We start from the raw sequence: 144179 nt of genomic DNA on the forward strand, positions 1-144179 counted from the left end.
GTTACAAAGACTACTGCATTGTGGGTGGTGCACTGCATTGTGGGAGTGCAAAGCATTCTGGGAAAGAAGTCTCCAGGACACAGTACAGAACGGTCCTATGCATATCTCCTTCTCAAACTCCACCATCCTTGTAAATGCATATGTGGTGGGAGAACTACCTTTGTTTCAGGGATGTTGTGTGTTGCAGAGCGGTTCAGCTAACTGTAACTGTTACTCAGGGAGTTGTTACTACTGTTAGATAGACATGTAATATTATGCATAGGCAGCCATTTTACCATGTGCTTCAGTGTTAATGCAAATGTTATAGTACATGCTATTCTATACTTTATACTCATACATGTTATTTGTATTCTAGTTTTACCAAACAATCCTGTTTTGCCAATAAACAAGCTAGACTGCAAAGAACAGTCCTCTTATTTGGAAGACAGGAATAGTTTATGCTGAATGTCAGACTGCACACTGTGTAAACATGTATGAAGACAGATCAGACCCCCCCCCCCCCACTTTGGGAAGAAAAAGTTGCGTCTTATGGGGCGGAAAATATTAAGAAACCGCAAAGCATTGTTTTACAGAACCCAAAAGTAGAGTGGCAATTGGTTTCATTTTTACAGCATTCAACATGCAGTCTAAATGATATGCTAAAAGGGATTTTCTAAGATTTTTCAACTGATGACCTGTTCTCGGGATAGGTCATCAGTATCTGATCTGTGTGGGCCTAACACCCTGGAGCCGCACCAATCAGCTATTTGAGAAGGCACAGACGCTCCTGCGAGTGCCGTGGCTTTCTCACAGCTTACCAAGCAGTGTGTCGTACATTGTATAGTGGCTGTGCGTGGCATCGCGCTCAGACCTATTCACTTCAATAGGGCTGAGCTGCTCCCAGGTCACATGATCGATGAACACATAGTCACTTGGCCTAGGAAAAGCAGCGAGAAGGCTGTGGAGCATACAGGAGTGCTGATGCTTTCTCAAACAGCTCATCGGTGGGGGTCCCAGGTGTCGTACTCCCACCGATCAGATACTGATGACCTATCCCGAGAATAGGTTATCAGTATGAAAATCTCCAAAAACCCTTTTAACTTTATTCTGCGGCTCAGTACTGTTTCAAAAGTTTCTGTAGCTCCTACTGACTTCGGGTGTTATGGAAACGGCATAGCATAGTCCGCTCAGCTGTCTCTTGCCAGGCATAATACTGGTTCTCTGGATCACAGCAATGTATGGCTAATAAGGAAATACCCTTTTAAATCTGTAAAATCATCTAACATTTTAGTTTTACACTGAACAAAAATATAAACGCAACACTTGATTTTGCTCCCATTTTGTATGAGCTGAACTCAGATCTGAAACATTTTCTACATACACAAAAGACCCATTACTCTCAAATATTGTTCACAAATCTGTCTAAATCTGTGTTAGTGAGCACTTCTCCTTTGCTGAGATAATCCATCCCACCCAAGATGCTGATTACACAGCATGAATATTGCACAGGTGTGCCTTAGACTCTCCACAATAAAAGTCCACTCTGAAATGTGCACAGTTTTGCCTTACTGGGGTGGGGGCGTTCAGAAAACCAGTCAATATCTGGTGTGGCCACAATATGCCTCACGCAGTGCAACATATCTCCGTCGCATAGAGTTGATCAGGTTGTAGATTGTGGCCTGAGGAATGTTGGTCCACTCCTCTTCAATAGCTGTGCAAAGTTGCAGAATATGGGCAGGAACTTGAACATGCTGTCATATACGCTGATCCAGGGCAAACACGCTCAATGGGTGACATGTCCGGTGAGTATGCTGGCCATGCAAGTACTAGGATGTTTTCAGCTTCCAAGAATTGTGTACAGATCCTTGCAATATAGGGCTGTGCATTATCATGCTGCGAGGTGATGGTCGTGGATGAATGGCACAACAATGGGCCTCAGGATCTCGTCACGGTATCTTTGTACATTCAAAATGCACCTGTGTTCGTTGTCCATAACACACGCCTGCCGATACCATAACCCCACCGCCACCATGAGCCACTCTATCCACAACGTTAACATCAGCAAACCAACCACCCACAGAACGCCACACACGCTGTTTGCTATCTGCCCTGAGCAATAAAAACCAGGACTCAACCGTGAACAGAACGCCTCTCCAACGTGCCAGAGGCCATTGAATGTGAGCATTTGCCCACTCAAGTCGGTTACCACAACAAACTGCAGTGAGGTCCCGACCCCGATGAGGACGACGAGCATGCAGATGAGCTTCCCTGAGACGGTTTCTGACAGTTTGTGCAGAAATTCTTTGGTTATGCAAACAGATTGTTGCTGCAGCTGTCCGGGTGGCTGGTCTGACGATCATGGAGGCGAACATGCTGGATGTGGAGGTCCTGGGTAACACGTGGTCTGCGGTTGTGAGGCCGGTTGGATGTACTGCCAAATTCGGAAACGCCTTTGGAGACAGCTTATGGTAGAGAAATGAACATTCATTGCACAGGCAACAGCTCTGGTAGACAATCCTGCAGTTAGCATGTCAATTGCACGCTCCCTCAAACATTGCAACACATGTGGCATTGTGCTGTGTGATCAAAATGCACATTTCAGAGTGGCCTTTTATTGTGGGCAGTCTAAGGCACACCTGTGCAATATTCATGCTGTGTAATCAGCACCTTGATATGCCACACCTGTGAGGTGGGATGGATTATCTCTGCAAAAGAGAAATGCTCACTAACACAGATTTAGACAGTTTTGTGAACAATATTTGAGAGTAATGGGTCTTCTGTGTAAGTAGAAAATGTTTCAGATATTTGAGTTCAGCTCATGCAAAATGGGAGCAAAACCGAAAGTGTTGCGTTTATATATTTTTGTTCAGTGTATTAACTACCAGGCCGTGACCAAGGTCTAGTGTTTGCGAGTAAATTAGTATTCACCTTCTAGACGAATGCCATAATGATCAACTAATAAAAAGTATATTTGATACACCAGCAACTGAGTGCCCTGGTCTATCTTCTACTATATGAACGGCAAAAATTACCACTGAGCACCAACCGCACAAAAAGAAGAAGAGGTGTGCCGTTCAACTTCTTCTTGCACTATTAACTACTTGTATTCCCAATCTAATAATTCTGGAGCATCTATTCTTATGTTGTGCATTTCTTCTATTATTCCTGCTAGAAGTTATGAATGACTACTTACTAGGAGTTTGCAATGAAGGTCCAGATGGGTGTTAAACAATTGGAAGTTTTGTCCCTGCACAGTCTGACACTATCAAATCAGTGCCACCAGTGTAAGACTGTTCAGAGACATTCACCTCCCCACCCCCAACTGGTAATACCCATCTGGACCTTCATTGCAAACTGCTAGTAATTAATTCATAACTTCTAGCAGGAATAATAAAGGAATGCTACAAGATAGGGTTATAAGAATAGATGCTCCAGAATTATTATTACATGGGGAATACAAGTAGTTGGTAAAATAGACATGTCAGGAGAGGTGACGGGTCCTCTTTGAGCCATGTAACATTACTGGGGCATGGTGAACCATAGAAAATCAGAGCCCCAATCACCATGAAACTAGGTAATAAAGAATGACACAATGACCTTTTATTTACCAAGTTTATTTAGTACGGAATGTAATACACAGGTAAATCACATTACGCTGCTGTGGTTCTCAGTTCATCTGCTGGCCATCGAGCACTAAGGGCATGGTTAGGCAAAGGTCGTTTTGTTCCAGCCCACATTACTTGGATTCAAGTCCACAAAATTGAAGTAAACCCTGTAAAAGAAGAGACTGACAGTTCAAATACCCACAAAATGAAAAGTAGCCAAAACAACTAAAAGTACCCCATCCGCAACTAAAAATCTATGGCTGAGGCATGGGGAGATATAAGGGGCACAATGCAAGATTTTGAGGAATTCCAGCAGACAGCATACTTGCACTGCACAGCAAACAATTCTAATTATACAATTCAACTCAAATCCCCCTTGAATTTCCTGCCAAACCATAGGTGGATGCTGAAGTCTGCATGGATATGGGCGACTATGCATTGTCTATTAAATGCAGTAGGAATCTGGAGAGGTTACTAGCCAACTAGTACTACTCAATAGTCAACCCATAGAAAAAAGTAGTGTGCTCTGCATTAAAAATGTTTTTCTATTCACGACCTATCCTCAGGATAGGTCATCAATATCAGGTCGGCGGGGGTCCGGCACCCCCACCGATCAGCTGTCTGAGGATACGGCGTGCGCATGAGCCGTCTCACTTCTCTCTGTCCGATAGACGTACAGCAGCAGACATGAAGAGAGAAGGGAGACGGCACATGCACACAGAGCGCGCAGTGTGCTCAAAAAGCTGATCGGCAGGGGTGCCGGTTGTCAGACCCCCGCCGATCTGATATTGATTACCTAACCTGAGGATAGGTCATCAATATTAAAAGCTCGGAGAACCTCTTTAACACAGCACCTTTACTATAGTGACCGCACTATGCTATATGCTAAGAACCCTCGTATGGCTTCAGACATCAGCAATTTGTTTTATGCTCAGTTGTTGCTGAATCCAATAAATCCTCTCGAATGCTGCACATTTTGCTGTGGTAAGGTTGGGTTCACATCACGTTTTTGCCATCTGTTTAATGGATACATTGTAATAAAAAATAAAAAAATAAAAAAAATAAAAAAAAGGATACAAAAGCGCAGCACACCACGCTTTTGTATCCTGCAGAGTTTATTAAAAAAAATGTATATGTTAACGTATACTTTTTTTTTTTTTACAATGGAACTCTATGGTGAACAGCTCCCACTGTATGGCATGCAGCTGAGGCATCCGTTAACGTATACGTTTTTTCTATACAATAAACGGATGGCAAAAACGTGAAGTGAACCCAGCCTTAGAAGTGTTGAGATGAAAGTGCCAATCGCCTAGGGTAGATACCCAACAGTTGCCATTTGGAAAATATGACTTAGGCCTCTTTTTGGCCCTTGTCCAATCCGGAGCTCCCATAAAGAATGAATGGAGCGGCAGTGCACATGCACGATTGCTGCTCTATCAGAACGGGACCCATATTCTCATAATCTGTGGGGGTCACAGCAGTCTGACCCCCCCACTGGTCAGCTAGTTATCCTCTATCCTGTGAATAGGGGATAACGTACAGACTTGGCACAACCTCTTTAAATCACTTGATTTTTCTGGGGTCAGGAGTCCAGTGGGCAGTCACCTCTGTTTGACAGTTTATATCTGCAGCTACAGACACAATTAGGAGTAAGCAAATCAAGCAAATTATTCAAACATTTTGTTTTAATGCTGTCCGGAGACCTGTCTCTGTACAGCATTAAAATGTATAGTCTCTGTGGAGGCAAAATTTGTTTCACGCAAATTCAGTATTTATTTCTGCAGCTTTAAAAAGATTTGAAATTCTGAATCTGGCCTCGGTACCAAACCCGAATTTGGATTGCTATTTTAAAATGTTTGTAAAGATGTAGAAGGGATTACCGAATTCATTCACTAAAAAAGTCTAGCGCAACTTCGGCTGAAACTAATTTTGCCTCCAACATTTGAATACTCTACGGAGACAGGTCTCTGTACAGCATTAAAACGAAGTGTTTGAACGAATGGACTCCATGATCCAAAAGCTCCATTCACTCAACACTAGAAACAGCACAAGTTGTATGAAATAATCAAGTCAGTACAGCAGTGCTGGGAGTCCTGAGCAAAGACAGGGAGGGGTGAGGCAGCTGCATGTCCATACGTACAGCCAGCAATGTTCAATGTGTCTGTGCAGAACCTAGCTGGTTACACTGACCCTCCCAGGCCCGGCGCAGCAGCACTAGTAGGACACCAAAAAGGGGTAAGCTGTCTGGAGCCTGCACAGACTAACGACGCTCAGCAATGCTCGGATGGCTGTCAGTGTTCCCTCTAAGCCTTTATAGCTAGTGAGTGGGGCAGTTAGGGACCTGGGCAATACAGAACTGTTTAAAATAAATATTAACCCCTTAGTGACCAAGCAATTTTTTCATTGTCACATTCCAAGAGCTATACTTTTTATTTTTCCATTGATGTAGTTGTCAGAGTTTTTTTTTTTTTTTTTACAAGACAAATTGTGATTTTTAATGGTGCCATTTTTGGAGTACATATAACTTACTTTTATTAGCTCTATTAGCGGGGGATAAGAAAAATTGCAATACCTCCACTGTGTTTTTAAGTTATTCATTTTGTGGCGCCCATTTTTTTGGTACAAATAACTTTATTCCCTGGGTCAGAATGATCACAGTGATACCAAATACATGTAAAATGGTGTAAAACAGAACTGGCTTAGTTGTCCATAGCGACCAATCAGGATAAACCTTTTCCCTAAAGGCGTTGTCAAAATGAAAGGTGGAATCTGGTTGCTATGGGCAACTAAGCCGGATCTACTTTACACCAGTTTGATATATGACCCCCTTAATGTCTGTATTGGGGGTGGTCTAGATCAAAGAATTCAACAGCATCCAAATGGGTTGGAAAAAAAATTAAGTAGCTTTGTTTCTCCAACATGACCCATGCAATGTTTTGAACGCAGGCTGTCATTTGTTTTGCATTTCAAGACTTATGGTCCAAGTGGATTTCTGGACTTTGTAACTCCCATCACCTTATTGTTTTTTTTGTTTTATTTTATTTAATGTACTGCAGATTCCTATTTTGTAATTTACTGTGGCCCAAAGTACTGAAAATATTAATGCTTGTTTGCTTGGTGATCTACGGCACTAAATGCGTTAGTGTCAAGATTTCTGGTGATCTATGGGAGTAAAAAGGTTAATCTTAATATGTTACCTGGTATTTTAGATTATTTCAGCATCCTTGGTGGTCTATGCAAGTAAAGGGGTTAATGTCAGTTTACTAGGTGGTCCATGAGAGTGTAAGGGTTAACGTCAGTATAGAAGAAAAAGGAAAAAGTTGTACAGCACTGAGATAAAAATAAAATCTTCAGTCTTATTTCAGTTATTTAGTCTTGTTTAGCTTCTTGTAAAAAATACATCTCCACATGGAAAGCGGTAACATACCAACGCGTTTTGATCTTAGTCATGGTATGAAGTATAAGGTGCACTGTATCACTGGTCTTGACGGGGCTAAGCTCCATTCAAGTGAACAGAGCTTAGCCGCGCCCAGGCCAGTTGATACTAGTCGTGACATCACTGGGCCTGCGGTAAACAGTGAGAGCTGCTGGAGCGCCACTGCCTTCTTGAACAGCTGATCGGCGGGGGTCCTGGAGGTCGGACCCCCGCCGATGAGATTATCATCAGTTTAAACAAACTGCAGAACCCCTTTAATGTATTAAAACATTGCATATGATCGTGGCAGCAGGATATTAATGTGCTCTAATGTCAGAGTATTTCTAAATGTATCATACTATCCATTATTTTCTCCCCAAGAAGTAACCCTGTTGCGGCACAGGCTTGTTACCACCTGATTATTAGTGTGCCAATAATTCATCTGTATTACATTATATATGCATCTGTTTCATTAAATATGGGGATTTTTATAGATGTCTTTCCTTAAATGGATTTTAACTGACTTTTATTACAAATATTTTTCATATGCTCTCACAAGTTGCAAGGGTTAAATGCAGGCAACATGCATTAAATTATAACCACCTGTATAGCAATGACAGCTCCAACCTGATTGGTGTAATCATGCCTCATTTTGATATAAATCCAGTATGCCTGCATCCAACTTGTACCATGACTAAGATCTTTTAGATCGAGACGCGTTGGTGTTACCGCTTTACATGTGAAGATGTATTTTTACATGAAGATAAAGACTGAAGATTTTATTTTCATCTCAGTGCTGGACATGTTTTTCTTTTTTCGCCTGGATTGTTTACGGACTGAACCGGGTCCTTGCACGAAAGGCTATACTGGTAGTGCTGGCTTGATCCATGATTTACACAGTTAAATCGCTACATGGATTCCTCATTTAATAACTATTCTGGAGCATCTAGTCTTATGACTCTATGTTGTGCCATTCCTTTATTATTTCTACTAGAAGTTATGAATGAATTGCTAGCAGTCTGCAGTAAGGGTACAGAGGGGAGGAGTGTACTTGCACAGTCTGACAATGGCAGCACTGATTGGATAGAGTCAGTCTGTGCAGGTACACCCCCCAAGCTGGTTAACACCCCTTTAATTCATTCATAACTTTTAGTACAAATAAAGGAATGGGAAGTAGTGAATAGTGATCTGGATTATTTAAGACTTAACTTTTACTTTTGATACAATATAAAATAAATGAGATATATCCCTCAAAAAAACTAAAAGCCGAATACACAATACAGTTTTCCACTGCCCCACAATCGAGGGGACTCTTTTTGGAAACAGTAACAGCTGTGTCCACACTAAGGGCCCTTTCACACCTGCGTTATAGTCTTCCGGCATAGAGTTCCGTCGTCGGGGCTCTATGCCGGAAGAATACTGATCAGGATTTTCCTAATGCATTCTGAATGGACAGTCCGTCCTTCAGGATGCATCAGGATGTCTTCAGTTCCGGAACGGAACGTTTTTTGGCCGCAGCAAATAGCGCAGCATGCTGCGCTTTTTGCTCCGGCCAAAAATCCGGAACACTTGCCGCAAGGCCGGATCCGGAATGAATGCCCATTGAAAGGCATTGATCCGGATCCGGCCTTAAGCTAAACGTCGTTTCAGCGCATTGCCGGATGCGACGTTTAGCTTTTTCTCAATGGTTACCATGGCTGCCGGGACGCTAAAGTCCTGGCAGCCATGGTAAACTGTAGTGGGGAGCGGGGAGCAGCATACTTACCATCCGTGCGGCTCCCGGGGCGCTCCAGAGTGACGTCAGGGCGCCCCAGGCGCATGGATGACGTGATCGCATGGATCACATGATCCATGCGCATGGGGCGCTCTGACGTCATTCTGGAGCGCCCCGGGAGCCGCACGGATGGTAAGTATGCTGCTACCCCGCTCCCCACTACTACTATGGCACCCAGGACTTTAATAGCGTCCTGGGTGCCATAGTAACACTGCAAGCATTTTGAAGACGGATCCGTCTTCAAATGCTTTCAGTACACTTGCGTTTTTCCGGATCCGGCGTGTAATTCCGGCAAGTGGAGTACACGCCGGATCCGGACAACGCAAGTGTGAAAGAGGCCTTATATAGTCAGTGTCAGACACTAGAAGGTAACAAGAGCTATGCACTAGTACCTAAGGTGCACAGAAACAAGGTAGTAACAGTCAGTGTATACTGACACCTTATGTGCACAATTCAGGCAATGATATTTAGCAGTGTATACATAATGCACAATGACATACAACAAAACATACAATGATTAGGTGCAAGAAGACGCCGTCCTATGCCAACCTGCTCCTGGGCTGGTGGGAGGCAACCAAGGTCTTTGGTGACACAATGTAGTCATGTACCGGGCTCATACTTAAGTGGGCGCGGTACATAGATGACATCTTTGTCATATGGAATGGCACGAAGGAGTCCTTCTTAGAGTTTGTACTCAAACTTAACTCCAATGAAGTGGGATTACGCTTCACATCAAAAGCAGGGACAACCTGGCGTTTCTGGATATTAAAATATCCAGAGGTGCCTTAAAAGAGCTTGACACTACAATCTACAGGAAACCTACGTCGACGAAGTCTGTACTACACTGGGACAGTGGCCATCCCTTTTCTCAGAAAAGAGGTATACCAAAAAGTAAATAATTGCGCCTCAGACGCAACTGTTCCAGCAAGTCAGAGTTCGTCGACCAAGCAAAGGTCTTACAAAACCGGTTCCTTGAGGCTGGGTTCAGACCTGAGTGTTTTACAGCGCGTTCCTACGCGCTGTAAAACACTCAACAGGCAAGAACCAATGATTCCCTATGGGAATGGTTCTCACCTGAGCGTTTTACAGCGCGTACGTGAGCTTCTTTGGGGCGTCTTGTCGTGCGTTCCTGTACATAGACTTCAGCGGGAACGCACGACAATGGGCGTTTGCTTGTCTCTGTATGCGCGATTGCAAACGCCCGTACAATCGCGCATACAGAGCGCTCCATTGCGAACGCTCAGGTCTGAACCCAGCCTCATAGAGGATACCCCAATGATGTCCTAAAACCAGCAGATCAGACCGCATTATCAGCAAAGCGGTCCGATCTCCTGGTGCCCAAGGTCAAAGAAGAGACGGAGAAGAAGATCCGCCTCATCGCAACGTTAGATGAGGCATCAGGACAGATCAGCGATATCCCTCGCAAGCACTGGCCCGTCCTATTGATGGACCCCAAAATTAGGGAGACAGTCTTCAGTTATCCACAGATCTCTTTTAGGAAAGGCAGTAGCCTCAAAGACATGCTTGTCCATAGCCACTACACCCCAGCCACTAAAGGGGCGACATGGTTGGACCGTAAGATCAATGGCTGTTATAGGTGCAGTGGCTTTGTGGCCTGCAAGATATTACAAAGCAGTAATACCTTTTTCAGTTCAAACCTACAGAAGTCCTTTACCAAAGATTTTATTAATTGCCGCACACAGGGTGTGATCTACAAGATCACATGCGTGTGCAGACTTGAATATATAGGAAAGACCAAAAGAGAGCTGCGCAGACGTTTTGGGGAGCATTTGGGTGACATCACGAATGAGCGTGATACACCAGTGGCCCGACACGTGAAAGACAACCACGGCGGGGACCCCAGCTGTATTAGAGCTATAGGCATCGACAAAATCCCACCACCTACACGTGGCGGGGATTGGGACCATCTCCTACTACAGCGGGAAGCACGCTGGACTTTTTAACTTGATACAGTATCCCCTAGAGCAGGCATGGCCAACCTGAGGCTCTCCAGCTGTTGCAAAACTACAACTCCCAGCATGCTCAGACTGCCTACCGCTATCAGCCTGCAGCAGGGCATGGTGGGAGTTGTAGTTTTACAACAGCTGGAGAGCCACAGGTTGGCCATGCCTGCCCTAGGTTTGAATGAACAGCTTCATTTCGGCTGTTTCCTGTAGTGTCTGCCCTAATAATGAACCCCTCTCCATACTTTGGTAGAATGGATTCTACCTCTTATGGTGCCCACCATTCCCTTTTTGGGTCTCTCTTCTAGCCACAGTTAAGAAATTAAAATATTAAACCACCACAAATACCATTCTGCATTTACTATATACCCATATCAGGGTTTTTTGGGTGTACATTGTATGGACATATATCCCGATGCCCATCGATGTACACCCATACGGCGCTTATATATCAACGCCCGTATGCACGGACTACATATGCATCTATATTGTGTCCGTTTTATGCTTAATATTGGTCCACAGTATGCATCTGGCGGAAAGTCCCCCCATGCTTATATTTTTATACACTGTGGAACCTTCCCTCATGCTATAGATACTAGCACGAGAACTGTGATGCCCGGCGAGAATAGCAGTGCATCCTCAAGTTGTAGCATATATATCGGAGGCGATGCGCCTGCGCGGTGCCCTACTTTCACTATTGGCCACTGGCGCACTTAGCACTGCTCCAAGTACGCTACACTTCAGGTCCTGGCAGACTGCTCTGCGCATGCGCCGCATCCACATCTCGCGATGACTGACGTCACTGCATTGCGCGTCGCGCACATATGCCGATGCAATGCTTTAAAAGAAAGGCGGGCTCCTGCAGAAAAAACAGGTAACATCAATGCCTGCGGCCTCAACCCGTGTACCGCAACGAAGGGAGGGGGTGCTTCATCTGTCCCCTTTTTTCTTTCCCTGTATGCTGTGCACTCTACTCCATCTAGGAGCCATTGCTCCTAGTGGTTTTTGTACCTGCTGGCGACTACTACTCCCAGCAATTGCTTGGCGGTGAACATAGTCTCCAGCAAGTGAACCATACTTTTTGGCCCATTCTATATATTCCCCTGATGAGAGGACAGTTTCTGCCTCAGAAACGTGCATGTTGGGATCTTTTCAGGGCTAAATAGGGAATGCAATTCCAGGGTTAGGTTCCGGACGGGGGCTCAATTAGCGGGATACCACGTGGCTAGACCAACAGGACTATTGTAGGTTCCCGAGGGTCGTCTAGGGATAGAAAAGATCATCCTCCTGTGATCCCTTCATATCGTACTGACTCTCTGCTGTCAAACTGGACCACCCTAACCAGAAACATCGGAGAACCCACCATCTGTAGGGTAGGACACTGGGTTTTCAATGGTGCCGCCGTGCACCTTGTGATATGGGTGTAGCTGTGCATGTTTGTTGCACGGTTTCTTCTTACACCTAATCATTGTATGTTTTCTGTTGTATGCCGTTGTGCATTATGTAAACACTGCTAAATATCTTTGTCTGCATCATTGCCTGAATTGTGCACATAAGGTGTCAGTATACACTGACTGTTACTACCTTGTTTCTGTGCACCTTAGGTACTAGTGCATAGCTCTTGTTACCTTCTAGTGTCCGACACTGACTATATAAGTGTGGACACAGCCGTTACTGTTTCCAAAAAGACTCCCCTCGATTGTGGGGCAGTGGAAAACTGTATTGTGTATTCAGCTTTTAGTTATTTTGAGGGATATCTCTCATTTATTTTATATTGTATCAAAAGTAAAAGTTAAGTCTTAAATAATCCAGATCACTATTCACTACTTCCTATGAATCATGCGAGTGATCATTTGCAAACATAATTTTTTCTAATTTTCAAATAAAGGAATGACACAACATCGAGCCATAAGAATAGATGCCCCAGAATAGTTATTACATGGGGAATGCATGAAGCTATTAAAACAGGCATGTCAGAAGTGGTGAGAGGTCCTCTTTAATGTCAGTATACCTGGTCATCTAGAGCAGTGAATGGGGTTAAGGTCTGTGAATGGGGCTGGGCCACAATACCAAGCAGCACAGCCGATGTACAATGTAGGCACTGTGCTTGGGAGAGAAACCAGGAGCCAGCTGCACTCACACGGTCCCCGGGAATTTTATAATGATGACCTATCCTGTCAAGTGATCAAAGGAAAAATAAATAAAATTTTAAAAAAATCTAATCCCCCCCCCCCCCCAAATGGCACCAATAGAAACGTCGACTATTCCCGCCAGAAATTTGCCTCTACATAAGATGATCAGCAGAAAAAAAAACAAAAAAGAAAAATATATATGACTTTCAGAAAACGGCAACACAAAAACATGAATAAAAAAAAAAATATAAAAAAAAAGAAGAAAGCTTTTATTGTGTAAAACTGAAACAAATAAAAAAAATGACATATTTGCTATTGTCGCTTTTGTAACAACTAGCTCTATAAAAATATCACATGATCTATCCTGTCAGGTGAACACAGTAAAAAACAAAAATAAAAGGCGGTGCTATTTTTTGTTACCTTTCCTCGCACAATATTAAGCAATCCAAATACCCCAAAATAATACCAATGAAACTGTGACATTATCCTGTAGTTTCCAAAATGGGGTCACTTTTTGGGAGTTTCCAATGTAGGGGTGCATCAGGGGTTCTTTAAATGCGACATGGTACCTGAAAATTATGTGAAATCTGCCCTCCAAAATCCATGTGTTGCTCCTTCCCTTCTATGCCCTGCCATATGTCCATACAGCAGTTTACGACCACATATGGGGAGTTTTGGTAAACTGCAGATCCAGGGTAAAAAATACTGAGTTTTGTTTGGCTGTTGAAGAGGTTGCCCGGGCTTTTTAATATTGATGACCTATCCTCAGGATAGGTCATCAATATCAGATCGGCAAGGGTTTGACACCTGGTACTCCCGCCGATCAGCTGTATGAGGACCATAGACAGCAGCAGCCGACAGGAAGAGAGAAGGCACGTGCACACTGCGAGCGCTGTCTCCTCTTACAGCTGATCGGTGGGGGTGCCGACTATCGAACCCCCAACAAACTGATATTGATGACCTATGGGTACTTTCACACTTGCGTTGTTTGATTCCGGCAGGCAGTTCCGTTGCCTGATCTGACTGCCTGATCAGGCAAACTGTATGCAAACGGATGTCATTTTTTCTGACTGATCAGGCATTTTTCTGACTGATCAGGATCCTGATCAGTCAGAAAAATGCCTGATCAGTCAGAAAAATGCATTGCAATACCGGATCCGTTTTTCCGGTGTCATCAGGCAAAACGGATCAGTTTTTTTTTTTTTTTTTTTTTAAAGGTCTGCGCATGCGCAGACCGGAAGGACGGATCCGGCATTCCGGTATTTTGAATGCCGGATCCGGCACTAATACATTCCTATGGAAAAAAATGCCGGATCCGGCATTCAGGCAAGTCTTCAGTTTTTTTCGCCGGAGATAAAACCGTAGCATGCTACGGTTTTCTCTTTTGCCTGATCAGTCAAAACGACTGAACTGAAGACATCCTGATGCAAACTGAACGGATTACTCTCCATTCAGAATGCATGGGGATATGCCTGATCAGTTATTTTCCGGTATAGAGCCCCTGTGACGGAACTCTATGCCGGAAAAGAAAAACGCAAGTGTGAAAGTACCCTATCCTGAGTAAAAGCGCAGACAACACCTTTAACCCTTTCTGCCTTACAGGAAAAAATTTATTATAATGGAAAATCTGAATTTCCCTTAACGTTTGTGGAACACCTAAAGGGTTAACAAAGTTTTCTAAAATCATATATGAATAATTTTGGGGGCGTGGTTCCTAAAATAGGGACATTTATGGGAGGTTTCGTGTCTATTATGTAAGCCCCAAAAAGTGACTTCATCACTGAATTGGTTAAGTGTTTTTTGGAAAATTGTATTAAATTTATAAAATTGCATCCAAGTTTTTAATCCATCTAACATCCCAAAAAAAAAAAAAAAAAAAAAAAAAAAAAAAAAAAGGCATTTACAAAATGATGCCAACATAAAATAGACATATGGGGAATGTAAAGCAATAACTATTTTTGAGCTATCACTATCTGTCTTAAAAGCAGAGACATTCAAATTTTGAAGAATGCAGTGAAATATAGCGGCTCAAATTTACCACCAACATGAAGTACGATGTTTTGCGGGAAAACAAATCTCAGAATGGCTTGGATAAGGCTACTTTCACAGCTGCATTCGGTTTCCGTTTTTGAGATCCGGCAGAGGATCTTAAAACCGGACCAAAATGGCAAGTGGCATCTCTTTTTAGTTTCTCTATGCATTAAAATTCTAAGTGAGGCTACTTTCACACTAGCGTTGTTTTAATCCGGCGTTCAATTCCGACACCGGAACTGCCCGCCGGATCCGAAAAACGTGTGAAAACGGATTACATTTGAATCCTGATCAGGCTTTCGATCACAATGGAAAAATGCATTGGAAAAAACGGATCCGCCATTTATGGACTTTAACTTTTTTTTCACATTTTTCGGGTTTAACATGCAAAAGCCGGATCCGTTTTGACTGAACACACTGGGCCGGATCCGGCGTTAATGCAAGTCAATGGGAAAAAAGCCTGATCAGGCATTCAGTCAAAGTGTTCAGGCTTTTTGGCCGGAGGTAAAAATACTGCATGCTACGTTTTTCTGAAAAGCCTGATCAGTCAAAAAGACTGAACAGAAGACATCCTGATGCATCCTGAGGGACGGACTCTCCATTCAGAATGCATTAGGATAAAACTGATCAGTTATTTTCCGGATTTGAGCCTCTAGGACGGAACTCAGCGCCGGAAAAGAAAAACGCTAGTGTGAAAGTACCCTGAGCTGGAAGGCTGACTGATGTTCCATATCGAACTAAGTGCTTGTACAAAAGGTAGAAAACATGGTGTTACCAACTAACATTCTGTATTTATGGATAGATATAGATATATAGATATAGAGATAGAGATATAGATATACACATACACACACAGTTCTAGATAATATATAAAGAACCTCAGTTATACCTGTTAGCAGAGATATGCAATTGCTTGGACAAAATATCACTTAGCAGAGTAGTGTAATTTTTGTTTTGTGGACCTCCAATCTTGCCAATGCTCTTCAGGCTGCAGAGGGCACAGGGTTCTGTGGTGCCCCCAAAGCTCATCATCTGATCGGGCATGATGTGCACAGCGATGTACTGTTAACACAAAAAGCACAGTAACTTAGAGATAAGAAAGAAAACGAATACATTACAAAACACAGGCATATACGATATAGACTGTGAATCAGAAAGCTGGTGGAGAAGCGTGTACGGCCCCTTTCATCAACTAGTAATAAAAATATATTTATTCTGATTACTTAAAGGGGTTATCTCACTTCAGTAAATTGCATTTATAATGTAGAGGAAGTTAATACAAGCCACTTACTAATGTATTGTAATTGTCCATATTGCCTCCTTTGCTGGCTGGATTCATTTTTCCATGGTAACAACCACGTGCAATCCATCAGTGGTGGTTGTGCTTGCACACTATATGAAAAAGCATCAGCCTCTCTGGTGGCCGGGACCGTGGGAGCGCACATAGGCTGGTGCTTTTTCCTAAGTTGTGCAACATTTTTATTCGGTTTTGATAACATAAAAAAGTATTGCGATACTCGATACCATGCGAAAAAAATAGATCATCAAAAAAAGCCGTGTGCATTCCGCATTTTCTGGAACGTCCGGCCCATAATCGAACAGTCCTGTCCTATTTTTTGGGGGGGACAAGGCGACTAAAAAAAAATTAGCCAATCGCGTGGTTATTATTTTATTTTTTATATTTTAATAGTTTGGACTTTTCAGATGTGGCGACATGTAATATGTTTATTTAATTATATATATATATATATATATATATATATATATATATATATATATATATATATATATATATATATATATATATAAAAATGGGAAACGGGGCGATTTATACTTAATATTTTGGTGTTTTTTTTTTTTTAATAACTATTTCCCCACCTTAGGGACTAGAACCTGGGATCTTTTCATCCCTTGTCCTATTCACCCTGATAGAGCTCTATTAGGGTGAATAGGACTGTGCATAGTACAAAACAGCAGCAGGGAGCCGACTATGGCAGCCAGGGCTTCCGTAGCGTCCTGGCTGCCATGGTAACTGATCGGAGCCCCAGGATTACACTGCTGGGGATCCGATCACAACTGCCACTGTACCACCAATAAAGAGGAGGGGAGAGGGAACCCGGTGGCCGCTGCCACCAATGATTTTAATACTGGGGGGTGCACTGTGTCACCTCTATGATAGGGCACTGCGATCAGTGGCAGTTAACCCCTCAGGTGCAGGCCATGTGATTCTGCCGCCGGCACCTGCCTCCTGTATTAAAGGTTAATTATCATTGGTGGCCAGGCCCGGTACCTGCTATGCTGGCGGCATGACTCTGGGGCTCGGACTGATGCTGGGGAGGACACAAAATACTCAGGAGGAAGAGGCTGCCGTTCGCAGAGCTCACTGGCTCAGACGGTGCAGCAGTTTATTACCTCCCCTGTCCCGCTTCAATTAGTCACACATTCATTGGTGGCAGTGGTGCGGGCAGCTTCAGAGCCCGCTCAGCAGCCGCATCATTAGAGGGAGGGATTCCCTCCCTCCTTCCTTCTCCACTGTCTGGATGGAGAGAACATAGCACAAGCCAAGCGCGGCACACGCCATGTTCTCTTATAAGAGGAGATACTAGACTGCGTATCGAAAAAATTAATATCCTGGTACCGAATCGATACTGGCATATCGATTGGGTATTGAAATTTCGATACCCGAAACAACCCTAGCAAGCACGACCACCACTGATGGATTGCAGGGTGGTCATAACCATGGAAACAAGCAGTGTATAATGTGATGGGAAAATGAATCCAGCCAGCAAAGGGGGCAATATGGACAATCACATTACATTAGTAAGTGCCTTGTATTAACTTTCTCTACATGATGGAGACAACCCTTTTAAAGGGGTATTCTCATCTGAGACAATGGGGGCATATTGCTAGGATAGGACTGTCTGATAGGTACAGGTCCCAGTACTGGAGCCCCGAAAGTGGTGGAGGGCACACTGCGCATGCACAGCCACCCTCCATTCAGTTCTACGGCTTGGCTATTTCCGTCGGGCCCATAGAAGTGAACGAGAGCGGTGGCCGGTCATGAGTGGTGTGCTCCCATTCACTTCTATGAGGAGAGCACTTGGTGGTAGCCAGACCTGGGATCCTCCAGCCACCGCTTTGGGGGCTCTGTTCTATATATAGGTGCGGGTCATAGCAGTGGGACCCGCACCTATAAGACAATTGGGGCATATCCTAGCGATCTGCCCCCATTGTCTGAGATGAGACAACCCCTTTAACCACCTCCCGACCGCCTAACGCGCCGATGCGTCCGGGAGGTGGTTGATTTGTTCCTCCTGGACGCATCGGCGCGTCATCTCGCGATACCCAAGATTTCCTGTGAACGCGCGCGCGCTCACAGGAACAGAAGGTAAGCGAGTAGATCTCCAGCCTGCCAGCGGCTATCGTTCGCTGGCAGGCTGGAGATGTGATTTTTTTTAACCCCTAAAAGGTATATTAGATGCTGTTTTGATAACAGCGTCTAATATACCTACTACCTGGTCCTCTGGTGGTCCCTTTTGTTAGGATCCACCACCAGAGGACACAGGTAGGTCAGTAAAGTCGCACCAAACACTACACTACACCCCCCCCCCCCCGTCACTTATTAACCCCTTATAAACCCCTGATCCCCCCATATAAACTCCCTGATCACCCCCCCTGTCATTGATCACCCCCCTGTCAGGCTCCGTTCAGACGTCCGTATGATTTTTACGGATCCACAGATACATGGATCGGATCCGCAAAACACATACGGACGTCTGAATGGAGCCTTACAGGGGGGTGATCAATGACAGGCGGGTGATCACCCATATAGATTCCCTGATCACCCCCTGTCATTGATCACCCCCCTGTCATTGATCACCCCCCTGTAAGGCTCCATTCAGACGTCCGTATGATTTTTACGGATCCATGGATCCGCAAAAATCATGCGGACGTCTGAATGGAGCCTTACAGGGGGGTGATCAATGACAGGCGGGTGATCACCCATATACACTCCCTGATCACCCCCTGTCATTGATCACCCCCCTGTCATTGATCACCCCCCTGTAGGGCTCCATTCAGACGTCCGCATGTGTTTTGGTATCCATGGATCCGTAAAAATCATGCGGACGTCTGAATGGAGCCTTACAGGGGGGTGATCAATGACAGGCGGGTGATCACCCATATAGATTCCCTGATCACCCCCTGTCATTGATCACCCCCCTGTAAGGCTCCATTCAGACGTCCGTATGATTTTTACGGATCCATGGATCCGCAAAACACATGCGGACGTCTGAATGGAGCCTTACAGGGGGGGTGATCAATGACAGGCGGGTGATCACCCATATACACTCCCTGATCACCCCCCTGTCATTGATCACCCCCCTGTAGGGCTCCATTCAGACGTCCGCATGTGTTTTGGTATCCATGGATCCGTAAAAATCATGCGGACGTCTGAATGGAGCCTTACAGGGGGGTGATCAATGACAGGCGGGTGATCACCCATATAGATTCCCTGATCACCCCCTGTCATTGATCACCCCCCTGCAAGGCTCCATTCAGACGTCCGTATGATTTTTACGGATACATGGATCGAATCCGCAAAACACATGCGGACGTCTGAATGGAGCCTTACAGGGGGGTGATCAATGACAGGCGGGTGATCACCCATATACACTCCCTGATCACCCCGTCATTGATCACCCCCCTGTAGGGCTCCATTCAGACGTCCGCATGTGTTTTGGTATCCATGGATCCGTAAAAATCATGCGGACGTCTGAATGGAGCCTTACAAGGGGTGATCAATGACAGGGGGTGATCACCCATATACACTCCCTGATCACCCCGTCATTGATCACCCCCCTGTAAGGCTCCATTCAGACGTCCGCATGTGTTTTGCGGATCCGATCCATGTATCCATAAAAATCATACGGACGTCTGAATGGAGCCTTACCAGGGGGGTGATCAATGATGGAGGTGATCAGGGAGTCTATATGGGTGATCACCCCCCCTGTCATTGATCACCCCCCCTGTCATTGATCACCCCCCCTGTAAGGCTCCATTCAGACATTTTTTTGGCCCAAGTTAGCGGAAATATATATATTTTTTGTTTGTTTTTTCTTACAAAGTCTCATATTCCACTAACTTGTGTCAAAAAATAAAATCTCACATGAACTCACCATACCCCTCACGGAATCCAAATGCGTAAACATTTTTAGACATTTATATTCCAGACTTCTTCTCACTCTTTAGGGCCCCTAAAAAGCCAGGGCAGTATAAATACCCCACATGTGACCCCATTTCGGAAAGAAGACACCCCAAGGTATTCCGTGAGGGGCATATTGAGTCCATGAAAGATTGAAATTTTTGTCCTAAGTTAGCGGAAAGTGAGACTTTGTGAGAAAAAAATAAATCAATTTCCGCTAACTTATGCAAAAAAATAAAAATTCGATGAACTCGCCAGGCCCCTCATTGAATACCTTGGGGAGTCTTCTTTCCAAAGTGGGGTCACATGTGGGGTATTTATACTGCCCTGGCTTTTTAGGGGCCCTAAAGCGTGAGAAGAAGTCTGGGATCCAAATGTCTAAAAATGCCCTCCTAAAAGGAATTTGGGCACCTTTGCGCATCTAGGCTGCAAAAAAGTGTCACACATCTGGTATCGCCGTACTCAGGAGAAGTTGTGGGAATGTGTTTTGGGGTGTCATTTTACATATACCCATACTGGGTGAGAAATATCTTGGTCAAATGCCAACTTTGTATAAAAAAAATGGGAAAAGTTGTCTTTTGCCAAGATATTTCTCTCACCCAGCATGGTTATATGTAAAATGACACCCCAAAACACATTCCCCAACTTCTCCTGAGTACGGCGATACCAGATGTGTGACACTTTTTTGCAGCCTAGGTGGGCAAAGGGGCACACATTCCAAAGTGCACCTTTCGGATTTCGCAGGCCATTTTTTACACATTTTGATTGCAAGGTACTTCTGGCAATTTAGGGGCCCTAATGTGTGAGGGCAGTATAACTACGCCACAAGTGACCCCATTTTGGAAAGAAGACACCCCAAGGTATTCTGTGAGGGGCATGGTGAGTTCCTAGAATTTTTTTTTTTTTGTCGCAAGTTAGTGGAATATGAGACTTTGTAAGAAAAAAAAAAAAATCATCATCATTTTCCGCTAACTTGTGACAAAAAATAAAAAGTTCTATGAACTCACTATGCCCATCAGTGAATACCTTAGGGTGTCTACTTTCCGAAATGGGGTCATTTGTGGGGTTTTTCTACTGTCTGGGCATTGTAGAACCTCAGGAAACATGACAGATGCTCAGAAAGTCAGAGCTGTTTCAAAAAGCGGAAATTCACATTTTTGTACCATAGTTTGTAAACGCTATAACTTTTACCCAAACATTTTTTTTTTATCAAAGACATGTAGAAAAATGTATATATGGATGTCGTTTTTTTTGCAAAATTTTACAGCTGAAAGTGAAAAATTTCATTTTTTTGCAAAAAAATCGTTACATTTTGATTAATAACAAAAAAAGTAAAAATGTCAGCAGCAAGAAAATACCACCAAATGAAAGCTCTATTAGTGAGAAGAAAAGGAGGTAAAATTCATTTGGGTCGTAAGTTGCATGACCGAGCAATAAACGGTGAAAGTAGTGTAGTGCAGAAGTGTAAAAAGTGCTCTGGTCATGAAGGGGGTTTCAGCTAGCGGGGCTGAAGTGGTTAAAGAGTAACTAAACTTTTCTACAAAATTCCTTTAATATGTTCTAAATTGCCTAAAAGTTTACTTTATTAATCAGAAATACAGTTTTTCTGCTCAAATAGGCACCCAAAGTCCTGGGTGTCTATGGCATCTTAAGTCATTATTCTAGTAGACACTGATTATGTCAGCACTGTACAGATTTCACAGGGGGCGTGCTCCTGCCTTTGCGCCTTCAAACTTGTTTAAACCCTGGCATAGCACCAGTACCCTGCTCAGCAAAATGTGTAGCAATATGCTGGAGAGAGCCTTGAGCTGAGCAGAGCTAAATCCTGGCATAGCATATCTCTACAGGGCCTAGCCAAGTTTAAGGGGGGCACAGGCTGGAGCACGCCCCCCGTGCAATCTGTATGATTGATATATATATATTATATTAAGATGTGATGCAGACTTTGGGTGCCTATTTGAGCAGGAAAACTGTATTTCTGATTAATAAAGCATATTACAAAAAAAAAAACATTTTAAGGGTACTTTCACACTAGCGGTTTTCTTTTCCGGCATAGAGTTCCGTCACAGGGGCTCTATACCGGAAAAGAACTGATCAGGCATATCCCCATGCATTCTGAATGGAGAGTAATCCGTTCAGTTTGCATTAGGATGTCTTCAGTTCAGTCATTTTGACTGATCAGGCAAAAGAGAAAACCGCAGCATGCTACGGTTTTATCTCCGGTGAAAAAAACTGAAGCCTTGCCTGAATGCCGGCATTTTCCCCATAGGAATGTATTAGTGCCGGATCCTGCATTCAAAATACCAGAATGCCGGCCTGCGCAGACTGGTAAAAATGTGAAAAAAATAAATAAATAAATACAAGACGGATCCGTCTGTCCACATGACAAGCAGAGAGACAGATCCGTTCTTGCAATGCATTTGTCAGACGGATCCGCATCCGTCTCACAAATTCTTTCAGTCACATCCAAAAAGTGTGAAGGTAGCCTAAGGCTCCTTTCACACCTGCGTTCAGGTGTCCGCTCGTGAGCTCCGTTTGAAGGGGCTCACGAGCGGCCCTGAACGCAGCCGTCTGGCCCTAATGCATTCTCAGTGGAGGCGGATCCACTGAGAATGCATCCGTCTGCCAGCGCTCAGCCTCCGCTCCGCTCAGTGAGCGGACACCTGAACGCTGCAAGCAGCGTTCGGGTGTCCGCCTGGCCGTGCGGAGGCGAGCGGATCCGTTCCGACTTATAATGGAAGTCAATGGGGACGGATCCGCTTGAAGATGACACCATATGGCTCAATCTTCAAGCGGATCCGTCCCCCATTGACTTTCAATGTAAAGTCTGAACGGATCCGCTCAGGCTACTTTCACACTTAGAAAATTTTTCTAAGTTATAATGCAGACGGATCCGTTCTGAACGGAGCCACCGTCTGCATTAATATGAGCGGATCCGTTCAGAACGGATCCGCTCGAACGCTAGTGTGAAAGTAGCCTTAGTCGATTTAAAATATTTTAAAGGAAAGTTGTAGATTACTCTTTGGTTCACCTCAACCGCAGACACTTGGGGGCTACTCTCATCTACATCAGACTGGCATCAACAGGATCTGCTACCAATAATAATCTAAAGTAGGTACAGATTAGGTCTCTCACGCATTTTATGACGCCGCCTCCGGGCAAAGGGGCCTCCACCCACCAAAATTCTCCCCTATATTTACATACACTTTGATATCCCTGTGCACATCAAAAACCAGTTCACGGACATAAATCTCACTGTGGTTACGCTGGCATTGCACATTTTTCTAATTCCACTGCCCCCAAAGTTGCAAGATAGATAGATAGAGCTATATCTCTATCTGGTCCTCTCTGTATATACTAATCAAATACTGACTGCAGCGCAGCCTGCTTTTAAAGTTACCTATTTACACGCTAGAAATACCTAATGCACTAAATGGCACAGCTATGTGGTTGCCGTTACAAAAGGGGCAGCTTTACTATAAGCCTGGTACCGTGGACATGGCAGCCATGCCAGGGCACTGCCCCTCTGGATGCAGGAGCGGCCCACCACTACACCTGCCCGCCGCCCGCCCCTCAGTCCGCGTACCTCAGAAGGTTTGCCTGTCGCCTTAGCCAGTTGCTCAGTCAGGCTGCAGAGGAGATTTTCAGGGATGGCATCCCGGGCTACGTTGGTAAAGAGCTCAAAAGTGGGCATGGTGTCTCCGAGTAGAGCGTAGGAGCAGCTATGGCAGCAGACCGATACAGAACACGTGTGCCCAGCAAACCCTGCCTTACAAAGGGGACAGCCAATCCGCAGCAGCTTCCCCCCCCCCCTGCTGGGAGAAGCGGGGTATTACATCCCTGTTCTGATGCAGCAGGCCCGTGACAGCGCTGCGTGAGTACGTTTGTGCGCATGTCCGGTAATCAGACTCGGTCTGTGTCCTTATCATCGCCTCAGGGCACCTCAGGAATGGGCCACACCTACAGAGAGTGCCTTATGATCATAAAGAGCAGGGTGGAGAATACTTTGTGATTATAGGTGCTACATATCTATATATGTGATCTGTAAGAAACAACTAGCTCATGAAGTACAATATGGAGCCTTCTGGAGTAGTTCTTTAATGCTATAAAATGGCATAGTATTTAAAGGGGTTGTTCATCTTCTGGTTCTTAAAGCAGACACCTTCTCGTAGCCAGACCTGAGGAGGGAAGCACCTACCTTCACCGCCGGTCCTTTCTGCTTCACCCCCAGTGACCCCCCCTTACATCACGTCAATTGGCCATGGTACACAAGGGGGGCCAATCACCACTGTGGTCAGTCATTGTATGTTCACATGATTAACATGTTGGTGATCGCCAATTTGTCTTTTTATGGTCAAAATGATGACCTTAAAAGACGGCTCCCGATATGGCTACACCGACAGAAAAAGGAGCAAGTTACAGCTCTTAGAATGCGACAATCATTGCTTGGTCATTAAAGGGGTTTTCCGAGACTTTACTACTGATGACCTATTCTGTGGATAGGTCATCAGTATCTGAAAAGAATCATCATTAGTGCCGCCACATGTCAGATTGCCCAAACTGTTAACATATGAAAGTATTTTTCCTGTTACGACATTTACCGTCCTCACGGCCAATGGCCGCTGCTGCATCTCCGCTCACCTACTATTGGTTGCCCCCTCCCTTCGCCGCATTTTTTGATCCGTGCGACGAGGAGATGCAGCCACGGCCGTGCGGGCATCAGGAGTGACACGGGTGCCGGGGAGCGGAGAAAGTATAACTAGTATGAGGTGCCTGGGCATTTTGGAGGGCATTATAGGGGTTGGATAACAGAGTACAGCATTTTAATGTATGGGCTCAGGCGATGCGAAAGTGAATTATCACTGAAGTCTCATGATATTTTGGTGAATAACTTCGGCCATTAATTTTTTTAACTTTAAAACCATTCAAAAACATGTATCCAAAGTCGGCTTCTGAACCAGCTGGTACCTCGGTATCAAAACCGACTTTGGATCCATGTTTTAAAATGGTTTTAAAGTTGAAGCCCCACGAGACTTTGGTGATAACTCACTTTTGCCTCGCAGGAGCCAATACATTTGAATGCTGTATGGAGACGGATCTCCGTACATCACTCAAAAGAAGCTTTGCACAAATAGACTTGGGATCTAAGATCCGAAGCGTGATTCGCTAAACACTACCCGCTGCCCCTGGGCAGAAACATTGCTGATCACATGATCACCTGTGTTTGTCCTGCAAGCCTGGGGCCGCAAAACATAAACACTGATGGATTGCAGGGTGGTTGTAACCATGGAAACAAGCACTGTGTAATGCAATGGAAAAATGAATCCCGCCAGCAAATGAAGCAATATGGATAATAATAATACATTAGTAAGTGACTTGTATTAACTATGTCTACGCAATAGATGCCACTTGCTGAAGTGACACAACCCCTCCACTACAGCCAGGTGGTCAGGAGTGAGATAAAGGCATTGGTATACCGTATGGATGAGACATCTCTAACCAGTAGAAACACACATTACAGTGGCTCAAAGGACAAACCGGTGTGATTGTTAAACCTGCTGATAGGCGAGGATTCCACAATATCATATTAGAGTAAATTAGAACCCCTGTTAAAAACAATCTGTGGAACAGGGGGTCATTTCCAAGAAAGTGGGTGACAAAAGTAATCCTGTTAACGCTCAAAACTGTTTTGGTATTTGAATTTCCTTCACAAAATACATGTCCCTTGTTGAACCTCCAGGTCAACCTATAGTCTCAGGACTCAATTCAGTCACTGAGCCTCTGTCTCGGTACCTGGATGGGTTCCTGAGACCGCTATTGGATGGCATACCATCATGTTTGGTGGATACTAAAGATTTATTGAATCCCTTGGGCTCCTTTACATAGAGGAAAGAGTTTACGTTGGATACTATTGATGTAGAAGTCTGTATACCTGGATCTCACAAGATTTGAGTATACAAAGGATTAGACATTTGGGACCCTACAGACAGGGAGGAAAAATGCAAGCAATTTATTTGTGATGCACTAGGGTTTGTTTTATCTAACAATGCATTTCAATTTGGTAATAAATGGTATCGTCAGCGGTCAGGGGGAGCAATGAGGATGCGGATGGCCGGTTTTGAAGAAGATTACCATTTATACCATTAATAATCAATTTCTGAGTCATTTGAAACTATTTCTGGGGTATATTGATGACATCATCAAGTGGGATGGTAAGAAATCTACATTTGCTGTATTTATTAATTACATTAATCGTAATCAATATAACATGAAATGTATGGCATGCTGGGGAGAATACAGAGCTGAATTTCTGGATGTATTGATTTAGAGATGAGCTTTTAACTAGTGGCTTTAGGAAGCTATCTGGAATTTCTCTGTGGAGTGACCTGGAGTGAACTGTTAAACAGTTAATGCTATAATATGTTATGGTTCACTTCTGAAGTTTTTAGGATGTTCACTAAGATGCTAACCATACACTTTTAATGGGATAAATGGCAAATGTGACAAGCTGAAGCAAGAGAAAAGAATCCTTCACCAGGTAGACACCATCCCTGTGAATGAAATCTTCCAGAAAAGCAACTTTGATAAGAACTAACCTCTGTGGGAAAGAAGAATTTACATATTCCAGAAGGTTGAAGACCATTAAAGGGACAGTGTGTGGACATTTAAGGCAGTTAAGGTAATGTACTCTTACAGATTTGGAGTTTACTGCATGTGGTTAGGGTTAATTGGTTCTGGCACCTGCCACACTCCTGAGATGGACTGGCCATCCATTGTAGAACTGTAGCCCCCCCCCCCCCTTAAGAAAGCTGACTGCAAAACACACATCGGGATAACAAGCCGGTGGTCTGCTGCTGCATTGTTATTAATCCTATATGGGTCTGTGAATGGTTTTCTGTTTCAATTTAGGTAGTTATTTTTACTTACTTTAGGACACTTACTTTAGGAGTCCTCCAGTCACCACTTTGGCCTGCTCCGTTCTCGATATAGACAATCTATCAGACAATGGGGGAATATCCTAGCAATATTCCCCTATTGTCGCAGATGAGACAACCCCTTTAACTACATTCCCTGGGATTCTTGAATTTGATTTGGACTTGATACACTTAGATAACAGTTCTTGGACAATAACAATCTCTTTTGCAGCATAATGACCATCGATCTTTGTTGGTTTTAATCTGTTTTTTAAGATTGTGATGCCCATTTTTTATATTATTTATTCTAAGTTCTAATAAAGATTACATTGTGGTATATATTTCGACTTGTTATTCATTTGTCATTATTTAAAGGGGTTGTCCATCCATTTATACTGATGACCTATCGTCACACAAACAGGGAATAAACAAACAGACACAATAAGAGTAGTTGTACGGTACCAGGGTCAAAAGCCAGTCAGTCAATGATGTACCTAGAATGCCAGAAGCAAATGAGAGAGCCAGACGCACCAGAAGTAAAAAACCAGGAGAGAAATTCAGGGCTAAATCGCCAGAAGCCAGAAAACATAGTCACAATACCAGATCCAGAAGTTACAGCCAAAGTAAACGCAATACCACCAAGGAACAGCAGGGGGAGCCAGAGGAACAGGAACTCACTGGCACCTGCCTCCACAGGAGCCAGACTAAGGCCTCTTTCACACTTGCGTTGTCCGGATCCGGCGTGTACTCCACTTGCCGGAATTACACGCCGGATCCGGAAAAACGCAAGTGTACTGAAAGCATTTGAAGACGGATCCGTCTTCAAAATGCTTTCAGTGTTACTATGGCACCCAGGACGCTATTAAAGTCCTGGTTGCCATAGTAGGAGCGGGGGAGCGGCATACTTACAGTCCGCGCGGCTCCCAGGGCGCTCCAGAGTGACGTCAGAGCGCCCCATGCGCATGGATGACGTGCCATGCAATCACGTCATCCATGCGCTTGGGGCGCCCTGATGTCACTCTGGAGCGCCCCGGGAGCCGCACGGATGGTAAGTATGCTGCTCCCCCGCTCCCCGCTCCACTTTACCATGGCTGCCAGGACTTTAGCGTCCCGGCAGCAATGGTAACCACTCTAAAAAAGCTAAACGTCGGATCTGGCAATGCGCCGAAACGACGTTTAGCTTAAGGCCGGATCCGGATCAATGCCTTTCAATGGGCATTCATTCCGGATCCGGCCTTGCGGCAAGTCTTCAGGATTTTTGGCCGGAGCAAAAAGCGCAGCATGCTGCGGTATTTTCTCCGGCCAAAAAACGTTCCGTTCCGGAACTGAAGACATCCTGATGCATCCTGAACGGATTTCACTCCATTCAGAATGCATGGGGATAATCCTGATCAGGATTCTCCCGGCATAGAGCCCCGACGACGGAACTCTATGCCCTAAGGCTCCATTCACACACCCGTATAATGGGTCTGCATCCGTTCCGCAAATTGCCGAACGGGTGCGGACCCATTCATTCTCTATAGGGACGGAATGGATGCGGAGAGCACACTATGTGCTCTCCGCATCCGCTTTTCCGGAGAGCATCGCTGCTCTTCTGGTCCGCGGCTCCCGAAAAAAATAGAACATGTTCTATTCTGGGCTGAGCAGGCTAGAGGGCAAACTAGGGTAAGAGAACTCTGCCCCCGCCCGGTCTATAAGACTTTGCCCCTCCCCCCCCCCCCGGATCTCTTTCCTTATTTTTCTTGCTATCCTGTCACTGCGGATTTCTCGTGGGAGGAACACTCCCCCACAGGAAATTTGAGTACTCACACGTCTCTCGACACTATAGTGGTATATTTATACCAATACCCTTCTTTGATAGAATAATAAAGGTATTTTTAAAAGTCACCTTCTTTCATAGTTATGTTCTATTCTTGTCCGCAAGTAAGCATTTTCTATTATGTTTAAACAATTTTTATTGAGTTTTAGATTTTAACATAACAATTAAGCATGTTATCGCCAGCAGGGAATTAATATATCATCAAAAGGCATATACACAAGTGCATTTTACAATACCACCTGGTGTATTAACTAGACCATACATGGTAATCGCAAAGTGCAAGTTAATAACCCTCGCTTCTAGGTTTCCAGTAAAGAATGTAAAGTGATTGCGGTAGGAGAGAAGATGAGTAAAGGAAGTGATTAAGATAGGAGAAGAAGGAGAAAAAATAGAGAGGGGGGAGAAAGAGGGGGGAAAAATAGGGGGGAATAAAGGGGTGACTGCCTGATGTAGGTGTCCCTCTATATCCCATAAGGAATTACTCAAGTAGAGAGCAATGTGGGAAGATTCGGAGAGGACTGAAATTCTAACCAGCTTCTAACCAGCTGAGAAGATTTCTTCCATTCTAGCAATGTGTAGCATTTCTTGGTACCATTCCCTAGAGGTAGGTATATCTGTCGTACGCCAGTGCCTGGGTATTACCGATCTTGCTGCTGTGATGAAGAATCTTAGACTCTTTTTCTGGGATGCAATGGAGCCCGGCAGGATGGAGAGGAGAGCCACTTGGGGGGAGTTATGAGTAGTCTTTTGTGGGCAACCTCAAAAACTTTGTCCCAGAATGGTTTAACCATGTCATATCCCCACCAAACATGTAACATTGTGTCTATCTCTTTATTACATCTCCAACAGATCTCAGGGACTGTGTGAAATATTCTGTGTGGTCTGGCTGGGTACTGTAGGGATTTGCTCTGGTAGGCAAGGTAAGCGGACGCAATACAGAGGCAAGACCACGGTTGAAAAAACAAAAGTCCAGTGTTTATTCACACAGAAAAGGCAGAAAAGAAAAAACAATGCTTTACAGAGTCCTGGTGTTAGTTCACACAGCAAGAGCTCCCAAAAATAACATAAATCACCTGGCAGACCACAGTAGGCTCCCAAAAACATGTAGCTCCCAAAAACACAGAGCTCCCACATCTCCACTGTCACTTGGAGGAACATACCACACCCAGCTGAGCTGCTGGCTGGGTTTTTAAACCCCAGCCCAAAACCTGGCCTGGACGTGGGGAACAGCCACCCTCATTGGCTGCATCCAATAAGAACAGGCCCGGATTGGCTTTACAGCCACACTAAGTAAAACAGTGTCAGCCAGCACTAGCTGCCGCTGACACACAAAATTACCGTTTCTTATCTCACCGAGGCCAGGAACCTCGGTGACACGTACCTTCTGTCAACGACGAACCCTTGCGCCCTCCTACATATCTCCCCCCTTTGTTCAACCCTGAGGGGGTGAACACACGCCAGACAGTGTACCCGGGACAGGGCATCTGCATTTCCCTGTAACCTGCCTGCCCTATGTTCCACGGAGAATTTAAAGTTCTGTAGAGACAAGAACCACCTGGTGACCTGAGCATTCCTCTCTTTGGCCTGGCTCATCCACTTGAGAGGGGAGTGGTCGGTCACCAGACGGAACTTCCTCCCCAACAGATAATAGCGGAGAGACTCGAGTGCCCACTTGATGGCCAGGCACTCTCTCTCCACTATACTGTACCGGGTCTCCGCTGGAGTAAGCTTACGGCTGAGGAAGACAACGGGATGCTCCTCCCCATTGACTTCCTCAGACAGTGCTGCACCGAGACCTACTTCGGAGGCATCGGTCTGTACCACAAATTCCCTCTTGAAGTCGGGCGTCACCAAAACCGGGGACCCACACAGGGCTGACTTCAAAGCGGAGAAAGCCTCTTCCGCCTGGTCATTCCAGCAGACTATCACGGACTTCCGTCCCTTTAAGAGCCCCATCAATGGAGTCGCTAAAGTGGCAAAATGGGGGACAAACCTCATATAATAGCCCACCATTCCCAGGAACGACTTTACTTGTCTAGAGGTGGCAGGTCGGGCCAATTCCGTATCGCCTCTACTTTGTTTACTTGGGGTTTGATGACTCCGCGCCCAATGGTATTTAGTCTCCTCTAACCCTATCGCACATTTCTTTGGGTTAGCTGTTAGTCCCGCCTTTCGAACGGAGTCCACTACGGCCTGTACTTGGGGCAGGTGACTTTCCCAGTCGGTACTTTGAATGATAATATCGTCCAGGTAAGCCGAAGCGTACCGCCGATGTGGACGAAGTACAATATCCATTAGCCGCTGAAAAGTGGCAGGGGCGCCATGCAGGTCAAATGGTAATACCTTATATTGGTACAGCCCCTCTGGTGTGATGAAGGCAGTTTTCTCTTTGGCAGCCTCCATCAAGGGTACCTGCCAGTACCCTTTGGTGAGGTCCAAAACAGAAAAATGCCTAGCTTGGCCTAGCTTCTCAATTAGTTCATCTACCCGAGGCATGGGATATGCATCGAATTTAGATATTTCGTTCAACTTTCTAAAATCGTTACAAAATCGTAACGTCCCATCTGGATTAGGAATCAAGACTATAGGACTGGCCCACTCACTTTTAGATTCCTCAAGGACGTCTAGCTACAGCATGATCTGCACTTCCTCCGAGATGGCTTTTCGCCGAGCCTCGGGCTCCCGGTATGGCTTTAACCGGACTTTGGCCTGAAGCTTAGTGACAATGTCATGTTGGATTATGGAAGTGCATCCAGGGATGTTCGAGAACACATCCGTGTTCCAACTAACAAACTCCCTAGTCAGCAATCTTTATTGTGGCAACCGCTGCCTTTGCATCAGACAGAAGAGCCAGAACCTCTTGCCCTAGAAAGCCCGGCCGCGGGCTGTCTTCCGTACAGGTTTGCCTATCCTTCCAAGGTTTTAGTAAATTAACATGGTAAACCTGCTCCGGCTTTCACCTCCCCGGCTGGTGTACCTTGTAATATACGTCTCCAATTTTTTCACGTACCTCGTAGGGCACCTGGCTAAGAACTTACTGTCCACGGTTGGCACCAGAACCAAAACCCGAGCACCCGGGTTAAATATCCGGACCCCGGGCCTGCCGATTATAGATCCGACTCTGGGCTCGCTGAGCGGCCTCCATATGCTCCCTGACAAGAGGCAAAATGGTCTCTATCCGCTGTTGCATCTTGGTAACATACTCAAGGACTCTTTTATGCTGAGTGGGTTGTTATTCCCACGCCTCTTTGGCTACGTCCAACAAACCACGAGGATGTCTGCCATATAGCAATTCGAAGGGCGAAAACCCATTAGAGGTCCCAATCCTTTCCATCTTTGGACACCACCCTTTTTAACATGGTTTTTAGAGTTTTGTTAAACCTTTCAACCAGTCCGTCCATTTGTGGATGGTACACAGACGTCTGTAACTGTGTAATACGCAGTAACTTCCAGAGTTCCCTCATGACCTTGGACATAAAAGGAGTCCCCTGGTCAGTCAGGACCTCTTTAGATTACCCCACTCGGGAGGACATTTCCATTAGCTCTTTAGCTATAAGTCTCGCCGATGTATGTCGCAGTGGCACTGCCTCCGGGTACCAAGTGGCGTAATCAAGGACAACCAAGATGTGTTGATGTCCCCTAGCGGACTTCGGTACTGGGCCTACTAGGTCAATAGCGATTCGCTCAAACGGCACCACGATGATCGGGAGAGGCACCAAGGGACTGCGAAAAAGGTGCTGGGGGCTAGTTGCCTGACAGGTCGGGAAAGACTTACAGAACTCGTCTACCTCTTTAAACACACTGGGCCAGTAAAACCATTGTAGTATCCGGTCCTGTGTTTTCTGCATTCCCTGATAACCCAGAGAACATGCTGGTGGGCTAACTCTAACACGAGTTTGTGATAAGCTTGGGGCACCACCAACTGTTCAATGGATTTACCTCGCAGCTTATTTACCCGATACAACGTATCCTGATGAACCACAAAACGGGGGAACACCGACTCTGCCCCTGGTTGTTGTGGTTCGCCATCTATTATTAGTAAATTTTCCCAGGCCTGGGATAAGGTTGGATCCTGGTGTTGTGCAGTACCAAAATTATCTCCGGAGACATTAAGGTCCGCCAGCTCAGGCCCCGGCGGCAAGTCCTCCATGTCTCCCACCATTACACTTAGCGGGGTTGTTTCCCCCTCTTCCACCGAAGTGGCGGTCTCCCCTACCGCTGGCCCTTTGGACTCAGGTTCCCAGGGTTCTGATCTCCCCCCGAGCTGGGCCACTCTTCTAGGGTTTAGGGTTACCCCTGTCACATGGGTATCAGTCACTCTCGTAGCTGGCCACAGTGCCGGGAAACCCGGGAAGTCTCTCCCTATTATAAGTTCATAGTGAAGGTTGGTTGCGACAGCCACCTCATAGGTCCACCTGCCAGAAAATGTGGACAGAGACAGCATAGCAGTAGGGTAGTCTTTTAAGTCCCCATGTATACACATGACCCCTACTTTTCGGCCAGTATACTCAGCGGAGCGTACCAGGGTCACCAGACTCCCCGAGTCCAACAGAGCCTCCACTGGAGTGTCTCCCACCTCCATCTGGCACAGGTGGTTCAGAGACTCCGGAACACCCACGGCACACAGTTTCCTGGCATACAATGATTGACGGAAGCCATAGTTCGTGTCCATGGGTTCCCCCTGCTGTGGACATTCCGCTCGAACATGGCCAGGCGCCCGACACCGCCAGCAGACCATTGGAGCGGGGTCCACAGGGGCCTCATCTCAGGCAGGTTTGGTGGGCACCAGTCACGGGGTCCGGGGCGGAGGGACACGGGATTTGAGTGCCCCCCTCCCAAAAGAACCCCCCTGTAAGTTCCGGGTAGCCTCATAGCGCTCCACCAGGTCAACCATCTCCAGCGCATTACCTGGAGAGACCTGACCAATCCATTGCTGGAGAGGGGGTGCCAGAGCCCTCCAGAACCTGTCTGCTAGCAACCGGTCCAGCATAGCAGTGGGGCTCAGCACGTCAGGTTGTAGCCACTTATGCAACAAGTTGAGCAGGTTATAATACTGGGATCTCACGGGTTCAGCCGGGTTGAACTCCCACTGATGCACCCGCTGGGCCCGAACCAGCACATTCACCCCCAGTCTTGCCAAAATCTCCCCCTTTACCTTTGGGTAGTCGGCAGCTTGATCGTCCGGTAAATCGAAGTACACGCGCTGAGACTCTGATGCCAGGAAAGGAGCAACGACCTCAGCCCACTGCTCCGGGGGCAGCCTTTCCCTGGTGGCCACTTTCACAGGGATTGCTGCACGAAATGCTTTCTGAGCATCGTGGATGCTTGGGGATGTTCCTGCTGTTTGCAAAGCCATCACGTGTTGTAGCAGCAACCGTCATTTATGTACGTTGAATGCTAAATTTTTGGGGCCTGTAATCTAACTGGCCAACAGTAAAATTGTTATACGGTGACCGCCTAATATACCTCCAGCCACATTATCAATTGTTCTTTTCTGTACGGTGAATGAATAATTTTTGGGGCCTGTAGTCCACAGGCCTACTGTAAAATTGATATCCATTGACTGTCTAATATACCTCCGGCCACATAATCACTTGATCATTTATGTACGTTGAATGCATAATTTTTGGGGCCTGTAATCTAACTCGCCAACAGTAAAACCACGACCACGTGTTATAGAATTTCAACTATTATCTTTTTTTTTTTTTCAAGAGGGAGGATTTCGTTAGCCATGTTTTTAATCCAATTTTATATTTTTTGTTCTTTTAAACATATGTATTTGACATCTATTTGTACTGGCCTGCAGTAAAATTCATATCCAATGACCGTTTAATATACCTCCAGCCACATAATCACTTGATATTTTCTTTCAGGTGAATGCCTAATTTTTGGGCAATGTACTCCCGTGGCCTAAAATAAAAATTTTCTAGGCTCCAGGTTCGCCTGCCATTAAAGTGAATGGGGCCCGACTCGAACTTGCGGTTCGCGAACATTTGATTGCGTTCGTGCATCGTCCCGGACGATGTTCGTCCATCACTACTGCTGACACCCTCTCCACTCTGTCGAGGGGCTCTACTTGTATAAGTGTTTAATAGTACAGGTTCTGTAGACATCTATGTGGAATCAGCTGACAACGGTATAAAAGGAGTGCGCTTCTTCTTGGCGCTAACATCGACCTGTAAGGCTGAGTTCATACTTGAGTTATTTGGTCAGTTTTGGCCCCATGACTGCCCAAATAAGTCTGCATGTCATCTGCATGTCATACGGACTCACAGTATTATTTTACTACCAAAGCAGACTCATGTGTGTTACTGCAAGGCACAGTGTTCTACACCACTATAAAGGCTCGCTGCAGCCAGGAAATAGACGCTTTTCAACAGAATTTGCCACAAATATATTTGGATCGAACCAAATTTTTTAAAAGAAATTTGGCGAACTGGCGAATCTAATTTTTGAAAAATTCACTCATCTCTAGAGTTCATGTTCGGGTATATGCTGAATTGCGTTATGGATTCCTTTACCACAGACCATGATGCAATTCCATGAAGAAATGCATAACGGAATGCCTTTAGAAGCATTCCGTTATTCATTCCGTCATAATAGAAGTCTATGGCCAGCATGACGGATCCGTTCGGTTTTAGTTATGCTGGAGTCCTCTCCTGCATAACGGAAACTGGACGGATCCGTTATGCAGGCCATAGACTTCTATTATGAAGGAATTATAAACGGAATGCCTCTAAAGGCATTCTGTTATGCATTCCGTCATGGAATTGCATTATGATCCGTGGTAACGGAATCCATAATGCAATTCAGTATATACCCCAACACGAACTTCAAAATATGAAGTTCGCTCATCTCTAATATTTACCAATGACAGTGGGCACTGGATCGGATTGGACAAGTATAGTTATGTATTGGAAGGAGTTAGAGGTGTGGCTTGCTGATTTATTGATATTGTACCTTTCTTATTTATTTTTTTAAGTTGGGAGGTGGGGGGTCGCGAGGGGGGCAAAACTGCTCAGCTCTCCATGCCTGTAGATTGCACTGCATTTTCTTGGTGACAGGTTGTCTTTATTGTTATTGGAAATATTGGATTATTGAATTATTGAGATTCATAGAAGCAAACTGCCACAGTAATATGGCCATATGCAAGATACCTAAGACCTGTGGCAATCACATAGACCATGTTTTCTGGACCAAAAATGCTGCAATAAAACTGGCCATACTGAGATTTTTTGCGTTAAACATTCTACTTTTCCTTTTAGACTTTTAGACCAAATTTTTCAATACACATGCATAATATATGGTATCAGTATATAATATTAGATATTAGCACATAGTATATGAGTCACGCTATAACCAAAAATATAACAAGGCTGCTTCTTTTGTAGTAACTGAGCATTCATGAAAGGACATCGTACAAATGAAAATATTCAGTCTTGTTGATGTCACATGTGTGCTGTGAAATGTAAGGATTCATGCTTATTGTTAGATACGTCCATAAACATATTAGAAAACTAAGTATGCTTCTTTTACATTAGATTCAGGCTGACTAATCAAAAGCAGAAAACTGTCTTGTGATGAACTTCTCTTGGGTTACAGTCTGGTAGATATAACATTGACACTTGGTTGGTCTTTTATACACAGCTGGTTTTTGAAGTTGTACTTATTAAAATCCTCTTTTATCTGCATCCAGGATTTCCCTTTTGTTTCAGGTAGGTAAAAGTAAAGAAATGTCCCACAGACAGCAGTGATGAAGAGGAAGATGAGGAAACAAAACTGCTCCATAGTGGCCTGGAAAGATAAACAGAAGAAGACTTCAATTCTGAGGTAAACTGCTCTAGTTGTTCTGTGGACATTAGTTGTGCATGCATGGGTTCCAGTCAGCGTGGCTGTGACAGGTACGTGTGGAACTAGTAGTTCGCCTGTCATTTCTGTATGTTGTATGTGTTTTTTTTTTTTTTTTTAAACAACTTAAACACATACAACATACAGAAATGACAGGCGAACTACTAGTTCCACATGTACCTGTCACAGCCACGCTGACTGGAACCCATGCATGCACAACTAATGTCCACAGAACAACTAGAGGACACAGCACACCTAACACACAGGTAACCAGGACATCCGTAGTTGCAAATAAACAGAGACAAAGGAAAACATCAACTGAACATCAAGACATAAACTTCACAGATAAACCTATGACCACAAGGGTGGCCCCCACTGGCAGATGATATACACAGGAGGCTGCTGAAGCAACCCACTGACACATGCCAAACACTGAGGCTTTATAGGCCTAAGAGGCCACACCCACACAGACACACCCAGTGTCTCACACACACAGAAAGGGAGTTAACCCTTCCAACACCAGGGAAGGTAGTGAAGCCACACAAAGGGAAAAGCACACAAACACACTCACCTGTTACCGCCGGCAACGGCATGCGTGGCAACCGTGTCCTGAAGAACAGCCAGCAGGCCGAGACACTGCCACCACATGCACACAACACCAGACGTTGCTGCGGACAACCGCAAGTGAAGGGAGGTGTCTAAGTGCATACAAACATGACCTCGTGCACAACAAACAGACAAAGGAAGTGCACACAAACACACGTTGCCAAGGGCAACCGCACGCATGCCTGTTGTCCGCGGCAACCGCACCTGAGGCAAACCACTAAGTGCCCCCAGCTGCGGTTGACACAACACCAAACCCAGGGCAACTGCATGCGGCTCCCAAGGAGTCACGACCCTTGGTGACACCTTACAGGTGTTCCCCTCCGGGCTCAGCGTCGGTGCTGTGTACCCTCCCAACCCACGCTTCTTTTTCATGTTGCATCTTACATGGTATGCCCTCTTTTAGGCATCCCTCCTACGCAGCGGTTATGGCACAGTTCAAGCCGCTTAGATCTAGTTAGTTAGGCAGGTTGATGGTCACGTCTCTAGTTGCCTTCGTCACACAGGTAGCCGCGACCACAAATGTGAATTGTTTCTAAACTAATCAGATTCAAACCAAATTTTTAAAATATTCAAGGTGGATACAAATCAGAATTTTTGGTGATTCAATTCATTACAATTTTTGGAGCGAAAGGGAGAGAAAAAGAGAGAGTCACTCCTAGTATAAGCCTAGTATTTTCTCAGGCCAATTGGAGCACTTTTAATTCAGGTAGTATTGATTCGTACCTGATTTGAACCCAAATAGAATTTTGAGCGATTTGCTCATCTCTACTTCCAACTCCGATACAAATAAACTCTCAGTTGAGTGTGAATGTGTTCTGAATAGGGAGAAGGGAGTAAGCTAATGCCAGACATCTTTGGCATGTCAAAATCCAACTACCTGATTCTACTCTCTCCCCACATCTGCCATCAGGAAAAAGGGAGCCCCTATACCAGTGGTGGCGAACCTATGGCCCTCTCTGTGGGCACCTGCACCCTGGAAAAAGTGTATGGTGTACCAATATGCCTTAGACTTTTCCTGCCATTCATCAGCGCAGGGCGCACTATGAACAGCACACTGAATGTAGGCAGGCTATTATAGCTAAATGATAAAGTACATGGAAGATATACTGTATTGGACTGAAGTATTCCGGGTAAATTGTCGTGTTGGCACTTTGTGATAAATAAGTGGGTTTTGGGTTGCAGTTTGGGCACTCAGTCTCTAAAAGCTTCACCTTGACCTATACTATAATGTGTATGGTCAGCATTAGTCAGTTATTGAAAAACAAAAATGCTTTGTTTAATGTTCTTTCTTACCACCACAAAGGGGAAGACCATACCAATGATAGTCAGACCCAGCCAATTCAATACTCCTACAATCACCATTGCGGCAGCCCTAGCTTCTTGAGAAAAGATTTCCAGACTGATAGGTATGGTGGTAGCACCTGAGAGAAGAAAGTATACATTGAACCAATACATACCGTACATGACAACATGTCTGTTGGGAAGAATATCAATAGAAAAGTGAGAGGGGCTGTTTGAATTCAGTATAGCAAAGAAGTAGACCACAAGTAAGAATTATATATAGGACAGATAAGTATAACTTTATAAAGTTTTCAGCTATGTTGGTAAAGTCTGTCATGTCAATATGATAATAAACTAACATACTTTGCCCTTATATATGATGGTATGTAAATCAACTAAGGCTACTTTCACACTGGCGTTTTGGCTTTCCGTTTGTGAGATCCGTCCAGGGCTCTCACAAGCGGTCCAAAATGGATCAGTTTGCATTCTAATGCATTCTGAATGGAAAAGGATCCGCTCAGTTTGCATCAGTTCAGTCTCCAATCCGTTTTGGTGTCCGTTTGATGAAACTGACACAATCTGGCACAGTAGAAAACGGGTCCGTCCTCCATTGACTTTCAATGGTGTTCAAGACGGATCCGTCTTGGCTATGTTAAGTATGCAGACGGTTGTATTATTATGACGGATCCGCACAAAACATATTTTTTGTGACCATTTTTCTGTGCTTGTAAAAACACCTTGAATTTCATGTGCTATTTTTAAGTGTTTTTGTGGCATTTTTTAGTTGAACAATTTTAACATTCACCACAAAAGTCAGTCCTAGAGCATGTGGCAAAAAAACCTGGCAAAAAAGGAAACAATGCAAAAATGCAACAAAAAAGGCGCAGAATACATACGTTTTGTAGTGCAATTAATAACTCCCTATTGACTAATGGTGCTTTTGCACGGACTAATTTAACAGGCAATTTTCGGGAACGGACAAAACATTCCTGATAATTGCCTGATCGTCAGGGAGATGAGAGTGACGAGAGCTACATGCAACAATCGCTACAGCAATCACTTGTCCCCATCCAGTTTCATTGTCGGGCAGCAGATCCCAGTTTACACAGGCCAATCTGCTGCACAGAAACGATAATTTTAGGTGCTGGTTGAAATACTATTACCCGGAGAACAAGAGCTGGCTCATTCATCAGGTGATTGCTGGCACCTTTTACACAAAGCCAATTAATGGGTACAAACATTTGGCCACATCACTTTTTTTGCTGCAAACCCCCCCCCCCCCAAAAAAAGTGACTTGTTTGTGAAAAAACTCAACTATGTCTGAAACCCCCTTTACAAATGCCATAAAAATAGGAAACGTTTCTGTTTCTAATCCCATGAATCACACCACAGTTGTGGTGCACTGTTGGCCCATGCACTGGAAAAATTTATGACATTTATGATGCCCCTGAGCCACTTTTTCAGCGATATACAAATGTATAGGAAAATGCAGGCAAGGTAGAGCGCTGCGACTCTTTATTACAGATTTCCAACACTTTTCTGTTTTCGCTGTTTTCCTGTTTTATTCTTTTTTTTTTTTCCTGTATGTTTTCAGGTTACAAATTCTGAAGAAAATAATTATCCAAAATACTGCAGTAGTGAAGTGAACTAAGGATTCATTCATACTGCTGTATGAACAGTTAATGTCAGGACCATATATTTTGTACCATAAGGCAAGCAAAGAAACACTCTTTCCTAGAAGGCTGGGCTCACCAAATTTTGTAAATTTTTTTTTGGGTGGTTTTTGCATTTTCTTGGGTGGTGTGTTTTTATCTCTTTTTTTTTCATGCAAGTAGATGTTTCTTTAATGCATCCCTTCTGTTTAAAAAGAAAATTCACATTAACTGGGGAAGGCATATAACACTTACATGGTCACCCCCTTTTCAGTGTAGATCACCAATTCCTCTGCTCCTCATCTGCCTGAAATGGCTGTACAGTTTACCAGACTACATGATGCACATTGTACATTTTGTAGTTCAAGACACGTTCTGTTGCCCTGCAATTGGCCAGCTCTGCTCACGCCAGCAGTACTGGCCAAGCAGGAAGCACAGGGCTGGACAAGCAGGATGTGTCTTGGACTACCAAATGCACAGTTTTCCTCAGGTAGCCTGAGAAGCAGTGGGGCTATTGTGGTTGACAGACGAGGAGGAGGGAAATGGGCATGCCTGCAACTGAAAAAATGAAACGGAGGTCACCACGTAAGGGCTCATACACACGTACGTAATTTCTTTCCGTGTCCGTTTCGTGTTTTTTTTGCCTACCATATGCGGTACCATTAATTTCAATGGGTCCGCAAAAAAAACGGCAGTTACTCTGTGTGTTTTCCGTTTCCGTATGTCCATAATTCCGTTCCGCTAAAAAATATAACATGTCCTCTTATTGTCCGCATCACAGACAAGGATAGTACCATTCTATTAGCGGCCAGCTGTTCTGTTCTGCAAAATACAGAATGCACACAGACATCATCCGTACTTTTTGTGGATCCATTTTTTGCGGATCTACAGAACACTTGGGTGCAATGCGTGATGTGAACGCATAGCACCTGCACTGAATCCTGACCCATTCATTTCAATGGGTCTGTGTACATGAGCGTTGTTTTTCACGCATCAGTTCTGCGTTGCGTGAAAATCGCAGCATGTTCTATATTCTGTGTTTTTCACGCAGCCCTGGCCCTATAGAAGTGAATGGAGCTGCTGGAAAAACGCATTGCATCCGCAAGCAAGTGTGGGTGCGATGCGTTTTTCACTGATGGTTGCTAAGAGATGTTTGTAAACCTTCAGTTTTTTATCACGCTCGTGAAAAACGCATCAAAACGCATTGAACCCGCGCGGTAAAAACTGAACAACTGAACGCAACCGCAGACAAAACTGACTGAACTTGCTTGCAAAATAGTGCGCGTTTCACTGAACGCACCCTGAACGCATCCGGACCTAATCCGTCACGCTCGTGTGAAAGAGGCCTAAGTGTTCTGTTGACGCCCCCAGTTTATTAGAATATTTTTTCTTCAACTGGAGGGTTGATTTAATATCTACAGTAAATGATGAAATGTCAAAGTGTAGTGTTTTTTGCATTGCATTTGTACAGTTTTTTAGCATTTTTTGTTGTTTTTGTCAAAACACAACACACTTTTGTATATGGCATTTTTACAGGCATTTTCCTCATAGGAAACCCTTTGGGAGTTGAGAAATTCCTGAAAAAATGTCTTGTTTTAGGTATATTTTAAATATAAAAAATTCACAAAAATGCGTATACCACTGAAAAAAACGACAACAGAAAAGTTATAGGGCAGATTAAGGGGGAATTCATACTATCTTTTTCACTTTTCGTTATAGCACTCCGTTCAATTGAGATTGCAATGGAAAATAACCAAATTGCTGTCATGGAAAGCCAAATTGAACACTTTAAGGTTTAAGGCATTCAGTTTTAATCCTTCGTAATAGAGTTGAATAGAGAAAGAAAAGGAAAGCAGCATTGCATCTGGTTTCCGTTGTTTTGGACCAAAAAAAAAAAAAAGTCCTGCAAACAGGACATTTGTTTCCGTCAAAAATAACGGAACCGCGAAGGAATGCTGGATATCGTTTTTTTTTTTGGTCTATTCAACTCTATTAGGACTGATTAAAACTGAATGCTTTTAAAGTGTTCCATTTGGCTTTCCGTTATAGCAATTCCGTTATTTTTCATATTAATCATATTTGAATGGAATGCTATAACGGAAAGCGAAGCGCTAGTATAAACTCCCCCTTACTCTGTAGATTTATCCTCTAGAGCAGGCATGCGCAACCTGCAGCCCTCCAGCTGTTGCGAAACTACAACTCCCAGGATGCCCGAACAGCCTGCAGATATCAGTCTACAGAAGGGCATTGTGGGAGTTGTAGTTTTACAACAGCTGGAGGGCTGCAGGTTGAGCATGCCTGCTCTAGAGGATAAATCTAGAGAGTAAGGGGGAGTTTATACTAGCGCTTCGCTTTCCGTAGGTTGAGCATGCCTGCTCTAGATGGAGTAAACTTAGACAGGCTAGATGATAAATATGCTGTAGGGATATACCAACTATTGGTTGTCTAACTTATGCCAAAAAATGTTGCATATAATGTTGCATATTAGACCATACTCCTTTCCAGTTAAGCCACATCCCTTCTTGTAATAGTCAAAGAAACTTTCTTAAAAACTACTGTCGGTGCACCAAATTGAGCAACTTTTTGGCTCAATATATGGGAAAATATAAAATGTCTCATATAGTCATATAAATAAAGTCTAAAGGGTATATGTACATACAAGGCAGATTTGTTTTAAAAATGTCTGTGACTAAAATTCAGGTCCATTTATCTGAAAGGAGGCATTTTATCAAGCACATGGATTTGTGGGTGACCCATTTAGATTTATGGGACAGTAGCAGAAATTTCAACAAATCTACCGTAGTCTGTGATCACTCACTTGCTCCTATGCCAAATGATAGGGTATACATGAAGAGAAGGATTACACTGCAGTATGGCATCCAGGAGAACATGTCCTGAGTATTAATGAGAAATAGTATATTTACATGGAGCGATGATTCTAATACAAACTTGATTTAGTACACGTTTATGATAAAATCTAAAATTCACACAAGGATTACATACATTTGCATTACTTGTAATTTTAGTTCCCAGATGTTTTATGTCGGCCAGGGAAATAACTAGTCATTGTAAGTCTCTTCATTGTTATGTAATGCATGAGCACTTCACACAGCTTCATGAAAAATTAAAGGGGAGATTTATCAAACGGGTGTAAAGTAGAACTGGCTTAGTTGCCCATTGCAACAAATCAGATTCCACTTTTCAATTTCCAAATAAACTGTGAAAAATGAAAGGTGGAATCTGATTGGTTGCTATGGGCAACTAAGCCAGTTCTACTTTACACCCGTTTGATAAATCTCTCCCTAAGTTTTTAGGTTCCTTGCTCATATGAATTTGGCTTTGATGTTTTTTTTGTTTAACATTCAAAAATGCAAGAATAACTACAGATGTTTTTGTTGTTGTGGTTTTGTGGCATTTTTCTACCTTTTTTGCTCACAAGCAGGGGTGTAACTACCATAGTGGCAGACCATGCGACTGCTATGGGGCCCAGGGCAAGAGGGGGCCCAGTCTTAGTTGGGATTATCTCCTCTTCTACTGGAGGTGAATACTTGGTCAGGACTCTACCCCCTAAGGCTGGGTTCACACCTGAGCGTTTTACAGCGCGTTCCTACGCGCTGTAAAACGCACAACAGGCAAGAACCAATGCTTCCCTATGGGAATGGTTCTCACCTGGGCGTTTTACAGCGCGTACGAACGCGCTGTAAAACTCCCGACGCTCAAAAAAGTACATGAGCGACTTTGGGGCGTCTTGTCGCGCGTTCCCGTACATAGACTTCCGGGAACGCGCGACAATGGGCGTTCGCATACTACTGGAGCCGCGTATGTGAGACGCCGGTAGAATCGCTCATACACAGCGCTCAGGTCAGGACGCTCATGTCTGAACCCAGCCTTAAGGAACAACTTTTAGCAAATGAGGCAGTGGAAAAATGGCCCAAGGGTCATTGAAAATGGTTTAGGCAAAACCCTTCTGTCCTGTGTGAGGGGCCTGGTTTGATCCTTGCTATGGGTCCCTTACTTCTCTTTGTACGCCACTGCTCACGTGGACCCAGATTTACTAATGTGCCTGCACCAAAAAGCTGTCTAAAAAAAAAGTGGTGCAGAATGGTACTATTTGGTACATATAGGGGTTTCCACACTTTTTTCTGACATGCTTGACAAGGGAGTGGGGCTTAGCAGAAAGGGGCTGGGGTTTAAGATCAGCATTGGACTGGCACACCAGAATATCCTCTGGTGGACTAAGGCTCTGATACCATAGTGGGCACCATAGGTCCAGGAGAAAAAAAAAAACATTTGGAGATGTATTTGGAGCAAATAATTTGCCACTGGGAGTCCTAAAGGTGGAGCTCCCAAAGATCAGGTATTTATGACTAATTTTATGGGTAGTTTATAAATGTCCACTATTCACAATTGCTGTACTGCTGTTAACACTGGTAATAGAAACTGATTTGGGGTCTCTTTGGTGATTTTGTGGGAGCAATAATAAGAGAGTTACCTGCAGTGAAATTGTGAGCGTCAGAAGCCCCAATGATAAAATCACGGATGCATACCCAGCCAACAAAATACGTCTTTTGCCCAAATGGTCAACTATTAGAGCCTGAGGAGAGAATTTGTGCAATGTTCAGTTCCATTACTTAGAAATTAATACAATCATCTGTTTGCATGGATGGATAGACGGATCCCAGTGGATCCACATTTTTGTTTGTTTAGCTTGCATTTATACATAGAACATGAATTCCTAAACAGTAGTCTATGACCAGTAAATTCAGTAATAAATACCTTGTAGGATTTAGATGAATGTAACAATACCTTTCAATTAGCGATCTGTTACTTTATTCTGGAGAAAAAGTACTTTAATCTATACAAAAATTAGCGGATAAGGATGGGGTATGTCCTGACTATGGTGCTGAGTGGACGCATTGAGTGAAGACTCTTGCTTTCTGACTTTTTGCCTCCTCATTTGGGTCTAAGAGCCACAAAAACAGCTCTCATTGAAAGAAAATTGTCCTGAGATCCCAGACACCTACAAAAGACACATTATCTCGCACCAGGAGCAGATTTCACCAGTATTTCCCGGACTTTCCTGCATCCATCGCTAGAGCTGCATGTACAACAATGGCAGATCAGAGTAGGCTTGAGGCACTATACAGAGCAAACCGAGAGGATCTTACTTCACCCACTCCTGATTTTCCTCCACTACTTCTAAGGGTCCATTCACACGTCCTTGTGTGTTTTTGCGGATCCGTGGACATCGATAGAAATGAATGGGTCCGGAATTCTGTTCCGCAAAATGCGGAACGAAATTGCGGACATGTGAATGGACCCTAAGAGTCCATTCACACGTCCGTAAGTGTTCTGCGGATCCGCAAATTGCGGATACGCAAAAAACACGGACACTGGAAATGTGCATTCCGCAATTTGCGGACCGAACATCGCCGGCACTATAATAAAAAATGCCTAATCTTGTCCGCATGTGCACAGCCAGTATGTGTTTTACATCAGGGCCTAACAGATTCAAGTAAGTTGTTCTGTCCCCAGATTCAGTTCCAGTTGTTTCTGTCTCTTTATCAGTTGACATGGCATTTTAACTGTTGTAATTCATTTGTATTACATTGTGTCGTAACAGCACCATCTATTGATGAGTTTAGGTATTTCACCCAGCCTGTTTTTCTCTATGCATTATGGGAGTCCCAGTGCATTGTGGGTAGTTCCTGGTTCTTGCTAGTCTTGTGCTGGTACAGCAAACAGCCACCATCTTATGTCTCAGCAATCATGCTCTCTCACTGGTTTTCCTGTCACATCATCTGTTATTCAGCCTGTTTTTGAGCATAGTCGGTAAGAGCACTATCTATGTGTCATTTACTGCATTGTATTATGTTTCTTGTATTGATAGCTCATTACTATCATTGTATTATATTATATACTGAATGTATAGCAGGTTAATCTGTGTTTTATGCCATATACCATGGTATTTATGTTCTAAAATACTACTGTTTAAGGCCTCTTTCACACGACAGTATGTCCATTTCAGTGTTTTGCGGTCCGTTTTTCACGGATCCGTTGTTCCGTTTTTTGCTTCCGTTGTGGTTCCGTTTCCGTTCCGTTGTTCCGTTCCGTTTTTCCGTATGGCAAATACAGTATACAGTAATTTCATATTAAAAATTGGGCTGGGCATAACATTTTCAATAGATAGTTCCGCAAAAAACGGAACGGATACGGAAGACATACGGATGCATTTCCGTATGCATTCCGTTTTTTTGCGGACCCATAGACTTTAATGGAGCCACGGAACGTGATTTGCGGCCAAATATAGGACATGTTCTATCTTTAAACGGAACGGAAAAACGGAAATACGGAAACGGAATGCACACGGAGTACATTCCGTTTTTTTAGCGGAACCATTGAAATGAATGGTTCTGTATACGGACCGCAAAAAACGGCCCGCAAAACGGAAAAAAAAAACGGTCGTGTGAAAGAGGCCTTATTCTGTAGTTTCACCTTTCCTGTCAGTCTACGAGCAATAAAGAGAACCTTAAAGCGGAACAGTCTCTTTTCTCTCAGAGGACAAAAAGGTTTAGCTACATGTCAGATTACACACCGTGCTAACGTGTATGAGGACAGTATAGTGAAACGACTGCTGAGAACAAGCTCAGTGAATAATTGCCAAAGACAGCAGTGAGATGACTGCTGAGAACAAGCTCTGAAGATCAGACTGACGGAGCCGCCATTATCCACGTGGAGCCTGCATACGGATATCGCAACAGTCTTCTAACAGTCGCACCGAATATCTGACTATACGGAGCCCGCCATTATCCACGCAGAGCCTACTTACGGATATCGCAGCAGTCTCCTAACAGTCGCAACATGTGTATTAGTCGAGCATCTTCCATTAAGACAAGGTCTCAGATAAGTGGCTCAAATAGGACATCGATCAGAGAAGCTGCCGCCATTGCCCGCGCCAAAGCAGAAGCAGCAAAGGCAAAAGCCAGCTTCATAGAACAAGAGGTGCAGATAAAGCTAGAGAAAGCGCAACTTGAAGCTTCTCTGAATAGAGAGAGAGCGCAACTTGAAGCCACTCTAGAAAAACTGGCCGCAGATAAAGAGACAGCAGCTGCCATAGCGGAAGCAGAGTATCTAGAAGCCACGGAACTTCAGGAAACCAAGAGTCATCGCAGCAATGTCCATCCAGAAGTTGAATACCAAGATCCAGAACAGCGTACCTTACAATATGTCTATCAACATTCCAAGTCGGACGACGACCCAGATCCACAGCTTAATACAAAGCGGTTTGTTGACAAGCCAAGCCTACCTGCTTATTTGGATCATCAGAAAGTCGACTATCGGTCTCCTTGCAGCAGACTAGAGAATACACATCAGAGTGAAACTGCCTACAACAACTTCTCTCCAGAACAGAGAATCAGAAATCCGCCCCTGCTAAGAGAGATGCCCTTTGCTTCAGAACGGTATTACACAGACAGGATTAAGCCAGAGACTTCCAACAGGTATGGCCATGCACCACACATTCACTCTGACAACACACCACCAGCCGGTTCCAGCGCCAATCAAGCCACAATGGACTTTGCCAGGTTCCTTGCTCGACGTGAGCTGGTCAACAAGGGACTTGTAAAGTTCAGCGACCGTGCTGAGAACTATAGAGCTTGGCGAGCTTCCTTCCAAAATGCCATCAGAGACTTAGGTCTGTCTTGTAGTGAAGAATTGGATCTCCTGGTAAAATGGCTGGGAAGTGAGTCCGCCGAACACGCTAGAAGGATTAGAGACATCAATGTAAATTATCCAGACATTGGTCTAAAAAGGGTCTGGGAGAGACTTAATGAGGTTTATGGCGCAGCAGAGGTCATAGAAAGCGCCTTATTTAAGAGAATTGAGGACTTTCCTAAAATAGTGAACAAAGGCTATTCAAAGCTTAGAGAGTTAAGTGACTTATTAATGGAACTGAGTGTAGCAAAGGCAGAAGGGGATCTGGTGGGATTGACATTTCTTGACACTGCTAGAGGTGTGAATCCCATAGTTCAGAAGCTCCCATACAACTTGCAAGAGAAGTGGGTCATGTATGGTTCTCGGTATAAACAGACTTACAATGTACCATTTCCTCCATTTAATGTGTTTGTAGATTTTGTCTCTGAACAAGCAAAAATCAGAAATGATCCTAGCTTTGATTTCATGATGTCATGTGCCACCACCTCACTCAGTAAACCTCGTAGGGCAACGGTGGAGGTCCACAAAACTAACGTTTCTTCCACAGGTGCAGTCCATAAAGAGTTCAGCTCCTATCAAGGAGGAGACAAACCCAAGGACCCGACCAGACAGTGTCCCTTACACAGGAAGCCTCATTCTCTACTTAAGTGCAGAACCTTCAGAGAAAAGTCAGTGGAAGACCGCAAGACCTTCCTCAAGGAGAACAACATCTGTTTTAAATGCTGCTCGTCAACTTCGCACTTCGCCAGGGACTGTGAGGTTAGTGCAAAGTGTGCCGAATGTGACAGCTCAAACCATAACACAGCTCTACACCCTGGGCCACCATCGTGGGCTTCATCCAAAACCCAAGAGCAAAGCGGGGAGCTGAAGGACACAAATACTGACACTTTGGCAGTTACTTCTAAATGTACAGAGGTTTGCAGAGACCTCAGAGGAGGCAGATCCTGCTCTAAAATCTCCCTAGTGAAGGTTTACCCAGCAGACGACCGAAGCAAAGCCATCAAAGTGTATGCAATTCTAAATAGAAATATGGGCTGGCTCACAGTATTTTTGCATAAAATTTTTATTAGTAACTATATAAACAATCTCTATGTCATCACATCAGCATATATAGACATATAAATTACACAAGTATGTGCGGAGCTCACGCACAAACTTAAATAGCTGGAGTACTCCTAAGTATAGGACCAAAGTGACTACAGTGGGGCTGCAAGAAATAATTACTTATGCCGCTTGAATGTCCTGGACATGAGTGTCGATTGCCAGGTAATTGAGACAAAATTATATCTCAGTCGCTACAGCGATTCCAATGTATCCTTGCTGTAATTGATACAAAAAAGGTTCCTCTGTTCGGGTATCCTGTATTATAACAGGACCGCTTTTTTGTGTAAGCGATATTGCACTTACTATTAGCTGTTAACTTGCAGCACAAGACCTCAGACCCATTGTTTCGCTCAGCGTCCCACGTGTCCAGCCAAGCAGTTGATCGCTGGAAGATGACGTAGGTACCCGTGGCCGTCAAGCACGGAAGATGGATAAGCTGAGCTGAGCTGGTGGTTAGCTGGGCCTGTCTGGCCGGCAGTTGTGGATACAGCAAGGTTTATCCTTAAACTTGTGATGGTATTGGATATAGCAGCATAGGTTTTAGTCCATTTGGTAGATGGTTGAAAATACAAAAGGCTTTTCAGATGATTTGTAGCGTCTTCAAATCCTTGTTGTTCAAAAAACCGCACCTGTAGTCTTGGTCACTATACACACAGGTGCGGTTTTTTACATAATATGCAAGAAAAGGACTTTCTTTAATCTTCAACCTTTGAAACATCTACAAGGATTTGAAGACGCTACAAATCATCTGAAAAGCCTTTTGTATTTTCAACCATCTACCAGATGCTGGTACTGTGGAAACAGCAGGAAGAAGGGCAAGCGGCTACATAGTTGAGTCCAGCGATGGTCAAGTGCGTCTGCCTTTACCAACTATACTGGAATGTAACCAGATTCCTGACAACAGGTCCGAGATACCCACGCCAGAAGTAGCAGCGCATCAGCCTCACCTGAAGCGTATAAGACACCTGATCCCGAACCTTGATCCTGAAGCTCAGATAGTATTACTCCTCGGGAGGGATATCCTACAGGTCCACAAGGTTAGAGAGCAGATTAATGGACCTCACAACGCTCCATACGCCCAGAGACTTGACCTAGGATGGGTCATTGTAGGAGAAGTCTGTTTGGGAGGTGTACACAAACCAACAACTGTCTACAGCATGCTTACCAGTACACTTGAGAATGGACGCCCATCTCTTCTCCAACCATGCGAAAATCACTTCTTCATCAAGGAACTGCCTCAAAGCACTTCATCACCAGGTACCTTTGCAGGTCCCACCTACGATGACTTCGTCTGGGATGCCAATCAAGACCACCTGGGATCCACAGTCTTCCGCAAGACTAAAGAAGACAATCGTATAGCGATGTCATTCGAAGATAGACTGTTCCTAGATATAATGGAGCAGGGAATGGTGCAGGACGAAACAAGAAGCTGGGTTGCACCTCTACCCTTTAAACCTCAAAGACAACGCTTACCCAACAATAGAGAGCAAGTTTTCAAGCGATTTGTCTCTCTCAGGCACAACCTAAGAAGCAAACCTGAGATGAGAGATCACTTCTTTACCTTCATGGGAAAGATATTCCGGAATGGTCATGCAGAGCTAGCACCTGTACTTCGAGACTCGGAAGAGCGCTGGTACCTGCCCATGTTTGGCGTGTATCACCCGAAGAAGCCAGGTCAAATCAGAGTAGTGTTTGACTCAAGTGCCAAGTGTGAAGGCGTATCATTGAATGACGTTTTGCTGTCAGGCCCGGATCTAAACAACAAGCTCATAGGAGTGCTTCTCCGGTTTCGCAGAGACTCCATTGCATTCACGGCTGATATCCAACAGATGTTCCATTGCTTCCTAGTTAAGAAGGCACATAGAAATTTCTTGAGATTCCTATGGTTCAAGGACAACGATCCCTCTAAAGATGTTACAGAGTATCATATGAAAGTTCACATCTTCGGCAATAGTCCTTCTCCTGCAGTCGCTATCTATGGATTAAGACGCGCAGTTCAGAAAGTAGAAGAAAAGTACGGAGCGGATGTCAGACTCTTTGTAGAGAAGGACTTCTATGTGGATGACGGTCTGAAATCAATGCCCTCAGATGAGACTGCAATCAGTCTTCTTAAAAGAACCCAGGAGATGCTCTCTCTGTCTAACCTGAGGCTACACAAGATCGCTTCTAACAGCCAGAAATTGATGGAAGCCTTTCCTTCTTAGGACCATTCAGAAGACTTGAAGGATTTAGACCTAGGCTTTGACTCGCCTCCGGTGCAACGGAGCCTTGGCCTACTATGGAACATAAAAGCTGATACTTTCACTTTCCAGGTTAGCAAAGAAGAAAAACCCTTTACTCGCAGAGGAGTACTGTCGGCCATAAGCAGTTTATATGACCCACTGGGACTTGCAGCTCCTATACTCATCGAAGGTAAAGCTATGTTAAGAGACTTCACCAGAGAAGGGTCGAACTGGGACACTCCCCTTCCCATGAAGGAAAGAACCACGTGGGTGGCCTGGAAGAATTCCCTTACAGCCTTATCGGATCTTCACATAGCACGTCCATATGTTTCTATACCAACTACCAAGGTTGAGACACAAAAACTTTGTGTTTTCTGCGATGCTTCAGTCAAAGCAATTGCGGCGGTAGCTTACTTGAAGACGTTAGATACCAGCGGACAATGCCATGTAGGGTTCGTCATGAGTAAAGCAAAACAAACGCCACTCCAGGAACACACAATACCACGCCTGGAACTATGTGCTGCGGTGGAGTTAGCCGAACTCATCGCTACAGAAATGGACCTAGAGATTAAAGATTCTGAGTTCTATACAGATAGCAAGATAGTACTGGGATATATCTGTAATGAATCTAGACGCTTCTATGTCTACGTCAACAACAGAGTTCTAAGGATCAGAAGATCTACCTCTCCTGAACAATGGAAATATGTACCTACTCATCTCAACCCTGCAGACCATGCAACCAGATCCGTCGCTGCTGACCGTCTCAAGGATACAATTTGGTTTACAGGCCCCACCTTTTTGTATAAACCGACGCCCAACACAACAGAAACTGCCATGTTTGAACTAGTAGACCCCCATGCTGATGTTGAGATACGTCCTCAGGTATCTGTGTTACATACGGAGACTCTGGACCACCACCTGAAATCCCGCAGATTCAGTAGGTTCTCTACTTGGAGATCTCTTGTCCGTGCCATCACTTGCCTGACCCACATTGCTCGGTCGTACAAAGCAACCTCATCTGCAGATAACGATATCTGTAGAGGTTGGCATCATTGTAAACATGTCTACACAGCTCTCGATCTAGAGCGGTCAAAAAAATGTAATTATCCAGGCTGTACAGCACGAAACCTATGCTACGGAAATCGACTGTGTCGTCAGCCAAAGAACCGTGCCTAAAGGTAGTGTTTTTAGGAAACTAGACCCAGTGATCGATGAAGATGGGCTCTTAAGGGTAGGTGGACGCCTTATGGAAGCCGATGTAGGCCTAGCAGAGAAACATCCTGTGATAGTTCCTGGACAGCATCATATAGCTACTCTGCTCGTGCAACATTACCACGAACAGACAAAGCACCAAGGTCGTCTGTTTACTGAAGGAGCTCTAAGAGCAGCCGGAATGTGGATAGTTGGAGCTAAAAGATGTGTATGCAGATTCATATTTAAATGTGTTACCTGTCGGAAACTCTGTGGTATGTCACAGGCACCGAAGATGGCAAACCTCCCGTATGACCGACTAAGTATGGATCCACCCTTCACCAATGTTGGCCTAGACGTGTTTGGACCTTGGCCTGTGGTTGTACGACAAACCAGGGGAGGCCGTGCGCACGGGAAACGTTGGGCGATTATGTTCACCTGTCTGTCCATCAGAGCTGTCCATATTGAAGTAATTGAATCTATGGATACTTCTTGTTTCATTAATGCTTTCCGACGTTTCATTGCCATTAGAGGACCTGTCAAACACATTCGTTCTGACCGAGGCACAAACTTTGTCGGAGCAGCAAGAGAACTACAACTCTCTTCCAACTTGGATGTTAACAACATAGAAAGATACCTCAGTGAACGAGGATGTACTTGGACCTTCAACCCACCACACTCTTCTCACATGGGAGGTGCTTGGGAGAGGATGATAGGCATCGCACGGAGAATCCTCGACTCAATCTTCTTACAAGAAGGATCTTCAAAGCTGACTCATGAAAGCCTGACTACCTTCATGGCAGAAGTATCGGCTATCATAAATGCCAGACCGCTAACCCCGATTTCTAGCGATCCTGATGACCCAACAGTTCTCACACCCGCCACACTGCTTACCCAAAAGACTGAACAAATTTGTGCTCCATCTGGAGAATTCAATTCCAAAGATCTTTACAAAAATCGATGGAGACAAGTACAGAGTCTCTCAAACTCGTTCTGGGACAAGTGGAAAAAGCAATACATTCCCACTCTGCAACCGAGGAGAAAGTGGCAAACCAACAAGCCTAACCTCCAGACTGGCGACGTAGTCCTAATGAAAGACTGCCAGTCACGGAGAAACGAGTGGCCGTTAGGACTTGTGACTAAGACATTCCCAAGTAAGGACGGAATTGTACGCAAAGTAGAATTGAAAATACGGAGACAGGGAGAGACCAAATTGTTCCTCAGACCAGTAGGAGAACTCGTTCTACTGTTTGCACCAAAAGAATACAATAGTGACGTCGGTTGACGTCAAGCGGGGAGTGTTCTGTCCCCAGATTCAGTTCCAGTTGTTTCTGTCTCTTTATCAGTTGACATGGCATTTTAACTGTTGTAATTCATTTGCATTACATTGTGTCGTAACAGCACCATCTATTGATGAGTTTAGGTATTTCACCCAGCCTGTTTTTCTCTATGCATTATGGGAGTCCCAGTGCATTGTGGGTAGTTCCTGGTTCTTGCTAGTCTTGTGCTGGTACAGCAAACAGCCACCATCTTATGTTTCAGCAATCATGCTCTCTCACTGGTTTTCCTGTCACATCATCTGTTATTCAGCCTGTTTTTGAGCATAGTCGGTAAGAGCACTATCTATGTGTCATTTACTGCATTGTATTATGTTTCTTGTATTGATAGCTCATTACTATCATTGTATTATATTATATACTGAATGTATAGCAGGTTAATCTGTGTTTTATGCCATATACCATGGTATTTATGTTCTAAAATACTACTGTTTTATTCTGTAGTTTCACCTTTCCTGTCAGTCTACGAGCAATAAAGAGAACCTTAAAGCGGAACAGTCTCTTTTCTCTCAGAGGACAAAAAGGTTTAGCTACATGTCAGATTACACACCGTGCTAACGTGTATGAGGACAGTATATAAGTCATTAATGAATTCCTTCACTTGTAAGCAGACAAATTCAGGAAATAGGTGTGAGAAATCAAGTTTCCTGTGCCTGCCTTCCCTGGGAGCAGAATCAGCGGTATCATTGGTGACACCTGTATTTTCTAAATGGGAAAATTTAAAAGGCCTGTCAGCCTGCTATGATGGCAGAGTCTACAGATAGATTTCCAGTTGCTCTGACCCATTAGGCCCCTTTCACACGGGCGTTGCGGGAAAATGTGCGGGTGCGTTGCAGGAACACCCGCGATTTTTCCGCGCGAGTGCAGAACATTGTAATGCGTTTTGCACTCGCGTGAGAAAAATCTCGCTTGTTTGGTACCCGAACGTGTTGCGGGAAAATGTGCGGGTGCGTTGCGGGAACACCCGCGATTTTTCCGCGCGAGTGCAGAACATTGTAATGCGTTTTGCACTCGCGTGAGAAAAATCTCGCTTGTTTGGTACCCAAACCCGAACTTCTTCACAGAAGTTCGGGCTTGGGATCGGTGTTCTGTAGATTGTATTATTTTCCCTTATAACATGGTTATAAGGGAAAACAATAGCATTCTGAATACAGAATGCATATTAAAATTGCGCTGGAAGGGTTAAAAATTTTTTTTTTTTTAAATTTAACTCGCCTTAATCCACTTGCTCGCGTAGCCCGGCATCTCCTTCTGTCTTCATCTGAGCTGTGTGCAGTAACAAGGACCTTTGGTGACGTCAGTCATCACATGATCCATCACCATGGTAAAAGATCATGTGATGGATCATGTGATGACTGTGACGTCACCAAAGGTCATTGTTACTGCACAAAGCTCAAATGAAGACAGAAGGAGATGCCGTCTTACGCGAGCAAGTGGATTAAGGTGAGTTAAATTATTATTTTTTTAACCCCTCCAGCACTATTGTACTATGCATTTTGTATTCAGAATGCTATTATTTTCCCTTATAACCATGTTATAAGGGAAAATAATAGTGATCGGGTTTCCATCCCGATAGTCTCCTAGCAACCGTGAGTGAAAATCGCACTGCATCCGCACTTGCTTGCGGATGCTTGCGATTTTCACACAACCCTATTCACTTCTATGGGGCCTGCGTTGTGTGGATTATCGCACCACAACGCACAAAGAGGAGCATGCTGCGATTTTCACTCAACGCATAAGTGATGCGTGAAAATCACTGCTCATGTGAACAGCCCCATAGAAATGAATGGGTCGGTATTCAGTGCGGGTGCAATGTGTTCAACTCACACATCGCATCCGCGCGGAATACTCACCTGTGTGAAAGGGGCCTTACTCACCAGCAGCTACAAAGCCACACGCACAGGGTACAAGAATCCAACATGGCTTGAAAGCTAGTTTTGATCACTGGTTTAAATTATACAGTTTGAATTTTGTCCATGTGAAAATCTGCTCTGTAGGCCGGGTTCATACATTACATGCTTCTGCAAGATTTCGATTGCAGAATCTGCACCTAAAATTTATGACAAAATGATCATGAATTTTCACCAATAATTTAATTCAGTGAGTAACACCTACTACTACTTTATCCACAACCAAGATCCACAACAAAAACTGTATATGTTACATGCAGTTTTCATCATGGATCGTGGTGCTGATTTTTGGTTTGGTTTAACAGAGTAATCTATTCTATCTGTGAACCAACCTCAGAGAAGAGCACACATATCATTAGGAGTTTTCCCATCTACAGTTTTACTTTTTCTATAATATACCTGCTTTTTCACCGCCTTGCTTACATTACCTTGATTTATTGTGCTATTACTGTAGATCTTTAGGAAATTAATGATCAGTTCACTTTATGTTCCTAGGCTTATACTTTAAAGTTACGTTAAAATTTATCAGACAGAAGCATTTAAAATGCAACAGAAAATTAATAAGTAACTACGTTTAGTAAAATGATTGGTACAGTAGTCACATAGCACACTCTGACATACCTATACGTTCTCTAGAAATTCTATGTACGGTAACTCCTTGCTACAGAAATGTAGGAAACATTGGTTGTCACTTACACAGAGGATTACTGAGGCGGACTCACATGCTCCTATACCAACTGTTAAGTATGGGATTTCTTTGTCTTGGAACCCAGCAGCTTTAAAAACTTCAACAGCATAAAAATAAACCTAAAAAACATGTATTCATGGATTACTTAGCCACTTAAAACAATCAATGTTCTATTTAGATATTCTACAATTATGAAGGAAAGTTCTAAATACACTGCCTGTCCAAAAAAAAAGTCGCCACCTGGATTTAACTAAGCAAATAGGTATGAGCCTCCCATTTAGATAATTACTGCATGGGCAATTATGTTTCAGCTGGCAACAAGTTATTTAACCCCAACTGGTGCAATGAGTTGCTTCTCATTTCTTAAACAACCATGTTGTAAGACACATCTCGTGGTCATGGAAAAGATGTTAGTCTGTTTGAGAAGGGTCAAATCATTGGCATGCATCAAGCAGAGAAAACATCTAAGGAGATTGCAGAAACTACTAAAATTGGGTTAAGATAGAACTGTCCAACGCATTATTAAAAACTGGAAGGATAGTGGGGACCCATCGTATTCAAGGAATAAATGTTGCCGGAAAAAAATCCTGAATGATCGTGATCGGCAATCACTTAAACGTTTGGTGAAATTAAATCGAAGAAAAACAACAGTAGAACTCAGAGCTATGTTTAATAGTGAAAGTTAAGAGCATTTCCACGCGCACAATGCAAGAAAACCACTAATCAGTGAGGCAAACCAGAAAAAAAGGCTTAAATTTGCTAGCGAGCGTAAAGATTGGACTCTGGAACAATGGAAGAAGGTCATGTGGTCTGATGAGTCCAGATTTACCCTGTTCCAGAGTGATGGGCGCATCAGGGTAAGAAGAGAGGCAGATGAAGTGATGCACCTATCATGCCTATCACGTCATCAGGATCACTGCTAGGCAGAAGCCTCCGCCTCGCAGTGTAAGAGCGTAAACAAACAGCCCTTGTCCTGCGCAATGCAACCCAAGTCAAGGAGAGATTCATGCTCCGATGCTCCACTCATTCATACTGAATGAGTGAAGAAGGGGATATGTCCGGGTTCAGTTCTGAACCTAAACAACCCCTTTAATCCCAATAGTAAATATTTTCCAGCCACCTTCGCGTTTGAACAATGTCTAAAATACTCAAATACACATATTTCTTATGGCTACTGATCATGCAGGAAACTCCTTTATTCATAACTTTCCATAACTTTCAACTTTATTGACAATTTTATCTGACTGAATTATAATCCATCAGATCCTGTGACACAATGTTTTGGGAGGCACCATCCCCTTCTTCATCAAGCATAACAGATAGGATCCATCCAACCCCTGATATAGTTTATATGCCAATCTCGTCATAATTACATAAAAACTATACAATATTTATAGTAACCATTTACATCATTACAAATAGAAATATAACTAGAGATAAGCGAATTTCTCAAAATCTCAATTTGGCCGGTTCGCTGAATTTTCCGAAAAGATTCAATTCGATCCGAATTTATTTGCGGCAAATCGCGTTAGAAAACAGCTATTTCCTGGCTGCAGAGAGCCTGTATAGTGGTGTAGTACACTGTTCCTTGCAGAAACACACATAGGGAGTCTGCTGTGGTACTGAAACAATACTGTGAGTCAGTATGACACACACATGACAGGCGTTGCTCTTAGAATCACTCCACACTTCACTTATTTGGGCAGTTACGGGGCCAAAACTGACCAAATAACTCAAGTGTGAACTCAGCCTTACAGATCGATGTAAGCGCCAGGTATAAAGAACTGTACAGAGGCCCAAGATCCTACTGTGGTGTGAAAGAGCGCACTCCTTTTACACCAGGGATGTCAAACTCGTGGCCCTCCAGCTGTTGCAAAACTACAACTCCCATCATGCCTGGGCATACTACAGCTATCAGGGAATGATGGGAGTTGTAGTTTTGCAACATCTGGAGGGCCATGAGTTTGACATCCATGTTTTACAGGAGTGGATCCAAAACAGAGATGACATGTGAATAGAATATTTGCATGTCTTCTGTGTTTTGTACCCACTCCTGCTTTTAGCTATTAAATCATAAGCCAATTCTGATGGGACCATACAGGCCTTACAGCAGCTACACAGACAGGATCCATTGTATGTCTAATTTTTCCTTCCATTTGACAGATCAGAAGAAGGGTCAAATCAATGATGTCAACCAGGCAAAAAGGCAAAATAATGGCCCAGTCATGAAGTGGAGAGGGTGGGAGAACAGCTTGAGAAGTCCACAGAGTGGCCCAATGTCATAGTGTTGAGGTAGCAGCAACATGAGGAGACCACAGAGTGGTCCAGAGACATAGTGGGGAGGTGGCAGCAGCAGCGGCATGAGGATACCACAGAGTGGCCCATTTACATAGTGTGGAGGTGGAAAAAGCATGAGGAAGCCAGAGTGGCCAAGTGACATAGTGTTGAGTTAGCAGTAGCATGAAGAGGCCACAGAGTGGTAAGGTGATATAGTGTTCAGTTAGCAGCAGCATGAGGAGGCCACAGAGTGGCCCAGTGACATAGTGTTGATTTAGCAGCACATGAGGAGACCACAGAGTAGCAAGGTGACATAGTGTGGAGGTGACAGCAACAGCAGCATGAGGAGGCCACAGAGTGGCACAATGGCAGAGTGTGGAGGTGGCAGCAGCAGCATGAGGAGACCTGAGTGGTAAGGTGGCAGCAGCATCAGGAGACCACAGAGTGACCCAGTGACAGAGTGTGGAGGTGGGTGGCAATAACAGTACTCGCTGACAATGGTGGGTGTAAGAAGGAGCAATTGGCATCAGATGTGTGGCATCAGGCGGGTGGCAGCATCAGAATAGTAGCTGAGGCAGGTAGCCAGAAGAAATTGGTCTATTTTGCCAAGGTTTGGGTGAGGCAGCAGGGATGATCTAATCTGATGCATTGGTGGGTGGAAATCCTGACTGATCCACGTCTGATTTATCTTGACAAAGGTCAGTCTCTCCACATTTTGGGTGGACAGGCTAGTTCTGCTATGGCCCCCGCCACACTAAACACCCGCTCTGATGCCCCACTACTGGCTGGGCAGGACTGCTTTTTCAGGGCAAACTCGGCCAGTTGTGGCCTCAAATCCAGTTTGGCTGCCCAGTAGTCCAGCGGATCTTCAATGTGGGGTAACAGGGTGCTGTCCAAGTATGCCACCACCTGCTGTTTCAGGTTCTGCTCCAGGTCTAGCTGCTGCTGCTGTTGAGTAGTTTCTTCACTAGGCAGGTTAAGAAAGCTGCTCATCATCAACTCTAGACTCAAGCTGCTGCTGATGGAGCTGGTACTGCTCCTACCCCCCCGCCCCGCAACAGCAGCCATGGCAGTGGAACGAGAGTGCAGAGGGCCCCCCCCGGTCAGACCTGCGAGAGGATGGACGATGGCGCAGATAGGCAGCGGCCAACTAACTACATAGGATGTCTCTCTAGTAGTTCAGTTTGTCCTCCCTCTCAGCAGGTGTAAAAAAAGCCCCCATTTTGGACTGAGAGCAAGGGTCCAACAAGGTGTAGAGCCAGAAGTCATCCCTCTGCCGAATGGTGACAATTCGGCTGTCACTACCCAAGCAAGTGAGCATGCAGCGGGCCATTTGCGCAAGTGACTCGGAGGGACTCCCTGCCTCCATTTCCACTGCATACTGTCAGTGCCACGGTGTGCCTGGGTCATCTGCCTCGTTTTTCTCATCTCCCTCTTGCTCCTCCGGATGCTTCTGCTCCTCCTCTCCTGTCACCTGTATAGAAAAACCTCCCATTTTTTTACACATTGCTTGTGCTCCAATGTCCTCCTCCTCCAGTTCAGCCTCCACAGGGCTCAGGTAGCCGTGAGATGTAGTTGCCACGTCTCCAGTCCCCTCACCAGCATCTTCATATTCCAGGATACGAAGCAGTGGAATGACGTTCTTCATCCTGTAGTCCTGGCGACTGACAAATAATGTGGAATCCTCAAACGGCAGATGTCATGTATGAGCTGCCACTGGCTGACATTGAAGTTACACAGGGGAGTACTCCTGTCCGCTTGGATCATTAAGAAATCATTTATAGCCTTTCTCTGTTCGTATAGTTGGTCCAACATTTGGTGGGTGGAATTCCAACAGGTGGAAACATCACATATCAGCTTATGTTGGGGGATGCCGTTCTGCCGCTGCAGCTCAAGGAGGGTGTGCTTGGTGGTGTACGAGTGGCTGAAGTGCATGCAAAGTTCCCTGGCTATTTTTAGTCTTGCAGTCTTGCAGATGGGTGGGATAATTCAGGAACTGCTTGACAACCAGATTGAACACGTGCGCCATGCAGGGCGTTGTTGGTCACCATGGTTCTGATTTTGAGTTGATAAAGCCAGGATTTAATTTCTTGATGAAGGACACGGAGCAGTTCCTCACCTGTGTGACTCAGTTCGCCCAGGCAAACGAGGTGTGGAACAGCATGACACCGCCGTGCCCTGCACATGTGGTATGCTAGAGGAGCACTGTGAATTGTCCCTGCAGTGGAGGTTGAGGACACGGTGGAGGATGAGGAGGCAGAGGCGGACATTGTAGCAGGACCAATGGCGTGAGAACATGCGGAAGAGAGAAAGAAGCGGCGTCATCTGGCGAAGTTGCTGGTTTGGCTGAGCAGGAACTACATTTACCCAGTGGGCCGTAAAGAACATATATTGTCCTTGACCGTAGTTACAGCTCCACGTGTCGGCGCTGCCGTGCACTTTGGCAGACACCGACAGGCTGAAGGACTGGCCCACTTTCTGTTCTGCATATGTGTGCAGGGCTGGTACTGCCTTTTTCGCTAAGAAATTATGGCTTGGGACTCTCCACCTCAGCTCAGCACAATCCATCAGTTCTCTGAAAGTCCACCACTTAGAAAAGGAGGGACTGCAGCACCAGCAAATTGGCCAGGAGCACGTTCAGCTTCTGCGCCGTTGGATAAGTGCACGCATACTGTTGTCTCTTGGAAATAGCTTCGGTGATCGATTACTGATGGAGTTACTGACGAGGAGTAGAAGGGCGAGGAGCAGGAGCTCCCTTCGGCTAAGGTGGTGGAGCCTTGACTACCTGAAATCGGGTGCGTGCCACATTGGAGCCACGGTTCTCCCAGGGAACTTTATGGTGACGCTGCATATGTTGATGCAGGGCCGTGGTGCCAACATTGGCACCCTTGCGACGCTTTACTTTCTGCCCACACATTTGGCAAATGGCCATGTTCACCTCCTCTGGCGGCTTAACAAAAACTGCCACACCGCCGAGTAGGTGATTTTACCCCCAACAGTACTAGCTGACTGCTACCGCCGCTGCCTTGGTGAGCCCTGGCACCACTACTTTCCGGGCAGGTAGGTTCTTTCGAAGTGGGTGGTCTACCCCAGGCACGTTTGGCTCCCAACCTCCCACTGCTGCCACCCTGCTGACTCCCGGCCTTGCTACCGACTTGCTGGCTCTGCCGCTGCCTCATGCGCAAGCTGCCACCCTCTTCTCTCGATGATGATGAAGCCCCTTCATCACCCGGCTCCCAATTGCCATCAGCTACATCATCATCGAGTACTGTCTGCATGACACTGATATCCTCCTCAATGGTCTCTGAACCAGGAGCCTGACCACTCGCAACACCAGCTCCCATGCCACTCTCCTCATCACTACTTGCCTGCCTACCGGAGGAAGCGGCAGATGTCTCCTCCATATTTTGGCTGGGCAGTAGCTGCTGACTGTCCTCTAGTAGTTTGTCTTTGATGTATAGATGGGCAATAGATATTTGAGAACATAAGTCAGGTCAATACCAAGGAATACAGATCAGGAGAACATTACATAGATAACTCCAGCATGGGAAGATGGGGTAAGGGTCATTATGAAGACTGAGACCACTGGACACTGTTTCGAGATAAGATGGATTGGTGTGTGCTGGCCCTTTAAAAACCCAAGTGCAGAGGACTTAGAATAGCAACGTTAGAGAGAAAGATGCCAGAGACAGATTTCCTGAGCTGAAGAGCGGGAGAAGATTGCAGAATGCCTAGCCAAGCAAAAGTGTGAGATGCTGGGCACAGAAGCCCTGAGGTAGAGGAAGAATCATGACAACATATCGTTTTCACTGGATTTTCTTTTCGAGAATTCTTTATCACTGTTGCATCAATGTCCATGTATTCTATATATTAAAGACACATATGTAGTAACTTATAATATAAAGTAGATGACTAGTAGGCCTTACTGCATTCATCCCACATAGTTGTAGAGCTATGGTCAACGCAAGAAGCATATATAGCTGCCAGCGTAGTGAATGTTCTCTCAGCAATTCCACGACAGTCAGACTCCGACTACTTCTCCGGGAAGCTTGTTCTTGCAGCATTTCATCAATCTCTTTTTGATGGTCTCGATCACCCCACAGTTGTTTCAGTGCTGGGTGAAGAAGTATAATAATCAGAATACAATAGACAGAGATTGTCCGATTGCATTAGAGGTACACTAGTAATAGGTATTACATGCAACTTATAACTACAGGCTATTGGTTGCTTCCCAGTAATAATGTACTCTTTGCAATTCTTTTTTCTCTTTTTGGTGATAGTTTACCTCACTATAATTCTTTTATTACTGTGTTTTCTAGTCAAACTGTTATACTGTGCACAAGTTTGAAATTCTTATTCACACTGTAAGAAGGTACAAGGAAGCATCGTGGATGACGTGTCACCGAAGTTCCTTGCCTCGGTGGAGTTAAGGGCCAGATTTTATGTGTCAGCAGCAGTTGCTGTTTGACACCTTGATACTTAGTATGGCTGTAATAGCTGATTCGGGACGGCTCTTATTGGGAGTAATCAAAGTGCTGGGTGGGTGACTACTCCCCATGTTCCCCCATGCCCTATTGCCAGGCATAAAAACCAGCCAGCACTGCTAGGTGAGAAGGATTACCTCCATCTGACAGTGTAGCTCAGGAGGTCTGTGTGCTGTGATCTGAGGGCTGTGTTGGGATCTGCGGCTTGAGCCGGGCTAGAGGGCTCAGACCCCTGTGAGGGCGAACAGGCCGTCTAACGCCTGCCTGTGGCCTTGACAAGGCAGAACTTCCAACAGAGTGTGAAGTAACACCCAGGAGAAAAGGTGACTGTTATTTATATGAACTTTTCATGTGCGGGAACGATCACCAAGCAACTTGCGTTTTTGTTTTGCTTTCACGTGTGAATTAACTCTAATGTTTTGAACCAAGAACTTGTACTTTGCCTCCGTGCTGCACCCGCTAAGGGTACTTTCACACTTGCGTTTTTCTTTTCCGGCATAGAGTTCCGTCACAGGGGCTCTATACCGGAAAAGAACTGATCAGTTTTATCCCCATGCATTCTGAATGGAGAGTAATCCGTTCAGTTTGCATCAGGATGTCTTCAGTTCAGTCGTTTTGACTGATCAGGCAAAAGAAAAAACCGCAGCATGCTACGGTTTTATCTCCGGCGAAAAAAACTGAAGACTTGCCTGAACGCCGGATCCGGCATTTTTTCCCATAGGGATGTATTAGTGCCGGATCCGGCGTTCAGAATACCGGAATGCTGGATCCGTCGTTCCGTTATGCGCATGCGCAGACTGAAAAAAAGGTGAGAAAAATAAATGCCGGATCCGTTTTGCCGGATGACACCGGAACGACGGATCCGGCATTTCAATGCATTTTTTCGACTGATCAGGCATTTTTTCGACTGATCAGGATCCTGATCAGTCTTACTAATGCCATCAGTTAGCATGCATTTTGCCTGATCCGGCAGGCAGTTCCAGTGACGGAACTGCTTACCGGATCTCTCTGCCGCAAGTGTGAAAGTAGCCTAATCCTAACTACCAGAGCGAATCCCCACAACACTTATTACTTCACGTTAAAGAATTTGGATATAGTGAAAGCATGTAGGTTTACAGTACTTCTCTTTATACAGTGAGTCATCTTCTTTTATACTTTGTCCCTTGCACCATGATGTTTGAATCAACTCTGGTCTATAGACTAACAAGGAGTTGTGAACTTCTGCCCTGATGCTTTGGCTGTTTTTTAGCTCCCCAGGTGTTCATGCTGGGAAGCTTTTAACTGGCGGATGACCCTTAGGACTATTTCAGATGGCCAATAGGAAGCTCACCATCCAGAACACAGATGGGTTTTTAAATGGGACGCACATGGGTTGTGTCTGTGTGCAGCAGGGGCGTTGCTAGGTTAAAACATTCGGGGCCTGTGCCCCTGATGTTTTGTCCCAGGCCCCGAATGTACTGCCTGCCTGCTAGATACAACTGTATTGCCATCCTCAGGATCCTGTGGGAGGGAGTGATATTTACATGGGACTGAATGTTGAGGGGTAATGTCATTTACATGGGACTGCATGTTGGAAGTGGCTGGGGAGGGGATGATAGTATTTACATGGGACTGTATGCTGAAAGTGACTGGAAGAGGAAGTGATGTTATTTACATGTTACTGAATATTGAGGGGGTGATGTTATTTACATAGGACTGTATGTTAAAGGCGGCTGGGGAAGGGGTTATGTTCTTTACATGAGACTGTATGTTGAAGGTGGCTGGGGAGGGGGTAATGTTATTTACGTGGGAAAATTGTACTAACAAGTTACCTGCTAATCTGAAGTCCTTTGTGACCTCTAAATATTTTAGGACCGTTCTCCTGACATTCAGGAAATGAAATTCTTCCTCTTTAGAGTTTCTAGGATCTGTGCAAAAGGAAGGTAGTACTATCTCTTGGTCTTTATGAAAATCAGATACTACCTTAGCTAGAAAGCCTGGGTCTAACCTCAGGACTATTCTGTCATCTCGTATGGTAAGATATGGTTCCCAGATAGAGAGGGCTTGTATTTACCCCAGCCTCCTGGCCGATGATATGGCTATGAGGAAAGCAGTCTTATGAGATAGAAACTTAATGGAACTTCCTTCTAAGGGTTTGAAAGATTGTCTTGTTAGGCCCTTGAGAACAGTACTTAGATCCCAGGAAGGGACTCGAGGTCTAATTGAAGGTTTTAATCTAGATGCAGCTTTGATTAATCTTTTAATCCATCTATGGCTAGCCAAATCAGTATCAAAGAAAACGCTCAGAGCTGATATTTGAACCTTCAGGGTAGAGGGTCTAAGGCCCAACTCTACCCAACTCTGAAAGAAACTCAAAAATCTGCTGAATATTAGGTTCTGAGTGATTGGGTGTGATTTCTCCTGCCCAGGAACAGAACTTTTTCCATATCTTTAGATATATGGATGATGTCACCTTCTTCCTGCTTCCTTTCCGAGTTGATATCATTTCCTCTGATAGACCCTTGCATTTCAAAATGTGAGATTCAGGGTCCATGCCAATAACTTGAAGAATTCCGGACGAGGATGCGTGATCAGGCCCTGCGTCAGAATGTCCTTCCTGGGGGGAAGGATCCATGGTTGTTGTGATAATCTCTTCAACAGGGAGAACCAACTACTTTTGGTCCAGAATGGCGTTATCAGAATAAGATTTGCTTGTCTTTGGTAGTAGGACTCACTTTCCTTGGATTATTACCCATCCTAGATCTTCTAAAAGATGACAAAATCTGTCTAGATCTGCTTCCATCTAATGTTTTGAATCTAATATTATTAGAAAATCGTCCATATAAGGAATTATAGTTAGTCCCTCTTTCCTCAGGAAAGCCACCATTTCCACTATCAACTTGGTGAAGACCCTGGGTGCAGATGAAATTTCAAAGGGGAGGGCGACAAACTACGCAAAGTACGCATCCTTTAAATCGATCGTACACATTTACATGTTCTTCCCTATCAGCAGCATGGCAGTGCTCAGAGATTCCATCTTGAACTTCCTGTATGTTATATGCCTGTTCAGATCCTTTAAGTTTATTATGGTTCGGTAAGAACCCCCAGGTTTTTTACAAGGAACAGATTTAAGTAATGCTGGGTATAATGACCTCTGACCCCATGCTGGGTATAATTACCAGATGTTGATTCGGTTACATATTTATTCCCAGAGAATTCTTGTACAGTCACTCAGAATTGAGAAAGCTCGTTGGAAGTGTTCAAGAAATCTACAGTAAGTCCAGTTGCCTTAATTTATTCTTTACAGATTTACCATGACCTGAGTAAATGAGAACCTTCACATACAGATTTAAGTAATAGCCTTGTCCCTTTTGGGACTGAGGCACCTGAACAACTACTCCTAATTTTAAGAGCTCCTGAACACCTGCCCAGATATTTTTTAGGAGTATGTTTGAGGAATGGTAAGTGACGCGGTAAACCTCTTTTATTATGTTTATGGCCCAGGGGTTTGAAGTTATTGACTCCCATTGAGGAACAAATCCTTTTAGTCTCCCCCCTATCCTGGCGTCATTGTCTGTCTGCATTTTTATTTTGGGAATTGAGGAGATACCCTCTACCGCTCCCCCCTTTTTGGTAACTCCAGCGTTCTGTTTTGCCCTTCCCCCGATAAGACCTTTCCTGGTTATTTTGGGGACGAAAAGGCAATTTTATCCTAGGGGGTCTCTCCTCAGGGAACCCTTTTTTCTTATCTGTGGCCTCTTCTAGTATTTTGTCCAGGACTGGCCCAAACACTCTCCGGAGAAAGGAATTGAACATAATTTCATCTTAGAAGTTTTATCTCCTGCCCAGGATTTCATCCAGAGTGCTCTCCTAGCGGCATTTGATAACGCTGTGTAACCGAAAATCTAACTGTTTCAGCCGAAGCATCTGCTAAAAACCCTGTTGCAGACTTCAGTAAGGGAATAGACTATTATTTCTTCCCTTGGATTTAGGCCTCTTTCACACTTGCGTTGTCCGGATCCGGCGTGTACTCCACTTGCCGGAATTACACGCCGGATCCGGAAAAACGCAAGTGTACTGAAAGCATTTGAAGACGAATCCGTCTTCAAAATGCTTTCAGTGTTACTATGGAACCCAGGACGCTATTAAAGTCCTGGTTGCCATAGTAGGAGCGGGGGAGCGGTATACTTACAGTCCGCGCGGCTCCCGGGGCGCTCCAGAATGACGTCAGAGCGCCCCATGCGCATAGATGACGTGCCATGCGATCACGTCATCCATGCGCATGGGGCGCCCTGACGTCACTCTAGAGCGCCCCGGGAGCCGCACGGACGGTAAGTATGCTGCTCCCCCGCTCCCCGCTACACTTTACCATGGTTGCCAGGACTTTAGCGTCCCGGCAGCCATGGTAACCACTCTAAAAAAGCTAAACGTCGGATCCGGCAATGCGCCGAAACGACGTTTAGCTTAAGGCCGGATCCGGATCAATGCCTTTCAATGGGCATTCATTCCGGATCCGGCCTTGCGGCAAGTCTTCAGGATGTTTGGCCGGAGCAAAAAGCGCAGCATGCTGCAGTATTTTCTCCGGCCAAAAAACGTTCCGTTTTGGAACTGAAGACATTCTGATGCATCCTGAACAGATTTCACTCCATTCAGAATGCATGGGGATAATCCTGATCAGGATTCTTCCGGCATAGAGCCCCGACGACGGAACTCTATGCCAGAAGACAAGAACGCAGGTGTGAAAGAGCCCTTAGCTAGATGTTTCTCTAGCTCATTTAGCTAGAGGTACATTGACCTGGCCACTGATGTAGCTGCAATATTAGTTTTTATACTGTACATGGCTGCGTCCCAGAATTGAGTGGAGTCCTCAAAAGGTAGCGAGGTCTTTTTATTAACCTTCGCCATCTGTATATCGATCTTTGGTATCTCATTGAAAACTTTCGACTCAGTGGGATCAAAAGAGAGCCTATTCCTGAATTCTCTACAGATTCTAATTCTCTTTTCTGGATTCGCCTATTCATCCATTACCATCTCTTTGATGTTTTCATTAATGGGAAAGACTCTAGATTGTTTGGCCTTTAGCTCACCGAACATTTCTTCTTGTACTGAATGGGGTTTCTGAATATCCTCTATACCCATCGTATCTCTGACCGCTTTTAAAAGGTCATTCATTTCCTCGGTGGAATTTTTTTTTAGATTCCTCTACAACCTCTCCTTCTGATAAGGGATTACCGTCATCCAATCTTTTGGACGAGGAAGCTTCATCTTCCAGACCGTCAGAGTCTGAGGAGGAATTTTTTGCCAATCTTCGGTGTTTGGGAGGCTGAAGGCCAATGGTCTCCTCACGGAATGATGCAAGAGAAGATTTATCTTTCTTGTGGATCATAGACCTGAATTCCTTCATGACAGATGGCTGTTCCTCTCTTACAATTCCTGTTATACACTCTTTACAGAGTTTTTTTAGAGTATTTTTCACAAAGTTTTGCATAGCATTAAATGCATTTTATACTTCTCTTGGGCTTCTTCAAAGCCACTTTAAAGACCTATAGCAAGAGAGTAAGACCACCAGTGCAGAATTCCTTAAATATATCTGCAAGTACAGTCAGGTCCATAAATATTGGGACACCGATACAATTCTAACATTTTTGTCTCTATACACCACCACAATGGATTTGAAATGAAACAAACAAGATGTGCTTTAACTGCAGACTGTCAGCTTTAATTTGAGGGTATTGCCATTCAAATCAGGTGAACTGTGTAGGAATTACAACAGTTTGCATATGTGCCTCCCACTTTTTAAGGAACCAAAAGTAATGGGACAATTGGCTTCTCAGCTGTTCCATGGCCAGGTGTGTGTTATTTCCTCATTATCCCAATTACAATGAGCAGATAAAAGGTCCAGAGTTCATTTCAAGTGTGCTATTTGCATTTGGAATCTTTTTCTGTCAACTCTCAAGATGAGATCCAAAGAGCTGTCACTATCAGTGAAGCAAGCCATCATTAGGCTAAAAAAACAAAACAAACCCATCAGAGAGATAGCAAAAACATTAGGCATGGCCAAAACAACTGTATGGAACATTCTTAAAAAGAAGGAACGCACCGGCGAGCTCAACAACACCAAAAGACCCGGAAGACCACGGAAAACAACTGTGGTGGATGACCGAACAATTCTTTCCCTGGTGAAGAAAACACCCTTCACAACAATTGGCCAGATCAAGAACACTCTCCAGGAGGTAGGTGTATGTGTGTCAAAATCAACAATCAAGAGAATACAGAGAGGGTTCAGCACAAGATGTAAACAATTGGTGAGCCTCAAAAACAGGAAGGCCAGATTAGAGTTTACCAAACAACATCTAAAAAAGCCTTCACAGTTCTGGAAAAACATCCTATGGACAGATGAGACCAAGATCAACTTGTACCAGAGTGATGGGAAGAGAAGAGTATGGAGAAGGAAAGGAACTGCTCATGATCCTAAGCATACCACCTTATTAGTGAAGCATGGTGGTGGTAGTGTCATGGCGTGGGCATGTATGGCTGCCAATGGAACTGGTTCTATTGTATTTATTGATGATGTGACTGCTGACAAAAGCAGCAGGATGAATTCTGAAGTCTTTCGGGCAATATTATCTGCTCATATTCAGCCAAATGCTTCAGAACTCATTGGACGGCGCTTCACAGTGCAGATGGACAATGACCCAAAGCATACTGCAAAAGCAACCAAAGAGTTTTTTAAGGGAAAGAAGTGGAATGTTATGCAATGGCCAAGTCAAGCACCTGACCTTAATCCGATTGAGCATGCATTTCACTTGCTGAAGACAAAACTGAAGGGAAAATGCCCCAAGAACAAGCAGGAACTGAAGACAGTTGCAGTAGAGGCCTGGCAGAGCATCACCAGGGATGAAACCCAGCATTTGGTGATGTCTATACTTTCCAGACTTCAGGCTGTAATTGACTGCAAAGCAGGGGTCGAGTCGAGGGGGAACGGGTGGGAACGGCGTTCCTGCACTTTTTTCACAGCAGGAACGCCGTTCCCGTTCTGGGCCGGCGCTTCCATAAGGCAGACCAAGCGGCTGCCTTAGGACGCACTCTGCACAGAGAAAGGGGTGGGCGGAAAAACTAACTTTTTTTTTTTTAATCACTTACTTGCCACTTGCAGCAGCGCTGCCGGGCGCCCTCCCTCCCTCCCCAGCCAGTGTTCACTCTGTCTAAGCCGCAGATAGGAGCAGGAGGCTGCTGATTGGCCAGTATCAGCTAGCTGCCCTGCTATTGGTCCATCCTTTCACACCCCCTTCTCTCTGGAGCTGAACACAGCAGGAGGCAGGCAGTTCTCACAGTGGATCATGTGACCATGAAGGAGCATGTGACCAGTGACGTCACAGACCTCCTCTAACAAATCCATTCTAGCATCTACCCAGCATGTATGGCAGGACTCTGCTGAGCAAAGACCATGTGCCCAGGTGAGGTGACCACAGAAGTGCCCTGGCATCTGTCTGCTGCTGGAAGCTCAATGTGGAGCTTTATGAATGTAAAAACTAATAGCCAAGAGGCTAAAGAAACCCTGCTTGTCTGCTTCTGACCCTAATCTTAACACATAACGTTCATTTGATTGCAATCTACCCTAACACCTAAAGGGATTTTTTAAAGCCTGCTGTTTCTCTAGATGACCTTATGTTGATAGTAGTGTTAATAGAGTCTCAAAGGTCTGTAAAAATAGGGTACCTGCTTTTATAGACCCTTGAGACTCTATTAACACTACTATAAACATAAGGTCACCTAGAAAAAGAGCAAGTAAAAAAAAAAAATCCCTTTAGGTGTTAAAACATAACTTATTTGATTGCTTGAACACCTAAAGGAAAACAAATTAAAAACCTGCTGTTTCTCAAGATGACCTTATGTCGATAGCAGTGGTAATAGAGTCTGAAGGGTCTATAGAAGCAGTTACCCTATTTTTACAAAACTTTTTAGGCTCTATTAACACTACTGTCAACATAAGGTCATCTAGAGACACAGCAGGTTTTTAAATGATTTTTCCTTTAGGTGTTACAGCAATCAAATGAAAGTTATGTTATAACACCTAAAGGAAAAACATAATTAAAAAAAGATGCTGTTTCTCTAAATGACCTGATGTTGATAGTAGTGTTAATAGAGTCTCAAAGGTTTGTAAAAATAGTGTACCTGCTTCTATAGACCTTTGAGACTCTATTACCACTACTTTTAGTATAAGATCATCTGGAGAAACATCAGGTTTTTTAAATTATTATTTTTTCTTTAGGTGTTAGAGCAATCAAATGGAGGGGGAGAAATGTGACATGGGTGAGGATGGGGTTACATGATGGGCCGGAGACAATGTCTGTAGTCTGTCTGTGCCATGGACGGGGAGAAATATGACATGGAGGGCTGATGGCTGACATGGGGGTCTGATCTGAGCCATTGGGGCTGTGCCTGCGAGCTGAGGTCTAATTAACATTGCGGGTCTGACCTGAGGTGGAATGAAAAATATTGTTTCCTATTATCCTCCTCTAAAACCTAGGTGCGTCTTATGGGCCAGGTGCATCTTATAGGGTAAAAATACGGTACTTGCTTGCTCCTCCTCCCAACCTCCCCTGCCCTTTGCGTACGCCGCGCGCCGTGACGTCATGCGGAGGCATTTGGGTGAGTTCCCACACTTTTTTTCCCAGGACTTGACCCCTGCTGCAAAGGATTTGCAACCAAGTATTAAAAAGTGAAAGTTTGATTTATGATCATCATTCTGTCCCATTACTTTTGGCCCCTTAACAAGTGGGAGGCACATATGCAAATTGTTGTAATTCCTACACCGTTCACCTGATTTGGATGTAAATACCCTCAAATTAAAGCTGACAGTCTGCAGTTAAAGCGCATCTTGTTCGTTTCATTTCAAATCCATTGTTGGATGTATAGAGCCAAAAATTTTAGAATTGTGTCGATGTCCTAATATTTATGGACCTGACTGTATATGCCCAGGACATACTGACTCAGCCAGAAATATATGCAGGAGCCATGCCCCGGAAAGCACTTCATTAAGGGAGAGGGAGAGAAAAACGCAGCCCCCCCCCCCCCCGAGACAGTGGAACCACTAGGCCCAGGACGCCTGATAATGCATGGCTCCCACATATATTCAGAGTCTGCTGCCATACACTCACGGTTTGCTGTGAAGGAGCCTCCAGCTCCCTAGATGGCTACATCTCAGGGCCCAACATCTTCTTCTGGCACCAGACCTCCCTCAGTTCTGTGCCTGCCGGCTCCTGGGCTTAGAAGCACTTCTGGGCATGGGCGCGCACTTCTGAACCCGGAAGTGATGTCAGACGCCTGCTACACGCACGGCTCTTGCGTCAATGCCTGCTAGTCTCACTAGGAGATAGAAGGCAATGGCAGCATCACGGTAGGCTCCTGATCAACAGGGAGCGTGACCCTGCCGTCTCCCTGCCAGCATTGAAATACACCAATGGAGGCCGGGGGACGTCCCTGAGAGCAAGGGAAGCGCAGACTCCCAATGCGGTGCCCAGGTAAAAAATAAGAAATAAATATAACAATCCTTTTCACCTCCCTGACTGGCAGAGAGGCCTTCCTCTGTCCTGATCACTGTAGGGGCAGGAACACACTGGTGAACGGTGGTGGGAGGGAGTAATTTAACCTTTCTCTGTTCCTGCCCCTACAGAGGTCAGGGGTCAATCTCTATTGGTTGCAATCATGGTGGTGAAATGGAAAGTAGTAGTAGTGATAGTGGTGGCACATGCTTTGCGTTAATGGTGGTGGCAGTAGGGGATTAACAGCGAGGAGCAGCAGCAACTGAGGTGATGGCTGCAGTAGCAGCATTATGGTACATAGAGAGGCATTATGGTTGGTAGAAAGGCGGCAGCATGATAGAGGCAGCAGCAGCCTTACAGAGGATGATGGCAGCAGGTCGCAGCAGGTGCTTGATAGTGGCATAATGAAGACGATGACAGCAGCAGCCATACAAAACGTGAATGTAGGCAGTTCATAGCAGTGGCATGATGGAAACAGCAGTAGCAGCCGCAAGGAACATGAAGTTTGGCAGGACACATTAGTAGCATAATAAAGGCGGCAGCAGCAGCTGTACAGAATGTGATGGTTGGCAGGTTGCATTAGTGGCATTATAGAGGTGGCAACAACAGCTGTACAGAATGTGATAGTAGTTAGGCATACAGACAGCAACAGTGGTGAGATGGGGCACCACCAGCAGGGCAAGATCTATTCATTGGAATCAGCTGAAGGAGTGTGAAAATCCTCCTGAATCCAGTATTGGTTCATTTTGAAAAAAGTGATAGTTTGGACAATGTCAGAGGACAACTTGCGTCCTCGTGACGCTGAAAACCCTCTCCTAGATGACTCTGTAAGCTGGGCAAGTGTAACAGCAGATGCTGTATGCCGCTGTTCCCATGCTTACCGCCGCGGTCCCGGGTACCGTGTTCATTGGTGATCTGCAGCCAGTGCTTCCAATTCACCGCTGCAGTCCGGGGCTCTGACTGTGTAGGTACTGTTGTTTTGGGATCCGCTCCACAGTTTCCTCTCAGCCCTGGCCACAGCAAGCTTGCTGCTTGTTTCCTACAGCACTTCCTTGAGGGCCAGCATGCATCACTTCCTGGGTTTTATGGGTTAGGTCATGTGACCTCGCTGACCAATCCTAGCCCTCCTGCATATAAATAAGTGGCTCAGCCACCTTCCCAGATGCCTTAGTGTCAAGGTCCTTGTGTCCTGCTAAGGTTCCTGATATCCGCTTGTGTGCCTGTGTTCCTGACTCGTACTTGTGTTCCTGGATTCTGCTACCCGTTTGATCCCTGCCTGCTTGCCTTCACTCTCCTCTTGCCGACCCAGATTGCCTGACCTATACCTGTGCCGCCTGCCCTGACTTGTCTGACTTCGCCTCTGCCTCATCCTTCGGTCCTGCACTGTTGCTCCTGGTAACAACTCAGTCTGCTGACAACCCCTGTACTTCTGGTTCCCTTCTCAGGTACCTCCTGGTCTGCCTGGGCCAGCTGCCTCGTGTGCCTATGCTCCTCAAGAGGTAGAGACCTGGTGTTCCCCTCGGGAAAGTCTATCCCCACCATCAGATGTACTTTGAAGATCGAGGGGATTACTTTGACAACACCCTTAGAGGAGGTAGGACACGTGGCACAGTGGGTTCACACCTGCTGTTTGTGACAGCAAGGAATAAGAAAGAAAGCGTGCTGTGCCAGTCCGGGACACTGTTCCAGTCTGCCTGCGACAGAAACTGGCCATAGTTTAGGTAGGCTTGAACCTGGGCATTGAGGCAGGAGCTATTGGCTTCATGACTGGCCTCAGCCTGGTGCGGCAAGTGGATAAACTGCTCCACCATGAGACTGAAATGGCTACTGTGGCTTCTGATGCTCGTGGTGGCGGGAGGGCGATGAGGGGGCTCCCTTTCAGACACACTGGCCGCAGGCGTCTGCTCGCCTTAAGCTGCGGCAAACTGCATACAGACTGTTTCCTGGTAGCAACATAATTTGGCCTCCCTTTCTGCAAGAGGAAAACATTCCCCCATTTTGCCTTGGCACCGAGGGTCTAAAAGCATGGGTGTCCATCCAGTAATCATCATACTGCTTGATGTCAACGACACGCCTGTTACTGAAAGGGAGCATACAGATCTCCATTCTGGCCAGTGGGCCCGAGGAGCCAGTTCTTTCCACCTCCACTCCCAACTGAGACAATTGGGTGTCATGGCTGGTGTCACCATAATCATCATTATCCTCTTTCTCCACCAACTCAGACTCCTCTTCCTCCTTCTCAAGTGGCAGCACCTCCACTTCCCCCATGGGAGTTTCTCATTGTGGGTCCCCAACAGCTACAGGGCCACCTGTTGCATCAGCGTCAGCGTCTCTTCAAAAATACATATGAGGGGGATAAAGGACAGCTGCAGCATGAATGGCATGAGTTGCCAGTGCCCAACTGTGATTCCACCCATGTTATTTACCAATTAAACAAATTCCAGTACATTGCTACACCGGTAGCAATCCATATACTTGTAATTTTATTATAACCTACAATCAAAATCATGATGCTATGAAAGCCATTCTGGGAAGGCATTGGCACTTTTTAAAAAGAGATTCCATACTTAACCAAATCATTCCAGAGAGCGCGGACTTCCTTGCACCTAGCAAACTAAGACCAGTTAGAAGTGCCACTAAGGACCTGGGTGTTTCTGCCCTCAAAGGCAGTTTCAAATGCAGCCATCAGAGATGCCTCTGCTGCAGAATGATACGTCAAAGATCAACCTTCCACAGCCAAAGTGGTGGTGAATCCTTTTTCATTTTGAGTTTCTTGAATTGTGATTCCACCCAGGTTATTTACTTACTGGAGTGCCCTTGTTGCTTACAGTATGTGAGTCGCACCTTTCAAACCCTGCGCAATAGATTTAACAAGCATCGGTCCAATATCAAGAAAAAATACCTCAAACATAGCGTTTCAAGACACGTAGTGGAACATCATGAGGGCAGCTCATCCGGTTTTACTGTAACACCAAATGAACAAATTCCGGTACATTTACAAAAAGACGTCCAATACATTAGGCGTCGTGAAATGTATTGGATTTTTAAACTGAACAGCCTAAACCCATATGGACTGAATGAGGCATTGGAGATAAACTTATAAAATAGTTATATCTTTCTGGTCTAAAACAAATCATGACACTTTGTTAGTTTTATTCAACAAATTATTTATTCAATTCACAGAACGAAAGTATCATCATAAAATTTTTTATCAGTCACAACACCCCCTACCCCCACCTTTTATTTAATAGTTCCCATACACCGAGTATGCACCTTTTTATGCAGCCCTATATACAGATGTAGTAGAGTTAACACTCATGCTTTATGAGATGTGTTATCTAAACTAAATGCGTTAAGCAAACACCTTCAATTGCTTTTCAATGGCTTTTGTTTCAAGATAATGCGATGAGTTAAGAAATTTGAGTTAAGCGTTTGTGTGTTAACCCCTCTACATCTGTATATACTGTACATACAACAATTCTTCCTATCACTGGTTTGTTCACCATGCCAGACCTTATAACTGAATAATATCCTTTATATTTATTTTATTTTTTTAGACTACTGCTATTCATTAGCTATGATCGTTTCTGCGTTTATTCCTAATCATCTTTTCATTCAGTTTTTTTAGCATAACTCTTATTTATAACTAGTCCTTTTTATGAGCAAAGTCTTTTCGTGCCCATTCTTTTTATATTTGTGCTCATTCTCACTTCGTTTATCCCCCCTTTATATACTAAATACAAACAAGCTGCCCTGCTAGTCCGTATCCATCCTGAGGTGCGCTGCAAATAGCTGTGTCCTCAGTATCATAGCAATGGGCCACCTGACTTCGGGAGGCACGACCATGTGACCCACCCCTTACCTCCAGCAGGTGTGGTCGATTCTGATCTGAGGCGCGCTACCTCAGGAGCGTCCTCAGCACCATAGAAACTGGTCACGTGGTCACAGGAGTTGTGATCACGTGACCCTCTCTATTCTAACCTCTAGCTGCCATGCCGGTGTTCTGCCACTTTTCTATACCCGGACAAAAGTCTATACCCGGAAGTGATGTAGCTGCACCGGAAGTCACATGGACGCGTTAGAATCAGCTGGAGGAGGGGGTGTGCCTGCTGCGCAAGCGCATTCGGCTAAAGTATGTTAATCTGGCAGAACGCCCCTGCATTTTCCCAGCCCTCCATTTCTTTACTATCCATCTCTTTCTTTACTATCCATCTCTTTCTTTACCATCCATCTCTTTCTTTCATATCAATGGCGGCATAGAGTTAGTTTTAGCAAATGCCGAGCGCAGTGAGGCCGAGCCCGATGCGTGGCGAGCGTACAAATTGATGTAGATTACGGGCTCGCAGCGTTCTGCCAGATTACTATACTTTAGCCGAATGCGCTTGCGCAGCGCGCACACCCCCCTCCTCCAGCTGATTCCAATGCGTCCACGTGACTTCCAGTGCAGCTACATCACTTCCGGGTATAGACTTTTGTCCGGGTATAGGAAAGTGGCAGAACACCGGCCTGCACAGTTTAAGCGCCGCCCTACAGCATAGGCCCGCCCTAATTTTCAGCAGTCTGAAAGGACTGCATATCCCGCCCCTCACATAAATATTCATATCACGTGACTGCCGAGGCTGCGGTCACATGACCAGACATGTAACCTACAGACCTATTTGATTTTAATTTTTTTATTTCATTTAATAAAACACTAGTTTTTAAACAAAACACTCACTCTCTAGACAGAATCAATAGTTTGAATGTACTCTGCAGTTGTTTTTAAGTTTTAAGAATTAACTTGGCTGTCTAGGAATTCTGCCTTGGAAATGACACCTGGTGACATCCCCTCCTATTGAGGGCAGCCCACAGGTGCATTTTTTGGCGTTTTTTTCTCATGCCTACATGCTATAAATACTCATCTCCTCATTGCTCATATTACCATCTGTCTAACCTGATGAAGGGGAACTGTTTATCCCCGAAACGTGTTGTTTTTATGTGTATATGTGCTATCCTCAAATAAGAAAGGATTTTTATTTGAACATCATGACCGCCTCCACCAGTGAATTTGCGCTTAAGCAGAACCTTCTCCACTACAACCTGGAAACAACACATGCTCCCTGCTGAGGCGGTCTAGTGCATGATCTGTTCACAGCTTTTCTCTGCTCGTATAGACGCTTGTACAATGTTGAATGTATTAATACACACAGGTAGATTGCTGCTACACCTTGGGTATTGATGCAGACAGACAGCAACAGTGGCAAGCTGGGGAACTGCAAGCAAGGTGAAGTCTACTCATCGGAATCAGCCGGAGGAGAGTAAAAATGTCGGTATTGATGTAGTAATCACACATATAGAGTTCTGCACATCCTGCTAGGGCCCTTCCCTACCTGCTGCAGCACTGATTGGCTCATATAGGCTGCCTGTCAGCCTGAGAGCCAATCAGGGAAAGCTGTCCCCCACTTCCTCTAAGGGTCATGTGAGAACACTTCTTCCTCTCTAGTGCTTTTTTACCACCCACAAGCACTAAAATGGTGCTATGTGACTACAGCTAGGGTTCAATCCATATGTCACACAAGGAGAGAAAGAAAGTTGTAAACTTTCTGTCACAAGAAAAACTCATCTGACACATGATTGTTTAAAGGGCCCATTTGACCGGGGGGTTCCGACCAGGCATGAGATTCAGCCAGTTCCCTCAGGTTTTCCATTTTCGGTTGTTAAAATTACAGCAGGATTGGAGAACCACGTTACTAGCTGAATCCTGACCTGGTGCTCTGGCAGCGGCAGCTGGAGATGAGAGCTTCCATTTCATAGTTTAGCTCCTTAGGCTTTTTAAAAGTTGGGTGGTATGTGTGTTGTGGTAATGTGAACAGAAGAATATATGGTAAAGTCCTGGAAGGGGTGTATATCTCACCCAGGTTCCTTAACTGGGTGAGGTAAGTAAGATCCAGGATGGTGCTGGCTTCAGAAAACATGGTTGCTGAAGCTATTTTCTTTAGTTATTCATGGGCTGGATTTTATTGGACTGGGGAAGGTAGGTTTGGTAGTGGGACCTCCCCAGTCCACCCCATTCCAGGGTGTGTTTTCCCCTAGCCTGAGGGATCTCCAGCTGTAGTCATTTGGGATCGTTAAGGGGAAATAAAACACGTCTGGGAAGTGATGTCTGGAGACAAGTCCAGGAGGCTGGCTGCCGTCCTGACTAAGAAAAGCCTGATGCTCAGTGTGACCTTTGTTTAATAGGTGAGCCAGATACTGATTTGTATTAGTTAGTGCTCAGAAAGCAGGATTTTGTGTTGCAGTTTTTGCCGGAAATGTAAAGGCTATTTATTTAGCTGTTTGTACAACAATAAAGTGGAACTTTATTTAAACTTTATCCTGTTGTCTGCACAGGAATCTGTCATCGCTGCCCTGCTTGAGAGAGCAACTCCTGACAGTGTGTAGTGTATATATGGTGTATTTATGTATGTGTACCATGTATATGGTATATTTCTGTTTATGTATGTTGCATATATATGGTGTATGTATATATAAACATGTGTCGTGACGCTGCCTGTATGCCGTTAAGTAGGGAATCTGTTAAAAATTTGAATCCCACCGCCAATCAGCTGTTTGAAGAGGAGGTTGCACTCCATGTGAACCCCGATTCCTCTTGATTACACTGTTGTCTCGGAAGTGCAGTGTAATTTCAAGTACTTGCTCCATTTACTTGAAAAGAGCAAGTACTTGTAAGTACTTGAATAGAGTAAGCACTTGTAATTACAATACTGCTAAAGGCGAGACAACGCGTAGTGTAATAAAGAGGAAGCAGCGCTCACATGGAGCACTGCCACTTCTTCAAACAGCTGATCGGACCCCCACCAATCAAATATCGATGACTTATCGTAAGGATAGTCCAAGAAAATTTAGACTAGCACATTTAAAGTCACAGGTGCACATCCATAAAGCCAACATGCAGACAGCAAACAAAATACGTATGACAGTACACCTTTACACACACATACAAACAAAAGAACTAGGGATCATTTTGGATTACAGTGGTACTATATCTACTATACATGAAAAATGGAAGCTCTTGATGCACATTTTTGATCAAAAGTGTGTTGGGACCATCTACCAACGTCAAGGTGGCTTCTTCAGATGGGTATCTAACACTAACAAAACTGCTTGTACTGGGCCTAACCTAAGTCTACAATGTTCAGGGCTGTGTAGGAACCCGCTATATTTATACTCTGCTCAAAAGCGGGTTGCCCGCTGTCAGTGACAGCAGGGCAACCCAGAGAGACGGCTGGGACAGTTCCCAGGTGTCCCTGCCTTCTAGATCGCTGTATACGATATAGATCGCTATGCGCTTCCTGTCCCGACCCGGCTGTCATGTGACCGCCGGGGCCGGGAGAGTGCAGGAGCTTTCGGGTCTTCTACAGACCTCGATCAGCCCTGCACTGAGGCTGTACAGCGTTGTATAGTGCTGTCTTGTATGACCTTATGGGGGACGCAAAGTGTTAAATTTAAAAAAAAAGTGTTAAAAAAATTAAATAAAATTTAAAAAAAGGTTTCACATGTAAAAAGAATTCCCCAAGTAAGGAATAAAAAAAATGTTAAAAATTGAAAGAAATAAATAAAAATAGACATATTTGGTATTGCCGCTTCCATGATGGTCGGCTCTATAAACTTATCACATGATCCACCCAGTCTGATAAACACCATAAAAAATAAAAACTTTGTAAAAAAAAAGCAATTTTTGTCAACTTGCATCACAAAAAGTGCAACACCAAGTGATCAAAAAGGCCTATGTCCCACAAAATGGTACTAATAAAACCGTCACCTCATTTTGGAAAAAATGAGCCCCTACATAAGAAAATCGCTAAAAAAATTCAAAAAAACAATAGCTCTCAGAACATGGACACATTAAAACATCATTTTTTGGGGTTTAAAAAATGCTATTAATTTGTTAAAGTGAAATAAAAAGAAAAGTATACATATTAGGCATCGCCTCGTCCATAACAACCAGCTCTATAAAAATATCACATGACCTAACCTATATCACATGACCTAACCTATAAAAATATCACATGACCTAACCTAAAAAAAACTGTATCAAAAAAGCTATTTTTATTATATCACATGATAGACCCCGTCTGATAAACACCATAAAAATAAAATAAAAAAAACTGTGCCAAAAAAGCTATTTTTGTCACCTTACATCACATAAAGTACAACACCAAGCGATTAAAAAGCGTATGTCCCCCAAAATAGTACCAATCAAACTGTCACCTCATCCCGCAAGAAATAAGACCCTAACTAAGACAATCGGTCAAATAATAAAAAAAGCTATGGCTCTCAGACTATGGAGACACTAAAACATCATTTTTTTGGTTTCAAAAATGCTATTATTGTGTAAAACTTAAATAAATAAGAAAAAGTATACATATTAGGTATAGCCACGTCAGTAAAAATCTGCTCTATAAAAATGTCACATGACCTAACCCCTCAGGTGAACGCTGTAAAAATAAATAAATAAATAAAAACTGTGCTAAAACAACCAATTTTTTGGTCACCTTGCCCCATAAAGTGTTATGATGAATGATCAAAAAATCATATGTACCCAAAAATGGTATCAATAAAAATGTCAACTCTTTCTGCAAAAATTAGCCCCTGCACAAGACGATCGGCAGAAAAATAAAAAAATATGGCGTTCAGAAAATGGAGACACAAAAACATATATTTTTTTTCAAAAAATGCTTTATTATGTAAAACTGAAACAAACAAACAAATAAAATAGACATATTTGATATCATTGCATCCGTAACAACCTGCTCTATAAAAATAGCACATGATCTACCATGTCAGATGAATGTTGTAAAAAATTTAAATTAAAAACAGTGTCAAAACAACCATTTTTTGTTTACCTTGCCTCACAAAAAACGTAATATCATATGTACCCCAAAATAGTAACAATAAAACTGGTACCTTATACCCTAGTTTCCAAAATGGGGTTACTTTTGGGGAGTTTCTACTGTAAGGGTGCATAAGGGCGGCTTCAAATGGGACATGGCATCTAAAAACCAGTTCAACAAAATCTGCCTTCCAAAAACCATATGGCGCTCCTTTTCTTCTGCACCCTGCCATGTGCTCTTACATCAATTTACGACCACATGTGGGGTGTTTCTGTAAACCGCAGAATCACGGTAATAAATATTGGGTTATGTTTGGCTGTTAACCCTCGAAAAAAATTGATTAAAATGAAAAATCTGCCAAAAAAGTGAAATTTAACACAAAGTTTGTAAAATTAGTTTTAAGTAACTTGATGGGTGTAGTTTCTACAATGGGGTCACAGTGACTACAGATCAGTTCAGGTCCTTAAAAAGTGGGTTTTGGAATTGCTTCTAAAATTTAAAGCCTTCTAACGCCCTAAAAAAAAAATATATGACATTTACAAAATGATGCCAACATAAATAAGACATATGGGGAATGTTAAGTAATAAATATTTTATGAGGTATTACTTTTTGTTTTAAAAGCAGAGAAATAAAAATTTAGAAAATTGCAAATTTTTACAAATTTTTGGTAAATTGGAGATTTTTTTATAAATAAAGGTGAAATATATTGACTCTAATTTATGACTATCATGAAGTACAATGTGTCACGAGAAAACAATCTCTGAATGGCTTGGATAAGTAAAAGCGTTCGAAAGCTATTACCACATAAAGTGAGATATGTCAGATTTGCAAAATTAGGCCTGGTCAGGAAGAGGGCAAATGGCCCGGATGTGAGGTGGTTAACCCTTTCACGACCGCAATCTGTATATATACGTGATAGCTGCACATACCCCGCTTGGATTAAAGCTTCTGCCCCTGCCCTGTATGCTGTCACGGACAGCATACAGTGCAGTAATGCCGGCAAGGGACCAATCAGAGTGGCCCCTTGCCGGCAATCGATCCGATTGGTTAGTCTGTGCAGACTAACCAATCGGATCGCGGCAGTGTTAAAATGCCGATTTCATGCTCTGATCTGCGCTCTGCGCCCCCTCCCCGCCCCATGCAGTCATTTTGTAGACTCCCCGATCCCCCCCCCACCTTTCCAGCGCTGCCCCCCGATCCCCCTGCTGTGTGCGATGGCGGCGGCTCCATTACTGAGCCGCCGCCATCAGCAGAGAGTGTCAGCTCTATGCTGACACTCTCCTGTAACCCCATAGATGCCGCAGTTGCGGCATCCATGAGGTTAACAGAGGGAGGGAGCTCCCTCTCTCAACCATCGGGGCTGCAGCGCTTTGCAAAAGCGTCCTGTTGCCATGGAAAGGTGTCCAGTGCTGCCACCTACAGGACATCTGGAAGTATTAAACTTTGGAATGCAAGAGCATTGCAAAGTATAGTACAACTATCAGCCCCACTGGATCTTGAAGATCCAAGAGGGAACTGATAAAAAAAGTGAAAATAATAAAAGTAAAAATAAGTAAATAAATAAATAAATAAAAATGTAAATTAAAAAAAGAAATTGCCTTTTCCTATAAAAAAAATGAAAAAATTAAATAAAATACACATATTAGGTGTCAGCGCGTCCGTAACGACCGCCTCTATAAATATATCACATGATAGACCCCGTCCGATAAACACCATAAAAATTAAATAAAAAAAACAGTGCCAAAAAAGCTATTTTTGTCACCTTACATCACAAAAAGTGCAACAGCAAGCGATCAAAAAGGCTTATGACCCCCAAAATAGTACCAATCAAACCGTCACCTCGTCCCATTTCAGAAATGCTATTATTGTGTAAAACTTAAATAAATAAGAAAAAGTATACATATTAGGTATTGCCACGTCTGTAACGATCTTCTCTATAAAACTATCACATGACCTAACTCCTCAGATGAACGCTGTAAAAATAAATAAATGAAAACTGTTCCAAAACAGCCAATTTTTGAGTCACCTTGCCCCATAAAGTGAAATAATGAATGATCAAAAAATCCTATGTACCCAAAATTGGTACCAATAAAAACCTCAACACTTTCTGCAAAAAACGAGCCCCTGCACAAGATGATAGGCAAAAAAATAAAAAACATATGGCGTTCAGAAAACCAATCCAGCACAATCTGCCTTCCAAAAACCGTATGGCATTCCTTTCCTTCTGCGCCCTGCCGTGTGCCCGTACAGCAGTTTACGACCACATGTGGGGTGTTTATGTAAACTGCAGAATCAGGGTAATAAATATTGAGTTTTGTTTGGCTGTTAACTCTCAATGTGTTAAAGAAAAAAAAATTATAAAATGGAAAATCTGCCAAAAAAGTGAAATTTAGAAATTTCATCTCCATTTTCCTTTAATTCTTGTGGAACGCCTAAAGGGTTAACAAAGTTTGTAAAATCAGTTTTGAGTAACTTGAGGGGTGTAGTTTCTACAATGGGGTCATTTATGGGGGTTTCCACTATGTAGGCCCCACAAAGTGACTTCAGATCTGAACTGGTCCTTAAAAAGTGCGTTTTGGAAATTTTCTTAAAAATTGTAAGAATTGATTCTAAACTTCTAAGCCTTCTAACGTCCTAACATTTCCAAAATGATGCCAGCATAAAGTAGACATATGGGGAATGTTAAGTAATAAATATTTTATTAGGTATCACTTTCTGTTTTAGAAGCAGAGAAATTGAAATTTGGAAAATTGTGAATTTTCCCAAATTTTTGGTAAATTTGTTTTTTTTCATAAATAAAGGTGAAATATATTGACTCAAATATATGACTATCATGAAGTACAATGTGTCACGAGAAAACAATCTCAGAATGGCGTGGATAAGTAAAAGTGTTCCAAAGCTATTACCACATAAAGTGACGCATGTCAGATTTGTAAATATTGACCTGGACACTGGGGCATCAATGACCCTTGGTCATGAAAGGGTTAAGTAAGAAACAAGTGTTATGCTTACCTTGTATGCAGCCATCTTTGTCTTTTTTTTCCATCAGGAGGTATGGTGGGGACTCAGGAAAGAATGGCAAAGTGACCATCTGAGCAAGTGCCCAGAACCCACTTAAAGCTAAGAGAAGACACCACTGAGATTCAATCCCTAAAATCTCCCTGGGATGAGGACAAAACATTAACAAAGCAGACTGTTAGACATTTTATAATCTAGAGTTCAAAGAAACTGATAATATCTAATGTAAGACTGGAACATTAATGTTAGAACAATATTATACCTTGATTTGTAGACTGGCAATATGTTGACCAAAAGCTGAATACTTACCGGAGTCCTAAAAGTTGCCCAGCCAGTTTGCCAATTGTCACAAATATGGAGATACTGGTGCTGGTAAATCCACGCAGTTTCTTGTCTGCAATTTCCCCTGCATACTGGGAGTGGATATTGAGTCCAAGTCCTGAAGTAGATATAAAGCAGACAAATCTACATGTATATTTATAGTTCAAAGCAACCAGCTCAGAGAGTCCTGGTGTAAACGTCATACCTGCATTAATGCCATATAGAAAGCGGGCGATCAGAATCATTTCAAAAGATTTGGCAGTAGTACTGAGACCCATCAATAATGCGGCAACCATTGGGATCACGTCACCGCACAGTAGACATCTTTTCCTGTAACCAGTGAGGCATGGATAATTTCATCTTTTTTTACATTTTGTATTAGAAAGTTGCAGAACTTCATTATACAGTGATTTCATTTTGCTTGCCTAAACCCGGAAAACCCTGTTTATGTTTTACTCAATAAGAAGAGCGAGACGTGATTTTCAATGCTCCAGTTATAATTATACACAGTACTGTGTAAATGTTTTAGGCAAGTGTGGAAAAAATCTGCAAAGTAAGAATGCTTTCACAAATAGAAGTGTTAATAGTTTATTTTTATCAATTTAAGAAAATGCTAAGTGAATGAACAAGAGAAATCAAATCAATATTTGGAGTTCTTCTACGGTCAGTTTTTAAAGGAACTCTGCAGAGGGGTTGTTCCAAACATCTTGAAGAACTAACCACAGATCTTCTGTGGGTGTATGGAGGTGTAGGCTTGCGCTGTCTTTTCATGTAATCCCAGAGCCAGGGGTAGGCAACCTCCGGCTCCCAGCTGTTGTGAAACTACAACTCCCAGTATGCATACTTGCTCTGCTCTTCTAAGAACTCTCATAGAAATGCTGGGAATTGTAGTTTTACAACAGCTGGGAGTCGGAGGTTGCCTACCCCTGTCCCAGACAGACTTGATGATGTTGACATTAGGGCACGTTGGGGGATATATCATTGCTTCCAGGACTCCTTGTTCTTCTTTATGCTGAAGAAATCTGTTAAAAGGGGTTGTCTCACTTTAGTAAATGGCATTTATCATGTAGAGAAAGTTAATACAAGACACTTACTAAAATATTGTTATTATTCATATTGCTTCCTTTGCTGGCTGGATTCATTTTTCTATCACATTATACACTGATAGTTTCCATGGTTACAGACTAGGGATGAGCGAACTCGAACTGTATAGTTCGGGTTCGTACCGAATTTTGGGGTGTCCGTGACACGGACCCGAACCCGGACATTTTCGTAAAAGTCCGGGTTCGGGTTCGGTGTTCGTCGCTTTCTTCGCGCTTTTGTGACGCTTTCTTGGCGCTTTTTGAAAGGCTGCAAAGCAGCCAATCAACAAGCGTCATACTACTTGCCCCAAGAGGCCATCACAGCCATGCCTACTATTGGCATGGCTGTGATTGGCCAGAGCACCATGTGACCCAGCCTCTATTTAAGCTGGAGTCACATAGCGCCGCCCGTCACTCTGCTCTGATTAGCGTAGGGAGAGGTTGCGGCTGCGACAGTAGGGCGAGATTAGGCAGATTAACTCCTCCAAAGGACTTGATTAACTGATCGATCTGCAGCTGTGGATCATTGAGCTGCTGATCCTCAATTGCTCACTGTTTTTAGGCTGCACAGACCGTTTGTCAGTCTCATTTTTCTGGGGTGATCGGCGGCCATTTTGTGTCTTGTGGTGCGCCAGCACAAGCTGCGACCAAGTGCATTTAACCCTCAATGGTGTGGTTGTTTTTTGGCTAAAGCCTACATCAGGGTGAAGCTGTCACACCAAGTGCATTTAACCAGCAATAGTCTGTTCATTTTTTGGCCATATACAAAATCAGGGGCAAGCTGCGCCTGTCACCAAGTGCATTTAACCCTCAATGGTGTGGTTGTTTTTTGGCTAAAGCCTACATCAGGGTGAAGCTGTCACACCAAGTGCATTTAACCAGCAATAGTCTGTTCATTTTTTGGCCATATACAAAATCAGGGGCAAGCTGCGCCTGTCACCAAGTGCATTTAACCCTCAATGGTGTGGTTGTTTTTTGGCTAAAGCCTACATCAGGGTGAAGCTGTCACACCAAGTGCATTTAACCAGCAATAGTCTGTTCATTTTTTGGCCATATACAAAATCAGGGGCAAGCTGCGCCTGTCACCAAGTGCATTTAACCCTCAATGGTGTGGTTGTTTTTTGGCTAAAGCCTACATCAGGGTGAAGCTGTCACACCAAGTGCATTTAACCAGCAATAGTCTGTTTATTTTTTGGCCATATCCCAGTCTAATTCTGTCACTAAATCCATACCGGTCACCCAGCGCCTAAATACTAGGCCTCAAATTTATATCCAGCTAAATCTGTCCCTAGTGCTGTAGCTGGGCGAGTTATTTAGTGTCCGTTCAAGCACATTTCTTGTTCTGGGTTGAAATACAATTCCCAATTTAGCAATTTCATAATTTAGTGGTTCCTGCTATATCAGAGCTATTTGAAATCTATCCCAAAAAGGGTATATAATATTGAAGGTGCACATTGGGTCATTCAGAATAACTTCACACACACCCGCTACTGTGTATTTCCAAGTCTAATTCTGTCACTAAACCCATACCTGTCACCCAGCGCCTAAATACTAGGCCTCAAATTTAAATCCCTCTAAATCTCTCGTTACCCACCGCTGTACTGTTGTTGCTGGGCAAGATATTTAGTGTCCGTCAAAGCACATTTTTTGTTCTGGGTTGAAGTACAATTCCCAATTTAGCAATTTCATAATTTAGTGGTTTCTGCTATATCAGAGCTATTTGAAATCTATCCCTAAAAGGGTATATAATATTGAAGGTGCACATAGGGTCATTCAGAATAACTTCACACACACGCTTCTGTGCATTTCCAAGTCTAATTCTGTCACTAAATCCATACCGGTGACCCAGCGCCTAAATACTAGGCCTCAAATTTAAATCCCTCTAAATCTCTCGTTACCCACCGCTGTACTGTTGTTGCTGGGCAAGATATTTAGTGTCCGTCAAAGCACATTTTTTGTTCTGGGTTGAAGTACAATTCCCAATTTAGCAATTTCATAATTTAGTGGTTTCTGCTATATCAGAGCTATTTGAAATCTATCCCTAAAAGGGTATATAATATTGAAGGTGCACATAGGGTCATTCAGAATAACTTCACACACACCCGCTACTGTGTATTTCCAAGTCTAATTCTGTCACTAAATCCATACCGGTGACCCAGCGCCTAAATACTAGGCCTCAAATTTAAATCCCTCTAAATCTCTCGTTACCCACCGCTGTACTGTTGTTGCTGGGCAAGATATTTAGTGTCCGTCAAAGCACATTTTTTGTTCTGGGTTGAAGTACAATTCCCAATTTAGCAATTTCATAATTTAGTGGTTTCTGCTATATCAGAGCTATTTGAAATCTATCCCTAAAAGGGTATATAATATTGAAGGTGCACATAGGGTCATTCAGAATAACTTCACACACACGCTTCTGTGCATTTCCAAGTCTAATTCTGTCACTAAATCCATACCGGTGACCCAGCGCCTAAATACTAGGCCTCAAATTTAAATCCCTCTAAATCTCTCGTTACCCACCGCTGTACTGTTGTTGCTGGGCAAGATATTTAGTGTCCGTCAAAGCACATTTTTTGTTCTGGGTTGAAGTACAATTCCCAATTTAGCAATTTCATAATTTAGTGGTTTCTGCTATATCAGAGCTATTTGAAATCTATCCCTAAAAGGGTATATAATATTGAAGGTGCACATAGGGTCATTCAGAATAACTTCACACACACCGCTACTGTGTATTTCCAAGTCTAATTCTGTCACTAAATCCATACCGGTGACCCAGCGCCTAAATACTAGGCCTCAAATTTAAATCCCTCTAAATCTCTCGTTACCCACCGCTGTACTGTTGTTGCTGGGCAAGATATTTAGTGTCCGTCAAAGCACATTTTTTGTTCTGGGTTGAAGTACAATTCCCAATTTAGCAATTTCATAATTTAGTGGTTTCTGCTATATCAGAGCTATTTGAAATCTATCCCTAAAAGGGTATATAATATTGAAGGTGCACATAGGGTCATTCAGAATAACTTCACACACACGCTTCTGTGCATTTCCAAGTCTAATTCTGTCACTAAATCCATACCGGTGACCCAGCGCCTAAATACTAGGCCTCAAATTTAAATCCCTCTAAATCTCTCGTTACCCACCGCTGTACTGTTGTTGCTGGGCAAGATATTTAGTGTCCGTCAAAGCACATTTTTTGTTCTGGGTTGAAGTACAATTCCCAATTTAGCAATTTCATAATTTAGTGGTTTCTGCTATATCAGAGCTATTTGAAATCTATCCCTAAAAGGGTATATAATATTGAAGGTGCACATAGGGTCATTCAGAATAACTTCACACACACCCGCTACTGTGTATTTCCAAGTCTAATTCTGTCACTAAATCCATACCGGTGACCCAGCGCCTAAATACTAGGCCTCAAATTTAAATCCCTCTAAATCTCTCGTTACCCACCGCTGTACTGTTGTTGCTGGGCAAGATATTTAGTGTCCGTCAAAGCACATTTTTTGTTCTGGGTTGAAGTACAATTCCCAATTTAGCAATTTCATAATTTAGTGGTTTCTGCTATATCAGAGCTATTTGAAATCTATCCCTAAAAGGGTATATAATATTGAAGGTGCACATAGGGTCATTCAGAATAACTTCACACACACGCTTCTGTGCATTTCCAAGTCTAATTCTGTCACTAAATCCATACCGGTGACCCAGCGCCTAAATACTAGGCCTCAAATTTAAATCCCTCTAAATCTCTCGTTACCCACCGCTGTACTGTTGTTGCTGGGCAAGATATTTAGTGTCCGTCAAAGCACATTTTTTGTTCTGGGTTGAAGTACAATTCCCAATTTAGCAATTTCATAATTTAGTGGTTTCTGCTATATCAGAGCTATTTGAAATCTATCCCTAAAAGGGTATATAATATTGAAGGTGCACATAGGGTCATTCAGAATAACTTCACACACACGCTTCTGTGCATTTCCAAGTCTAATTCTGTCACTAAATCCATACCGGTGACCCAGCGCCTAAATACTAGGCCTCAAATTTAAATCCCTCTAAATCTCTCGTTACCCACCGCTGTACTGTTGTTGCTGGGCAAGATATTTAGTGTCCGTCAAAGCACATTTTTTGTTCTGGGTTGAAGTACAATTCCCAATTTAGCAATTTCATAATTTAGTGGTTTCTGCTATATCAGAGCTATTTGAAATCTATCCCTAAAAGGGTATATAATATTGAAGGTGCACATAGGGTCATTCAGAATAACTTCACACACACCCGCTACTGTGTATTTCCAAGTCTAATTCTGTCACTAAATCCATACCGGTGACCCAGCGCCTAAATACTAGGCCTCAAATTTAAATCCCTCTAAATCTCTCGTTACCCACCGCTGTACTGTTGTTGCTGGGCAAGATATTTAGTGTCCGTCAAAGCACATTTTTTGTTCTGGGTTGAAGTACAATTCCCAATTTAGCAATTTCATAATTTAGTGGTTTCTGCTATATCAGAGCTATTTGAAATCTATCCCTAAAAGGGTATATAATATTGAAGGTGCACATAGGGTCATTCAGAATAACTTCACACACACCCGCTACTGTGTATTTCCAAGTCTAATTCTGTCACTAAACCCATACCTGTCACCCAGCGCCTAAATACTAGGCCTCAAATTTAAATCCCTCTAAATCTCTCGTTACCGCTGTCCTGTTGTAGCTGGGAAAGTTATTTAGTGCCCGTCAAAGCACATTTTTTGTTCTGGGTTGAAGTACAATTCCCAATTTAGCAATTTCATAATTTAGTGGTTCCTGCTATATCAGAGCTATTTGAAATCTATCCCTAAAAGGGTATATAATATTCAAGGTGCACATAGGGTCATTCAGAATAACTTCACACACACGCTTCTGTGCATTTCCAAGTCTAATTCTGTCACTAAATCCATACCGGTCACCCAGCGCCTAAATACTAGGCCTCAAATTTATATCCCGCTGAATTTGAATACAATACATTGGGCCAAATAATATATTTGTTGTTGTGGTGAACCATAACAATGAGAAAAACATCTAGTAAGGGACGCGGACGTGGACATGGTCGTGGTGGTGTTAGTGGACCCTCTGGTGCTGGGAGAGGACGTGGCCGTTCTGCCACATCCACACGTCCTAGTGTACCAACTACCTCAGGTCCCAGTAGCCGCCAGAATTTACAGCGATATATGGTGGGGCCCAATGCCGTTCTAAGGATGGTAAGGCCTGAGCAGGTACAGGCATTAGTCAATTGGGTGGCCGACAGTGGATCCAGCACGTTCACATTATCTCCCACCCAGTCTTCTGCAGAAAGCGCACAGATGGCGCCTGAAAACCAACCCCATCAGTCTGTCACATCACCCCCATGCATACCAGGGAAACTGTCTCAGCCTCAAGTTATGCAGCAGTCTCTTATGCTGTTTGAAGACTCCGCTGGCAGGGTTTCCCAAGGGCATCCACCTAGCCCTTCCCCAGCGGTGAAAGACATAGAATGCACTGACGCACAACCACTTATGTTTCCTGATGATGAGGACATGGGAATACCACCTCAGCATGTCTCTGATGATGACGAAACACAGGTGCCAACTGCTGCGTCTTTCTGCAGTGTGCAGACTGAACAGGAGGTCAGGGATCAAGACTGGGTGGAAGACGATGCAGGGGACGATGAGGTCCTAGACCCCACATGGAATGAAGGTCGTGCCACTGACTTTCACAGTTCGGAGGAAGAGGCAGTGGTGAGACCGAGCCAACAGCGTAGCAAAAGAGGGAGCAGTGGGCAAAAGCAGAACACCCGCCGCCAAGAGACTCCGCCTGCTACTGACCGCCGCCATCTGGGACCGAGCACCCCAAAGGCAGCTTCAAGGAGTTCCCTGGCATGGCACTTCTTCAAACAATGTGCTGACGACAAGACCCGAGTGGTTTGCACGCTGTGCCATCAGAGCCTGAAGCGAGGCATTAACGTTCTGAACCTGAGCACAACCTGCATGACCAGGCACCTGCATGCAAAGCATGAACTGCAGTGGAGTAAACACCTTAAAACCAAGGAAGTCACTCAGGCTCCCCCTGCTACCTCTTCTGCTGCTGCCGCCTCGGCCTATTCTGCTGCTGCCGCCTCGGCCTCTTCCTCCGCCTCTGGAGGAACGTTGGCACCTGCCGCCCAGCAAACAGGGGATGTACCACCAACACCACCACCACCACCTCCGTCACCAAGCGTCTCAACCATGTCACACGCCAGCGTTCAGCTCTCCATCTCACAAACATTTGATAGAAAGCGTAAATTCCCACCTAGCCACCCTCGATCCCTGGCCCTGAATGCCAGCATTTCTAAACTACTGGCCTATGAAATGCTGTCATTTAGGCTGGTGGACACAGACAGCTTCAAACAGCTCATGTCGCTTGCTGTCCCACAGTATGTTGTTCCCAGCCGCCACTACTTCTCCAAGAGAGCCGTGCCTTCCCTGCACAACCAAGTATCCGATAAAATCAAGTGTGCACTGCGCAACGCCATCTGTAGCAAGGTCCACCTAACCACAGATACGTGGACCAGTAAGCACGGCCAGGGACGCTATATCTCCCTAACTGCACACTGGGTAAATGTAGTGGCAGCTGGGCCCCAGGCGGAGAGCTGTTTGGCGCACGTCCTTCCGCCGCCAAGGATCGCAGGGCAACATTCTTTGCCTCCTGTTGCCACCTCCTCCTTCTCGGCTTCCTCCTCCTCTTCTTCCACCTGCTCATCCAGTCAGCCACACACCTTCACCACCAACTTCAGCACAGCCCGGGGTAAACGTCAGCAGGCCATTCTGAAACTCATATGTTTGGGGGACAGGCCCCACACCGCACAGGAGTTGTGGCGGGGTATTGAACAACAGACCGACGAGTGGTTGCTGCCGGTGAGCCTCAAGCCCGGCCTGGTGGTGTGTGATAATGGGCGAAATCTCGTTGCAGCTCTGGGACTAGCCAATTTGACGCACATCCCTTGCTTGGCGCATGTGCTGAATTTGGTGGTGCAGAAGTTCATTCACAACTACCCCGACATGTCAGAGCTGCTGCATAAAGTGCGGGCCGTCTGTTCGCGCTTCCGGCGTTCACATCCTGCTGCTGCTCGCCTGTCTGCGCTACAGCGTAACTTCGGCCTTCCCGCTCACCGCCTCATATGCGACGTGCCCACCAGGTGGAACTCCACCTTGCACATGCTGGACAGACTGTGCGAGCAGCAGCAGGCCATAGTGGAGTTTCAGCTGCAGCACGCACGGGTCAGTCGCACTACAGAACAGCACCACTTCACCACCAATGACTGGGCCTCCATGCGAGACCTGTGTGCCCTGTTGCGCTGTTTCGAGTACTCCACCAACATGGCCAGTGGCGATGACACCGTTATCAGCGTTACAATACCACTTCTATGTCTCCTTGAGAAAACACTTAGGGCGATGATGGAAGAGGAGGTGGCCCAGGAGGAGGAGGAGGAGGAGGAGGAGGAGGAAGAGGGGTCATTTTTAGCACTTTCTGGCCAGTCTCTTCGAAGTGACTCAGAGGGAGGTTTTTGGCAACAGCAGAGGCCAGGTACAAATGTGGCCAGCCAGGGCCCACTACTGGAGGACGAGGAGGACGAGGATGAGGAGGAGGTGGAGGAGGATGAGGATGAAGCATGGTCACAGCGGGGTGGCACCCAACGCAGCTCGGGTCCATCACTGGTGCGTGGCTGGGGGGAAAGGCAGGACGATGACGATACGCCTCCCACAGAGGATAGCTTGTCCTTACCCCTGGGCAGCCTGGCACACATGAGCGACTACATGCTGCAGTGCCTGCGCAACGACAGCAGAGTTGCCCACATTTTAACCTGTGCGGACTACTGGGTTGCCACCCTGCTGGATCCACGCTACAAAGACAATGTGCCCACCTTACTTCCTGCACTGGAGCGTGATAGGAAGATGCGCGAGTACAAGCGCACGTTGGTAGACGCGCTACTGAGAGCATTCCCAAATGTCACAGGGGAACAAGTGGAAGCCCAAGGCCAAGGCAGAGGAGGAGCAAGAGGTCGCCAAGGCAGCTGTGTCACGGCCAGCTCCTCTGAGGGCAGGGTTAGCATGGCAGAGATGTGGAAAACTTTTGTCAACACGCCACAGCTAACTGCACCACCACCTGATACGCAACGTGTTAGCAGGAGGCAACATTTCACTAACATGGTGGAACAGTACGTGTGCACACCCCTCCACGTACTGACTGATGGTTCGGCCCCATTCAACTTCTGGGTCTCTAAATTGTCCACGTGGCCAGAGCTAGCCTTTTATGCCTTGGAGGTGCTGGCCTGCCCGGCAGCCAGCGTTTTGTCTGAACGTGTATTCAGCACGGCAGGGGGCGTCATTACAGACAAACGCAGCCGCCTGTCTACAGCCAATGTGGACAAGCTGACGTTCATAAAAATGAACCAGGCATGGATCCCACAGGACCTGTCCGTCCCTTGTCCAGATTAGACATTAACTACCTCCCCATAACCATATATTATTGGACTCCAGGGCACTTCCTCATTCAATCCTATTTTTATTTTCATTTTACCATTATATTGCGAGGCTACCCAAAGTTGAATGAACCTCTCCTCTGCCTGTGTGCTAGGCCTAAATATATGCCAATGGACTGTTGCAGTGGTGGCTGACGTGAAGCCTCATTCTCTGCTATGACATGCAGACTGATTCTCTGCTGTCATGAAGCCAGATTGTCTGTTACGGGACCTCTCTGCTCTGCCTGTGTGCTAGGCCTAAATATATGCCAATGGACTGTTGCAGTGGTGGGTGACGTGAAGCCTCATTCTCTGCTATGACATGCAGACTGATTCTCTGCTGACATGAAGCCAGATTGTCTGTTACGGGACCTCTCTGCTCTGCCTGTGTGCTAGGCCTAAATATATGCCAATGGACTGTTGCAGTGGTGGGTGACGTGAAGCCTCATTCTCTGCTATGACATGCAGACTGATTCTCTGCTGACATGAAGCCAGATCCTCTGTTACGGGAGCTCTCTCCTCTGCCTGGGTGCTGGGCCTAAATTTATGACAATGGACTGTTGCAGTGGTGGCTGACGTGAAGCCTGATTCTCTGCTATGACATGCAGACTGATTCTCTGCTGTCATGAAGCCAGATTGTCTGTTACGGGACCTCTCTCCTCTGCCTGTGTGCTAGGCCTAAATATATGCCAATGGACTGTTGCAGTGGTGGGTGACGTGAAGCCTGATTCTCTGCTATGATATGAAGACTGATTCTCTGCTGACATGAAGCCAGATTGTCTGTTACGGGACCTTTCTCCTCTGCCTGGGTTCTGGGCCTAAATTTATGAAAATTGACTGTTGCAGTGGTGGGTGACGTGAAGCCTGATTCTCTGCTATGATATGAAGACTGATTCTCTGCTGACATGAAGCCAGATTGTCTGTTACGGGACCTTTCTCCTCTGCCTGGGTTCTGGGCCTAAATTTATGAAAATTGACTGTTGCAGTGGTGGGTGACGTGAAGCCTGATTCTCTGCTATGATATGAAGACTGATTCTCTGCTGACATGAAGCCAGATTGTCTGTTACGGGACCTTTCTCCTCTGCCTGGGTTCTGGGCCTAAATTTATGAAAATTGACTCTTACAGTGGTGGGTGACGTGAAGCCTGATTCTCTGCTATGATATGAAGACTGATTCTCTGCTGACATGAAGCCAGATTCTCTGTTACGGGACCTCTCTCCTCTGCCTGGGTGCTGGGCCTAAATTTATGACAATGGACTGTTGCAGTGGTGGCTGACGTGAAGCCTGATTCTCTGCTATGACATGCAGACTGATTCTCTGCTGTCATGAAGCCAGATTGTCTGTTACGGGACCTCTCTGCTCTGCCTGTGTGCTAGGCCTAAATATATGCCAATGGACTGTTGCAGTGGTGGGTGACGTGAAGCCTGATTCTCTGCTATGATATGAAGACTGATTCTCTGCTGACATGAAGCCAGATTGTCTGTTACGGGACCTTTCTCCTCTGCCTGGGTTCTGGGCCTAAATTTATGAAAATTGACTCTTACAGTGGTGGGTGACGTGAAGCCTGATTCTCTGCTATGATATGAAGACTGATTCTCTGCTGACATGAAGCCAGATTCTCTGTTACGGGACCTCTCTCCTCTGCCTGGGTGCTGGGCCTAAATTTATGACAATGGACTGTTGCAGTGGTGGCTGACGTGAAGCCTGATTCTCTGCTATGACATGCAGACTGATTCTCTGCTGTCATGAAGCCAGATTGTCTGTTACGGGACCTCTCTGCTCTGCCTGTGTGCTAGGCCTAAATATATGCCAATGGACTGTTGCAGTGGTGGGTGACGTGAAGCCTGATTCTCTGCTATGATATGAAGACTGATTCTCTGCTGACATGAAGCCAGATTGTCTGTTACGGGACCTTTCTCCTCTGCCTGGGTTCTGGGCCTAAATTTATGAAAATTGACTCTTACAGTGGTGGGTGACGTGAAGCCTGATTCTCTGCTATGATATGAAGACTGATTCTCTGCTGACATGAAGCCAGATTGTCTGTTACGGGACCTCTCTCCTCTGCCTGGGTGCTGGGCCTAAATTTATGACAATGGACTGTTGCAGTGGTGGCTGACGTGAAGCCTGATTCTCTGCTATGACATGCAGACTGATTCTCTGCTGACATGAAGCCAGATTCTCTGTTACGGGACCTCTCTCCTCTGCCTGTGTGTGTGCTGGGCCTAAATATATGCCAATGGACTGTTGCAGTGGTGGCTGACGTGAAGCCTCATTCTCTGCTATGACATGCAGACTAATTCTCTGCTGACATGAAGACAGATTCTCTGTTACGGGACCTCCCTCCTCTGCCTGGGTGCTGGGCCTAAATATATGCCAATGGACTGTTGCAGTGGTGGCTGACGTGAAGCCTCATTCTCTGCTATGACATGCAGACTAATTCTCTGCTGACATGAAGACAGATTCTCTGTTACGGGACCTCCCTCCTCTGCCTGGGTGCTGGGCCTAAATATATGCCAATGGACTGTTGCAGTGGTGGGTGACGTGAAGCCTCATTCTCTGCTATGACATGCAGACTGATTCTCTGCTGTCATGAAGCCAGATTGTCTGTTACGGGACCTCTCTGCTCTGCCTGTGTGCTAGGCCTAAATATATGCCAATGGACTGTTGCAGTGGTGGGTGACGTGAAGCCTCATTCTCTGCTATGACATGCAGACTGATTCTCTGCTGTCATGAAGCCAGATTGTCTGTTACGGGACCTCTCTGCTCTGCCTGTGTGCTAGGCCTAAATATATGCCAATGGACTGTTGCAGTGGTGGGTGACGTGAAGCCTGATTCTCTGCTATGATATGAAGACTGATTCTCTGCTGACATGAAGCCAGATTGTCTGTTACGGGACCTTTCTCCTCTGCCTGGGTTCTGGGCCTAAATTTATGAAAATTGACTGTTGCAGTGGTGGGTGACGTGAAGCCTGATTCTCTGCTATGATATGAAGACTGATTCTCTGCTGACATGAAGCCAGATTGTCTGTTACGGGACCTTTCTCCTCTGCCTGGGTTCTGGGCCTAAATTTATGAAAATTGACTGTTGCAGTGGTGGGTGACGTGAAGCCTGATTCTCTGCTATGATATGAAGACTGATTCTCTGCTGACATGAAGCCAGATTGTCTGTTACGGGACCTTTCTCCTCTGCCTGGGTTCTGGGCCTAAATTTATGAAAATTGACTCTTACAGTGGTGGGTGACGTGAAGCCTGATTCTCTGCTATGATATGAAGACTGATTCTCTGCTGACATGAAGCCAGATTCTCTGTTACGGGACCTCTCTCCTCTGCCTGGGTGCTGGGCCTAAATTTATGACAATGGACTGTTGCAGTGGTGGCTGACGTGAAGCCTGATTCTCTGCTATGACATGCAGACTGATTCTCTGCTGTCATGAAGCCAGATTGTCTGTTACGGGACCTCTCTGCTCTGCCTGTGTGCTAGGCCTAAATATATGCCAATGGACTGTTGCAGTGGTGGGTGACGTGAAGCCTGATTCTCTGCTATGATATGAAGACTGATTCTCTGCTGACATGAAGCCAGATTGTCTGTTACGGGACCTTTCTCCTCTGCCTGGGTTCTGGGCCTAAATTTATGAAAATTGACTCTTACAGTGGTGGGTGACGTGAAGCCTCATTCTCTGCTATGATATGAAGACTGATTCTCTGCTGACATGAAGCCAGATTGTCTGTTACGGGACCTCTCTCCTCTGCCTGGGTGCTGGGCCTAAATTTATGACAATGGACTGTTGCAGTGGTGGCTGACGTGAAGCCTGATTCTCTGCTATGACATGCAGACTGATTCTCTGCTGACATGAAGCCAGATTCTCTGTTACGGGACCTCTCTCCTCTGCCTGTGTGTGTGCTGGGCCTAAATATATGCCAATGGACTGTTGCAGTGGTGGCTGACGTGAAGCCTCATTCTCTGCTATGACATGCAGACTAATTCTCTGCTGACATGAAGACAGATTCTCTGTTACGGGACCTCCCTCCTCTGCCTGGGTGCTGGGCCTAAATATATGCCAATGGACTGTTGCAGTGGTGGCTGACGTGAAGCCTCATTCTCTGCTATGACATGCAGACTAATTCTCTGCTGACATGAAGACAGATTCTCTGTTACGGGACCTCCCTCCTCTGCCTGGGTGCTGGGCCTAAATATATGCCAATGGACTGTTGCAGTGGTGGCTGACGTGAAGCCTCATTCTCTGCTATGACATGCAGACTGATTCTCTGCTGTCATGAAGCCAGATTGTCTGTTACGGGACCTCTCTGCTCTGCCTGTGTGCTAGGCCTAAATATATGCCAATGGACTGTTGCAGTGGTGGGTGACGTAAAGCCTGATTCTCTGCTATGATATGAAGACTGATTCTCTGCTGACATGAAGCCAGATTGTCTGTTACGGGACCTTTCTCCTCTGCCTGGGTTCTGGGCCTAAATTTATGAAAATTGACTCTTACAGTGGTGGGTGACGTGAAGCCTGATTCTCTGCTATGATATGAAGACTGATTCTCTGCTGACATGAAGCCAGATTCTCTGTTACGGGACCTCTCTCCTCTGCCTGGGTGCTGGGCCTAAATTTATGACAATGGACTGTTGCAGTGGTGGCTGACGTGAAGCCTCATTCTCTGCTATGACATGCAGACTGATTCTCTGCTGTCATGAAGCCAGATTGTCTGTTACGGGACCTCTCTGCTCTGCCTGTGTGCTAGGCCTAAAGATATGCCAATGGACTGTTGCAGTGGTGGGTGACGTGAAGCCTGATTCTCTGCTATGATATGAAGACTGATTCTCTGCTGACATGAAGCCAGATTGTCTGTTACGGGACCTTTCTCCTCTGCCTGGGTTCTGGGCCTAAATTTATGAAAATTGACTCTTACAGTGGTGGGTGACGTGAAGCCTGATTCTCTGCTATGATATGAAGACTGATTCTCTGCTGACATGAAGCCAGATTGTCTGTTACGGGACCTCTCTCCTCTGCCTGGGTGCTGGGCCTAAATTTATGACAATGGACTGTTGCAGTGGTGGCTGACGTGAAGCCTGATTCTCTGCTATGACATGCAGACTGATTCTCTGCTGACATGAAGCCAGATTCTCTGTTACGGGACCTCTCTCCTCTGCCTGTGTGTGTGCTGGGCCTAAATATATGCCAATGGACTGTTGCAGTGGTGGCTGACGTGAAGCCTCATTCTCTGCTATGACATGCAGACTAATTCTCTGCTGACATGAAGACAGATTCTCTGTTACGGGACCTCCCTCCTCTGCCTGGGTGCTGGGCCTAAATATATGCCAATGGACTGTTGCAGTGGTGGCTGACGTGAAGCCTCATTCTCTGCTATGACATGCAGACTAATTCTCTGCTGACATGAAGACAGATTCTCTGTTACGGGACCTCCCTCCTCTGCCTGGGTGCTGGGCCTAAATATATGCCAATGGACTGTTGCAGTGGTGGCTGACGTGAAGCCTCATTCTCTGCTATGACATGCAGACTGATTCTCTGCTGACATGAAGCCAGATTGTCTGTTACGGGACCTCTCTCCTCTGCCTGGGTGCTGGGTAGTGTTGAGAGCGAATATTCGAAAAGCAAATTTTTTTCGCGAATATCGCAACTTCGCGATTTCGCGAATATTTCGAATATAGTGCTATATATTCGTAAAAACGAATATTCGTTTTTTGTTTTCCCCCCCCCCCCCCACAAAATTACAGTACACATATAATTGATTGTTTCCCAAAGGTCCAACAGCTCAGATCTTACTCACATTGCCTAGAAAGTGATTGAGGCGCGAATCTTCGTAAGGCGATTTTATTAGCGCACATGCGAATATCGGCACGTCCCAGAACAGAGGCAAAGGGCTTTGCATTCATACATTAGTGAATTGAGTTGCGAATCTTCGTAAGGCGATTTTATTAGCGCACATGCGAATATCTACACTTGTCCCAGAACAGAGGCAAAGGGCTTTGCATTCATACATTAGTGATTGAATTGAGCTGCGAATCTTCGTAAGGCGATTTTATTAACGCAAATGCAAATATCTACACTTGTCCCCAGAACAGAGAGGCAAAGGCCTGTGCATTCATATAGTATAGCACCATATTCGCGAATACGTAGAACTTCGTAAAATTCGATTTACGAATATTCGTATTTTTTATTTTACTTTCCACCTTACAGATTACATTGATCTGTACTCTGTCAACTACTGTCATCACCCCCCACTGTATCTCGATTGATTCCCAAAAGTCTCACATTCCCTAGAAAGTGATTGAGGTGCGAATCTTCGTAAGGCGATTTTATTAGCGCACATGCGAATATCTACACTTGTCCCAGAACAGAGGCAAAGGGCATTGCATTCATACATTAGTGATTGAATTGAGTTGCGAATCTTCGTAAGGCGATTTCATTAGCGCACATGTGAATTTTGCATAGCATATGTATTATGCGATAATTCGAATTATCGCATATGCGAAATAATAACGAATTTGAATAATCGCGAATATTTTACGAATATTCTTTCGAATATTCACAAAATTTCGCGAATTCGAATATGGGACATGCCGCTCAACACTAGTGCTGGGCCTAAATTTATGACAATGGACTGTTGCAGTGGTGGGTGACGTGAAGCCTGATTCTCTGCTATGACATGCAGACTGATTCTCTGCTGACATGAAGCCAGATTGTCTGTTACGGGACCTCTCTCCTCTGCCTGGGTGCTGGGCCTAAATATATGCCAATGGACTGTTGCAGTGGTGGCTGACGTGAAGCCTCATTCTCTGCTATGACATGCAGACTAATTCTCTGCTGACATGAAGACAGATTCTCTGTTACGGGACCTCTCTCCTCTGCCTGGGTGCCGGGGCCTAAATATCTGAGAATGGACTGTTCCAGTGGTGGGTGACGGGAAGCCAGATTCTCTGCTATGGAACCTCTCTCCAATTGATTTTGGTTAATTTTTATTTATTTAATTTTTATTTTAATTCATTTCCCTATCCACATTTGTTTGCAGGGGATTTACCTACATGTTGCTGCCTTTTGCAGCCCTCTAGCTCTTTCCTGGGCTGTTTTACAGCCTTTTTAGTGCCGAAAAGTTCGGGTCCCCATTGACTTCAATGGGGTTCGGGTTCGGGACGAAGTTCGGATCGGGTTCGGATCCCGAACCCGAACATTTCCGGGATGTTCGGCCGAACTTCTCGAACCCGAACATCCAGGTGTTCGCTCAACTCTATTACAGACCACCCTGCCATCCATCAGTGGTGGTCGTGCTTGCATCTTACTGAAGTGAGACAACCCCTTTAATAACATTGGCTGTGTGCTTGGGGTCATTTTCCTGCTGCAGAATGGTATTGCACCAGGGTATTTCTCTTTTGCTCATTCACTTTAACTATTAACACTTTTAGCAGCATTTTACCTTGCAGCTGTTTTTCCACACCTGTCTAAAACCTTTGCACAGCACTGTACATGTCAACAAACTGTCATGTCATTACTGTAAATTTATTGAGAACTGTCGACTTACTTTCCATATTTAGAAGATAAATATCCAGATCCCAGAGAGCCCACCAGCCCTCCAATGCAGTAACTTGACACAATAAAAGACCAAAGTAACCTCAGGCTGTTGTCGGTAATAGATAGGTCGTAGCGATGCATCCATGTGTCGTTGATGAAACTCTTTACAAACTAGAAGATAATTACAGAGTATTCATTACAATGTGGATGTAGTTTTCCTAATGGTCTTTTACATGGGTAGATGATCAGGTGTATGATAGCAATTGAACAATCATTTAAGAGCAGCTTGAACAATTATTTGGCAATTTTTTTTAAATCAGAAAAACTTTCTTGGAAAATGTCACTTTTTTTTTATTGTAAATTAGACCAGAAAACTGTTTTCCCCTCTGTTTTCCAGCATTCATAGTTTTTTATGTCTTCAATGTAGCCATGTGACACATTTTATTTTGTGGGATAAGTTGTACTTTTCCTAGGAAATATTGAGGAGTACATATATTTTAGCATTACATTTTTATTGTCTACAAAACACAGTAATTTGGGCTGAAAAAGTGGGATTCTATAATTGAATGTGGGAAGACACACTTTAGTATGAGGCTAGGTCTACACGACGACATTTGTCGCGCGACATTTTGTTGCACCAATGTTGCGCGACAATTTTTATAATGACAGTCTATGGTGTCGCACTGCAACATGCAACATACTGCGACTGCGACGCGACAGTCGCAGAAAATCCATTCGAGATGGATTTTTCTGCGACTGTCGCGTCGCAGTCGCAACATGTCGCATGTTGCAGTGCGACACCATAGACTGCCATTATAAAAATTGTCGCGCGACATTGGTGCAACAAAATGTCGCGCGACAACTGTTGCGCCCTATCTGTCGCATGACTTTTTGTCGCGCGACAAATGTCGTCGTGTAGACCTAGCCTAAAGGGTGGGGGCTGAGGTGAGACAGGGCACTGCATTCTGCGCAAAGTATTCCTTAGAAATTCTCTGGCTATTTTACTTTATTGTATCTTCTATCAGTCTGATTGGAGAACTTGCAGAGAGAAACAGCTGCTACTAATTTGCAGCTCATCCTAAAGCTAAAGTGAACCCTGTTTTTACTTGAACAAAGATTGGGGAAATCAGCATGTGGGGAGGTTTAACCACTTCCTGACATATAGATTTTCAATTTTTGAGCTTTTATTTTTCACTCCCGGCTTTCCTGAAGCCATAACTTTTATTGGGAAGCTGGATTTTTTTTTCCAAATGTGGTGGAATTGGAAAAATTGTAATCCTGCCACAGTTTTATGGGTTTTGTTTTTACAGCATTCACTAAGCGGTAAAACTGACAGCAATACCATATTTGTAGTTTTATTGTTCCAATAATAAAAAAAATATATGTTTCTTTTCATTGCCATACTCTCATCCCTTTAACTGTTTTATAGTTATGTCTATGGAGCTGTATGAGGGCTCATTTTTTTGTGGGATGATCTGTAGTGTTAATTGATTTTAGGATGTGTAGGACTTTTTATTCATTTTTTTCGGAGAGGTGAAGTGATGAAAAAATGGCGAATCGGCCATATTAATATCTTTTTTTAATGTTATGGATTAAATAATTTTTAATAGCATGGGCATTTTTGGATGCAGCAATGTGTACGATTTTTATTTTTTGTTTATTTATTTTCATTCTTGCGCAGGTTGCAGGTTGTGCTGCTAGGTTTCCAGCCTCTCAGATGCCGTAGTCACATTACCACCAATCGCGCACTTTTGCCCCAGGTGTTTGCACCCTCTACAAAGGCGCCATCTTTAAAAACACAACATCCACCGTAGTATTATGGCTGATGCTGAGACTGGGTTAAAAGAGCACTGATTGACTTGCAATATTGTTGATCGGCGTGCATAATTTGCAGAAATCTGTCAGTGTAAAAGGACCTTTAGGCCTCTTTCACACGAGCGTTTCCGGATAAGGTCCGGATGCGTCCCAGTGCATTGCGGCATACCAGCACGAGTAGGTACGCAATTGCAGTCAGTTTTGACTGCGATTGCATTCCGTTGTTCAGTTTTTATCGCGCGGGTGCAATGCATTTTGCATGCGCGTGATAAAAAACTGAATGTGGTTCCCAGACCCGAACTTCTTCACAGAAGTTCAGGTTTGGGTTCAAGGTTGTATTAGATTGTATTGTTTTCCCTTCTAACATGGTTATAAGGGAAAATAATAGCATTCTGAATACAGAATACATAGTACAATAGGGCTGAAGGGGTTAAAAAAAAAAAAAAAATTTAAAGGGCTTCTGTCACCTCACTAAACTGTTTTTTTTTTTTTTTGTTTACTTATAATCCCTATACTGCGATTTATGCATACATAATCAAATTAATCATTTCGGTTCAGTAGATTCAGTTAAAAACGTACTTTTAAAATATGCAAATTACCTTGCTACCAGCAAGTAGGGCGGCTACTTGCTGTTAGCATCCGCATCCTCCTATCCTAAAGACGCCCCATCCGCATGTTGATTGACAGGGCCAGCGAACGGGATCGTCGGCGCAGGCGCATTGAGGATGGAGCGGCCGAGCGAGTGTCCGCCTCTCAGTGCGCCTGCGCCGACTGAATACTGTTACGGCACAGGCGCGAGATCTTGATAGCAGACAGGGCTAGCCGGAGGACGATCCCGTTCGCTGGCCCAGTCAATCAACATGCGGAGGGGGCGTCTTTAGGATAGGAGGATGCGGCTGCTAACAGCAAGTAGCCGCCCTACTTGCTGGTAGCAAGGTAATTTGCATATTTTAAAAGTACGTTTTTAACAGAATCTACTGAACCGAAATGATTAATTAGATTATGTATGCACAAATCGCAGTATAGGGATTATAAGTAAACAAAAAAAAAAAAACAGTTTAGTGGGGTGACAGAAGCCCTTTAACTCACCTTAATCCACTTGTTCGCGCAGCCGGCATCTCTTCTGTCTTGTTGTGTGAGGAATAGGACCTTTGATGACGTCACTATGCTCATCACATGGCCCATCACACGATCTTTTACCATGGTGATGGATCATGTGACGGACCATGTGATGAACGTAGTGACGTCATCAAAGGTCCTATTCCTCACACAACAAGACAGAAGAGATGCCGACTGCGCGAACAAGTGGATTAAGGTCAGTTAAGTTATTTTTATATTTTTTTAACCCCTCCAGCGCTATTGTACTATGCATTCTGTATTCAGAATGCTATTATTTTCCCTTATAACCATGTTATAAGGGAAAATAATAAAGATCGGGTCCCCATCCTGATCGTCTCCTAGCAACCGTGCGTGAAAATCGCACCGAATCCCCACTTGCTTGCGATTTTCACGCAGCCCCATTAACTTCTATGGGGCCTGCGTTGCGTGAAAAACGCACAAAATAGAGCATGCTGCGATTTTCACACAACTCACAAGTGATGCGTGAAAATCACCGCTCATGTGCACAGCCCCATAGAAATGAATGGGTCCGGATTCAGTGCGGGTGCAATGCGTTCAACTCACGCATTGCACCCGCGTGGAAAACTCGCCTGTGTGAAAGGGGCCTTACTTTGATATAGGTCACTGGTAATTTTACTGCTGTTTAGAAACTGTCCTGTAACACCTTTTTGACTAGCACAGAATACCCAACTGAGACCCATGGAGGGCTGGGTCTACATGAAGAAATGTGTTGCTAAAATGAAGATCGCATCTAATAATTGTCAATGGGGGTCACAAAGCGAAATGCTGCAACTGTGACAGTTGAAAACATTCAAGTTGCAGACAAGTCACACAAATGTTTTTGGTTGTGCAACTTTTCTGAGACTTACTGTTGCATGACACATGTTGCCATGTAGCCCCAGACTATGGGTGGATATGTGGATACACCATAAATGTCTAAGATAGGAATATCCCATATATTAAGGGTCCATTCACACGTCCGTAAGAGTTTTGCGCATCTGCAAATTGCGGATCCGCAAAACACGGACACCTGCAATGTGCGATCCGCAATTTGCGGACCGCACATCACAGACACTATAATAGAAAATGCCTTTTCTGGTCTGGAATTGCGGACAAGAATAGGACATGTTCTATTTTTTTCAGGAACGGAATTGCGGATCCCGAAAAAACGCATGCGGATCCCGGAAATGCGGATTCACATCCGTTCCAGCCCCATTGAAAGTGAATGGGTCTGCAAATTACGGAACGAATGCGGACCCAAATTACGGATGTGTGAATGGACCCTAACTTGTTTAGAATTTTAACATGGCTTAATGTTTACCGTATATACTTTTTTATCTTTGTTCACCATGGATCTCCAGATCCCTCCCTCCACTGGTGTAGTGTAGTAGGGTTTGTGTTACATTTTTACAGTTCCCCTTAAAAAGGCTAGGTATATGTTTGATTTAAATGATTCAAAAAGTCACGCTTATTCATAAAGCTTAGTTATATACTGACCTGCGAAGGGGAGTTAATGACGGATATGTGAAATCCATATTGAAAAGATCCCCCAATTCCGAGTACAAACATTAGCATGAATAGTCCATGATATTGTACCTGAAATACACAATGTAACACCAAAATATGATTCTATGTGGTGCTTTGTGATAAACAAAATCTGGAGGGAAACAATAAGGCATAATGGTATGTTCACACGTGTTGGATACACCTCTGATTTTCCACAGAGAAATTGTGGGTGGAAAATCGGCAGCATATTATAGTGTCAGCAAAGTGTATGAGATTTTTCAAAATCTCATCCATACACTACAAAAACATCTAAATGGAACTTGACCTGCTATAATGATGTAACTGTAATTTTTTGATATGTAACAGTGACATATCAAAGCTTTTGGTCCAAGTGCTGAGACCCCCACTGATCTCTGAAAAAGGGAGAGAGTCTAAATTTGCTTACTGAAATTTATCTTTCCTTGAGTCCAAAGGCAGCACACACAAAGGGTTAATGTCTTGCTCCTCCCGCAAAGGAGTGCACACCCACTAGACAGGCGTGTTTTTTCCAAGCAATGTCTTTTCCAGGGAGGGATATATGTGCTGCCTTTGGACTCAAGGAAAGATACATTTCGGTAAGCAAATTTAGACTTTCCTGAATGTCCTTCAGGCAGCACACACAAAGGGATCTGAAAAGCGGTATTAAAGAAGCAAGGGGGGGGGGGGGAGGGGGTTGAAATCGCAGCCTTAATAATCACTGATCTATCAAAGGCTGAATCGCAAGCACCAGATGCATCGAACTTATATTGTTTTGTAAATGGAGAAGACCATGTAGTGGCCCTGCATATTTGATCCAATGCTCCCCCCCCCCCCCACTTTCTCTGCCCAAGCGACTAAGTGGACTGAGTTGAGTGTGCTGTAACTCCACCTGGTAACTGGAGTACTAGACATGTAGAAATGCAGCGTCCCACTAGTTTATGTGGCAACTGCAAAAGCTTTTTGTTGTCTTCTGTAATATCATGATGCATTGTGTTATGTGAAATCCCTTTTTACCAGGCTGTCAGGTGCATTACATACATCCACCACTAGATGGGGGTAGCACCACTGTATATATAGGACAGTTCAGGCCTAGCTGAGTTAGTTGAGGGAAAGTGAGAAGTGAAGGAGTGAGACTACAGCTGCTAGCTGTGGTTAATGCAAGGCAATTCGAGAGAAACAGGGAGAAATAATGCACAAAGGTCAACGGCCATTCATTCAGGCTTTAACCGCTTGCCGCCACGCTAACGCCGAAAGGCGTCATTGCGGCGGCTCTCTCAGGCTACGCTAACGCCGATTGGCATCATATCGCGTGAGCCGAGATTTCCTGTGAACGCACGCACACAGGCGCGCGCGTTCACAGGAACGGAAGGTAAGCGAGTGGATCTCCAGCCTGCCAGCGGCGATCGTTCGCTGGCAGGCTGGAGATGTGATTTTTTTAACCCCTAACAGGTATATTAGACGCTGTTTTGATAACAGCGTCTAATATACCTGCTACCTGGTCCTCTGGTGGTCCCTTTTGTTTGGATCGACCACCAGAGGACACAGGCAGCTCAGTAAAGTAGCACCAAACACCACTACACTACACCCCCCCTGTCACTTATTAACCCTTTATGAACCACTGATCACCCCTGATTACCCCATATAGACTCCCTGATCACCCCCCTGTCATTGATCACCCCCCTGTCATTGATCACCCCCCTGTAAGGCTCCATTCAGAGGTCCGTATGATTTTTACGGATCCACGGATACATGGATCGGATCCGCAAAACACATACGGACGTCTGAATGGAGCCTTACAGGGGGGTGATCAATGACAGAGGGGTGATCACCCATATAGACTCCCTGATCACCTCCGTCATTGATCACCCCCCTGTAAGGCTCCATTCAGACGTCCGTATGATTTTTATGGATCCACTGATACATGGATCGGATCCGCAAAACACATGCGGACGTCTGAATGGAGCCTTACAGGGGGGTGATCAATGACAAGGGGGTGATCACGCATATAGACTTCCTGATCACCCCCCTGTCATTGATCACCCCCCTGTCATTGATCACCCCCCTGTAAGGCTCCATTCAGACGTCCGTATGTGTTTTACGCATCCATGCATCTATGGATCGGATCCGCAAAACACATACGGACGTCTGAATGGAGCCTTACAGGGGGGTAATCAGTGACAGGGGGGTGATCACGCATATAGACTTCCTGATCACCCCCCTGTCATTGATCACCCCCCTGTCATTGATCACCCCCCTGTAAGGCTCCATTCAGACGCCCGTATGTGTTTTACGCATCCACGCATCTATGGATCGGATCCGCAAAACACATACGGACGTCTGAATGGAGCCTTACAGGGGGTGATCAGTGACAGGGGGGTGATCACCCCATATACACTCCCTGATCACCCCCCTGTCATTGATCACCCCCCTGTAAGGCTCCATTCAGACGCCCGTATGTGTTTTACGGATCCATGCATCCATGGATCGGATCCGCAAAACGCATACAGACGTCTGAATGGAGCCTTACAGGGGGGTGATCAGGGAGTCTATATGGGATGATCACCCCCTGTAAGGCTCCATTCAGACGTCTGTATGTGTTTTACGGATCCACGCATCTATGGATCGGATCCGCAAAACACATACGGACGTCTGAATGGAGCCTTACAGGGGGGTGATCAGTGACAGGGGGGTGATCACCCCATATACACTCCCTGATCACCCCCTGTCATTGATCACCCCCCTGTAAGGCTCCATTCAGACGCCCGGATGTGTTTTACGGATCCACGCATCCATGGATCGGATCCGCAAAACGCATACGGACGTCTGAATGGAGCCTTACAGGGGGGTGATCAATGACAGGGGAGTGATCACCCCATATACACTCCCTGATCACCCCCCCGTCATTGATCACCCCCCTGTAAGGCTCCATTCAGACGTCCGTATGTGTTTTGCGGATCCGGTCCAAGTATCCGTGGATCCGTAAAAAACATATGGACGTCTGAATGGAGCCTTTCAGAGGGGTGATCAATGACAGAGGGGTGATCAGTGACAGGGGGGTGATCACCCCATATACACTCCTTGATCACCCCCCTGTAAGGCTCCATTTAGACATTTTTTGGGCCCAAGTTAGCGGAAATATATATATTTTTTTTCTTACAAAGTCTCATATTCCACTAACTTGTCAAAAAATAAAATCTCACATGAACTCACCATACCCCTCACGGAATCCAAATGCGTAAAATTTTTTAGACATATATATTCCAGACTTCTTCTCATGCTTTAGGGCCCCTAAAATGCCAGGGCAGTATAAATACCCCACATGTGACCCCATTTCGGAAAGAAGACACCCCAAGGTATTCCGTGAGGGGCATATTGAGTCCATGAAAGATTGACATTTTTGTCCCAAGTTAGCGGAAAGGGAGACTTTGTGAGAAAAAAATTTAATAAAAAGATTTCCGCTAACTTGTGCCCAAAAACTTTTTTTTATATGAACTCGCCATGCCCCTCATTGAATACCTTGGGGTGTCTTCTTTCCAAAATGGGGTCACATGTGGGGTATTTATACTGCCCTGGCTTTTTAGGGCCCGAAAGCGTGAGAAGAAGTCTGGGATCCAAATGTCAAAAAATGCCCTCCTAAAAGGAATTTGGGCCGCTTTGCCCATCTAGGCTGCAAAAAAGTGTCACACATCTGGTATCGCCGTACTCAGGAGAAGTTGGGGAATGTGTTTTGGGGTGTCATTTTACATATACCCATGCTGGGTGAGATAAATATCTTGGTCAAATGCCAACTTTGTATAAAAAAAATGGGAAAAGTTGGCATTTGACCAAGATATTTATCTCACCCAGCATGGGTATATGTAAAATGACACCCCAAAACACATTCCCCAACTTCTCCTGAGTACGGCGATACCACATGTGTGACACTTTTTTGCAGCCTAGGTGGGCAAAGGGGCACACATTTCAAAGAGCACCTTTCGGATTTCACCGGTCATTTTTTACAGATTTTGATTTCAAACTTCTTCTCACGCATCTGGGCCCCTAGAATGCCAGGGCAGTATAACTACCCCACAAGTGACCCCATTTTGGAAAGAAGACACCCCAAGGTATTTTGTGATTGGCATAGTGAGTTTATGGAAGTTTCTGTTTTTTGTCACAAGTTAGTGGAATATGAGACTTTGTAAGAAAAAAAAAACAAATCATCATTTTCCGCTAGCTTGTGACAAAAAAAAAAAAGTTCTATGAACTCACTATGCCCATCAGCGAATACCTTAGGGTGTCTACTTTCCGAAATGGGGTCATTTGTGGGGGTTTTCTACTGTCTGGGCATTGTAGAACCTCAGGAAACATGACAGGTGCTCAGAAAGTCAGAGCTGCTTCAAAAAGCGGAAATTCACATTTTTGTACCATAGTTTGTAAACGCTATAACTTTTACCCAAACTTTTTTTTTTTTTACCAAAACTTTTTTTTTTTATCAAAGACATGTAGAACAATAAATTTAGTGAAAAATTTATATATGGATGTCGTTTTGTTTTGCTAAATTTTACAACTGAAAGTGAAAAATGTCATTTTTTTGCAAAAAAAATCGTTAAATTTCGATTAATAACAAAAAAGTAAAAATGTCAGCAGCAATGAAATACCACCAAATGAAAGCTCTATTAGTGAGAAGAAAAGGAGGTAAAATTCATTTGGGTGGTAAGTTGCATGACCGAGCAATAAACCGCTAAAGTTGTGGAGTGCCGATTTGTAAAAAAGGGCCTGGTCACTAGGGGGGTATAAACCTGTGGTCCTTAAGTGGTTAAGGACCTTTGGATTCCAGATGAAGGACTTATTAGCTTCTGGCAGCCTCACCATTAAAGAGCTGGAGAGACAGAACCAGATTAAAGAGCTGTCTATCAGTGAGTACCTAACTAACTACTATAGCCTGACACATTACCACCAGTACAGCCTGTTATTGGGATTAATCACATCCAACCTGCATGTGTATCAGAGACTGTTATTACTGGATGTAAACTGTTACCAAGAACCTGGTTATAGTAAAGTTCTCAGTTGGATTTAAACCTGCCTCATTCTACTAACTTCATACCATTACTACTGTCAACATTTTGCACTATTAAGGTGCTGGCGTCACGACAATACCTAAGTCAGGGGCCCAGCCGCACAAGCACTCAGAAACCCAATCACCATCAATGGCACCTCGATCACCACCTGGCCAGTGTCCCCTGTAATAGAGTGTGCCCCGGAGAATCCAGTGCTGTTCTCCCCTTCACTGCACTGCTGGCTCAGTGAGGCGTCTGCTAAACCGCGAGTAACCGATGAACTGTATATACATTCCGGCCCACCGTGAACCTCACGTGTTCTACCCCTGCGGACTGGCATGTTGCATAAACAGACTTTAATAGTATTCTAAATCCAAGCAGTGTAGGCTGGCTTTTAAACTTCTCTATGAAACTAGCCCTAGAGGTTTATTGTGGAAAGGAGACCCCTCTGTAACAATGATTGATTCTAAAGAGAATTAATTTGGAGAGGAACAAAATGGAGCTAACAGAATGTCCCTCTGCACAGTGTGTCTATGGGGAACAATGAACTCAGTGGCACATTCAGGGCCCATTCAAGTATTTTTTCTTTCCAACACGTCCCGCAATTTACAGATCTTGTGCGGACCCATTATTACAATGGGACTGAGAGACTGGTTCTGCGAATGGACCCCAAATCTTAGTTGACTAAGCAAGACTTCATGGGGAACCAATCCATATGTCACTAGGAGACTGAAGCCAAAGACGCTTTGCACTCTGCCATAGACAAGAAATTACTAATTTCAGCAGGGAAACAATCTGTCTGACTAGAAGATCTCTGACAGGGAATAACCGACTGCCAGAAAAAAAGTCATCCCAGGCAGACTGGCCACTGGGGTATTACCTGAGAAGAAGAGAAAAAAATAATAATCTACTTCTAGGGTATTGCCTGATGATCCTATATTAAAGGGTTTCTGTCACCAGAATTGATCCTATTAAACTGACTGACATTAGCGATGTGCTGAACGGAGCCTCTAGGGGCAGGAGCAATGCCCCCCCCCCCCCTGCTCCTAGAGGCTAATTTGCATAGAATCAAAGTTAAAATTGTGCAGTAACCGGGGCATCTATAAGCATAAAAATAGTACAGTTAAAGTCTGCTGACATTAGCACCAGGGCCGGCCTTTGGGGTGTGCGGGCTGTGCGGCCGCACAGGGCGCCATAGCAACAGGGGCGCCGGGCGGCCGACAGCCCGCAATGTAATATGGGCAGGCGAGGCGGCACTTATGTTTTCCCACGGGGCGGGCCCCCGCCCCCTCCATCTCCCCCTCCCCCTCCATCTCCCCCTCCCCTGTATTCAGCAGGGGGCGCACGTTGCGGTTTAAAAAAAAAAAACTTGCTTATATATGTTCGGGCGGCTGGCGGCGCCCCTCATTCTGCGCCGCCTGAGTGGCTGAGGCTGAGCGCCTGCCTGCGCCTGCTGTGTGCTGTTAATGTAGCGTGGCTGAGCTCTGTTTGATCCGCGGTACAGGAGCTTTTGTTTCCTGTACCCGGCCGGACTGACAGGAAGTGCTCACTTAGTGTGCACTTCCTGTCAGTCCGGCCGGGTACAGGAAACAATGCTCCTGTACCGCGGATCGAACAGAGCTCGGCCACGCTACACTAGAGGTGGAAAAGAGAGTGAAAAGGGGGAGGGAGAGAAATAATGAGAGTGATGGGGGGGGGGAGAAATAATGAGAGTGATGGGGGGGGGAGAAATAATGAGAGTGATGGGGGGGGGGGAGAAATAATGAGAGTGATGGGGGGGGGGGGAGAAATAATGAGAGTGATGGGGGGGGGGGGAGAAATAATGAGAGTGATGGGGGGGGGGAGAAATTAATGAGAGTGATGGGGGGGGGGGAGAAATAATGAGAGTGATGGGGGGGGGGAGAAATAATGAGATGATGGGGGGGGGAAGAAATAATGAGAGTGATGGGGGGGGGGGAGAAATAATGAGAGATGATGGGGGGGGGAGAAATAATGAGAGTGATGGGGGGGGGGAGGAAGAAATAATGAGAGTGATGGGGGGGGGGAGAAATAATGAGAGTGACTGGGGGGGGGGAGAAATAATGAGAGTGATGGGGGGGGGGGAGAAATAATGAGGAGTGATGGGGGGGGGGGAGAAATACTGAGAGTGATGGGGGGGGGGGGAGAAATAATGAGAGTGATGGGGGGGGGGGAGAAATAATGAGAGTGATGGGGGGGGGGGAGAATAATGAGAGTGATGGGGGGGGGGAGAAATAATGAGAGTGATGGGGGGGGGGGAGAAATAATGAGAGTGATGGGGGGGGGGAGAAATAATGAGAGTGATGGGGGGGGGGGAGAAATAATGAGAGTGATGGGGGGGGGAGAAATAATGAGAGGATGGGGGGGGGGAGAAATAATGAGAGTGATGGGGGGGGGGGAGAAATAATGAGAGTGATGGGGGGGGGGGAGAAGGTTAGCTCGCACAGGGCGCCTGAACACCTAAGGCCGGCCCTGATTAGCACATCGCTAATGTCAGCCAGTTTAATAGGGTAAATTCTGCTGACATAAACCCTTTAATATAGGATCATCAGGCAATACCCCAGAGTTAGATTATTATTTTTTTCTCTTCTTCTCATCCATTTTGGGCTTATCCCATCTAGGTGCAACCATTTCAAGGTGAGCTAGCACAGCTTTTAATAATTAAGGTAAATTAAGGTACACCATCATGAAACAAAGATCTTCAGAATCCTCCTGGTCACAGAGACAGAGTCCACATCTAGATGGGACGGACACTGGCAGCAGAGAGCCCCTGTGCAAAGAATGTGCCTGGGCCCCCAACCACACATATAGAAATAAACATAGGCCATAGGTAAAGATTAATACAATGAGGTGTGGCAGCAGAAGGGACCCCAATTTGTCATCTTCCCCCAATCCTACAGGGAGAGGAAGGGGTGATCAGTCGCATCAAAGATAGGGGAAACCCTTTAGATACTGTGGTGCGTATTAATGTCCTCTTAATGCTCCTACATAGTAATTTTTGCCTCTTTGTGCCAGCACACAGTAGTAATATCCACATTGTGCCCCCTCCACAGTAGCTATGGACAGATATGTACCCCCTCGCAGTAGTTATGCCAGATATCTGCCCCCTCACAGTAGTTATGCCCAGGTACGTGCCCACCACAGTAGTTATGCCAGATTATTTGCCCATCGCAGTAGTTATGCTAGATTATGTGTCCTTCACAGTAGTTATGCCAGATATGTGCCCCCTCACAGTAGTTATGCCAGATTATGTGCCCCTTCAAATTAATTGTGACAGATTGTGCCCCTCACAGTAGTTATGGCCAGATATATGCCCCCTCACAGTAGTTATGGCCAGATATTTGCCCCCTCACAGTAGTTATATCCAGATATGTGCCCCCTCACAGTAGTTATGGCCAGATATATGCCCCCTCACAGTAGTTATGGCCAGATATGTGCCCCCTCACAGTAGTTATGTCCAGATATGTGCCCCTCACAGTAGTTATGTCCAGATATGTACCCCCTCACAGCAGTTATGTCCAGATATGTGCCTTCTTTACAGTAGCTATGCCCAGATATTGTCCCCCCTTCACAGTAGTTATGGCCAGATATGCGCCCCCTCACATTAGCTATGGCCAGATATGTGCCCCCTCACAGTAGTTATGGGCAGATATGTGCCTCCTTTACAGTAGCTATGCCCAGATATTATCCCCCCTCACAGTAGTTATGTCCAGAAATGTGCCCCTCACAGTAGTTATGTCCAGATATGTACCCCCTCACAGTAGTTATGTCCAGATATGTGCCTCTTTTACAGTAGCTATGCCCAGATATTGTCCCCCCTTCACAGTAGTTATGGCCAGATATGTGCCCCTCACAGTAGTTATTGCCAGACACATGCCTCCTCACACAGACCTATTGAAATGAACGGGTCAGGATTCAGTCTGGATGATATGCATTTACACTGGCGCTGGATGCGCTGAAGTTATGGAGAGGCCGGCGCCTCTTCATAACATCGGCAGAACCACTTCCAGTTTAGGGGTTTTTAAGACCGGTGTCTAAAAAGAAAAATCTTAATAAATGACCCCCTGCATGTCTGGGAAACACTTCTAACCCATTTACACGACCATATGTATTTTATGATCTGCATTTTTTTGCAGACCTATTAACTAGCCTGCATGTTGCAGACCACTATAGGACATGTCACATTTTCTATCCTTTGCGGAACAGACATACGTATGCGGAAAGCAAATGACTTCCATGTGCTTTCTGCATCTGTATGTCCGTTCAGCACAAAATGGAAAATGTTACGTGTCCTATATTTCTCTACAAAATGCGGACTGCAGACCCATTTAAGTTAATGGGTTTGCAAAAATATACAGATCGCATATAGACGGCATACATATCTTGCAGATCCGCGGACCGCAAAATACATTGTTAATGTAGCTTCACAGTATGTGGGTAAGGGACAGACACACAAGGGCCAGAGGGGGACAGGTGGGGTAAAAAACAACATACCAAGTAAAGTTCAGTGTCTGGCAGAGGCAGTGATCATTGGGACAGCCTCCGGTCCTCACTCACTTCCTCCTAAGTTGCTGCAGGCCTCACACATTAAGCACCAGAAGTGCTAGGAGAGGACCGCATGTGGGCGGGGCTACCACAATGGGGTGGAGCTACTGACATTACTACACAGAGGCGGAGCTACGACACAGCGAAGTGGCTCAGCACAGACCTGGCTGATGCTACCCACCACACAGCAAGACTGAGCTGTATGAAGGATGGGGGGGGATCGCAGATGCAGCTCAGGGTGTGCTGCCGTGGCCCTGCTGCGGACGTGTAACATCCTGAAGTATGTCACTAAAACTACTGTCACCCAGCTACTTGATGTTAAGTGTATATGTGTTATCATCCTGTGCAATCTTACATTGCATTTTCCATTATCTGGATTTTCTATGTCTGTTTTATATAAATTGCTGTAATTCTCCATGTACACCAGTAGGTGGCGGCAATGTATAGGCAGTCTATAGAATAGTTTAGTATATCTAGAATGGAATAGTCCATTCCAGTATAGGCTCCCCTGTATGAGCAGAAGTGGGACGTTCCCATGTCCTGTATCATGAGGAGGAGAAGGACGTCTAGTGAGTGTACCAGCCACCCCTGTTGGGGTAGGGTGTGTTGATAGGAGCTCCCAGAACCAGGGATCCCAACCCTGGATCCACCTCGGCTGAGGCCAGGATCCATCTTCCCAGCTTGAGCTATCCGCCTCAGCTGGTCGACCAGAGAAGCAGCCATCTCCAGCCTCCAGGAAGAAGCATACCCTGTGAGCCAAGCTGTGAGTACATTTCCCAAGTCCAGGAGAAGCCAAATTCCTCCTCAGCTAGTCAGGCCCCAAACTAAGCAGACTACAGACAGAGCAGAAGATAGATACCTGCCAGATCTACTAGGCATATGATAAAAAACAGAATACCTATAAATTCCTGCCACATATTGTCACAACCAGCTGAGAAGCTCTGACAGAAGCCTTTCAGAACCTCCTCCTTGAGTGTTCTTTGTTGTGGTATTCAGTTCCTCATCTCGTTAGCCTCTCTCAGCTGTCATGTAGTTGGACTGATTGCATCCCTTTAAATTCCGCCCCATAATGCATTACTGGGCGGCTTATACTTCTTCCTGGAGCATGTGTGCATCCTGATCCTGTTTTCCTGTCTGCTACAAAGTTAAGTGCTGTACATTTATCTGTTATTTTCTGTTTGCTGGATCCCAGGTGACCCTGACTCCCTCCGTGTCTGGTGTAGGGAGCCGGTGGTCGTGTCCCCTCACTATTGTAGGGTGTTCAGGGGTTATATAGTCGAGGTACGTGGATATGCAACCATCCACCTCTGGGATCTTTGCATAGGCTGAGCAGCCAGGGAAAGTGCTAGGTCTTGTGCAGGGGTCTCCCCTTAGTTCCTTAGCTTTGGATCCAGTGAGTCATATATGCATGTTGCATTGTCTTGTTTCCTGTACACCGTCCGTGACACATATTGCCAATACCTGCTGGGACCTAAAGACCAAAGCTGTAACTTGTATGGATTTAAAGCTGTATCAAGTAAAGACGAGTTGGACTATATCTCATGTCTGGATCTCAATTATTCCATCAAAACTCCTACTGACAACACTCCCCCTCTGGCATTCCTCGTCTGGTATATGAGCTATTACATCTTAAAGGGCCCTGCTACAGTACCTGCGCAAGCTGCAATTGGTGTCACGAACTATTACATATATAAACTGACCCACTGCATAGCAACCCCAGTGACCCAGTGTCCTGCTCATTGCATTAAAGTGGCGTCACGAACAGGATCGGATTGAATTGTGTGTCCACTCCTAACAACAGAACCGGATCTAATTGTGCGCAAAAAAACAAACTTAAACTGCATGTTTCACAGTAGAACAGTAAGGGCTGAAGATTGTGCAAAGATCGTTGACTTTCTTACTTGTATTGTTGTGCCAAGAAAGCGCTGGACGTGTGCTACAGCATGCAAGGAGTTAATTCGATATTGTGGAAATTCGCGATATTCGTTTTAAGATGGCGCCCCGTCTTCATACTCAGAGGCAAAGGAACTCAGGAACGCCCTCTCATGAGCGCGAAAATGCTGTCTATGCCCCCCAGAAGCGGGAAAAACTAACAACACCCCCTTCAGAAAGGCGAGAATATAGCAAATACACCCCTTCAGGAGCGGGAAAGATCAAAACCGCCCACTGTGACCCTCCTACTGCGGACCGAGGAGATAAAGACTCCACCCTCCTAGCCGCACCCAGAGAACTGACACCCTGGTGGACTGAGGAAGAAGTGAAGATGGCGTTCCCTCAGCCACGCTGGAACCAAATGGCAATCTGCGGTGAACCTGTCTATGAGGAGCACCCGCCGGAGATTCATTTCTCCCAGGTCCTAAAGAGGAAAGGACCTTCTGTATTCGCCAATGTGCCGGAGGCTGTGGATCCCTCCGTGCCCAAGAGCCCAGCAGCACCTACCCTGGCCAGTATACCGGAGCTGCCGGAGAAGACCACTGACAAAGTCCCGGCCCCTGCTCATAAAGTTCCTGACCTGAAGGGATTACCGGAGGCTGTGGATCCCTCCGCCTCCTCAGATGCACCCGCGGATGGCGACGCTTATGTAAAGATGGAGATTGATGTCGAGCCACCACCCGCGGAGGGTGTCGCCACCTCAGCCAGTATCCAGTCTGCTGCCCAGATGAAGATGGCGCCTGCGGATCGTGACCAGGAGACACCGGAACCGGACGCGACATCAGGTAGGAGCTACCCCGCTCCCTGAGGCCCAGGCCCGGTCAGTCCCACCGCCACGTCCAGAGACCCCAGCCCCGGCCATCAGCCTTAGGCCGGCGACGCCACTACCACCTACTGGTGCGGCGGAGGCGGCTGGTGATTCCACTCCGCCGCCCAGCTATGAGAAATTAAGGAGCCTGAACCCTGAGGTCCCGCACGAAATTACAGCATTCGCCCAGACTGCATGGGAGTATAAGTCAGCTGTGGAAGAGTGGGTCAAACAGGTTATTGACAGCCCCCAGCCCGGAGACCCCAAGCTGACTAGGAGAACTGGAACTGTACTGTGGTTCTCTGTGGAGAGCGGTGTAGGGTTCCTCCAGGACAACTATTGTGGGACCAAAGTTTTTGTGGGCCGACGGTCTGTGAAGAGACATTATCTGCCCCAGGAAAGGCACAATCTGTATGTGGGGGACCAGGTGGAATACACCCCCATGCGGTCCATGCAGGGACTCTTTGCTGCTGGAGTCACCCTGTTGCAGAAGCCACTCTCCCCTGCCGTCACCAGAGAGTCCTGGCAGGAGGATCCAGGCTCTGCGGGCAGGACCCGTTGCTTACAGGAAACCCCGGACGGCCGTCTGCTGTTTAAAGAAAAGGCCCAACCTGCACCTGCACCTCTAATACCAGATTTGGCGCCGCCACCAACCATGAGGGTAGGACAGATTAATAACAGCGTCCTGACCTTCAATCCCAAGGTCCAGCCATGTTTTATGCCTCCATACGTGTTGCCCTGGAAGCAGCCCCAGGCAGCTGTGCCAGCTCTCCCTGAGCCCCTGCAGCCAGAAATTCTGCCCCTTCCTGCACCGGCTGTGGATTCCGGATTGCAGAGAGTTACAGCAGCATTGTCCAGGCTGTCTTCACAGCCAATCCCTATGTCACCGGTAGAGGGCGGTGGCGCACCACTACCAATGCCACTCTCAGCTACCAACAGAGGCAGGAGTTACCTCTAATGAGGTTCAGCAGCTCCAGTAGCGATGAGGAGCTGGACACTTACCTGTAAGGTGTCCCCAAAAATAAAATAAAAAATCCTTCAGTGACATTGTTTGGGAGCCACTCCATGAACTGATCTCCTGACGGGTGAGGACCTGTTGGCAGTGTTTGTGTGCTTTTAACCGTTTTGTTTCAGGTTGCCAGTTTTGTCATCATCCAGATGGTTATGTCAGTAAGGACTCCCCCCATCAGCACTTTAACCCCCTCATCTCCAAGTTAACTGTTTTATCCCCTTCCTCAGGTTACATGATAGCCTTTGCTGCTATTATTATATTAACTTTTTAACCCTTTGGATTATAATTAACTCCTTTGCCCATTGTGTTATCTTGAAACAAAAGCCATTGAAATGCAATTGAAGGTGTTTGCTTAACGCATTTAGTTTAGATAACACATCTCATAAAGCATGAGTGTTAACTCTACTACATCTGTACACTTTAGATATCGTGTCACATTATAAACTCATCACTGGAGTTTTCTATAGTAAATAGGCACATAACAGTCCAACAGTTCAACATGGGTGGTATTGCTATTCTAATGGTAAGCCACGCAATAGGACATAAATGAAAATAATACATTTTCTTGTAAGAGGAGGTACAGCCATTTTCAATCCTTTTACATCCTTATATCAGTAGTCAAATGTCCTTCAGGCTTGTGTCAGACAGAAGTTTTTCATTAATGGTGATTTCAAGGAACTGTGATCCCTTGGGGAAGGTACTGGCATGCGATGTGATTTGAATTATAGTGCTCATTTACATGACCTCAATTAAAAATGGAAAATGGTCTTGTAAGTTAGGATGGGTAAATCATACATCAACAGAAGACAAGGGGGGGATTTATTGGTGCAAAAGAAAAGTAGAGATAGGCTGCTTTCACATGAGCGTATTTGCAATCCGTATACGTCCCGAATTTTATGTATCAGAATCCACTGCTAATGTTAATGAATAGAACTATTCTCATGGGCGTATAATTGCCATCAGTATTTGAAATCCCCAGCATGTCCAAGTTTTGTGAGTATTTCTGCGTAACGGAGTCCGCAAAGTGCAGGAGGGGGCAGTTGCCCCTCTATTCTTAACTATGGGACTGCCGAAAATGGCCGAGCATTGGCCTGGCTATTTCTGTAAGCCCCATAGAAGCGAATTGAGCGGAGACCGCGCTTGCGCGGTGTGCTTTCCATTCATTTCAATGGGACTTCAGAAAATAGTCGAGCGTGCCGCTCGGCTATTTTTAGCACTCCCGTAGAAATGAATGGAGGATGGTTGCGTACCTATCAGACATTGGGGGCATATCCTACTGATATATCCCTAATGTCCAAGATGGGACAACGCCTTTAAATTATAGTTGAAACCAGGAGGCTTGCTATAGGCAAAACTTTACACCAGTTTTGATCAATCTCTCCCATTATTTATGATAAATGTGACACTTAGCTTTTACCGCCCACTAATAAAAATTTATACTTACAAGTTCCTTCGGCGAAAGAGACATTTTGGAAGGATTACAGGTACTCTCTTCCTTGTCTTCTCTCTGAGTGCTGCAGAGTTTAAAGAACATATGGGTCAAGAACAGAATGAAGTTAAATTTTTACATACACTGGGTTATAGTGAACTTCGGATTAGATATTTTAGATGGAGGAGGTGTCGTTTGTCACTTTTTTCACTCTGTGTGACATGACTCGCAGTTACATCATGAGCTGTGTATTTTAATGTATTTATTAGTGCTGTCACACAATAGTTTTTTTTAGATGTTTTATTTGGTTTCTAAATACGCCATGCAATTCATGCCTTTCTACAAGTGTTGTTTTGGATGGCATTTTAGTCAACGTTTTACTTGAAATGTTTTTATTTTCTATAGAGAAAACCTGCAGTAGACGACAAGACTTTTTTTTAGTAAACAGTAATTTTCTATAAATATTATGTCCATTATGGAAATTATGTGAACTACAAGAACATGATGAATATGTATACTGTGTGTATACATGGTCAACTGAAATGTTATAGATGAGATATTTAAATTCATAGAGAAAACTCTCAATTTTATAACAAGACACGGAGGCTTCGTATTGCATATCTCCTTCTTTACTGAAATCCACAGCAGCAAAGAATTAACATAAAAAATTAAGGACAACCCCAAACAACCCCTCCCAATAGATAGTCCATAAATAGGTCCTCCTCTGTCATCTCTTCCTCTTTCTTTGCGGCTGCCCACAGCAGATAAGTGCCTCTCGTTTTTTCTTAGATTTATTCTTAACCTGTATTATAATTGTAGATTTGATTGCCTTAAATGTTTATCCGTTTACCTTTTGTCTACATCCCTATGTATTTACCAGTTTTCTTTATTCCACCTGGGATTTATTCCTTCCCCCTTGCTGCACGTTCCGCCTGCAAACCTTGTCGCCTCATATCGTGCCCTCCGTTCCGTTCCCCCCCCCCCTTCTCTACTTACTTTTCAGGCGCCATTCTCCTCTATTCGGCTAGCCGTTTGTGCTTCTTGCCCCCTCTCACGTAAGAGAGCCTGCCCGCGCCAGGCAGAAAAAGCGCGCCCCTGGAAGTCTGCTCGGGCTCGTCCCGAACTCAGCTCTGACTCTGAAATTGAGTCTGATGAGGAGGGTTTTAGTGAGGATCATTATACCTCTGATGTAGACCTTGAAGGGGTCCGGGTGGCTGACGAATTAGAAGGGTTTTCCCCTCCGCTTCATCCCCCTTCTAGTGTGGGTCCATATGCTAATCTTCCGGGATCTAGTTCCCTGATTGATCCGCAGGGCGAACCCCTGTTTGATCCAGACAGCCTCCACCATCCAAGGTCGGCCGAATGGTTGCCCATTCCACATGTGGCACAATATCTGGAGAATAGGGTGAGGAAACCTCTTTTCAAAGAAACCCGGAATAAATTAAAGGCTGAATGTCCCCGTCCCTTAGTCCCGAATAAGGTGTGTGAGACGCCCAATGTGGATCCTAAGATGATCCAGTTCCTTTCTAAATCGGGATTTAATCCCCGCAAGGGCCTAGACTCCGCTCTTCGGGCTTGTCAAGACAAGCACTTGGACAGTCTAGGACCCATGACAAAAATATTTGAATTGGCTGAAACTGCCAGAATTGAGGGTACGGCCATAGACCCAGAAGAACTCAGTGGCTGGGCGCAACGCGCCATTTGTTTAATAGGGAACGTTAATTCCTCGTTATCCATTGAACGAAGGAAAGCATTGCTCATGAAGATTGAGCCCAAACTCTCCAACATGGCTCTGACGGAGACGGGTAAGAAGGCTGAGGGGTTCTTTTTGGCGATAGCTTTATTAAGGACTTAGGTAAATTTGTAGTAGCTGTTACTGCGCTTGATAAAGCTCAGAGCTCCATGCGTAGGGTGTTCCACGGGCGTGTCTCTAATAGGGCCGGCAGTTTCAGGGGCCGACTGTCCGGCCGTGTCCACTTCCAGACGCGTGGAAACGCTCGAGGTCCCTATAATCAAAGACCATCGTTCCAAGATCAGAGACAACAGTCTTCCTTCTTCCCATCCAGGGGTCAGCCATTTCGCTCCAGAGGATTCAGAGGCAACCTTGGATCAAGACGTCCACTTGGTAAATCCTCAAAACCTATGTCTTTCTTCCAACCAGGGCCGGCGTCAGAACCCGGCAAACCCGGGCAAGTGCCGGGGCCCACTGTAAGTTAGGGGGCCCACTCGTCTCCGCGGCGGCCCCTTTAAAATGTTTGCATACAGCCAGATTCATTCATGCTGCGCAGCGCCCGGCCCCTCTCTCACGTGATCTTCTGACTCCGAGTCCAGGCACTGCAGTTTCCATAGCAGCGCACGCCGCCCGTACAGATCAATGATCATCCTCTAAGTCTGACTGACTGTAAGCCCGTCCCCAGCCAGCAGCAGGACTCGTCTCGGCGCAGCTGCAGAAGACAGGACTGATAGCCGAGCCCAGAGCTGGAAACCTGGCGCCCAGAGGAAAGCAGACAAAGATGAATGCTGCTGCAGTGCTGCTGCTGGATTTCGTTTTAAATTTAGAATTCAGGTGAACTAGTAAGTTACTAGTAGTAACAGACAATCACAGAAAGACCAGTTTGTGTAGTATTTATGTTACATGAATGGGGGCCTGCTGCCTGGGGCTACAGTGAGTGTCACGACTCACAGTCACTGTCTACACCAAAACACCTAAATAAAGGCTCAAAGGAGCCAATAATTGAATAAAGAACAATTACCATGTGTTGCTTTGCTCTTGCTCAGCATCAGCAGCACACATGCCTGTAAGGCCAAATGCACACAGCTGTGAGCGGTCCGTGGTATCCCGGCCTGGCATCCTGCTGAGAGCTGGAGCGCACGGTGTCATTGGTTGCTATGACGCCGTGCGCTTCATGCCGCCGCTGCACTACAGTAATACACTCGTATGATCTATACGAGTGTATTACTGTAGTGCAGCGGCAGCATGAAGCGCACAGCGTTATAGCAACCAATGACGCCGTACGCTCCAGCTCTCAGCAGGATGCCAGGCCGGGATACCACGGACCGCTCACGGCCGTGTGCATTCGGCCTAAAACACAATATAAACTCCTATAAGAAAATACCAGAACCCATGAAATCAATTATACAGTTTATTAGCAAAAATTCATAAGAGGAAATTTTCCTCTTATGAATTTTTGCCAATAAAGTCTATTATTGATTATTATTTTCTTATGGAAGTTTATGTTTTAGGCCTCATGCACACGGCCGCCCGTGTGCCCATGGCCACACGGCCCATGTGCACTCTACATTACACCGCAAAAAAAAATTGAATATGTTCTGTTTTTTTGCGGGTAGGACGGATCACGTACCCATTGAAGTTGAATGGGTCCCAATCCGTCCCGGCCGCCGCAGAGATATTGCCCGTGCATTGGGGACCACAAATTGCGGTCTCCAATGCACAGAACGGATGCATAACGGCAGTGTGCATGAGGCATTGCTTAGACTCCATCCCACAGTCTAGCCAGTGTCTAATGGGTTACAGTTTAGACCACCTTCTGGTACATGTTGATAATTCCCTTTTAAACCTCAGTCCATGTCCCCTCAGTGCTGGGAATCGGTGGGAGTTATATTAGACGGTAACAAAAGGTTGGAGCATAACTAAAGGTGGAATTCCCTTTTAATGTCTCCTAAAGGTGGCCACACATTAGATAGAAGTTGGTTGACGATTGCACAGGTGTCTGTCCATATGTATGTCTGTGTGTGTGTGTCTGTCCTTGTGTGTGTGTCCGTCCCTGTGTGTGTGTGTGTGCGTGTGTCTGTCCCTGTGTCCGTCCCTGTGTGTGTGCGTGTCCGTCCCTGTGTGTGTGTGTGTGTGTCCGTCCCTGTGTGTGTGCGTGTCCGTCCCTGTGTGTGTGCGTGTCCGTCCCTGTGTGTGTGCGTGTCTGTCCCTGTGTGTGTGCGTGTCCGTCCCTGTGTGTGTGTGTGTCCGTCCCTGTGTGTGTGTCCGTCCCTGTGTGTGTGTATGTGTATCTGTTCCTGTGTGTATTTGACTGTCCCAGTGTGTGTCCTTGTGTATATGTGTCTCTTTCCCTCTGTGTGTGTGTGTGTGTGTCTGTGTCTCTCCCTCTGTGTGCGTGTCTCTCCCTCTGTGTGCGTGTCTCTCCCTCTGTGTGTGTCACCATCACCGGCCCACAGTGTTCCTTTCTCTTGACGCAGCTGCATCAGGACGTTCTGTACGGGGCAAGAAGAAAAGGAGGAGGCAGCGCCGCCAGCATGGAGTCCGTGGCAGAGACATAGGGAGGCACACTAAGGACCTAGGTAACACTACCACATAATCTACACTAGTGTTATCTGTGGTTTTACATAGGACTGCAGGTAACACTACCACGTTATTAGAACCAGTGTTATCTGTGGTTTTAAATAGGACTGCAGGTAACACTACTACCTTTTCTGTACCCGGATAGCCATGACTGTGTTATCTGTGCTGTTACATAGGACTGCAGGTGATATCTACAATATTATCTGTATTCAGAGAGTTATCACTGTGTAAGGGGGCCCACTGAGACTTTATCGCCCAAGTGCCCACATGAACCTGGAGCCGGCCCTGCTTCCAACCCTTCCAACATTTTTTACCCGCTTGGAACCGGGTTACCTCCGATCCGTGGATACTAGCCACGGTCCAGGGATTTCGAATAGATCTTGTGGTGTCTCATCTGTCACTCCCAGATCCTCATCCACTAGTACTATCAGAACCGGCCCGGTCTTGCATGGACCAGGAGCTCCGTTCCCTTTTGGACAAAGGAGCAATAGAGAGAGCTCCTCCTCACTCCTTTGGGGTGGTCAGCAATATGTTTTTAGTAGAAAAGAAGGGAGGCCAATTCCGACCAGTAATAAATTTACGGAATCTGAACAGATTTGTGTGTTACCGCCATTTCAAAATGGAAGGGATTCATTTACTCAGGGACCTTTTACTTCCAGGGGACTGGATGGTGAAGTTGGACCTGAAAGATGCCTATCTGATGGTTCCTGTGTCCCCTCAGTCCAGAACACTCCTTCAATTCCGCTGGCACGACCTCATCTGGCAATTCACGTGCCTCCCGTTTGGCCTCTCATCAGCCCCCTGGTGTTTCACCAAATTGATGAGACCGGTGGTGGCTTGGCTTCGCAGTCAGGGTATTCGTCTTGTGATTTACCTGGACGATATCCTCTTCATGGCTCAATCCCCATCGGAGCTTTTAACTCACCTACAGGCTGCGATGTCTCTTATTACAGGTCTTGGATTCGTCATCAACACCGAGAAGTCCTGCCTACATCCTTCCAGATCGATGGAATTTCTGTGTTTTGTGGTGAACTCCAGCGAGCAGACCCTATGCCTCCCTGGACCCAAAATCAGGTCTATACGCAAGCAACTACATCACGTCCTGAGACTTCCTCAGATGTCGCTGCGTCACCTGGCACGCATTATCGGTCTTCTATCCTCTTCCATTCAGGCGATTTTTCCAGCACCTCTTCATTATCGAGCATTGCAACGACTGAACATCGCCCATCTGCAAGCGGGTGCATCCTATGCGGACATGGTGACACTGGACCGCGAGACGAGGGACGAACTCATGTGGTGGATCTCCAACCTCGACGCGTGGAATGGCAAGGCCATCGTGGGACCTCAACCGGATCTGATCGTGGAGTCGGATGCCAGTCTCCTCGGCTAGGGTGCATACTGCAATGGGGTTTCCACCGGAGGACCCTGGTCAGGCAACGAGTCTAATCTCCACATAAACGCTCTGGAACTGTTGGCGGGTTCCTTCGCCATCCGCAGCTTCACCAACGACAAAATCTCGGCATGTATCAGACTCAGGATGGACAACGTGTCGGCCGTACGTTATGGCAATGCCATGGGGGGCACCCATTCATCAATCCTAACCCATCTGGCGAAAGAGTTTTGGTCCTTTTGCCTGGACAAAGGCTTTACGGTGGTCGCGGAATATATCCCAGGGCTACACAATACTTTCGCGGACTGGAGTTCTCGTCACTCATCGGACTTCAGCGATTGGAGATTAGATCCAGCGGTTTTCTCCTCCATCATGTCGATTTGGGGACCTCTCTCTATGGATCTCTTTGCCTCACGTTGGAACGCCCAGCTCCCGCACTTCTACAGTTGGAGACCGGATCCTCTGTCGGTGGCTGTGGACGCCCTTCTACAGGATAGGTCGGGTCAACTGGCTTACGCTTTTCCCCATTTGCGCTCATCCCGCGAGTGCTTTCTCAGGTCCGTTGCCAACTCGCGGACTTAGTGCTGATAGTTCCCTTTTGGCAAGCCCAATCATGGTTCCCTCAACTCCTGGAACTTCTAGTGGAGGACCCCCGTCTTCTTCCATCGTTTCCAGATCTTCTTTGCGGACCTCTGGACCAACTCCAGCTGGTGACGGACGGCTCTCTTCACCTACTTGTGTGCAGAATCTCAGGGAACATTGGGGCGTCGCAAGCTTATCGGGAACGGCTCGTACCCTTCTGGAGAACGCATGGGCCCCCGGAACCCGACGCGCTTATCAGTCAGCCTGGAAACGTTGGTCTGACTGGTGCGTGGGGCGGAGTCTGGATCCCTTTTCGGCTCCTGTGACTGACATGCTCGCGTTTTTGACGTCTCTTTATGAGGAGGGTAAAGCTTATAGGTCCATTAACCTTTTCCGTTCGGCCATATCTTCTCGACACCAAGGTTTTGCGGGTTGCCCGGCTGGTCAACACCCTTTGGTGTGTCGGCTTCTGAAGGGATCACGTTTATCTCGTCCGCCTAGACCCCGTTTCACTAGTTCTTGGGATGTTACGTTGGTTCTTCAATTTTTCTCTAGTTGGCCCCTCAATTCTTCTTTGACTCTACGCCAACTTTCGGCGAAACTGGTCACCCTGCTGTGTTTGGTCTCCTGCAAAAGGGTTTCAGATGTGCGAGCTTTGGATTTCGATGCTCTGTCTTTTACTCCAGGTGGTGTCTTGTTTAATATATCTCGCCGCACAAAGACTAATATTCGGTCGGTATCTTACCCGGCTTTTCCTGATAACCAAGCCCTTTGCCCGGTGCAATGTTTGAAGGAGTACTTGGACCGCACGACTGCCTTACGTATTCCTTCTGATCTGCAATTGTTCATTTCTTTCCGCAGACCCTTTCTCCCGGTTGCTAGTGTCACTTTATCCCGCTGGGTTAAGTGGATTCTTTCTCTAGCTGGAGTTGATACGTCGGTGTTCACGGCTCATTCGGTGAGGGGAGCTTCGGCTACCTCCATGACCATTGCAGGTGCCCGTCTGGAGGATCTTCTACGTTTAGCTGATTGGTCTAGAGCTTCTACGTTTAGGGAATTTTATTTCAGACCACCTCCACATGCTTTTTCTGCAATGATTTTGACGCTTTAAACCTGCAATACGAAGCCTTCGTGTCTTGTTATAAAATTGCATGATTTTCCTATTTTATGACGTAAAGTCATGATTTTATTAAAGACATGGAGGCGAGTATTGCCCACCCTAATTTGTTTTTCCCTCCCTATCTTGTTTGCTTATATGTTATTTATAGCTGATAACCAGATGATTGTATTATGTTATTTATTGTGTTATTTATGATTGACGCTTGTCTCCCACATGCTTGGAAAAGACTTTAAGTTCTGAGAATTACCTCATATTATCCTGTTTTTTCTTTCCGTAGGTTGATTCCCGATACATACCTAGTGAGGTTTCCAGGAAGTTCTTAGGGCCAGTTGGCCGTTGTTCTGGTTGAGCTCTGGTTCCAGTTTCTCGGTTCGTGGTTTCCGGTTGGAATTTCTGTTACAAGATGTTAGGTCCAGTATTCAAGTGGTCCACATCAAAGAAAGATGAAGAGATGACGGAGGAGGACCTATTTATGGACTATCTATTGGGAGGGGTTGTTTGGGGTTGTCCTTAATTTTTTATGTTAATTCTTTGCTGCTGTGGATTTCAGTAAAGAAGGAGATATGCAATACTCGCCTCCGTGTCTTTAATAAAATCATGACTTTACGTCATAAAATAGGAAAATCATGCAATTTTCTGTTTTCTTTGTTTTTAAACAGGTGAACATATACTGAGATGCTGGATGTTTATTTGTGACCAGTTAATGAGGAATATAAGCACAGAGAATGGGACTCCCAGTGGGTCAGGAGCGTTCAGCCGGAAAACATATGCAGCGAGCCCTGTTTTCCCAAACTCGTTTCGAAACATAACAGGTTTTTTCTTCAGTGGTAATCTATAACAACTATAATCTATAATCTCATCCACTGAAGAAGAACCCTGTAAGGTTTTGAAACGCGTTTGGTGAAACAAAAGTGAATACAGCGGTATATGTAGAACGGAAAACCTTAATCAAGAAGAAGTATGCACAGTTATTGAACAAAGTCGGCGTCTCAACATCCCCAATACGTGTGCGCTGAGAATTAAATGCGCAGAGAAGTAAGTGTGGGGATAGATTGCGGGAACTTGCAATCCAGAAGATATACAGCCTCATATGGAAAAATCCAAGTATGTATTAACTGTTACCAGCGATACCGATAACAGCACATCAGGACTCTGGTAAGCAGAGAGATATTACATTACATCGGACCTGAGTACACTGCTAGCATGCTGCATGGAACTATAATACAAAATAGCAATAATAAGACTTTATAACAACGTAGAATACTACTGTACATTGAGAGAGATAAAAAAAATGGATTTCTTGTTTGCTCTATCTTTGTGAAAAAAAAAATTATATTACAAAACAGTGCGTGAGCTCCGCACTGAAACAGACAGAGGGACCGGGACTGTAGATTATCATAAGATAGCAACTAAATTTTTTATTTAAAGTTTTTTATATTTTTATCTCATTTTTAAGGTATTTTCATATGGTTCTCTATTAGAGACTTTGAGATAATTGTGTTTTTATATGGTGTATTGATAAATAAATAGATTATTATTTTGTATATAAAGCCGGCCATTAATAATAATTATGCCGTAGTTTTATTCTTTTTTTTTTTATCAGATATTTTTTATTCAAGTTTTGTAAAAAACATTATATTATTACAATAACAATCATCTTTACCCACCCACCCCCTCCCTCCCTTCCATCCCTTTTTCAGTCCTGCAACAATTTAAAGTCCAGAATGCCGTAGTTTTATTCTGGCCGCCTCTCGGCATGTCTGCATTGCTGCGGTCGGACCTCCGGCCCATCCCCATTATGGAACAAAAGTGGTCGACATATGAAAAGAAAATTGAAACACAGAAATCCTAAAAGCTTTTTTTATTCAATTCAAACAACAATGGCCTATTCCAGCATTGGCAGTGCACATATATTTTCTAGGTCCAAAATGATGACCCCAGGGCATAGGCATTACATTATATAAAATATAGAATATAAATTTTAAATAAAACAAAAGTTTGCACCTTGAGCCAAAAAGTGGACTACACTTGGTAATATATACAGTATATATATATACACACTCACCTAAAGAATTATTAGGAACACCTGTTCTATTTCTCATTAATTTGATTATCTAGTCAACCAATCACATGGTAGTTGCTTCAATGCATGTAGGGTTGTGGTCCTGGTCAAGACAATCTCCTGAACTCCAAACTGAATGTCAGAATGGGAAAGAAAGGTGATTTAAGCAATTTTGAGCGTGGCATGGTTGTTGGTGCCAGACGGGCCGGTCTGAGTATTTCACAATCTGCTCAGTTACTGGGATTTTCACGCACAACCATTTATAGGGTTTACAAAGAATGGTGTGAAAAGGGAAAAACATCCAGTATGCGGCAGTCCTGTGGGCGAAAATGCCTTGTTTATGCTAGAGGTCAGAGGAGAATGGGCCGACTGATTCAAGCTGATAGAAGAGCAACGTTGACTGAAATAACCACTCGTTACAACCGAGGTATTCAGCAAAGCATTTGTGAAGCCACAACACGCACAATCTTGAGGCGGATGGGCTACAACAGCAGAAGACCCCACCAGGTACCACTCATCTCCACTACAAATAGGAAAAAGAGGCTACAATTTGCACGAGCTCACCAAAATTGGACTGTTGAAGACTGGAAAAATGTTGCCTGGTCTGATGAGTCTCGATTTCTGTTCAGTCATTCAAATGATAGTAAACAGAATGAGAACATGTATCCATCATGCCTTGTTACCACTGTGCAGGCTGGTGGTGGTTTAATGGTGTGGGGGATGTTTTCTGGGCACACTTTAGGCCCCTTAGTGCCAATTGGCCATCGTTTAAATGCCACGGGCTACCTGAGCATTGTTTCTGACCATGTCATCCCTTCATGACCACCATGTACCCATCCTCTGATGGCTACTTCCAGCAGGATAATGCACCATGTCACAAAGCTCGAATCATTTCAAATTGGTTTCTTGAACATGACAATAAGTTCACTGTACTAAAATGGCCCCCACAGTCACCAGATCTCAACCCAATAGAGCATCTTTGGGACGTGGTGGAACGGGAGCTTCGTGCCCTGGATGTGCATCCCTCAAATCTCCATCAACTGCAAGATGCTATCCTATCAATATGGGTCAACATTTCTAAAGAATGCTATCAGCACCTTGTTGAATCAATGCCACGTAGAATTAAGGCAGTTCTGAAGGCAAAAGGGGGTCCAACACTGTATTAGTATGGTGTTCCTAATAATTCTTTAGGTGAGTGTATATACTGTGTCACCTTCAATACCTGTTAATAAAGCAGACCACCTAAACATTATGATCCTCATTAGTTTAATTAGAGTCCGTTGTGATCCATACTTCTGCATGGTATTTGACCGCAACTGTCACGAGAGGCAGGCGGCGGGCTTCTTGTTCCCTGCGCCGCCGACGGCCCCCGATCTCGCGGCAGCCAGGACATTCATCTGTCTGCGGCATCCCGGTTGTCATGGTGACGGGGAGGCGGGACGTTCGGCCGCACTCCTCCTGCAGGAGCGGCTGACGCTCCCTGTCACCATGGGGACCAGGTGGGGCTGAGCGCCGAGCTAGGCACTCGGCGCTCGGCTACTGTCAGGGAGGAGGGATCATGTGACGTTGGCCACGTCACATGACCCCTTCCCTCCACTATTTAAACAGGCAACCTGCTGGCCACAGGTTGCCTGTGATTTTCATCTCTTAGGCTGTGTATTGTTATTACTATTCGCTGACCTCTGGTATTGACCCTTGATTTGCTTCCTGACACCTCTTCTGCCTGCTCCTTGGACCTTGACGCTATCTCCCGGATTTTGTCTTTGGCTTGCTTTCGGATTTTGTCTTTGCCTCCTCCCTGGTACTGACTTGACCTCCCAGATTTTGACCTCGGCTCGCTCTCTGATTAGTCTCTGTCTCCTCCCTGGTACTGAGGTGACCTCCTGGACTGACCTCAGCTAGTTTACCCGCCTTGCCCATCCGTTTTTTGGGATACCATGTTTGTCTATCTCTCTGTCCGCTCGGGTGCTACTTCTTGTTGGCTGTCCACTTCCTTTGCTGTCTCTATCTCTCTGCTTGCACATCACCTAGGGCGGGTGGTGCAAACAGGCAGGGACCGGGTGGCAGCTCAGGGGGTTCACTTCCGCTCTATCTTGCTACCCGTGACACCAACCCGTGACAGAATCACAGGCCCATTATTAGCATGGACCCTCTACAGAGCCTCACTGAACATGTGCAGAGTCTTGTGCAGGAATCGTCTCGTGGAGGATTATTGTACTCAGTTCCACAAGTGGTGCGTTCCCTCGGGCTGGAACGAACCAGCGCTCAAATGTCAGTTTAGGGCAGGCTTGACTGAGAAGTTAAAAGACATGTTGGTTTGTTATCCCTGTCCTGACTCTTTAGAGGAGACCATGATGCTAGCCTTCAGACTAGATAGACGGATCAGAGAGAGACAGCGGGAGCATTTGATTTCTCCTCATACCCTTTTTAAACCTGATGCTTCGCCCATTGAACCCAAGATGGAGGCCCACTGGGATGAGCCCATGCAGCTCGGGATGACGCAAAGAGAACTACGCCATCGTCGGGGCTCTTGTTTTTATTGTGGGGATCCCGACCACTGGGTCCGTCAGTGTCCTAAAGCTCCGCCTTCAAGAAAATCATCCAAGTCAGAAGGATCCAAGGACAAGGTACTCCCGGAGGTGGTAAGAAGTAAATTATTGCTGTCGGTTTCAATTGCCTTTGAGGTCTTAAAGGGGTCAGGAAATGCCTTTGTGGATTCAGGGTCAGCTTTTAGTTTTATTGATTTTAAATTTGTTGAACAGATGGGAATTCCTATACTAGAATTGTCCACCCCGATCCAGGGAGTCGCCATCGATTCTACCCCCCTACTGGGGGGCACGGTAAAACTCAGTACTCCAGAGGTTACCCTGTCTGTAGGGATCTGCTACTCAGAGAAATGTTCTTTATTTGTTTTAGAGAATCTTTCTGTTCAGGTAGTCCTTGGTATGCCCTGGCTTCAGCAGCACAATCCGGTCATTAACTGGAGTTCGGGCGAGTTAGAGAGATGGGGGCCCAACTGTAGTTCTTGCTTAACTGTAGTTCAAGCTGGGGTTTCATCAGATGTTATTCCTCATTTTATTGCTGTTTTTTTTTTTTTCCACTACTGAGACCGATACTCTCCTTCCCATAGGTCTTATGTTATTGACTTGGTTCCAAATTTCCTAAAAGACGGATTTATAATCTTTCTGGTCCTGAGCGCAAGGCCACGAAAGACTATATCCAGGAGAGTCTCAAGAAGGGACATATTAGGCCCTCCACCTCTCCCCTGGGAGCAGGATTCTTTTTCGTTAAAAAGAAGGACGGTGGTCTCAGGCCCTGCATTGACTATAGAAATTTGAATAAAATCACTATTAGGATTCAGTATTCCATCCCGTTCATTCCTGATTTGTTTAACCAGATTTTGGGTGCTTCGTGGTTTTCAAAATTTGATTTGAAAGGGGCTTATAACCTAGTACATATTAATGAATGGAAAACTGCTTTCAATACTCCAGAGGGACACTTTGAGTACCTTGTTATGCCATTCGGTCTTTGCAATGCCCTAGCTGTGTTTCAGAATTTCATGAATTAAATTTTTAGAGAACTTATCAGCAAAGTTATGATTGTTTATCTCAATGATATTCTTGTTTTTTCACCTTACTGGGATTCTCATGTGTCTCACATCAAATTAGTTCTTAAAATCCTCAGGGAGAATCATCTGTCTGTTAAATTGGAAAAATGTGTGTTTGGAGTTCAAGAGGTTCCCTATCTCGGCTATATTCTTACTCCACATTCATTTAAAATCCATCCTAGTAAGGTTCAGGCTATCCAAGACTGGGTAAGACCATCCTCCTTAAAAGCACTCCAATGCTTTTTAGGATTCGCCAATTTTTACCGTAAATTCATTTAAAAAAAATCTGTTATTGCCAAGCCGCTTACGGATTTAACTAAGAAAGGTTCTGATCTGGTTAACTGGTTGTTGGAGGCTTGTCAGGCCTTTGATACTCTAAAACATTGTTTTTCAAATGGCCCCAGTCTTGGTTCAGCCCGATACCGAGGAACCTTATGTGGTCGAGATAGATGCCTCGGTGGATGATGGTCTGGGGGCCATCCTTTCTCAGGGGTCTTCTAACTTCACTAATTTAAGGTCATACGCCTTCTTCTCTCGCAAGTTCCCTCCTTCGGAGAGAAATCACGATATTGGAAGACGCAAATTATTGGCCATAAAATGGGCATTTGAGGAATGGAGGCATTTTTTAGAAGGATCTAGACACCGTATTAATGTCGGCACCGATCATAGGAACTTAGTGTTTCTTGAGGCGGCCAAATGCCTTAATCCTAAACAAGCCAGATGGGCCCTGTTTTTTACTCGTTTTAACTTTTCTGTTACTTTCAGACCAGGAAGTAAAAATATTAAGGCAGATGCATTGTCCCGGAGTTTTAATGCCGTCCAACCTCCTGACACCCCCCGGAACCCATCTTGCCGGCAAGCATCTTTGTAGCAGCTGTTTCTGCGGATCTTTCCTCTGAGATTCAACGGGCTCAGCAACTTGTTCCGCCACAAACACTGGCAGATAATTTGTTCGTTCCTGAGTGTTTTCGTTTTCAATTATTGGGTGAATGTCATGACTCCGTGCTGTGTGGTCATCCAGGTATCACTGCCACTAAGGAATTGCTGCTGAGGTCTTTCTGGTGGCCCACTTTGTCTAAAGATGTACGGTCTTATGTTTTGGCTTGCAATGTATGTGCCAGGTCTAAGACCCCGAGAACACATCCCGCTGGTGAACTACAACCACTACCCATTCCCTGCAAGCCATGGTCTCACATTTCCATGGATGTTATTTCGGACCTGCCCCCCTCTGAGGGGAAGTCAGTGGTGTGGGTAGTGGTTGACCGTTTTAGCAAGATGGTGCACTTTGTTCCCTTAAGTAAGCTCCCTGATGCGAAGACCTTAGCATCCTTGTTCATTGAACATGTGGTACGTCTGCATGGTGTCCCTGAAAATATCGTCTCTTATAGAGGCGGTCAGTTTGTTTCTGGTTTCTGGAGGGCTTTTTGTCAAAGATGCGACATCTCTTTGTCCTTTTTTATCTGCTTTCCATCCACAGACCAATGAGCAGACGGAACGGTTAAATCAGGCAGTGGAGCTTTTTCTAAGGTGCTATGTATCGCATTATCCACTTTTATGGGTGAAATACTTCCTGTGGCAGAATTCGCCATCAATAATTGGGTTAATTCTTCCACGGGGGTATCTTCTTTTTTTTTTTGTAACAGTGGTTTGCATCCTCGCTTAAGTTCTAATCCCTCTGTATCCTCACTCAACCCGCAGGGAGATTCTTTTACCTCTAGACTGTGCGCAGTCTGGGCACAGGTTCAAGCGAACCTGGAAAAGGCCCAGGAAACTCAGTGTAAACATGCCAATAAGAGACGTTCCAAGGGGGTAAATTTTGTACTCGGCGATAAGGTGTGGTTGTTGACTAAGAATCTTGCTTTGAAACAGTGTTCTAGGAAATTCTCTCCGCGTTTCATTGGACCATACAATATTATTGAGGTTATTAACCCAGTGTCTTTTAGACTTAAGCTACCCAACTCCCTTCATATACATGATGTTTTTCATAAGTCGTTACTTAAGAGATATGTGTCACTTGGCTTGTCCGCTTAAAAAACCTCCTCCACCTGTTGAGGTTGAGGGTCAGGAGGAATTCATTATTTCTAAAATAATAGACGTCAGAAAGGTTAGAAATTCCTTTCAATACCTGGTCCACTGGAAAGGTTTTGGACCTGAGGAGAGGTATGTCTAGGATGCATGCTTCCAGGTTAATTGCTAAATTTCACTGGGAACACCCTGAGAAACCTTGTCCGCAATTGTCGGGTCCGGAGGCCCCTCGTGGCGGGGGGGCAGGCGGCGGGCTTCTTGTTCCCTGCGCGCCGACGGCCCCCAATCTCACGGCAGCCAGGACATTCACGGCGTCTGGCTGCGCTCTCCTGTCTGCGGCGTCACGGTTGTCATGGTGGGAGGTTCGGCCGCACTCCTCCTGCAGGAGCGTCCGGCGCTCCCCGTCACCATGGGGACCAGTTGGGGCTGAGTGCCGAGGTAGGCACTTGGCGCTTGGCTACTGTCAGGGAGGAGGGATCATGTCATGCTGGCCACGTCACATGACCCCTTCCCTCCACTATTTAAACAGGCAACCTGCTGGCCACAGGTTGCCTGTGATTTTCGTCCCTTAGGCTGTGTATTGTTAATACTATTCGCTGACCTCTGGTATTGACCCTTCATTTGCTTCCTGACACCTTTTCTGCCTGCTCCTTGGACCTTGAAGCTATCTCCCGGATTTTCTCCTCTGCTTGCTTTCGGATTTTGTCTTTGCCTCCTCCCTGGTACTGACGTGACCTCCTGGATTTTGACCTCAGCTCGCTCTCGGATTAGTCTCTGTCTCCTCCCTTGTACTGACGTGACCTCCTGGACTGACCTTGGCTAGTTTACCCGCCTTGCCCATTCGTTTTTTGGGATACCGTGTTTGTCTACCTCTCTGTCCGCTCGGGTGCTACATCTTGTTGGCTGTCCGCTTCCCTTGCTGTCTCTATCTCTCTGCTTGCACTTACGCAGATCAGGGACCGTCGCCCAGTTGCGCCCTTTCACCTAGGGTGGGTGGTGCAAGCAGGCAGGGACAGGGGACAGGGTGGCAGCTCAGGGGGTGCACTCCCGCTCTATCTTGCTACCCGTGACACCAACCCGTGACAGAAACAAGGCACACCTGCAACATGACAAGCCAAGTGGTCATAACCAAGACAAATAAATATCCAAGTCTTTCTGTGCTAATTCTGCTTGTGAGGATATACATGAAAATATTATACATGTTATTTATTTATTTTTTCGTTTTACAGTTCTATTCAGTTCTTAGCATCTTAGTTACCTGGCTCTGTCAGTCTTAGCAATCCTAAAACCAAACACAATGCAACAGCACTCTGTAAACATTGAATGTATGGATTATAAATGTTATTAATGCTCTATTATAGAAATGCAATTAGAAAATATATTTTGATCAAAACAAGTCAGGTTCTAACTCATTTTTATTTATTTTTTTAGAACAGAGGTATTTTCCAGTCAGAAAGAAGTATTTTTAACTCTTTTTTCATGAAAACACAAAATATTGTCTTCCTCAAATAATAAGACCTACTTCCTATATATACAGGTAATTCATTGGCAGTTTACCACTGCTGTGAGGGTTGCTACTAATGTAACACCCCAGAGTCCGGTTACTAAACGCTTTTACCCCGCTACAATCTGCTAAGAGCATTAACACGGTCATTTTATGTGATTTCCCTCATGTCATTGACAACTGTACAGATAAAACCATTTTAAATGTGATATTTTCCCTGTAATGTTTCAGGTCTACCAGCAGGTGGCAGCATCGTTGGTAGGAATAGTTTTAATGTTATGGCCATTCATAATGGAACGTTCCAGTTCTGTTTTGCCCCCCTGCTTAAGGGAAGTGGAGTTTCCCACAACCTGCAGCAAGGGAGGAAAAAACAGTTAGTTCCAGTTAGTTCTAGCTCTCCCTGCATGTGGAAGGCTGTGTGTGTAGGCGCTAACAGTTTTAGGGATCCAAGCCAGAATCTTGTCTCGGCTGAGACAAAAGATCATCATTCCCAGTCTGAGCCCTTCAGCCTCAGCTGGTAGAAAACAAGCAGCCATCTCCAGTATTCCAGGAAGAAACATATCCTGTGAGCATAACTGTGAGTACCGTCCAGAGACCAGGAGAAGCCAAATTCCTCCTCAGCTAGTCAGTCCCCAATACAGCAGAAGATAGAAGCAGAAGACAGATCCCTGCCACATATTGCCAAAACCTGCTGGGACCCAAAACTTTTGCTGTATCTCACTTGGATGAAAGCTGCATATAGTAAAGACAAGTTTGAACTTTATTCCAAGTCTGGATCTCAATTATTGCTGCAAATCCCTCAATTACTCCTACTAGCAACACACTCATTTTATTGCAAGTCAGCCAGGATCCAGATGTCCAGCCATACCAAGGTAGGAGACACCGTTGACACCATTGATATTACCACACAGAGACATTACACCACTCTGGCATTCCTAACCTGGTACGTGAGTTACAGCACCTTAAAGGGCCCTGTGTTAGTACCCTGCGCACACTGAAATTGGCGTGACGAACAAACCATAGACTATTATACCCATATCCTGACCCACTGCATAATTTGGCGTCCGTGTAACCGTACCAGGGTCCAGCTCATTGCACTAGATAATCACCATTATAATAGTAGGTAAACAATTGAGATAACATTATGGCAACTCTATTTTTTACAGTGTTTACCTAAAGTGTTAGTTCATGTGATATTTTTATAGAGTAGGTTGTTACGGACGTGGCAATACCTAACATGTATACTTTTTTAATTTATTTAAAATAACAGCATTTTTTAAACAAAAAAAAAATCATGTTTTTCGTGTCTCCATATTCTGAGAGCCATAATTTTATTTTATTTTTTGGGCGATTGTCTTAGGTAGGGGCTCATTTTTTCTAGGGATGAGGTGATGGTTAGATTGGTACTATTTTGGGGGACATATGCCTTTTTGATCGCTTGGTGTTGCACTTTTAGTGATGTAAGGTGACAATTTTTTTTTTATTTTAGCACAGTTTTTATTTATTTTTAATTTGACGGTGTTCACCTGACGGGTTAGGTCATGTGATATTTTTATAGAGCCAGTTGACACGGATGTCTCAGACGGGTGTCTGATCCCCTTTACAATGCATTACAATACTTCTGTTTTGTGATGCATTGGCTGTAAGTGTATTACCAGTGTAATACACTTACAGCCTGCTTCCTGTGAGATCCAGGGGGCTGGATCTCACAGGGTTACATGGAAGGCAGCCACAATTACCTGCTATCGGGTCCCGTCACAGCAGCGCAGGGACCCGATGGCTGCTCCAATCCCCGCACGGACATTGCACGTCGTGCCCCGGTCAGCGCTGACCACGGCACATCAAGGGTTAATGCGCTGGCATGGGTGTTTTCACTGATGCCGACGCATACAGTAGGGGTCCGGTTATCAGTGACTGCCGGACACCGCCGCTGATCGGGCGGCAAGTCACGTCCCGTTGCTCTGTACCATTATGGCGGTGAGCGGGAAGGGGTTAAATTGCCAAGCCAGAAAGTATAATACATGGAGTGACTTCAAAAAATTATATCCGGAAATTTCATTTTAATAAAAATTACATTAAATATTTGCATATAAATTGTAACTATGTGCAAATTTATTTTTTTATGGAGTGTCCTTTTAATATGAAAAGGTAGACTGATTGGATGTTATGGGCAGCACTGGCCCTTTTTATTTGAAAAGTTTTCATAACTGCCCTGCCAGTCACTTTTTTATTGAATACTCTTGATGTTTTGTATGTACTGTATATCATCTATCACTGACTGTATAGTGGAGATAATGCAATATGATATAGGTCAATATGCCAAGCAGAAAAACATTCCATATGCATTTCTAGGCACAGATGCAGAAAAAGCATTTGATAGGGTAGATTAGATGTATATATGCTATAATGAAAATGTATTTGTAGCCCATGGTTAGGATACAGATAAATGGCACACACTCTTAAAATTTTCTAACCACGCAAGATGTCCCCTATCTCTATAACTCTTTGTCCTAGTAATAGAGAAATTAATACAACCATCAGACAACACCCATGGATAAACAAAATACACATAACTAATAATAATAGTGTCTGACCCAGCAGTGGAAATATCAGCGATCGTCAATACTTTTAAACAATTTGGCAAACTGTTTAATTTCAAGATAAACCTAGGGCTCCAGACTTATCTAGGTATTAACACAAACCAGCAAATAGTTGAGCACTTACAGCAGATATTTCCATTTAAATGTCCACCAAAGTACGGTACTTCCCATATTTAATCATAAAATGATGCTGTTATTGGACTGAATTGTTCATACTGAATGACTTACCACTAATGGAGGAACAATATGCTCCTCAAAATACATTTATTTCAATAGTCACTACTAGTGTTGAGAGAATCGAAGCATCTAAAATGGAATTTGATCCGAAGTTTAGGAAAAAATTGTTTTGCAACAAATCTGAATTTGCTTGTGCTTGTGGTAACGAATCATTTTTTTCCCAAAATTGCCTGTCATGTCAAAGCCCTTTAAAAATCTCATCCCACACGTTCTTCACCATTTCACTGTGAGCTGAGCTTAGGAAGAGAGTGATAAGCGCTAGGGACAGTGTTGCTAAAAGCTTTTAATTGTGGAATATTGGATAGGGAGGGACAGTATAGGGAGACTGCAGATACAGTGTAGGGACTATAATCTGTAGCTGGAGGGATCCATAGGAGACAGGGCAGTTTGTATCAATCCTTGTGTAGGGCACAGAGCTATCTAACTAAAGTGTCCTCCCTGTTTAATAGATAAGCAATTCTATTAGGCCTTGATTCCAAAATTGAGGTGAATACGCTGTCTAATTTTACTGTTATTGGGTGGCCCACCTTGTTTATTACATAAGCAATTCTATTAGGCCTTGATTCTCAAATTGGGATGACAAATCTGTCTACTTCTACTGTTATTGGGGTGTCCACCTTGTTTAATAAATAAACAATGCTATTACGCCTTGATTCTCAAATTGGGGTGAATAACCTGTCTTGTTCTACTGGTAGTGGGATGTCCACATTGACATTGAATAACTTATTTTATATATAGAGTTACTGTTACAGTACAGTATGTCCAACAGACAGTTGCCAGGGCCCTCCAAAGGAACAGGCAGTGGCAAAAATATTGATGGAGCCGTCAGAAGTAGAAGAAGGAGGGGCGATAGCAGAAGCCTCAGCAACAGGCAACAGCTGCCACCGTCATCCAGCAGTCGTGTTTTGATGACCAATCCCCTGGAATGGTTGACTTCAACATCATCTGAACTGACATCAGAAACTTACAGCCAGGAGTCGGTGGTTTCCTCTGACACCACACTTAGTTAGCATGGCCCAGGAACAAGCTCTGTGCCCTCAACTTTTCTGAACCTGCCTCTTTCCTTTGCTGCTCCTTTTGCCAGGCAAATAATGTATGCCACCTGGTCTGCTCCAATTTTCAGAGAGTAAGATATTTTTGAGGACAGTAAGTAGCTTCTGGTCAGCCCAGATTTGAAGGAGAGGTCGGCTGATTCCTCCTGTAGGTGTGCAAGTAGCGACAATGACAGTCGGTGGGAGCATGTGTCGCAGCCATGAGACTGGTGAGCAGACAGTAGTGGATGATGATGTAGCCGATCTCACGTGGAAGCCAGGTGAAAAGGGGGCTTCATGATCATCATCATCATCAGAAGGTGAGGGTGGCAGCTTGCCTGTGAGCCAGGGGCAGGGTGGCAGTGTGTTCCTGAGCCAGCAGTGTGCAAGCATGGCCATGAGACAGCAGAGTGGCAGCAGTGAGAGATCTAGAGCCATACATGCCTGGGGTAGACCAGCTGCTAATCAAGCGCCTTAGTGTACCGGAAACAACTAGAGGTGCAGGGCTCCATGGAGGGACCAGCAGGCAGTCAGCAAGGAGTGGTGGCCATAATCACATGTGTGTGAATTTATCATCTAGTTACTTGAGGAAGTCAGCATGGCCGTATGTAGGATCTGTGGGCAGTAGGTGAAGTGCGGTCAGGGTGCCAATGTTGGCACCACCACCCTGCATTAACATATGGAATGTCTTACTCCTCATCATGCATTTTGCCAGCAATCGATCACTGAGGAGATTGCAAAGAAACAGTATCTTTCCAAGTCATTCAACAGCGCAGAAGCTGAATGTGCTCCTGGCAAAGTTTCTGGTACTACAGTCCTTCACATTCCATGTGGTTGACTCTGCACATTTCAGAGAACTGAAGGCTTATGACTAACCAAGGTGGAGAGTCCCAAGCCGCCACTAATTCTCTAAAAAAGCTGTGCCAGCCCTGCATACGTACCTACAGCAGAAGCTGGGCCAGTCCTTGAGCCTGTTGGTGTCTAGTACAGTTCATGGCAGTTCAGACTTGTGGAGCTGTAACTATGGTCAAGAACAATACATTTCCTTCACGGCCCCCTGGGTAAATGTGGTTCCTGCCCAGGCATACCTTCCACCTTCTGAGAGGGATGATACAATCAACTACTATTGAGACATCCTATGTAGTTGGTTGGTCGCTGCCTAGGTGCACCATCGCAAATCCTCATAAAGGTCTGACCAGGGGGACCCTCTGCGCTCACGCTCCACTGCCATGTCTGCTGGAGGAGGGGTGTGGGCGGTTTAAAAGAATCTTTTTTTCTTCTCCACTAATTTATTGGCACTGCATCCATGTCCTTCTTTTGTTCCATTAAAGAGTTATTGGGACACAGGTCTTGCAGGAGCACATCAGCAACTTGGCCAGGTGATGGCAATGCTGCCTCCGTGTTCTCATGCTATGATTCTGGTGCCAATGTCCTCCTCTGTCTCCTCATCCTCCAGCCTCCACTGTAGGCACAGTTATGAATGGTCATCCAGCATACCACCTACGCAGAGCACAGCGGTGTCACGCTGTTCTGCAACTGGACAGGCAAATGGAATCACACTGGGAAGGAACTGCTCCGCGTCTTTTATCAAGAAATCGAATCCTGGCTGTCTCCTCACCAACTCAAGATCGGAACCATGGTCAACAATAACAGGAAGAATAATATGTAGGCACTGCCTCAAGAAGGGCTGACCCATGAGCCTTCCATGGAGCACATCTTTAATCTGGTTGTAAACCAGTTCCTGATGTCTTTTTCCCAACTGCAAGAAATGGCCAGGAAACTGTGCATGCACTTCAGCCTCTCTTACCATGCAAAACACACCCTCTATGAGCTGCAAAGGCAGAATGGTGTTTCCCAACATTGCCTCAAATGTGACATTTCCACATGTTGGAACTCCACCCTCTACATGTTGGACCCACTATATGAGCACGGAAAGACAGTGAATGATTTCTTGATGATGCAGGTGGACAGGAGTACTCCCCTGTGTAACTTAAACATTTGCCAGTGGTAGCTCATGCATGACACTTTCATGTTTGCTCAGGCCACTTTATTTGTCAGTCGCCAGGGCTACAAGATGAATGATGTTATTCCACTCCTTCATGTCCTGGAGTAAATGCTGATAGATCTGGTTGGACAGGGGACGTGGCACCTACATATCACGGCCACCTGAGCCCTGTGGGGGTTGAACTGGCAGAGGAGGAGGATGAGGGTGAGGATATTAACGCAGAGGAACTGTATACAAAAATAGGTGGTTTATCTGCCCAAGCAACAGGAGAGGATTAGGAGGAGCATGAAGAGCAGTATGCAGTGGAGATGGAGGCAGGGAGTCCCTTGTGCAAACGGCCAGAGGCATGCTGAGTTGCTTGTGTAGTGACAGACGCATTATCACCATTTTGCAGAGGGATGACTACTGGCTTTCCAAGAAGTTAGACCCTCGCTACCAGACGGGGGGCCTTTTTTCCACCTTCTGAGAGGGA

At 45.0% G+C, this 144179-nt stretch overlaps 2 protein-coding genes across 2 annotated transcripts; both read right to left on the minus strand.

The window, feature by feature from the left end:
* Window positions 1-3577: 3577 nt before the first annotated feature.
* On the minus strand, window positions 3578-23867 carry LOC122924435 (macrophage migration inhibitory factor-like). The gene is made up of 3 exons (XM_044275531.1): window positions 23690-23867; window positions 15790-15962; window positions 3578-3751 (listed from the first exon to the last, which is right to left on the minus strand). The coding sequence occupies exons 1-3, from the start codon at window positions 23795-23797 to the stop codon at window positions 3685-3687; spliced, it is 348 nt and encodes a 115-aa protein (XP_044131466.1). The 5' UTR covers window positions 23798-23867; the 3' UTR covers window positions 3578-3684.
* An 11921-nt stretch (window positions 23868-35788) lies between these two features.
* Window positions 35789-121323, minus strand: LOC122924432 (solute carrier family 2, facilitated glucose transporter member 5-like). The gene is made up of 12 exons (XM_044275528.1): window positions 121248-121323; window positions 106426-106524; window positions 102005-102165; window positions 85092-85216; window positions 84875-85004; window positions 84560-84708; window positions 62592-62779; window positions 56397-56507; window positions 44716-44817; window positions 43042-43117; window positions 38584-38711; window positions 35789-36630 (listed from the first exon to the last, which is right to left on the minus strand). Exons 1-12 carry the CDS (start codon window positions 121269-121271, stop codon window positions 36433-36435), a joined length of 1491 nt encoding a protein of 496 aa, XP_044131463.1. The 5' UTR covers window positions 121272-121323; the 3' UTR covers window positions 35789-36432.
* Between the last annotated feature and the right edge of the window lie 22856 nt (window positions 121324-144179).

The sequence above is a fragment of the Bufo gargarizans genome, chromosome 1 (assembly GCF_014858855.1).
Source record: "Bufo gargarizans isolate SCDJY-AF-19 chromosome 1, ASM1485885v1, whole genome shotgun sequence".
NCBI classification, from domain to species: Eukaryota; Metazoa; Chordata; class Amphibia; order Anura; family Bufonidae; genus Bufo; species Bufo gargarizans.

Excerpts from the sequence above, each read along its gene's own strand:
- LOC122924435 (XM_044275531.1), bottom strand. The coding sequence starts at position 23,797 with ATGCCCACTTTTGAGCTCTTTACCAACGTAGCCCGGGATGCCATCCCT. Across the intron at positions 15,963-23,689 it reads CGACAGGCAAACCTTCTGAG|TACATCGCTGTGCACATCAT; the intron begins GTACGCGGACTG and ends TTGTGTTAACAG. Across the intron at positions 3,752-15,789 it reads TTGCATATCTCTGCTAACAG|GGTTTACTTCAATTTTGTGG; the intron begins GTATAACTGAGG and ends CTTCTTTTACAG.
- LOC122924432 (XM_044275528.1), bottom strand. The coding sequence starts at position 121,271 with ATGTCTCTTTCGCCGAAGGAACTT. Across the intron at positions 84,709-84,874 it reads GGGCAACTTTTAGGACTCCG|GGAGATTTTAGGGATTGAAT; the intron begins GTAAGTATTCAG and ends TCCTCATCCCAG. Across the intron at positions 56,508-62,591 it reads AACTATGTGGGATGAATGCA|GTTTATTTTTATGCTGTTGA; the intron begins GTAAGGCCTACT and ends CATGTTTTTTAG.